Raw genomic sequence first — 143253 nt, forward strand, 5'->3', positions numbered from 1 at the left:
CTGTGTCTGTGTCCCTCTGTCTTTCTCTTATTACACTTGTCATTGGATTTAGGGCCCACCTCAAGAATCCAGGACAATCTCATCTCAAAACCCTTCACTTAATTACATCCGTGAAGATCCTTTTTTCCAATAAGTTCACGTCTACAGTTTCTAGATGGACATATCTTTTTTTGGGGCTGTCATCCAACCCACTGCACGCGGTGAAAGGAAACTCTTCCTGGAGCAGTTCCATCTATTAAGTTCAGAAGGAATCATCTTGCAACTGAATGAACAAATGGGCCCGAGAGCTGATCATCACTGGTCCCTAATGCCAGCAGATGGAAGGTTGATGGGGTCTTCATACCATGGATTTAAGGACACTGAGCAAGGTTAACGCCACTTGACGTGGAACAAGCTGGCATTCTGGGCTTCTTGGAGTCCCCAGCACTGCCCATGAGGACCAGTGGCAAAGGGAATTTTTTTTTTGAACTTGGATGTAATTAAGGCTTTAACTATAACAAGCAGTTTTCAGGAAATTCATAGGATAGAAGAACGTGTATTCACCAAGAAGATATAAGCTCCGTGATAATGAACTCCAAGGACTTCAGAGGAGTATCTGGTGCATAAAGGTGCTCAATGAAAATGTGCTGAATGAATGAATCCAGACTGTATAAAGAAATCCTAAAAATCAATAAGAATAGGATGAGCAACCCCAGAACAAATCAGAAAAGGGGATGAACTGACAATTTACAGAGAGAGAAAATGGGAAGGATCCATAAATACATGAAGAGACTCAATCTCACTAGTAATTAAGGTAATAAAAATGAAAACCTTAATGAGATGCCATTTCACACCCCCAGATTGGGATCTGACAATACCACATGCTTCTGAGGATGTGGAGCAAACTTCCTCCTGCTGGCGGGTGTGTGAACTGGTCCAACAGCTCTGAAACCACTTAGATTATACCTTGCAAAATGTGCATATCCTATGACCCAGAAATCCCACTCCTAGGGATTTACCTTAGAGAAACCTGCGTATATGCATGAGAAACAAAAGTGTTCCCAGCAGCATTACTTGTAATTGAAAAATAGGGGAAATATTTGTTAACAGGATCACGTAAAATAATCATACTGGGCAGCAGTAAAGAATGAATGAATCAGAACTACACCTACCAACATGGTAGAAAGTCACAAGCAACAAAACAAGTAGCAGGAAAAATATAGTGTTATATTATTTATAAAAGCTGAACAATAACAAGAGAATTATATACCTACATAATTTTAAGGTGTATTTAATAATACATAGTAAAGGTGATTTATAAGAAAAACTCCAAATTCAGAACGTTACTGAATGCACAGTGAGGTCAAACAAACCGAAATGTCAGAGTTTGGAGCAGAGAAAGGTTTGTTGCAGGGCCATGCAAGGAGAATGGGGGGCTCGTGCCCCCGAGACCCTGAACTCCCCAAAGGGTTTTAGCAAAGCATTTTAAAAGGCAAGGTGAAGGAGGGGCATTGTTGGTCGTTGCAGACTTCTTGGTGTTGGAATCCTTTGTTCTTGCAGCTGTCCACGTAGGTCAGGTCATGATGTTCCTGTAAACCTCCAACAAGAATAATGTTATTCTCTGTTCTGCAACTTTTTATCTGTGTATGAATGGAAAAGTGTTATGCCCTTAAAGGTCAGAGCCTTAAGAATAGGCTATCCTATATACTTCAGGCTATAGGCAACATTCTTAAATGGAAGCAAAAGTACTAGAATACAAAGGTTAAAGTAAAAGAAACAGATCTAAGATGGAGTCAGATTTGTTCTTCCCTATTACAAGAGTAGTGGTGGCATCCAGCATGGGGAGGGAGGGGTGGGAAGAAAGAGCCCTCAATTGTGTCTGTAAAGACATTGCTTAAAGTGGGTGGTGGATACATGGCTGGTCATTACTCTTTGTTAATTACTATTAATTCTTTTTAAAATATGAATCACTTTCCTACTCAAAACCCTCTAATGGTTTCCCATTACACTTTGAATCATTTCCAAAGCCCTAATTGTGGTCTACATCATTTGGCCCCTGGCTACTTCCTGGACATCTTCTGTTACCACTTTCCCTTTTGCTCACTGAGCTCTGGCCATACCAGACATACCAAATATGTTCCAGCCTCAGGGCCTTTGCATATGCTATTCTCCCTGCATTGAATGTAGGGCATAGGCTCCTACTCTTTCTTGCTATGCTTCTCTACTCACATCTCCACAAAAGCCACCAGACCACCTTCTGTTTTACCCTAGAGATTGACAATGAGCTTGAGATGACCCTGGCTCTCTTATGAAGCACTGCAGTGGGCTGCTTCTTCACCCTCTTGCCCTGAACTGTGATCCCAAGGTTGGGCCCATTGCTGGGTGGTCATTTAGGGCAGGCGCATCTGTGGATGGGGGAAGAGGTTGTAAAATGGCTCTGGAAAGGATGCGTCGTGTAGAAGGGGGGGTACTGTCATTGCGGGTAGAATCGTGGTGGCCTCCAGGGTCCTCTCCAGTGAATTCCTGGGCTGGATGAGCCACGTGCTCTCTGCAGACTCCCTGGGCCACCAGCAGATTCAGACATTGCTCTGGGGAGACACACAACTCCAAGTACAAGACGTGAGGCTGGTGGAGGCTTTGGGATGAGCTAGGCAGGAATCGGACTCAGCACTGACCCAGCTTCCGGGACATTTTAATTACATAAAATTAAAACTCACTCACATTTATGTTGTGCTTCAAAAGTTAGCAAAAGTTCCCACAGACCTTATTGAAAGGCTGAAAATGAAAGTTTCTAATCATCAATTGATATTTTTATAACTTTTATGGAAACTGTAAATACTACTGTTTAATTGTATTATTACTTACTGTTAATTTATGATGCTAACTTTTCACTATTACAAACGACACAGAGTAGGAATTTGGCTGAATTTAGTTTAAAAACTAAAAAGAAACACAACAAAAACAACAACAAAACCCCCCAAAACACCAAACACCCAAGGAAAAAAATAAAATGGCTTCAGGTGGTATTAATTTGGGGCTCATGTTATTTCTCTAGATTGTCATCGTGAACACTTTTTAAACTAAATTGCTGTCAACTTTGTTTTCCAAAAGTTTTCTCCCGGGAGCCGCTGAGGATGGAGAGCACATCCTCTCCCAGTGAAAGCAGAAAGAATCTGCTCTTTGAACAGCCTTAAAAACAGCTGCCGGTTGTCAGTGGGAAGAAAGTCACCTGGCCGACTGCCCCCCTCAAGGGCAAGGCTCGGTCCCCCAGGAGCAGAAGCTGGGAAGACCCCCCCTTAGCAGGCCCTGGGATTTCAGAATTCCAAAACTGGTTTCTGTGAGTTCGTGGTTCTCGAGAAAAGTTTTGAGAAACAAAATATCCCTTAGAAACAGCCCCTTAGCTGTTCCATGGTGCTCTCAGCTGATGTTCCTCTCTCACCAGTGCCAGAAATTTCCCCAAAGGCCTTCTGTGTTGGTGCCATTTTGTGAAAAACTAACTAAAGCAAAGGTGTTTGTGGAGGGCGGATTAGAGGGCTGAGTGGACGGGCTGCGTTTGCAGGGAAGCTGCTGCCCTCTAGTGGCCACTCTGAGGATGGCGAGGTCCGTGCCCAGGGGACCTTGGGTATCCCGTCAACCCCTCCCATCTTTCTTATTGGTAAACTGGGATACACAGGACCCCTAAAGGTCTCCTGTAAGTTACAGGCATATCAGGGACAAACAACACAATGCATGTCCCTGGACTGCCATCCTTTCTCACACAATAAGACGTGGGATTGCACTGAGCTATGGTCCCTCTTGCCTCTATGTCCTTTTAGAATTTCAAAGCACTGTCACCCTGGATGATAGATACCCAACCGTTGCCATCTACCCTCTTGTCACCTGGGGGGCCACCTCCCCTGCCCCCGCTGAACGGACAGGCGGGCCGCTCAGATGCCCTGAGTCAGCGACTTGAGGCCCAGCTGACATGAGGCCATGCAGAGGGGCCCAGGACTGGCACCTGGTAACCCCACACCTCACATAAGTGGATGTTGGAGGAGCAGACACCCTGCCGTCCCAGGGACAGCTGTGTCCAGAGAGAAGGAGGCAGGTGCTGGAGAGCAGCAGAGAAGGACCTCCAGGCCTCAGAGAGGGGGGTCAGTGTGGTGAGGTGGTGGGTGTTGACCTGCTGGTGACCACTAGTATGGGCTGTACTTCCTGCCTTTGGAAATCCCGCCCCCGCCCACCCCCCCCCCCAGGTCTTGACTGAGCAGGTATGATTGCATTTTTGCTCTCCACAAACACACAATCCCTAACTAAGACACAACACGTCTTATTTTGTTGGAGCCTCAGAAGCAACCAGGGATGCTGGAGGGCCTGGTTTGATCATCTCCAGCTGAAGAAACTGGGACAAGAGAGTGTGCTCTGACACACAGCATCTTAGTAGGGAAGCGGGAACTCGAAGTCCTGGGCTGCAACCACTTTCTCGTTGACCCGTTGGACTGTTGGAACTGACTTAGGGAACAAGTCAGGAAGAGGCATGGTGTTCATTTTCCGGGGTGCAGCTCAGCAGCCTCAGTTCCACCAAGGAAGACCCCCTAGGCTGAGTTTTAGGGTGTCAGGACCCCAGCATCTCCCAGAAGCATGCTAAATGTCCCGTTGACCCCTGCTCCAGAGTTCCCCACCCCACCGCTGATAGCGTAACAGGCTCCTGGGGTTGGAAGCTGAGAGAGAGAGAGGCCCCTCACTGCTCCAGGGTGGGCTGCTCAAGCACTGGCCCCTCTTTCAGGGGGGATGTGGGAAAAACCTGCTGATCACATCTTTCTTAGAGGCAGACACATGTGGGCAAACAGAGCCATCATTAGACCCTGGATCAAAAATACCAGATGGGACCACTAGCCTTTGTCAAGAATGAAAGGACCCACCATCCATGGAAGGGTCCCTTGAGGCAGTGCCCCCTCCTCATGTACAACAAGTAGGGTGTCATATGTGCTTCTCGCTCTGTCACCCCCTCTCCACCTGGTGAGCTCCACTTCACCCTTCAGGATGCAGTATTCTTACCCACGAGATAGGGCACCCATATCATGCACCCATTTAAGAGCAAGGAACAGAGATGAGGAGGTTAAGCAATTTGCTCCAGGTGCCTCGGGTACCAAATGGCAGAGCAAGATCTAGAACCAGGTCTCCTGTTTCTTAGGTTAGTTATCTTTCTACTCATTTCCCCTTTGAGGAGAACCACAGGGCTCCTGTCAGAAGTTTATATCACCAGAGATTAAAAATCCTTTATCGTCAACATGCTTCTCTTTGAATCCCAAAATGTGCTACTGAGCACTTGAAATGTGGCTAGTGCAAATTGAGATGTCCTGGGATTTCACTGACTTTTAGCATAAAAAATGTCAAATATCTCATTAATAATTATTTTTATGTTGGTTGCATGTTGAAATAATGTTTTAGATATGTTGGATTAAACCTAGAATATCATTAAGACTAAAAAAAAAACCCACAAACTTCTCTTTGAAAATGAAAACACTACGGGGAAAGTTCATAGATTAGGCTGTTACCAGTTATTTAAATCTTAGTGTGAATTAAATGGCACAGCTCAAGCCCAGTAAATATTTGCAAGATGAAGGATTGTGATACTTTTCCTTTGGGTTTAGAATGGTGGTTTTGATGAGGAGGAAGAGGTAGGAGTAATTTGGAGTGTCACAGGCTGCTAGAGGGCTAGGATTGATTGCGTGAGGGCCTGAGGTTGTTGCCTTGAGGGTTCATGGATACAGTGATGAAAGAGGGTCTGGAAGGTGAGAAGGCGCTGGAAATTATTTTCTCTGTGGTGACCCATGGTCTATCGGCCAAGCCAAGGGTTTAGAGAGCTTCAGAACTGAGCCAAAGGAACCTCCACTTGAGCCTGGTGGGCCGTGAGGCCACTGTACTGAGCCCCATCTCCTTACTGGGCTCTGGATCTGAATCTAGGAACCTCTGGGGCCACAGAAGAAGGTTTGCTAGGGCATCAGTGGGGCTGTTCCTGGAAGGATGGTGGCGGTAGGGGAGGTACAAAGTGAAATGGATATGAAGACACAGCCAAGGTCAGACAGCTCAGGGGCCAGGCTCTGTGGGCAGAGGCAGGGCTGTCTGTGGCTGAGGGAGCATGGCCTGGGACCTCTGAGAGCCCTGAGTACATGGATCAACCTGTGGATCCCACCCTCCATCACAGGAAGAAGGAACCACACCTGGGATTTTGAGCACCTATATGGGCCTCAGGGGCTCTGTGGGCATTGTTAGTAAAATAAAATTAGGATGTAAGTCTTCCAAATGTGTATATAAAAATAAGCAAAGTTAATCAATATAGCAAAAGAATGGAAATTGAAAAAAGAAAATAGCAAGAACATATAAGAAGCAAAACATAAAATAAGATGCCAAAGAGCAAAATGTTGATTATAACAAATATAAATGGATTAAACTCTGATATTCGAGGGCAAAGACTCTCAGATTAGATCAAAGAACAAAAAAATCTAGAGCATGTCTAAAACATAAGACACAGAGAGGTTAAAAATACAGGGGTGAGCGCTTACATACCAGGCAAATGCAAACAAAAAGCAAGTCTTGGTTGCTTGAATGTAGAATTCAAGACTAAAAAGTATGAAATATAAGTTGAAAGAGTAGCTACAGCGTATATTTGAGATGTTGCAGTGTGATCAAGTTGGTGTTTCAATAGCACTGGCTGAGGGTGTCAGGAATACCCAATCCTGACCCAGAGCCCCCTTCCTTAGAGGTCTCTGTGAGGAGCAGCTAATTCTCTTCTTCCTCCCCAACACTCAGTCCACGTGCTTTGGGTGGGGTGGTCAGTCAGCGTGCTCCATCCCGTTGGCCACAAGGATTGTTTTCAGGGATACAGGGCTCCAAGTGGCCCAATCAAAGCCAATCCCAGAATTTGGGGGAACTCAACCACAACATGCACAAAACTAAACTCATGGTTTTCCTCCACAAAACCCAGTATTCTTCTTGTGACCCCAAACTCTAAATGGTAGCACAGTCCATCCAATGAACGATGTAAAACCAAACCAAACCAAAACAGCAAACCTTTTAAACATCTCCCTCTTCCTCATCCACCATCCAATCCAATCCTAAGTCCCATTGATCTTATCTCCTAAATATCTCTTAACTCTCTCCGGTTACCTCAATTTTTCATTGACCTCTCTCAAGTCCATCATCCTTTTCCCGGCTACTAAAGTAGCGTCCTCATTAGTCTCCTTATTTCCACACTTGGTTGCTCAATTCCAATCCAGCTGCTGTCAAAACAACCTTTCTAAAATGGAACTCTGACAGGGTCCCAGGGTGAGATTTGAGTGAGGGCCTTGTGTTAGGTTAGGATCATCGGGAAGGCTTGTTAAAACACAGATTCCTGGGCTCCACTCCAGAGTTTCTGATTCAGGGGGTCTGGGGGTGGGGGGTAGAATCTGTATTTGTAACAGGCTCCCAGGTCATGCTGACGTAGCACTTGAGAATTGCTAGTGTCGCTTACCTAGTTTACAAGAAGTCTTCATTGGGGTGTGGGTCTAAATCTCCAGTGACCCGTGAAGAATTTCTCTGACTTGCTTTGTTCCTTAAGAAACTATTTCATTCAGGACTTTTGTTTTCAGAGACAGAAAACCCAAATCAAGCAGGTTTCAGCAACAAAGGAAATCTATTGGTTCACTGAACTGAAAAATTCAGGTGAAGCACAAAAAAATTCAAGCTCAGTGGGATCCCAGCTCACACCATGTCGTCAGAACTGAGTTCATCCTCCCTCAGCCCTGCCCTCCTCCCTCTGGCCTTGCTCTCACGTAAGTGGTCCCTCACAGTGGGTGCCAGAAGCTCCAGGAGTCTGTCCTCTGGGCTCAGCAACCAAGATGGAGAAGTTCCCAAGATGGAGAACTGGAATAGGGACCCCTATCTAAAGTGGGACCCTGGGGAGAATACCTTCAGCAAAAGGGAGAGCGGGACAGAAGTCCACCCAATAAAGGAAGACAGCGTCCAGGTCTCAGATCTAGGCGGAGGGTGAGAAGGTGGGCCTTGAGCAAATATTCATAAGCACCAGCTGGCCCTTCCCTGGCTTTAGGATTCAAATTCATATTATCTGTTTGTTAAAAGGACTCAAAAATAAAAACAATAGAAAAACACATACACCCAGCTAAACCAAAAAAAAACAAAACTAGAAATTTCAATGGCCCCTCCTGGTGCCTGACAGGAGCACACACAGAAATGTTTTGGGGACAATTGCAGATATTTGAACATGGCAGAAATATTAAACGATATGAAGGGCTTACTGATATTTAAAATTTTTTTATGTGAAATAAAAGTATTTAATAAAATTGTGACTTTATTTTTAAAAGATCCATAATGAGGTATTTAGGGATGAAATTCATGATGTCTGTAATTTACTTTAAAATATATCCACAAAGAAGGAGGAGAGGAAATATGGCAAATTTATAAGTGTTTTTTAAAAAAAATCATTACTGGGACGTATCTAGGAGTCTGAGGAGACTGGAGCCTTTCAAGACCTGAGAATGAGGAGTAGGGGATTGTGACAGGCAGAGCGGGGAGTAAGGACTGGAGTCTGGAACCCTCTTAGCTGGTCACATTCTGCGCCCTCACAGGGAAGCAAAGGCTCTAATTGCCAAGTCAGGAAAATCAACAGGAGCCCTGACCCCGGTCCACTCCTGTTTCCAACCTTGGCCAATGGCATTGACCCATCCCTCTCAGAAACCAAAGCACACAGATCCTCCCCCAGCTGGTGACCTAAGCACAGGGCCAGGGCACCAGCACCCACCAGTCTGTGCACGTACAGACTGCCAGCAAGAAAAGTCTTTCAGCTCAAAGGCCTGGACCACTCTGAAGCTCCCATCAGGATGACGGGAATGATGGTGAAAATGTTCTTGATCAGCGGGGCTCCCTTTCTGGAGCAAGAGCATGACCTAGGGTCAGACTCTGGGGACAGAAGGTGGTTGAGATGGTGTTATCTCTCTTTAAAAAAAAAAAAATTATATATATATATTTATTTATTTATTTATTTATTTATTTTATGGCTGCGCAGGGTCTTAGTTGCAGCATGCGGACTCTTAGTTGCGGCATGAATGCGGGATCTAGCTCCCTGACCAAGGATCGAACCTTCTCCATCTGGGCCCCCTGCATTGTAAGTGTGGAGTCTTACCCACTGGACCACCAGGGAAGTCCCAGAGACAGTGGTATCTAAGTTGGACATAAAAACACAACAAACTGAATGACAAGGGGGAATGTAATGGGTGAGCATCCTTACGGAGATGCCGGGAAGGTGTCTATGACAGGACAATGGAGGGGACAAACACAAAAGTGAGGACCATGGGGCCCACCTGCAAGGAGGAAGGTTTGGGATCAATGTAGGAAGAGCGTTTTATGGGATAAAGCTGCTGACATCAGTTGCTAACATGAATACGCACGCACTTCATGCCGGCCACTGTGCAAAGTGCTTTCAACGTTGGCTTAGTTCGGGTTCCCCAGAAGCAGAGCCTGAGTCGAGGGCAAGTAGTTCATTTGGAAAGTGGAAGCAAACACGGCAAGGGAGTGGAGAAATGATCCTGGAAAGAGCAAGGAGCCCATGAAGGGTGTGTTATGGGGCCAGCTACCAACAGGCATCTGTTGCTTTATTCCCAGAAGGTACATGAGGAAACATGTAGAACACACTCAGATTGACCTGGCGGGGGTTGTGGAAACCAGAGCATCTACACACCACCTCCATCAGCCAGTGGTGCAGGGCACCCACCACCCAGCTCTTCGGGCTCACCTGGGCTCAGAAAAATGCCTTCAGGTGAAGAGAAGGAAGGCAGACACGGACATACAGTGTCAGCCAGAGCACGCAGAGGGTGTCTGCCCCCCACACGTTGACACATATAATCTTCTCAACAATCCTACGAGGCAGGTGCAAATACTATTATTATCCCCATTTTTCTGATGGGAAAATGAGACAGAGAAGTTAAGTAACTTACCCAAGTGCAGAGCCCGGCAGTCTGGCTCCAGAGTCCATGCTGGAATGGGCTGTCTTTGGAGGTGGTGAACTGCCTGTCAATGGAGGCATTCAAGAAGAGGCCTGATAACAACTGCAGGGATGTTGAACGAGGGATTCCCACTGGGGACAGGGACTAAGGGACAGCTAAGGCCCCTTTCAATGTTGAAATCCAAGATCTTATCAAGAGGCAGGGGGAGTACCTGAAAATCTGGTCCAGGCAGACAACCTAGGAGGCTCTGATGCCAGAAGATGGGGGTGGGTGGGTGGGGCCTAGAAGAAATCTCTGCTGAGTGGGTTTTCTAGTGGCCACCTGGCTCCACATCTTGAGGAGAGAACTCTGGGGGACTGCTGGAGCCCAAACCTTGCTAGCCGTGCAATCAGCCAGCTCTTTCTGATGACCAGGAGCCGTGTTCGCCTCAGGCAAACTCCGATCCCACTAGCACAAGGTTGGCTCCACCCCGCACCTCCTGGGCTCAGGGTCCTCATCTGCAAAATGATTGAGGTGATGGGACCCATCTCTGGTTCCTCTACCACTGAAGTTCTGTGACTCTGGGTTCAGACAAGGAAGTGGAGGCCAAGCTTCTAGAACAGTCCAGTCACTCTTGGTATAGCTGAGAACAGCACAGTGTGAATTACAAAAAAGCCTGGATTATGGCATAATTACAATATAGTGAATGTTTCCTTCATTCAAGTATACAACGAATGGTAAATTGTTAATCAAGTATCTATGAGAAGAGTTCCTAAGAGTCCTGCTTTAATACATAATTTTCAATTGCCAATATTTTCTTTTATGCATGAAAACTGAACTGGTATGGTTCTTTAAGAGCTAGTTTTCTTTAGAGGACTTCCCACTCCTCCCTACAAACTGCCAACCATGGCACATCAAGTCCAAGTGTAACCGTGAATTCCAAAGACTGAGATCTGGCCACATGGAATTCCGTGGGGCCTCACCCTGAGAACTTGGCTCACGCCCTTCCTTCCTGGGAACCTTGATCTGGACATCCCTCCTTATCTGCAGAGTCACGCCTTGGCAGCAACTGGGCTTACGTGTAAAGATTAGTGAGTCTGTGTAAACCAAGCAAAGTACAAGAACTATTCTTCATTCTCAAACAAGACACAAGTCAGGGGTACGTGGACTGACTCAGTCTGAACCCCAAACCTCAGAACAACACGATGTGGCTGCACGGGGAGAGGCTGCAGCTGTTACAACTTGGAGCCATGGGTCACCTGACCTCGAATTAAACCCAGTCAACAAGCATTTATTGAACACCTGCTAGAAGTGCTGAGTATGGTCAAGACTTTGCTCTCAAAGGCTGATCCATCTCTGCGGGGTGGACAACAGAGGGGCAGCTGACAAGGGGAAGAAATCCCAAGGGATTCAAGGACTTGCTTTAGGGTCAGGATGTCTATGGCAAAGTGGACTTTAGACCTCCTGATTTTCAAGGTTGCACAACTCCCCATCACATGCACAATCTCCAAGACACAGCATGGTTTACTAATGTGAATTTTGAAAATAGTTTTATTAGCCATTTTATTTCTTATTTAAAATGCACAATTTGATGTTTTGACATCTGTACACATCCATGATATTACCCCCACAATGAAGATAGTGAGCATTTCCATCATTCCAAAATTTCTCCCAAGCAACCACTGATCTGTTTTCTGTCACTATAGATTAGTTTGCGTTTCCTACAATTTTACATAATTGAAATAATATAGTATATACTTTTTTGTCTGGCTTCTTTCATTCAGCAGAATTACTCTGAGATTCATGCATACTGTAGCATGTGTCAACAGTCATATCTTTTTATTGCTGCGTAGTATTCGATTGTATGGATATACTACAGCTTGTTTATCCGTTCACCTAGGGATGCACTTTGATACTGTGTCCAGTTTTGGGCCATTACAAATAACCCTGCTATGCACATTTGTGTACAAGCCTTTGTATGGATATATGGACATACGCTTTAATTTCTTTGGGTAAATACCTAGGAGGGAACGCTGGATCATATGGTAGATGTATGTTTAACTTTGGAAGAGACTGGCAAACTATCTTTGAAAGTAGCTGTACCATTTGCATTCCTAACAGCAGTGTACCAGCAAGAGTTTCTCCACATCCCTGTCAATACTTGATATAGTTGGTCTTTTTAATTTTAGGCATTCTAACAGGTAGGTAGAGGTATCTCACTTTGGTTTTAATTTGCATTTCCCTAATTACTAATAATTTAAGCATCTTTTCATGTGCTCACTTACCATCACATGTCTTCTTTGGGGAAGTATTTATTCAAATCTTCTGCCCATTTAAAAAATGGAGTTGTTTGTTTTCTTATTATTGAGTTTTGAGAGTTCTTTATACATTATACATCTAGATACAAGTCTTTCTCAGAGATATGATTTGCAAATACTTTGTGCCAGTCTGCAGCTTGTCTCTTCATTTTCATAACAGTGCCTTACAAATAGCAGAAATTCTTAATTTTGTCCAAGTCCAATTTATCAACATTTTCTTGTATGGATTGTGCTTTGGGTGTTGTTTTGTGCAACTCAAGCTCACAAATATTTATCTCTTATGTTCTATTCTAGAAGTTTTATAGTTTAAGGTTTTAATTTAGGCCTATCATCCATTTTGAGTTAATTTTTATACATGACGTGAAGTATGGATAAAAGTTCTTCTTCTTCTTCTTCTTTTTTATTTTTTGCATGTGGATGTAGTTGCGCCAGAACATTTGTTAGAAATACTATCCTGTCACCATTCAATTGCTTTGGTCAAAAATCAGTGGTCTATATCTAAATCTGTTTTGATTACTGTAGCTTTATAATAATTTTGACATCAGGTAATATTAGTCCTCCAACTTCATCTTTCTCAAAGTTGTTTTGGTAATTCTAGCTTCTTTGCATTTCCACATAAACTGTAGAATCAGCTTGTCAACTTCTATCCCCCCCAAGATGTCCTGCTGGGATTTTGATTGGAATTGTGTTGAATCTATAGATCATCTTGGGGAGGATTAAGCCAACCTTGCATTCCTAAAATAAATCCCACCTGGACAGGATATATTATTGTCCTTATAACACTTTATTGTATTCTATTTAAAGTTGGTTAATAATTTTCCTATCTATGTTTATGAGGGTGTTGGTCTGTAGTTTTCTGTCTCTAGTTTGGTTTTGGTATCAGAGTAATGATGGTTTCTAAAATGATTTAAGAAGTATTCCTTCCTCTTAATTTTCTGGAAGAGTTTGTGTCACATTGGTATTATTTCTTCCTTAAATCTTTGGTAGAATTCACCAGTAAGTCCATCTGGGCCTGGAGTTTCCTTTGTGGGGAGGTTTTTAACTACGAGTTCAATTTCTTTAGTTGATGGAGGACTATACAGGTTATCTATTTCTTATTGTGTGGCCTTTGGCACTTAGTATCTTTTGAGGAGCTTGTCTATTTCACCTAAGTTGCCAAATTATTGGCATAAAACTGTTCATAATATTCCCTTCTTATCCCATCGCCTTGCTGTATTCTATTGGGTAGAAGCGAGTCAGGTTTATCCAGGCTCAGACTGTACGTCCACTCCCACCAACGACAAATGCACCAGACCATCTTCTATTTTACTCCAGAGGCAGCTAATGTGTTTGGATGACCCTGGGCTCACTCAGCCAACATTGTGGTGGGCGTCTCCTTTATTGTTTTGCTCTTGCACCACCAACTGGGCCCAGCACCATGAGACCCGGGCTTCCACTTCAGGACAGGCTTATCTGTGGCTCATGGGAAAGGCTGGTGGAGAAGACCTCTAGATGGGGTATGTGATCTAGGAGGGAGGAATCATCATTCTGGGGGAGAATCCTGGTGAGCTCCTGGAATTCCTGTATGAAATACCCGGGCTGGATGAGCCACAGGACCTGCTGGGGCCACATCTTGAACCTCCTGAAGATTCAGTCACTGCCACAGGGCATTGGACACATCTTTGTAAAGAGAGCGAGGCCTGCGGCGGTGGGGGGGGGGGGTGCGTTCTGGGATGAGTGTGCTGGGGGGCTCAGCTAACAGATAGGTTATAATAGTAATCATAAAAATTACCCCTGACATTTGTAAAATGCTTCTTAACTTACCAAGCATTTCCACCTGGTTTGTATGAGGCAAGAATGATCAGCCTTAACTCAGGGATGCAGAAACTGAAGCTAAACAAGATTAACTTACTTGACAAAGGACCAGATAGGCAAAAATGTTGGGGCCCCAAAAAAGATCTTAAGATGGTTTTAAATGATTTCTGTAAATTTTTTGACATGCCTCTGTTCAAAAGTTGCAGTCTGATTCCACCCACCCTCAGTGTGGGCTGGAATTAGTGACTAGTTTCTAAAGAACAGAATGTGGCAGAACTGATGCTATCTATGTGATGTTCAAAGCTAGGGGTGTGAGTGTGTATAGCATTTTGTTTCTCTCTCTCCTTCCCCCACACGCAGGAATCCAGCTACCAAGGTATGAGGAAGCCCAGATCATGTGTCAGTTTCAGCCAGCATCAACCATCAGAAATGCGAGTGAACAACTCCTGCAATCTGTAAACGCTGACCAGGATTAGCCCTGCAACCTTCAGCCACAGAGAGAGAGGAAGCCACCCCAGGAAGGCGATGGAATCCAGAGCCTTGGTTTCTAGTTCTTTGATTCTCTGACACGTTGATCAGGATTCAGCCTCCATATCAAATGCTGAACTTGAAAAATTTTACTTTAAAAAAGTGTGTCCATCCACCATTTGAGTTTTGATGCTGATGTAGAATCGGCGAATCTATTCTTGCCAATCAATACTCACGTACCTGCCCGTCCTCCTAGGTCATTCCTCCCAGGGTTAGCGTTGGAAGCTAACTGCTTCTTAACTAGATCAGGGACCAAACTGGAAGACCAAAGTCTTCCAGTTGCCACTGGGGGCACAGAAATCTCACAGCAGTCACCTTCCCTCGAGGCCTGGGGCAGGGAGACCCTTCCTCAGAGAAGGAAGCCTTAAATGTGCCACCTGGGGGACGAGTTGAGCCACTAAAAGGAAGTCTCCCTGGCAGGCAGAGACGGTACGTGAGGCCCAGCATCTGTGATTTCTTCTTTCTTCTCCAGAAACTCCACTCTGTTTCTCTGGGCAAAAATTCGCTTTATCTCCATAAATGTTCGGCCCTTGGTCTCAGGAATGACCACGTAGATGTAAACAGCAGTGAGGAGGCAGATTCTGGCAAAGATAATGAAGCTGTAGGCACCACTGACCTCCTAGGCCAAGATACAAGAAAACAGGACGGGACGGAGGAAGAAAGGAATGCCAGGGACAGCTCTGGGTGAGGCCTTTGTGAGTCACACAGGAGTTTCTCAGTGGCCAGTTCTACTTTACACCCAGAGGAGTGGAATAGCTAGACAATTGGGTCCTGCCCTCACATCAAAAAGGACTCGGCCTTTTAACAACAGGGACAGAATGTCCTCTAGGCTTGACTGCACACCTTCAGAAACAGAGGAAGGAGGCAGACGTGGGGGAATCGTTCCCTTGCCCTGGCTCTAGCTTGCTTTGCACTTGGCTGACCAGAGCCCCTACATAATGAACGCATCACCGCCTGAGTGTGGGACCTCCCTTCAGTGGTGGGAAACTGGTGTAGTTACAGTTTGGCTGAAGTGGCGCCATGTGTGTTTTATGGATCTTGGAGAGCCGCCCCCCACCCCTTGTCAAATTAGCAGCTGTTCTTAGCAGAAGAGGGACCCCTGCCTATTTCCCGGAGCCCCTTCTGCCTGGGGCGGGGTGGGGAGGCAAGACGGAGCAGGAATTGGGGGCAAGGGGCCGCCCCCCACCCCGCCGCCGTGCTCCCCACCGCACGTCCCCACTCACCTGGACGGACGGGAACACGAAGCCCACGATGACGCTGGTGAGCCCGAGCACGGCCCCGTCCACCGCGAGGACTGCAGGAAGATCGCCGTCCTCACCACGGAGGGCACGGGACCTGGGGGCAGAGAGCGCAGGGCCAGTGGAGCGGAGAGGGGCACGGAGGGTCCTTTAGGGGCACAGTCTGTTCCGGATGGCCGAGGAAGCTCACATGTCTCCTCCTGGGTGCGCCCATAGCTGAGCTTCGAGCTGAGCCTCTGAGGGCCTCGAGGTCACACCAAGGCCGCTCTACCCCGTGGTGGTGTCATTTTGAAATTCGCAGACAAGGGGAGGGGGAGCACAGCTGAATGAGCGCTTGCGCCTGGGACGTGCTGCCCCCTGTGGTAGATCTGGGGAATGGCAGGCACCTCGCCTTGGGGCAGTTTCTCAACCTTTTTTCATTCAGGAGTCTTGTCTAAAATGTCTAAGGCCATTTTCCCCCGTTAATCACCATCCCTCATGAAATTATAATACAACAGATATACTGTATATCCGTTTATATACAGTAGGTCTGTCTATGACTTTATATATTCTTTATATATTAACATATTATCTATATTCTTTATTAAAAAAATAAGATTCTGTCTCTCTCCCCCCAGTTAATTTCCGACCCTTGAAGATGGAGAGGAATTCAGAGCCCCGGAATGAGCTGCCCTCGGGACGTCAAATGGGAAACTCCTACAACTGGTGAGGAGGGGGCCCCTTCCTCAGGGCTTTGTGCCCCAAAGGGGTAGCAGTGAGGGAAGTTATCCACACTGCCCTCCCTGGCCTCCTCCCTCCTGCCCCCTGGGCCGGGCACCCAAGCAGCCCTTTAGGAGCCGGCTCACATGTCAAATCAGCCCACCATCTGACCCCGCATCTGCCAGCACAGCTGATTACCCCTGGTCTTCCAGGAGGAGCCCGAAGCCCAGAGAAGCACAGTGGCTTGCTTCGGGGAACGCACAGGCAGTAAGGGGCGGAATGGTCCAGAACCCAGGTCTCCTGACACAAACACCAGCACTGCTCCCACCAGGCCCTCCTGCCTCCGTATTGGAGGTGTGCCGGGAAGGCTTCCTGTCAAAAACCCCACTTAAATATCCTTCAACATGACCGTGTCGGTCTGATTCACAGCTGCATCCCCAGTGCCTGGCACAGCAGGTGTTCCATCAGCATGTGTTCAATGGATCAATACCTTTATTTTGGTTTATGGACAGCTCTTTCAAAACCAAGATTCTGCAGGGAATATTCTAGTCTTAGGAGTCAGAGGGGTCTTTCCCCAAGCAGTGGGAACTGCGTTAGATTCTCAGGAGGACACACGAGGGAGGGGAAGTCTGGAGTCTGGAGGCTGCCCCCAAGGAAGGTGGAAGTGAAGGCCCAAGGCTGCCAGCACATGGACACGGGGATAAAGCAACACAGAACTGTAGCTGGAGGCCAAGGCACCAAAGACAATTGAGCGTCGGGTGGGCTGTGGGCTTGGAGGCTAAAGTGAGCATGTAGAGGGTTTGGATGTGAACTGAGGGACCCCCAGTGGGGTCTGGCTGGCAAGAGCTCCCTCTTTGCAGAGGCACATCTCCTTCTTGGGCACTGGAACTGAAGCTGGGCAACTCTGGGAGCCACAGGAGACTGGGGGGCCCCCAGCCTGGCCGTGGCACTGGTTGGTACTTAGTAAATGTTTGTTGAATGAATGAATGAATGTGAGCTGGAATGGCCTTTCAAGAAAAAGGTAAACTGAACTGAGAATTCCAGTGTGGGTGGGGCTTGTGTAGGAACGGGGAAAAGGTGGAGAGAACATCATGAGACTCCCCAATCAAGGGCATCCATTCATTCAACAAATACCGGGCACCTCCTATGTACCAGGCCCTGGGGGACAGTGGGGCATGCAGGTGCTCACTGGGCCCGATGGAATGTCCTGTGATGTAGGCGAAGACACAGATGATGCCAAGGTAAGACAGCTCAGGGACCGTGCTCTGTGGGGAGGGGCAGGGCTGTCCGCGCCTGAGAGGCCCAGGCCTGGGACCTCTAAGAGCCTGAGGCCAAGAGCCCCACGTGCAGACAAGCCCACGTGCGGGCCTCACCTTCCTGCCACAGGGAGGCGCCACACCTGGATTTCTGAGCACCTGCGTGGGCCTCCAGGGCTCTGAGGGCAAGAGAGGGAAGATGAGACTAGGAGTGACACCTAGCATTCTAGTCAACGGGGGCTTCCAGGAGCCGTACCTGATTGAGAGGAACGTAACAGGAGGAACGCCGACCACTTAGTTATTTTCTGCCCTTCACAGATGCTGACCCACTGAATCTTCTTGACAGCCCTCTGAGGGAGGATATTATTGTCTCAATCCTACAAATGTGGAATCAGAGCACAGAGCGCCTGAACACAGACAAAGAGGACACTGGGTCCCTCAGGGGTCCAGCAATGGCCCAAGTCAAATGACCAGCAGGGGATGCAGCTGGGACCCGGATTCTGCACTCTCTGCTAGAATCCTTCTAGAAGGCATCAGACCAGGAGAGCTGGCAGACCCCATCTCTGCTCCCCACTACCAGGGCAGCAGATGACACAAACTCAGGGTGAACAGACTTCAATCAAACTAAGTATGCAGGTAACTGTTTCACTACAGTTATGAAAAACGCTGCGAAGGTGGGGTTCGTGCAGGGCTGGTGGTGGAGGTGGACCAAGAACGACTCCTTCAATGAAGTTGTCTCCAGGGGGCAAGGTGAGAGGTGAGCTGGGGGAGGGGCAGCCTCCTAGAATCGATGACTTGGGGGTGAAGAGCCAGCCAGGCTGTGGAGCAGAGGCGTGACGAGCTCTGATCCACGCAGGCAGGCAGGGTGGGGTCCGTTTCAATATTTGAAGCAAAAGAGGAGTTGGCTGCAGCTGGAGGGGATATCCTGGGTCTGGTGCCACCTGGGCAGCTGCTGGTTACGTTTTCAGGCAGAGCCAACAGGACTGGCCAATGGGTTGGGAGGAGAGAGTGACAGAAAAAAAGTTGCCGGGGATGCCACCAAGGTTTCCAAAAGGCAACTGGCAACTATCTCTATAGATAATGTCCAGTTTTATTTACTTCTTTTCACCTAAGTCCCTAAATGTCCTAAGAACTTAGATTATTTTCAAATGAGAAAATAAGGTCTTTAAAAAGGAAACTTTGATTAAACCAAAACAGGACTGTAACTAGCTTTTTTTAAAAAAATCACTTCCTTTTTTTTTTTGGTAAAGATTTATTTATTATTTATCTATTTATTTAATTTATTTTTGGCTCCGTTGGGTGTGGCACACGGGATATTCGTTGTGGTGCACGAGCTTCCCTCTAGCTGTGGCGCGCGGGTTCCAGAGCGTGTGGGCTCCGTAGTTTGCCGCACGCTGGCTCTAGTCGAGGTGCGCGGGCTCAGTAGTTGTGGCGCGTGGGCTCAGTAGTTGTGGCGCGCTGGCTCAGTAGTTGTGGCGCACGGGCTTAGTTGCCCCGCGGCATGTGGGATCTTAGTTCCCCGACCAGGGATCGAACCTGCATCCCCTGCATTGTAAGGCAGATTCTTTACCACTGGACCACCAGGGAAGTCCCTGAAACTAGCATTTTCCTCGATAGCTGCATCATCACCCTCCACCTCGCCTGTTCCTCCACATGCTCCCCTGCCCTGCTGTTCCCTGACCACAGCCAGCTTCGTCCTCCTGAGGGTCCTTGCGCTCACCCAGGAATTATAAAGGAAGTCATGATGGAGAGGACAGCTTGGCAAAAAAAGGCAAGGAATGAAGACATTGTCTCTGAATTACAAGAATAATCTCTTCGCACATTCTCATCGTCACATACGATTGTGTTTTCAACTACAGACGGTCCCCTGACTTAAGAAGGTCCAAAAATTTCAACTTTACCGTGGTGGGAAAGTGATACACAGTCACTAGAAACTATACTTCAGGGACTTCCCTGGTGGCGCAGTTGTTAAGAATCTGCCTGCTAATGTAAGGGATGCAGGTTTGATCCCTGGTCCAGGAAGATCCCACATGCCACGAATCGCCACAACTGCTGAGCCTGCGTGCCTAGAACCCGTACCCGAGCGTAGCAACGAAGACCCAACGCAGCCAAAAATAAATGAATTTATAAAAAAAAATAAGAAACTGTACTTTGAATTTTGATCTTTTCCCCGGGCTATCAATAGGCAGTACGATCCTCTCTTGTGACGCCAGGCAGCTCCCCGTCAGCCACGTGATCATGAGGGTCAGTGACAATCACGCTGTTTTTCATTTTCTGTACAGTATTCAATAACTTACATGAGACATTCAACACTTCATTATAAAATAGGCTTTGTTAAATGATTTTGCCCAACTGTAGACGAATGGACGTTTTCTAACCACATTAAAGGTAAGCTGGGCTAAGCGATGATGTTTAGTAGGTTAGGTGTATTAAATGCATTTTTGATTTACAATATTTCAACTTACGATGGGTTTATTGGGGATGTAACCCCAGTGTAAGTCAAGGGAGATCTGTATATAGTTTTTTTTTTTTAAACAGGAGAAAATCAAACAAAGTTTAATAACACGTATATAAGGCAGAGACCCACGAAAACTAACTCTCTATCTGTGTATGGTTGTTTTTTTTTTTTCTTTGGCCCTGCCATGCGGCATGTGGGATCTTAGTTTCCTGACCAGGGATCGAACCTGGGCCTCCTGCAGTGGAAGCACAGAGTCCTAACCACTGGACCGCCAGGGAAGTCCCATCTGCGTGTAGCTTTAATTGTAAAGGCACAGTTACTGCAAAAGCAACAACAGGGCAGAAACAGCTGAGGATATACAAAATGCTGTCTGCTTTCAGAATATTTAATACTATGGCCATCCTATGTATTTTCAAAATTTTTGTAGAACACGCATAACAAAAATATGCTAAGAAAATGACAAATTAAAGTGATGTATTTCTTGTTTGGGCGGCCTTTTGTGTTTTAATTTTACTCCGATACGATTCCCAGCTACTCCATAGCCTCTCATTGCTTCTTTTCCTACTTCTTCCTGATCGGGGCTCCAAGATATTTTTGATAGTAGAGACCGACATGCTTGTTGACACGTGTTAGGATTTCAAGATGAGAGCTCTACCCCATTTTATACTTGGGGCACACATCAATCAGACCAAGCTCACCTGCCAGCACCTCACCTTCATTCTCCACGTCCTCCATCCTAAACTTCCTATTGGCCTGTGAGTGGTGTTCCTACTTGAGTTAAGGTATCTTCCTCTTTGTCTTACCACATACGAATACGTTTGGTCCCTGGTCATCACTTATCCTCACACTAGTGTAGTCTGCCGTCCACGCCGACCTCTGTTCTCATTTTCTTCTGCTTGTTGAATGGAATGACGTCCGATCTTCCGTCTCTTTATTCTACTCTAGATCATTATTGGTGGGCATCTTCTAGTGCAGTGCGCTTAAGCATTTGCATATTGAAATATATGTTTTATGGAACTTCTTGTTTCTCCTTTACTTCATGGTTAGGACATTCGATTTAATTATTTATTTGCATGTACATGGATAGGTAATTGAAGTCACCCACGAACTCTACTTCAGGACGGGCCATTACATTGCACACGAAGGGGGCGTGGAGTTTGACACGCGGAGTTTGAGATCACTGGCTCTAGGGGTGTGGGCTCTGTTACAGGGACCTCCCAACCCCCTGCTCGTCACCCCCTGCGTGCTCCGCCCCCGTCCCACCCCTCTGCGTGCCCCGCCCCGCCCCACCCCTCTGCGTGCCCCGCCCCCGCCCCACCCCTCTGCGTGCCCCCACCCCGTCCTTTCCGGGCAGGAGAGCGAGGTCCGACCTGGAAGCGCAGCGCCGAGACGCGGATGCCGTAGCCGACCAGCAGGAGGCGCCGCCTACCCAGCCGCTCGACGGCGCCTGCCTGGAGGGGATGGGCGGGCGGTGAGGAGCCTCGACGGCACCAGGCGGGGGGCGCCCGGAATTCTTGGGCCTGGGCCCCCCAGTACCTCCTCAGCCCCTCCTTAAGTGCTCGCTCGCCCCTGCTGCCTGCTCCGTGGAACTTAGGCCCTTATCCCGACGGGAACTTGACGTTCGTGCCGCAGACTCTGCGCCACTACTCCTCCCTGTCTCAGGCGTCTACAGACCACGGGTCTAGGCTCCTTGACCACCTCCCCCCCCCCGCCCCCCCCGCACTGTAATAACTACGTTTTCTAGTTTCTGCGTCTGATGCTTTGACATCTGGGGGCCCTCCTGACGCTGGAGAGACTGCCCCCTGCACACACCGTTCGCCAGTTTCTAGAGATAGCAGACAGCTCAGCTGTGTGTGCGCCCGGAAACCAGCCCGGAGCTACCCCATCCCCACCCCCTGCTCCATCAGGCTCTCACCTGCCCCCGCCGCCCCCAGCCAGCCTCCCCCTGCCTTATCACCCAGGGCAGGTACCAGACAACCAGGAACAGCCCGGCATCGATGCCCTGGAACCTCCGGAAATCTTTCAAACTAGGCAGTCCTAAACCTGCTTACCCTGTCTTGCCTGTTCCTTCCCACGGAAACCACAAAGGCTCTTGCCCACGTACTGCTGCCCCCCGTCCGCCCCCAGATGCTTCTCCATGTGGCCTTGTGTGCACCTCTCTCCCTTGGGAACCGTGAGCAACGCTGTCTTTTCAGTGGCAATCATCTCACACCCCCGAAATAATAATAATACCTACATTTTCAAATAGCCCCCCCCCCCATTACCTGCTACTTCAGTTCACATCGAGGCCACCCAGACTCTGGCTTCACATCATGAGGGTCCCTCTCACCCCCAGGTACTTTCTTTTCCACTGCCAGGAAACACACACCTCCTGATCAGCCTGTACCTTCTCGAATATTCCAAGCTTGGACAATGCTTCGTCCGACCAGCATGCCTTCCTTCCTTCTTGTTCTAATGACCTTTTCATTCTACTCCATCCTCACCTGCAGCATCCACAACAGTGCCATCAGCAAGGCACCACCGTCACTCCATGCCAGGCCCTGTACGGTCACTTTACACATGTCCCCTCCGTCCTCCCAACAACCCTACAGACGGGGATTATCACTGCCATTCAGTGAGGGCCCAACAGGAGCAAAGCAGCAATCCCAGGACTGTATAAACAAGGTAGAGGTAAGACCAATGTGTCCTACTGTGCTTAGTACCCAGACACCGCTCCTCAGGGAGAGAGAGGGAGGCGCCCCTGTCTTTCTGGCTTGGGTTTCTCCAGGTAGGATGATGGGGAAGAGGGTCCTAGTTATGACGATGTACCCTAGAGGAGGAGGGCTCTGAGGACAGAGGGTAGACCCTGCCCTAGAGGAAGGCGAGGTGCTATGGGAATCCGCTGGAGGAAGGGGTGCACAGACTCCAGGAAGGGTGGAGAATTGGGCCTGGGGGCCTCCCAGCTCCTCCCATTTCCGGCGCTTTTCCTTCACTCGGCCCTCCCCATCATGCTGAATCCTCTGAAATTTGATTGGGGCTTAAACTGGCTCTGGGGAAAATACAGATAAGTAATAAATAATTTTCTAAAACGCCTTTGACCGCCAAGGTAACTCAAGAAACAGGAACCAAAATAATAGTGAGATAACTTGGAAAAGTTCTAGAGAAAGGACCATCATGGTCACTTGACCTTGTAAATGAGCACACCTCTGTCTATTCACTTTTTTAACACAGGCATAAGTGGTTCAGATTTTAAATATAAAACTCTGAAATAATAATTTTATGCCAACAGTAAACAACACCTGCATCGGTGTACTGGGTATTACAATCACCGTAACCGTTGTACAAAGGAAGAAACTTGAATTTGAAGGTGTTTAAGTGGCCTGGTTAAGGTCACACTGTGGTAAGTATGGGCACATCCGAAAGTCTGTGTCCCTCCAGTCACCCCAGGACCAGTGCCACCAGCAGTGGACCCTGGGGGGCTCTTGTCTGCCTGCGGGGCACCGACTCAGAGATGCCCAATGGGAAGGACACTTCTGGGTGGCTCACCAAGATGACGGTCATCACTATGTTGACCATGCTGGCACCCACTGTTACTTACTGGGAATGAGCTGCCTCCATGCCAGCCGAGGGAGGTGTAGATCATGTCCGCGTAGTAGGTGACCTAAAACAAAAGCACAAGGGCTGTGAGGAGAGGCCTGGAGGCCCAGGCCACTGACAACCTTCCTGACTCTATAACACACAGTCCTGAAAGCCTAAGGGACCCCTTGGACAGGAAGGAGGCAGTAGGTGGGAGAAAAGAGCCGTGACCTGAAGACTTGAGACCTGGGATGGAGGCTGGCTCTGCCGGAGCCCAGGTTATAGCTCTTCCCCTCTCGGGGCCTTGAGTTCTGCATCTGTAAAATGGGACCCTGAGATTTTTCCCTCTGTCGCTTTGTTAGTCTATGATCTCAGGCCCCACAGAATGACCCCTCGCCTCTCATTCCAGGCCTAGGCAACCCCAAGCTCAGCTTCTCTCCTGGCCCAGCCCCAAGGATGTGGGCAGTGCAGCACTTCCGAAAGCCACCACGTGCCCTGGCCCCTGCCTGGGCTGTGTACCACTCAACGTCTCCTGCTGAGCATCTGTGAGTCCCCGAGGGCCTGATGCCACCACTTCCTGACACTTTCCTTAAGCACCATATGGGTTACGCATCCAGTCTCTGACGTTTCTGGAAGCAGCCTCCCACCCTTGTTTTTGCAGATCTTCACCCTTCGCCAACACCATCAATAGATACAATTATAGCAAAAGAACCGCGCATACCGCGTTGACCCTGGAGAGCTGCTGGCCGGCCATGGGCACGATGATGGAGACCAGCTGCCGGCGGACAGGCGGAAACGTGAAGAGGCTGAGCACGGACAGGCGGCCCTCGGCCCTCTCGGCCTGTCCTCCACGCGCATTTCTTCCATCTCGTCCTCCACATCTGCCCAGCCTCTCAGCTTCCGCAGAGCTGCGGGGAGCAGAGCGGTCCCCTCCTGTTGCTGACAGCAGCTGACCCAAGGCTTAGGGACACACAGGGGGGCAGCTCCCCAGGAGCTCGGCCCAGTCCTGGCCACAGGCTCCCCGTTTTCCCAGGGCAGGATGCTCATTGGACCCCAGCTAGGCCCCCAACACTGTGACCGTGTCCCCCGTCACAACCACGCCCCCACCTGGGCAAGCTTGCAGAAGTCAACGCCCACCAACCATGATGCCGGCTCTGACTGTGTTCTCCGCTGGACCACACCCCAGAGCTGCCCTGGACTCCCCAGTGCCAGCGGCACCTTTGTCCCGTCCCACTGGTGCCTGCGTCGTGGAGTGCCTTTCCCCACCCTGCCCCCTGCCCGTTCTCTGCTTCGGGCACTAGGGAGGGATGTTTGGCGGGCACGGGGAGGCGGCTGGGAAGTGAACATGGTGGGAGGGTCTTGATGGAGCAGCCTGTACTTCCAGTACCTTGTCGAACTTCATCTCTTTTCTGAATCAGGGTGGACCTCGGGCTCTCAGGGAAGAAGGGCAGAGAGGGGAGCCAAAGCAGTGTGGGGACCCCCGTGAGTACCAAGCGCACAGGCCAGCCTGGAAGGACCCAACACTGAGAATAGCCCGGAAGGACCCAACACTGAGAACATGAACACCCAACACTGGGGAATCCCTGCCCTCCAGCCGACCTTCCGCATGTCCTGACTCTGTCCTGACTCTCTTCTTTTACAAACTCACTCACCCACATTGTTCCAGCCCTCCGTGAGAGCCAAGGACGGCAGGGACCTAGTCCTTGCCGAGATGTGGCTGCCCAGGACCCACCCACAGCAGGGTTCCACATGGAGAAAATAATTACAATTTTCAAAAGATCTGCTCTTAACTCATTCTGCAGGAAGAGTATTGCTTTTCTTAGGAACAGCATATGATTTAAAAGTGTGAGCCTTAGAAAAAGTGAACCCATGTCTTGTTCCTAACTTTATGGCTGGAAATGGCATAATCTCTGCCTTGCTGGAGGCTGGGGTCGAGGAGGGTGCTGAAACCAGCACTGTGGCTGTGTGAGCTCCTTCTGGAAGGTCTGGGTTAAGGAGGCGGCATTGAGATTCGTCTAAGCCTTACTAGCTATGATGGGAACCGCAAGAGTTATTTCACTTCTCTAAGCCTGAGTTTTCTCATAAGTAAAATAAAGATGATGATGATGATGATGATGATGGTGGTGGTGATAAAGTGCCCCCTGAAGAGTGGTGAGGGGTGACAGGCATCGCACACTAGGCATCAGCACAAGGCAGCTGTTGGCAGCAACGGGCCCAGTCTGGCTTCCCCTTCAGCTGCACTGGGGTAGTTTGGGAATCGTTAAAACTAATAACCTTTCACTGAGCACGACTGGGTCCTGAGTCTCTTCAAGGTACTCTGGGGAATACAAAGTCATAAATCCACCCATTAAGGAATTCCTGTGGAATTTAAGTAATTTGAAAATGTTTACGAGGAAAAAATAAATAAATAAACAAACCCCGCTGTGTTCTCGTGGGCCTTTAATGTTGGCCTGCATTCAAGCCACACTCTCGGGGCCCTTGTCTCGCCCACTCCCCCAGAGGACCATTTCCCCCTTTCTCCTCTGTCCTAAAGCTTCCCTCCCGCTTCCCCAACCCGCCCTCTCAGGCAATGGCCTGGCCACCTTTCACTTGGATTGAGTCTTTTTAAAAAAATTTTGGCCACACCCCACGGCATGTGGGATCTTAGTTCCCAGATCAGGGATTGAACCCCTGCCCCTTGCATTGGAAGGCAGAATCTTAACCACTGGACTGCCGGGGAAGTCCTAAATTGAGGATTGAGTCTTTTTTAAAAATTTTTTGTCAGTTGGAAAGTAGAAGCAACCAGAAGAAAACGTCTAGAGGAGCCCCGTCCACCCACGTGACAGTGACCTTGGCTGTGTGCCTGCCCCTCCTGCATCGATTGCCCTCGTTGCAGGACCGTTCCCACAGCGCCCCAGCTGAAAAAACAAAACAAAACAAAAAACCCTTCTCTCCAGCCTGCTTCCCCTTCCAGCTACCCCCCAACTTCTCTCCTTCCTTTACAGCAAAACTCCCAAGAGTCGTGTGTGCCCCTTGTCTCCGGTCTCCTCCTCTCAGTCCCACGCACAATTTGTCCCCATCGCTCACCCGAACTGCTCTCGTCAAGGTCACCCGTCTCCAGCGAGCCACACATTGCCCAACCCAAAGGGCACCTCTTGGCCTCACCTGATTTGATCCGCCAGACACATGGGCACAGCCGAGCCCCATGTGTCCAGACCCCTCCCCCTCGGCCCCGCCATAGTTCCCAGGCTCCCTCTCACCACCGCCCCCCACCCCCACCCCGGACCTCGGTGAGCCGCAGGTACATGTACGGTTGCCCAGGATGGCTTGCAGGCTGAAGATCTGTGCTAGGAAGATCCCCACGATGACAAACACCTCTGTCATTGTTCCCAGAGCACCCCTAAGGTTCTTGGGAGTTAACTCTCCCAGGTGCATGGGAAGGGCACTGTAGGAGATGCCTGGACCTAGCAAAACAAAGACCAGGGGAGGAGAAAAGAAACGGTCCCAGCCTCCTGGGGCCCGGAAACCTGAGATTTAATTCATCTCATAGTCCCTGGGTTTCTCTGTGGTGTCAGCACCACTGACGGGCAGCCTGTAACCCCCCGCTTCCCCTCCATGGAGATGGAAATTGGCCACGTGGACTGTTTAGTTCGCACTAAGAAGGAAACCTTTCCAGAATCCTCAGACTCCCAGGGGGCACGGCAGGATATCCTCTCCTTCCTAGCTGCCGAGCCAGGGCCCCTTGTTACAGGCAAGGACTGTGTTCCTGGGATGTGGGACTGAAAGATAAGCCTTTGGCTTGGGATTATTTTCTGATTTTTCTGAAGCACAGGTTACTTGTATCACTTTTTTTTTTTTAATAGAAGAAACCACCATAGTTAAGAAAGCTCAGTCCCCTGCTGACAGAGTCCCCAAATTCTGTACTCTTTTGCTTGAAGCTCCTCATCCTCAGTGTGAACTATACACCTTCCTTGGAAGATACCTTGTAAAGCCTTATCAGTTTATACTTCAAGGTAAAAGTGTGTTTTTAAAGATCTTCCCCTGATAGATTTTGTTAAATAAGGGGAAGGGGAGAGAGAACATGAGGTTTTCGAGAGTCCGGGGATGGAGACAAGAGGATGCCCCCAAAGGGAAAAGAGCCATTCAGAACCAGGAAGACCCCTGCCGCCCCTGCTTCCAGCCTTGGCCAGTGGTGCTGGGTGTGTCTGACTCAGACCCTTCCCCCCACTGGTGACCCTGAGCATGGGCTTGGGGCTTCAGCCATCACTGTAGGTACCTGCACAGACTCCCAGCGCCACTCGAGATCAGCTCGGAAGCTTTGCTCACTTTGCTGACTCCCTTCGGGATGGCAGGAAGACATTGTCGATCAGCAGTGTTCCCTTTCTGCAAGGACAGCAGAGCCCAGAGGGCAGGGGGGCCGAGGCAGCAGAAGCTCTCTTGACACCAACTCCTATTCTCCAGGGCAGCCGTTATAGAAGTGCCGGGAACGTGCCTGAGAAAGGCTGATGGCTGGGAAGCACAGAAAGCAAGGACCAGTGGGCAGAGGTCCCAGGAAGGGAGGTTTGGGGTCGGCAGGGGTGGGGTGAGGAGTGGGAGCACGCTAACCATTGGAGCTTCCTGAAGATGGTAGGGAAGGGAAAAGGAATGGGCCTGCCTCTGCAGGTAGCGAGCTTCCTGTCACTGGTGGTATTCAAGCAGAGACTAGGCCGGATGAAGACTGTCAAGAATGGTGAACAGGGGAACCCCACAACAGGTGAGAGACAGAGCTGGATTAGATGATCGCTAAGATTCCTCCCAAGGCTGAAAAACCATGAGTCTATGAAGTGGGGGGAGGGAGTATCTGAAAAATAGAACTATGCTGGATGCCCCCTACCTGTCCCCCAGGATCCATACCTACCTTCCAGACTGTGTTCTGTGCCCCATGCTGACTGGCATCAGTGGCTCCCTTGCCCCCTCATCTCCACATGTGGCTTGGATTTTGCCAAAGGAGAAAACAGCAGTGGATCCGGAAGGAAGATGGTGGCCCAGCTACAGCGTGGCTGCTGGCTGCCCCACCCTTGGTGATCTCGCCACACGCTGCCCACATTCGAGGACCATCAGGACCCTGACTGACACAGGTGCATCATCTCTGATGCCAGGACTGGGGGAGGGGGGATCTCTAAACAGAAACCCAGACACCCCTCCTGGGGGGATAGTCCTAAGAGATCTACAAAAGTTCCCTGCTAGGCAACACTGAGGACTCATCAGATACACAGACTGGTTTTCTCAGGCCACTTTTCTCTTCCTGGGGTGGCCATACCCCTGAGAGAACTGCCGTCAAAGCCCAAACTCAGAGCAGAGGATCAGCCAGCCCAGAGGCTGCAGGTCCAGAGAGAACAAACAGCCCACACGAACCCCTTCCTGATGACCAGGAAGCCTTAGCTTAGCTCAGGGCTTGCCCCGACCCCACTAGGGCAAGGCCAGCTCCACCACACCAGCTGGTCTCAGGGTCCTCATGTGCAAAATGAGAGCAATGATGAAACCATCTCTGAGGTCCCAAGTTCTGTGACTCTGGGTTCAGACAAGGAGGTGGGGGCCAAGCTTCTGGAACAGTCCAATCACTCTTGGTGTAGCTGAGAAGAGCACAGTCTGAATTACAAAAAAGTTTGGATTATGGCATAATTGCAATATAGTGCATGTTTCCTTCATTCAAGTGTACAACGAATGGCAAATTAATTGTTAATCAACTATCTATAAGAAGAGGTCCTATGAGTCCTGCTTTATACATAATTAATTTTCAATTGCCAATATTTTCTTTGTTTTTTTGTTTGTTTTTGTTTGTTTGTTTGGCTGAGACTTGCCATTTGTGGGCTCTTAGTTCCCTGACCAGGGATTGAACCCCGGCTCTCAGCAATGAGAGCTCGGGGTCCTAACCACTGGACCACCAGGGAATTCCCCAGTATTTTCTTTTATGCATGAAAACTGAACTGGTATGGTTCTTTAAGAGCTAGTTTTCTTTAGAGGACTTCCCACTCCTCCCTACAAACTGCCGACCATGGCACATCAAGTCCAAGTGTAACTGTGAATTCCAAAGAGTGAGATCCGGCCAAATGGAATTCCGTGGGGCCTCACCCTGAGAACTTGGCTCACGCCCTTCCTTCCTGGGAGCCTTGATCTGGACATCCCTCCTTATCTGCAGAGTCACGCCTTGGCAGCAACTGGGCTTACGTGTAAAGATTAGTGAGTCTGTGTAAACCAAGCAAAGTACAAGAACTATTCTTCATTCTCAAACAAGACACAAGTCAGGGGCACATGGACTGACTCAGTCTGAACCCCAAACCTCAGAACAACACGGGTGAGGCTGCACGGGGAGAGGCTGCAGCTGTTACAACTTGGAGCCATGGGTCACCTGACCTCAAGTTAAACCCAGTCAACAAGCATTCATTGAACACCTGCTAGAAGTGTTGAGTATGGTCAGGACTTTGCTCTCAAAGGCTGATCCATCTCCACGGGGTGGGCAACAGAGGGGCAGCTGACAAGGGGAAGAAATCCCAAGGGATTCAAGGACTTGCTTTAGGGTCAGGATGTCTATGGCAAAGTGGGGGCTGGACTTCAGGCCTCCTGATTTTCAAGGTCGCACAACTCCCCACCACATGCACAAATGCCAAGAGACAGTATGCTTTACTAATGTGAATTTTGAGTGACAGCAGCACCCTTCTTCTTTACCTGCCACATTTGTCAACCAGCAGGCCAATAAGCAGGGACCCCATCAAGATGCCCAGAGGAGACATGGACATGGTGCAGGACCACAGCAGCACCATGACTTTCTCATCCATGAAGGCTCCGTGTTGCTGAAAGTAGGTTTCATTATAAAAGGACTTCAAGACCTGGAAGACATTGCCCCATCCATAGATAATCAGGCAACTCATGAGAGACCAAGAGGTAATGTTCTCAGTTGCCTCTGGTCATTGTCCTGAAGGATGTGTCTACCAACACCCTCAGGACACAACTGATTCTCTGTTGTTACCTGGAGATAAAAAAAAAAAGCTTACTGTATGATGGGGTGAGATGGGGAACCAGACCGCTCAAAATGTTAAAAATTCACTGCTGGGAATTCCCTGGTGGTCCAGCAGTTAGGACTCCAAGCTTCTACGCCAGGGGGTGCAGGTTTGATCCCTGGTTGGGGAACTAAGAACCCACATGCTGAGCGGCACGGCAAAAAAAAAAAAAAATCACTTTGCAGAACCTTGCTATGCAAGAGGCAACATAAGAAATATTGTTACTTCAAGACAGTATGGTACTGGCATAAAAACAGAAATATATATCAGTGGAACAGGATAGAAAGCCCAGAGATAATCCCATGCACATATGGTCACCTTATTTTTGATAAAGGAGGCAAGAATATACAATGGAGAAAAGACAGCCTCTTCAATAAGTGGTGCTGGGAAAATTGCACAGCTACATGTAAAAGAATGAAATTAGAACACTCCCTAACACCACACACAAAAATAAACTCAAAATGGATTAAAGACCTAAATGTAAGGCCAGACACTATAAAACTTTTAGAGGAAAACATAGGCAGAACACCCTATGACATAAATCACAGCAAGATCCTTTTTGACCCACCTCCTAGAGAAATGGAAATAAAAACAAAAATAAACAAGTGGGAGCTAATGAAACTTAAAAGCTTTTGCACAGCAAAGGAAACCATAAACAAGATGAAAAGACAACCCTCAGAATGGGAGAAAATATTTGCAAACGAAGCAACTGACAAAGGATTAATCTCCAAAATATACAAGCAGCTCATGCAGCTCAATATCAAAAAAACAAACAGCCCAATCCAAAAATTGGCAGAAGACCTAAACAGACATTTCTCCAAAGAAGATATACAGATTGCCAACAAACACATGAAAGGATGCTCAACATCACTAATCATTAGAGAAATGCAAATCAAAACTACAATGAGGTATCCCTCACACTGGTCATAATGGCCAGCATCAAAAAGTCTACAAACAATAAATGCTGGTGAGGGTGTGGAAAAAAGGGAACCCTCTTGCACTGTTGGTGGGAATGTAAACTGATACAGCCACTATGGAGAACAGTATGGAGCTTCCTTAAAAAACTAAAAACAGAATTACCATACAACCCAGCAATCCCACTACTGGGCATATACCCTGAGAAAACCATAATTCAAAAAGAGTCATGTACCACAATGTTCATTGAAGTTCTATTTACAATAGCCAGGACATGGAATCAACCTAAATGTCCATTGACAGATGAATGGATAAAGAATATATGGCACATATATACAATGGAATATTACTCAGCTACAAAAAGAAACAAAATTGAGTTATTTGTAGTGAGGTGGATGGACCTAGAGTCTGTCATACAGAGTGAAATAAGTCAGAAAGAGAAAAACAAAGACTGTATGCTAACACATATATATGGAATCTAAAAGAGAAAAAAGGTTCTGAAGAACCTTGGGGCAGGACAGGAATAAAGACGCAGATGTAGAGAATGGACTTGAGGACACGGGGAGGGGGAAGGGTAAGCTGGGACAAAGTGAGAGAGTGGCACTGACATATATACACTACCAAGTGTAAAATAGATAGCTAGTGGGAAGCAGCCACAGAGCACAGGGAGATCAACTCGGTGCTTTGTGTCCACCTAGAGGGGTGGGATAGGGAGGGTGGGAGGGAAAAGCAAGAGGGAAGAGGTATGGGGATATATGTATATGTATAGCTGATTCACTTTGTTATGCAGCAGAAACTAACACACCACTGTAAAGCAATTATACTCCAATAAAGATGCTAAAAAAAAAAAAGAAATATTGTTACTAATTGTATGACTTTGCGCAAGTTCTACCTCTGTAAGTCTTAGTTTCCTCCTTGGTTATAGAAATAATATATATCCAATAGAGAATTTATGAGCATTCACTGTGATATAGTGATGGTACATTGCTTGACTGGGAAAAAAAATGTTCCTTCAATGGTAATAATGATAAGTATATTAATATAAGCCATGAGCAACTACTGCAGTACCTCCTATAAAGCAGAATAAAGTGTAGCTATAAAGTAATGACAGTGATTTTTAAAAGTAGAGCAGGACTCATACACCCAAATGAATGGGAACAGACACTGGGTCCTGTCCTTGCCCTTTCAGGGACCTTCTTCCTGTAACTATTCCCTGTCTGTCCTGCATCACTGGTTCATTTTTTTTTTTTTTTTTTGGCCACGCAGCATGGCTTGTGGGATTGAAGCTTGTGGGCCCAGGTTCAATCCCTGACCTGGGCCCTCCACAGTGAAAGCACCAAGTCCTAACCACTGGACCACCAGAGAATTCCCAGTCCATCTTTCTTTACTGCATCCTTCTCATCACAATACTAACATGACTCTTGCCCTAAAAAACCCTAATACAACCCCCCATCTCCCTTCACTAAGTTTCATTTTTTATTCCCCTGTGCAGCAAAACTCCTTAAAAAGCTGTCTCTCCTCCACCCCACCCATTCTCCCCGAACCCACTCCAATCAAGCTTTTGTCTCAACTCAGCTGCTCTTGTCAAGGTCACGCATGCCCTCCATGAGGTCAAAGCCAGTGGTCAACTCTCACTCTTCATCTTTACTCGTCATCAGGGCCTGTCCCTCCCTCCTGACTCACATGCTTTACTAGGCCTTTGGGATAATCTTTTTCCTTTGCTTCCCTTCACCCCAATCCCAACCCCTAAGGGTTTAGTCCTTGACCCCATCCTCTTTGTCATCTGCAAGTGGCCTTCCCAGGGGAACGGCAGTGGGACTAAGGCCCAAAGCGACTGGGCAGGGAATCCAAGTCCATCCCCTCCCACCCCCTTCCCAATGTGCCCGGAAAGGATGACATTGCAGGGCGGGGGGGGGGAGGGGAATAGCCCACAACCCTAGTCATTCCCTGGTCTGCAGATGCCGGCCTCCCAAGAGTACTAGAGGAAGGCAGCTGCTTCCGGAAAAAAGCCGGTGGCTTCCGGAAGAAAGATGGCGGCCTCCACAGAGCAAGATGGCAGCCTTCTCCTGCCCACCTCTTGCCCATCCACCTTGTGCGGCGTGTTAACCACAGCGATGTTGCAGCCATGTTGGAAGGCCGAGCCAAAGGCTGTGCTCAGCGTGGGTTGGAGGCGCTGCGGGAGAGGAGGTTTACGGTCAGGAACTGGGAGGTTAGTCCTGGGAACTTCCGGAAGTGGGGCCGAGGCTGGGCTGGAAGTCGGGGTGGAGGACCCCAGGCCATGCCCAGGGGAGTGGGGAAGGTGCCGGAGGCTGGGGGGAGTGGATGGCATCATTTCCTGTTCCTTGAACGCATCCCCCTCCTTAAAGATATATCTGTGCGTCTCCTCTGGGCCTGGCCCTGGATGAAGTAGGGGAAGCTTCAGGAAAAAGGTCCAGCGTACTGTGCCCTTGAGGAGCTTACATTCTAGTGAGGGGAGGCCAACAAAACAAAACAAAAACACAGACAAGTACGAGACCTCCAAATAACGGTAAGGCTATGAGGACAATAAAACAGGTAATGGGATAGAAGCCAATGGGGGACAGAGGAGGGGGCTCTCTGAGCAGGTGCCTTTAAGCTGAAACCTGAAAGGATGAGGTGGGCCTGTGAGCTGCTGGGGGAGGAGTTTTCCGGACAGAGGAAGCAGCAAACAAAGGCATGGCTTGCCTTTCACTCCTGGACAGACCCTGAGGAAAACCAAGGCAATCACGTTTCCATGGCTACCCCAGCACCCAGGGTAGTTCCCGGGAACTGGCCCCCCGGGCCAAAGTCTGAGGAAGGGCCAGCAGAACTGGGGCAGGGTCTGTGGCTGCCTGAGTCGGTGCCACCCAGGGCTCCAAGAAGCCAGCTGGTGCAGAGCCATGGCCCCAGACCATCCCCCCACCCCTCTGCTTGCCTGTTACCTGCACCTCTGACCCCCACCCCCACTATCTGCCTGACTGCCGACAGCCCTCAGCCCTGTGCAGCCAGCAAACCAGCCAGGCAGACAAAAGCAGGATTTGGGCAACTTCAGAGGCTGGGGGAACAGGACGGGGACGGGGGTCTCCCACACTTCCCTAGAGCTGGACTCAACCCCTCCTCTCTTGTGTCTGAGCTGGGATGTTTGGGGAAGCTGCTTCCCCCCCACTGCTCTCCCAGGGCGGGTGGCTCCCCAGGAAAGGCAGGGGCAGTGTTGTCCTCTCCTTGCTAGAAGCATTTCAGGGGTCTTCCCCTCCCTCCACAGTCCCCTCACGTGCTGGCAAAGGGACAGTGGCAGTGACAGTTTCCTAGACTTGGCACTTACCCCTTCCCTGGGGGGGTGGGGTGGGTGGAGGAGTCCCTGCCTCTTTTTTTCTCTGTCCTTGTTCAGCTGAGAAACAGGTGTGCTCTGCCTCCCAAGTGACACCTGGGTCCTGCTCTGTGTTGACAGCCTGGGGCCTGCGAGGCTTTATTACCCTTTTGGTCTCTGGACCCTGCTGACTTTCCCCAGGAGAATATTTTCCTTGGACGTGTTGATAAGATAAAGATTCACACTCAGCGTGAATTTTGTCTTTGTCTCCATCAAGCCTCAAACCAGAAACTCTCTGGTTGCACCAAGGAGAAGAAAAATACCACCTGCCCTGGGTCCCTAGAAATGAGGTGTCTTGGAAACCAAGTCGGGCCTGATTGCCTGGATCCTTTATGCGTCTCCTGTGTTATCTCTCCATCTGTGCTTCCTCTTACGAACTTGGACTAATTGTCCATTTGGGGGAAAGAGCAAACTAAATACTTTGAAAGAGATACAACTTAGTTATTTCTACTTATACTTATTAGTATTAAATAAGTCAATAAAATATTGAACAAAAAAAGTGCTCATTTCAGAATTATCACTATTAGAAAGAGAAATATCATATGATATCACTTATATGTGGAATCCAAAAAGAAATGATACAAATGAACTTATTTACAAAACAGAAGCAGACTCAGAGACTTAGAGAGTGAACTTATGGTTACCAGGGGGGAAGGGTGGGGGAAAAGGATAGTTAGGGAGTTTGGGATTGACATGTACACACTATTATATTTAAAATGGATAACCACTGATCTATATTTCTGTTTTTGTGCCAGTACCATACTGCCTTGATTACTGTAGCTTTGTAGTATAGTCTGAAGTCGGGGACAGATGAATGGATAAAGAAGATATGGTATATGTATATAATGGAATATTACTCAGCCATAAAAAATGAAATTGGTCATTTGTACAGATGTGGATGGACCTAGAGGCTGTCATATAGAGTGAAGTAAGTCAGAAAGAGAAAAACAAATTTCGTATATTAACACATATATGTGGAATCTAGAAAAATGGTGCAGATGAAGTTATTTGCAGGGCTGGAATAGAAAGGCAGATGTAGAGAATGGACATGTGGACACGGGGGAAGGGGAGGGTGGGATGAATTGGGAGATTAGATTTGACATAAATCCACTATCATGTGGAAAATAGTTAGCTAGTGGGAACCTGCAGTATAGCACAGGGAACTCAGCTCGGTGCTCTGTGATGGCCTAGTTGGGTGGGATGGGGGGGAGGGAGGTCCAAGAGGGAGGGGATGTGTGTATGCATATGGCTGATTCACTTCGCTGTATGGCAGAAACTAACACAGCATTGTAAAGCAATTATACTCCAATAATAAAAATAAACTAAAATGGATAACCAACAAGGACCTATTGTATAGCACGGGGAACTCTGCTCAATGATACGTGGCAGACTGGATGGGAGGGGAGTTTGGGGGGAAATGGATACATGTACATGTATGGCTGAGTACCTTTGCTATGCACCTGAAACTATCACAACATTGTTAATCGGCTATACTCCAATATAGAATAAAAAGTTAAAGTAAAAAAAAAAAAAAGGAATTATCTCTATTAGCAAAAAAAAAAATAGGGAATAACTGAATAAATTATGACAAATCAACTAGAATGCCAGGCTGCCATTTCAAGGGATAATTATGAAAATTACGTAGGGACATGGAGACATGTTATGAACGTCATGTTAGGTGACTAAAGCAAAATACACTTGTGTGCCTGGGTAAAAACGTGTTGGCACATGGACAGCAGCATGACGGCCACAGGGATGAGAGAACATGGGGGCCTTATTTCTCCTAACGGTCTGCTCATGACAATTTAGGTATTCTCCCAAGTGCTAAGTGTTTTGTCTGCTGTGACCCTCATCCCTTCTGAGACCTTGCTAGCAGAGTGTTAACTCTTGGGAAAGGCCTGGGCCCGGGACACTTCTCTACCAAGACATGAAGAGCCCGCACAGCCTGTGCTGGGCTTTTCACCCTGGGAGGGACTGTCTTTCCGTCTCAAGCTCAGTGTGCGCTCCAGGGTTCTGCTTAAAGCACATTCAGCAGTGGCCAAAGGCAGGCCCCCAGCTTCTGTATTTCAGTCCTCACGGGGTTGGGGGGGAGGGGGTGGGGTCCTCCCACGCAGCACAAAGTGGGGCGTGTGCAGCCTCCAGGCCTGCGGATCCACTGGCTGTGGGGTGGTGGATGCTTTGCCGGGAGCTGGATCTGGCACGTGCTCTCTCTCCTCTTCTGCAGTAAGTAGACGCTGTACCGCGTGAGCATGGTGTGTGAGTGGTCTGTCCTCAGCAACCTTGAATCATGCACTCATCTCTCCCCTGGGGGGGACTTCCCTGCCTTTTAACCTTGACTGCACAGCCTGGTCCCCAGTGAGCAGTGAAATCTTAACATTTCTATTTCTACCACGTCTGGCCAAGGCCATCTAGGCTTTTTCTATCATGTCCCTGAAAGTCCTTCCAACCTCTTCCCATTGCCCCATGCCAAAGCCACTTCCACATTTTTAGGTATTTGTTACAGCTTCCCCTGCTTCTCAGCACCAAGATCTGTATGAGTTTCCTGTGGCCACTGTAACAAATTACCACACATTTAGTGGATTAAAACCACACAAGTGTATTACCTGACAGTTCTGGAGGTCATAAGTCTGACAAGGGTCTCAGTGGGCTTAAATCAAGGTGTCGCCTTTCTGGAGGCTGTAAGGAAAGGCCATTTCTCTAACTTTTCCAGCTTCTAGAAGCCTTCCTCCATCTTCAAGGCCAACAATATCAGACTGAATCTTTCTCATGCTGCCATCTTTCTGGTTCCTCCTGCCCCCTGTGGTTACATTAGTCCCACCTGAATAATCCACAGCAGTCTCCCATCTCAGGGTTCGCAGACCACAGTTATCTCTCAGTTTGTTCCTAAAGACTCACGAATGCCAGTCCGCTCGATCTTTCCACTTTATCAGCCGAATTCTGTATCCTTTTGGCAGAAATCACAATACCTAGTCACAATGCTTACAGTCTAATAACACTGATTCAACGCTGTATGCCTCCCCTCCTTTCTCTGAGTCAACCGCAGAAACAAAGTCAAGCTGATGGCAAAACCAAGCCCCTTCCTGCTGTTCCTTCTGCTTGAAACATTCCTCCCCCACGTCTCAGGTCAAATGTCACCTCCCTGGGGAGGTCCTCACGAGGAGGTTACGAAAGTAACCCACACCCCTCACCCGGCACTCTCCAACGCTTTCCCCTGAGCACTATCTGAAATGACCTCCAGTATTTGCTTACTTGTATTTTTGACCATTGGATCCATTACATCCACAGCCTGGCACATAGTAGGTGCTCAACAAATATTTCTTGAATGAATGAATGTCCTTGATTCATGATGCTCCATCCCCCACTACCCTCCAAACACCTTATCCTCCCTTGCTATACAAATCTCACCCATTCTTAGAGGCTCAGCTCACCACCTTTTCCTTGAAGACCACTCCAGGTCACGTCCATTCAGTCAACATTTACTAAGTGCCAACAAGTGTCAAGCTCCCTATCAGGCACTGGAGCCGCTCGGATGGTTAATGCTCAGAGCAGACTCAAAACTAGATACAACAGCCTTCTGTCAATTCTTATTGCCCCATAATTCCTTTTTGCATGTGGTCTGCATCTTCCTGCCTAGACTATAAATTCCTTGAAGACAGCAGATGCCATATAGGCAACTCTGCCATGTCCCAGTGCTGAGCTGAATGTTGGGCGACTGAAGAGCCCTCAGCAGCACTCGATCAGCTGGTTAAGGAATAACAGGTGAGGGGAGGAAGAGGAACTGTCCACGGGTAAGAGAACCAAACCACCACGCGCTTTTACGATGAAACCCATGCAAGTGAGGGTCAGAACGGCAGCTACCTGCCGCCTCATTCTTCCTCTGGGGACTGAGGAACCAGCCCTCGAGGAAGCGGATTGAAGATGGCAAGACTCTGTGTCACTTTCATTCCAAAGTGGGACTTCAGACTCTGCCCTCCAAGCTCTTCCGTAACAAACATCGCCAGCGTTGCTGCCCTCCCATTCCTGAAGTCTGTCTTCTGCTGGTTAAGTGACCTCAGGACAGAGGGCAATGTAGTGAGGTTTCCATGAAGAAAAATCTATTCAATTTAAAGGACTGAAATTTATTCTGTGGTCACATCCTCCCTATATAGTAAAATGCCCTTTCTTTTAAATCACCTACTTCTCATTATGATAGTAGTTGAGAGTTATTATTATTATTTTAGGTTTTTTTTCTTTTTTTTTGGCCACACCACGCAGTGTGGGATCTTAGTTCCCTGACCACGGATTGAACCCACGCCCTCGGTAGTGAAAGCACGGAGTCCTAACCACTGGACCACCAGGGAATTCCCTATTTTAGGTTTTTACTTACAAAATAAAAAGGCAGCCCAATGCTAGTTCACCCAGTTTTGGTCTGTGAAATCCAGAAGCGTGGAAACCACTGGTGAAAGCTACCTGCCTCATGGGGTTATGAACGTGTTGCCTTGGGGCTGGCAACTCGTCCAATTATGCTCTCCCTACATCAGCTCAGCCTCACGCTGCTCTGCTCTCGCACTTAAAATCCTCCCGGCCAAGACTCAAAACAACACCCAGTGAGCCCTGCCGCGTGCTCTTGGCACCGTGGATACACAGCAGCGAACAAACAGGGTCTGTAGCCCCTCACCGCCATCTCTCTCACTTGCTAACTGCCCTGACCTTGACTGACCTTGATCAGCATCCACGGACCTCCCATCTCCTGACATTTTCTAATGGAGTGACTCTTTAAATTGCAAATCAGATCAGAATTGTCGGACTCAAGTCAACCAGTGACTTCCCGTCACGTTCAGAATAAAATCCCCAGTCCTCCTGGTGGCCTGCTGAGTCTCTGCCAGCCACCGCCTTCCTTTCCCCCTTTCCCTCTCTGCTCCGGCTCCACCAACCTCCCTCGCGAGCTGCGGCCAGCCCTCTCTCACTTCAGGACGTTTGCACCGGGCCGGTGCTTGTGCAGATCCTCTTGTGGCCGCCCCCTCCCTCCCTCCCTCAGGGAGGCCTTCCTCCCCCTCCCTGGAAAGCAGCCGTTCTCCACCTGTCACCCTCACGCTACCCGATCTTTCTTTATCCCACCTCTCACTCAGTGACATGGTTTTCTTCACTGTTGCAGCCCCAGTGCCTGGAACACAGTAGATGATTGGTAAGTATGTGTGTTTCCCCCAAATCTACATCCTTGCTCTTCTGGCTTCAGAGCCATACGGTCAACTTCCTTCTAGATGTCTGCTGTGTGTTCCGTGAGCTCCCCCATCTCAACAGGTCCAAAAATGTTAGTCTTCTCCCAAAACCTGCCACTCAGCTCCCCAAACCATTCGCCACTGGCCCCTGTTAGAAACCTGGCACGTATGCCAGATGCCTCACTTACAGTGGCCGAGTGGCCCTTAAATCCCACCAAGTCTCTCTGAATTCTCCCTCACTTCTCGGCCTCACCACTGCTGGCTTTGCAGGGCCCTCATTATTTCTCACCAATCGGTCTCCCTCCCCAAGTCCTGCCTGGTCTTGTTACTGCAACCGCACTCTCTGAAACTCAACGGTCACGTACCACCGGGTTTATCTTTTTTTTTTTTTGGCTGCGTTGGGTCTTCGTTGCTGCGCACGGGCTTTCTCTAGTTGCGGTGAGCGAGCAGGGGCTACTCTTCGTTATGGTGTGCGGGCTTCTCATTGCGGTGGCTTCTCTTGTTGCTGAGCACGGGCTCTAAGTGGGCAGGCTTCAGTAGTTGTGGCACGTGGGCTCAGTAGCTGTGGTGCACGGGCTTAGTTGCTCCATTGTGTGGGATCTTCCCGGACCTGGGATCAAACCTGTGTCCCCTGCATTGGCAGGCGGATTCTTAACCACTGCGCCATCAGGGAAGTCCCGCCACCTTTATCTTGAGGACAAGGTTCAGGCTCAGTGTGGCTCACAGGGACCTACAGGATCTAGTTCGGGCTTTCTGGCTTCACGTTCACACCAAGCTACCTGGCGTTCCCCTCAAACCCTCTCATCTCTCTGTGCTGTTCCTCGCCTGGAATGACCATTCTTCTCTTTCCTACTGCATTTTCTCCTGGAGAAATCCTTTTTGTCTTTCCTAATTCGCCATCTTCCTTCTGTGCAACCATAGCACCAGGCCCATCTCTTTCTCCTCCTGTTGTATTTTACCAACCCATGTAAATCCACATATCTATAAATATTTCTATGTGTAGCCACCTGTGTCTATATTCAGCTGAACAATATCTCCAACTCTAGTCTATTATCACATGGATCATTCTAGACTCTCTCTCTTGGCTTATCTGTAATTTCTCACTGCAACTGTGAGATGGTTCCCAGCATCTGCCATCCACTTACTTGTTTAATCCCAGTATTCATGTAGAGTGGTCTCTCACTGTATTTTCCCTGTGTGTTTGTCTACAAGATCAACATTCATTCCCAAGCACTTAAAAATAACTAAGTGCTTAATACACACCAGGCACTGATCTAAAAGCTACAAGCATAGTATTTAATTCTCATAACCAACCATGTGAGGCATTTACTATTAGCTCAACCAAAAGGGAAACCGAGGTACAGAAAAACCAAATAAGTTGTCCAAGTGGCTCAATTACTAAGTGGCAGAACCATGGTTGACCCCAGGGAATAGACACACAGAATCATGAACTCCAGGGCCTCCCCTGGTTTAGGGGTGCTGCAGGTAACATGAGCTGAATTAATAATGCCACAGTCCCTTAATTCTGACATTCTGGCCTTACTGTTTCTCAGCACTGCAAGCTGCCATCGATGGTTGTTTTCTGTGCCCCCTCACACTGTAGGTCCCTGTGGCAGAAGGTAAGGATGGTTCAACCACAGCATTGTGCTCTTTAATTTGTCTGGGCCTTCACTACTTTTGTAAGTCATGGAATTCACCACCTGGGGAATCCCCATTCCACCCCCACGAAAGCTGCTCCCAACCCCACCTCTGTCCCACCCGGCCTCTGGCCTCTGCCTCCCTAACTCCCAGGAGAAGATTTCACATCCTGTCAGAAGCCTTTCAGCAGGTGGTCCCTCCACTTTCCTTTCCTACGCCTCAGTTTTCTCCACCTTTTTGTACACGCCCTCTTCACACACACCCCTCTATGAAAGCCTCTAGCTCTGCTGTGTGTGTGTAGGGGGCACTGCCTCCTTCTCCCGACACCCTTCCCTGTCTACCTTCAGGGCCCCTCGGTGTTCGCTATGCACCTTCAGGACCCCTTGGTGTTCGCTATGCACCTGAACACATGCAGAGGCTTCCCCAACCTTAAGTCTTAAAAATCACAACTTAGCGACCACCTCATCTCTCACTCCTCCCCTTCTTTCAGCAAATATCGTCTGAGGGGCCTCCTCCATGCCAGGTTCTTTTAGGCGGTGGGGATTCCGGGATAAACAAAACTGGCCAAACCCCTGCCCTGAAGGGGCTGACACGCCAGTGCAGCCAAGCTGCTTGAAGGAGCAGGGAATGCCCCCCTGCCCTCCACCGGCTCACAGAAAAGCAGCACATCTTGGTGAAAAGTGATCATATTTGTTTTATTGAGTATACAGAGGCAATGCTATTGTCCTCTAATAATATAATTTGGGAACAATAATCTCTGACTTGGTTAAAGTCTCCATAGGGACCTGCTTCCCAGATTCCTAGACATCATTACTTGTGACATCATACTTTTCAAAACTAGTGTTTCTGGAGGTGGATCTCACAAGAGGATGGATTCCACCCTGAACACGTGCCCGTGGCCCCCGGAAGACTACGGGACTGGAGAAGAATTAGTTTCTTTGGCCACATTTGATTCCTTCCATCTCGACACCACGGTAATGGTTTTCATTATAAGAGCCGGTGTTGCCAGGAGCCACACAATGGCTGACCCAGCATGGTTGAAGGACAGCTGCCCGGCATGCCCTGGGGTTGGTGACGGGTCAACCTGGAAAGAGACAGCCTGGCTTTAAGAACTGCACAGAAGCCCTTACGACAGTCCCATCAGGGTCTGCCTTCCACACCGGACTTGTCCTAGTTCTGGATTCATAGCCCAGGAGGGAAGCTCCACGCAGACCTGATTAACAGGCTCCTGCTCTCGAGTTACAGCCCCGCAGTAGAGGGCGGAAAGTCCTTTAGCTCCTCCTTTTCTGGGTGCACCTCTGACACTTTGTTCATCTTGCTGAAGATCTGACTGATTTCTATGAAGGTCTTGGCCTTGGTCTCGGGGACAACCAGGAAGGTGTAGATGGTGGTGAGAAGACATATCACGGCAAAAATGATAAAGCTGTAAGCTCCGAGGCCCACCTGTGGGAGGGGAGAGGGTCCACGTTCTTGAAAAGGTTCTCGATTTACTGCTTGAGTATTTTGTGCATTTGGGGCCCCTGGGTCACACTTACTTGAATGAACGGGAAGATCAAGCCCACAGTGAAGTTGGAGAGCCAGTGGACACTGCCCCCCACCATGTAGGCAGACGGCCGGGAGGACTGCAGGAAGATCTCGGTGATGAGCAGAGCGGGGATAGGACCTGGGGAAGAAGAAGAAGAGCTGTCTTCTCTGCCGGCCGAGCAAGCCCACAAAGGGTCCTGGAGCCCCTGCCCATGCAAGGTTCCAGGGGCATCCGGCCCAAGGCGGGGCAGTGCGTCTCCAGGACTCCTGGTCTCGTGGAGAAGCAGTGTGAGAAGGCCCCTAACAAGAGTCGGGCGCAACAGGCGACATCCTGTGATGTCCCTAAAGGGGGCCCATGACCACCTGTAAGACTCTCTGTGCCAACCACACGGGCACCGTGTTCCAGCCTACACAGGCTGCTTAACTGTCCTCGCTCTAGTCATGCTCTGCCCAAGCCCCTCTGCCACAAGGACACAGGCAGAGAAGCCATTTGGGCCGAATTCGTCCCTCCCTGGAGCCTCTCTAAGGAGCTCAGGCCAGAAGTTTCTAGGGCTGGTGGTACAGGAGAGGGGCAGTGAAACCACAGAACCAGCTCTGGGGTACATACTGGGCCCAAGGGCATGTCCTATGACATAGGAGATGATGCAGGCGATGCTGACGTAGGGCATCCAGGATACTGTGTCCTGTGGGGAGAAAACAGAGTTGGATCACACCTGGCAAAGCGGAGACAACCTGGGACGGGAGCGTCAGGACTCTCGGTTCCCGGAGGGCCAGTAGCTCTGCCTGGGTTGGGAAGGCGGGCGCCTGGCACCCCCCTTCTACAAGCAGCGCCACCTAGATGCCCCTGGAATATCGGCTGGAAGTGGGCAATGCGCTGCTGGGGCGGGGATCAGGGCTGCACGTGATCCCCAGGCAGCGGACTCGCCGTGATAACGCGCATGCGCACGAGGGCGCGCGGCACCCCAGGCCGCACCTTCCTCACCTGCAGAGCCAGGGCGGCCGTCAGCACGCAGCAGGCGGTGCAGCAGATGGAGAAGCCTAGGAGGAGAAGGACTCTCCTCCCCAGGAGCTCCACCACGAAAACCTGGAGGGAAAGGGCGAGGAAAAGTGGGAGGCTCAGCCGGCTCACCTCCCCTGTGCGCCCACCCGCCCGTGTGTGTGTGTGTGTGTCCTTGAATGGCCAGCGGGCCACCGCACTGCCCAGTCCAGGGGCCCCATTTGTCACGCGGTGGCCCTGGCACAGGTGGTGGTCCCCAGTGTGAGACGTTGGAGAAGAGCCACGTCTCACGGCGTAGCTTCCAGAGTGGACGGTGGGGACGGGTCTCCATCTTTAGTGCCACAGGCTACCGCCCCCCCCACCCAAGAGACAGGCTGTCATCTGAGGACAGCCCAGAGGCTAGAGAGGAGGGGACCGAGAGGCACGTCGCCACCGAGATCCGGGCTCCTTCCTGGGCCAAGACTCCCCACTCTCAAGGTGCCCGGGGACACTCACGGCGCAGACGGTCATCAGCACGTTGACTGCGCCTGTGCCCACCGTCACATACTGGACATCCTGTGCTCTCACCCCAGCGCTCAGGTAGATCTGGTCTGCGTAGTAGTAGATCTGGAAGGCCACCCCCGAGGCTGGTGAGGCCGGCCGGGCAGCCTGGACCCCTCGGCGGATGCCTCCCCCCACCCGCCCCCGTGCCTGCCCGCTGCCCCGGCGCCGGCTGCCCTGGTACCGCGTTCACTCCCGACAGCTGCTGGCCGCCCATGAGGACGATGATGGAGATGACCTGCCACCGCAGGGACCTCATTCTGAGCAGCTGCAGCACGGAGATGAAGCCCGCGGCCTTCTCGGCCTTGTCCTCCTCCCGCATCTCCTCCGTCTCGGCGTCCACGTCGTCCCAGCCGCGCAGCCTCCTCAGCGCTGGGGGAGGGAGCAGAGGGGGCGCTGGGGGCTGAACCGCGCACCCCCCTCCCCCCGGCAAAGATGCCGCAACCTGCGTCCTTTCTCCTGGTCTCCTGGGAAAGCCTTACCGTTTTTGGCAGCCGCTTCATCTTTCTTCTGAATCAGCAGGTACCTGGGGCTCTCGGGGAAGAAGGGCAACAGAAGGAGCTGCAGTGCCGCGGGGACCCCGGTCACCCCGAGGAGGATGGGCCAGCCTGCAAGGAAACCAGTCTTAGGTGAGAGCTGGCGCCCCAGCCTCCTCTCCTGCTTCTCTCCGCCTCCTGCCCCACGGAGCAGCTCTGGCCCATCATCCTGATTGGTTTTCTTTGGAGCTGGAACACAGCCTGGGGGTCAGGGTTGGGGGCAGGGCCTTTATCTTTCTCACTCTTCTGTCCCCAGCACCTAGGATGGTGCCTAACGAAGAGCGGACACTCTAAATACTTAGAGAATGGAGGCTGATGAATAGCCACTACCCACCTATCAGATGGACAAAGTGAAAAATTCTGACAACACCAAGCGCTGACGAGAATGTGGGCAGGTGGGAAGTGTCCACACCGATGTGTGGACACGTGGCATCTTTAGGGGACAGTCTGGCAGGAGCTAGTGGTGCTGGACACCCACATGCTCTAACCCAGCAGTCCCGCTCAGGAGCGCACGCCTGGGCCACCAGGACACCGGAAGGACAAGGGCAGAGCAGCACTGGTTATAGAAACAAAACCCAGAAACAAGGCGAATGTCCACACAGTAGAATGGATGCATAAGTCACGGTTCATTCATAAGACGGAATTTTATACTGTGATGAAAATGAAGCAAGTCAGGACAGGAGCCAATCCCACCAATGCGATGTTGGGTGCAATGCGGTTCCACACAACGTGCTTCCATTGTATTAAGTCCGGAAACAGGGGAAATTAACTCTATCTTCTAGAAAAGTGGTGAAACTATAGGGAAGAGTAAGGATGCGATGATCATAAATGTTGGCACAATGGCTCCCTTTGGGGGCGGGAAGGCTGTGATTGAGGGGTGCACAGGGGGCCGGCGTAGTTCTAGTTCTGGACCCTTATATATGTTACATCACTCGATAAAAACGGTTAAATAAGTGAATGAGTGGTTCAGGCTCCTTCTAGGAGCTGTGAACGCCCGACTCACCCCTTTTCTCCTATGCAGGAGGTGATAACTGCAGACATCAGCGTGCCAGGCACTAGAGTCTAATGGCTTTTCACATGTAGCCCACTTCCCCATCATAGCAATGTCAGGAGGCAGGTACCAGGATCAACCCCATGTTACACCTGCAGACACCGAGGCCTGGAGGGCATGTAGCTCCCTTGCCCAAGATCAGTTATTTAGGAGCAAAGCTGAGATTTGAACTCAGGCACATTGAACCCTGAATCCCCATCCTCCCAACGTTCTCCCACCTCTTGGCTCCGAATCCAGGGCCTAGCTGATCCGGGTCCCGCTTCTATCACCCTTGCACAGACTACAGCGAGTATGGACGTGCCTGCCATTCGGGCCGTTGCCGTCTGCCCTCTGGCCCCCACCCTACCCCCTACATTGACACTCTTCTCATGAGATCTCAGTGACCCCTAACCGCCAAATCCAGACACCCTGTTCCGATCTTGACCCCCATGACTTCTATGCAGCCTTTGTGCTGTGACTGCCCACGCACTTCCAAGAACTCTGTTCTCTCTGGCCTTCCTTCCTTCCTGCCATCCTTCCTTCCTTCTTCACTGAGCACCTAGTATGTGCCATAAATTGTGCTGGAGATTCAAAGATGAGGAAGGCCAAGCCCTGCCCTCCACACTCTTGTCTAGAGGAGGGTACCGATGGCTGAATAGTCACCATAAAGGATGGAGGGACAAAGTGAAAGTCCACCACAACACCTGCGGCTCCCTGCATGCCCAAAGAACTTTATGCTTCCATCCCCTCTGCCCACATCTGGAATGCTGGTCCTACCCGCCCCCACAAGCCCAGGCCCTCTCTGAGACCCCCTCCCTGGGTGGAACCATGGCTCCCTCCCACACACCACAGAGCACTTCGCAGGTGCCAGGGATCCGTGGCTGTTTCTGGGTCCAGCTGGTTGGTTACGTGCCATCACCGGGGGACAGGAAGCTAGCTCCTCCACTCCTGGTCCCAGCTCTTTACAAGGGCGATTGAAAGGTGGGAGAGATGGTAGTTAAACTCGGACTCAGGCCTGCACTGCCTGCATTTGTGTCCTAAGGAGACATTGGACATGTGATCCAACTTCTCTATGCCTCAGGTTCTGCACCTGTAAAATGGGTATAATAACAGTACATGCTTCATAGGTTGTTTGGAGGATTAAATGGATTAGATAAAAGACTTCGTGTCTGGCCCATCCATTTTGACTGGTGCTTTGTTAGTGGTGATTTCCCTTTCAGAGGTTCGAGACCCAAGACAAAAAAAAAGGGAGGTCACGCAAAAACAACGACAGTTATGAGTTGCTGTGCACCTACTATGTGCCAGGCCCCAGGCTCTTGGGGTGGGGGAGTGTGGCTTCGAAGTCTGGGTCTGGTGTGGATACCGGCCCTGAGGCTCACCACCTCACCCACGGAGGCTGGGTCTTGTGACCCTCTTTCCTGGTCTGTGATGGGATGACCACGGGCCCCTGGGCAGCTGCATTGCTGGGAGGCTCCAGTGCAATGGTGCCGGAGGCCTTAAGCACAGAGCCTGGCACCCTGGTGGCCGTCATTACCATGCCCCGGGTCCCTGTGTGACAGCCACCAAGCAACCAAGGGAAAGAGAGCAGCACCTCCTGCTCCCTCACAACTCCCTCCTCCGTGTCCCAAGAGGGACTAGAGAACGTCAGTCTGTCTGTCCCCACCAACTTGTTCAGGCCCGCTCTGGGCAACCTCCAGCTCAGCACCGTGGGGTCGGGGCTGTGCGGGGGCCCCGTCGTTCAGAGAGAAAAGACCAGCTCATAGAACGGGCTGGGGGTCTGAGGTGTCCTGAGCTCACCTTCTTCGTTTGCGAGGAGACTCTGAAGACCCAAGATCTGGGCCGCAAGGATGCCGACGGTGATGAAGAGCTGGGGCACCACCCCCAGGGCCCCCCTCAGGTTCTTAGGGGCCAGCTCCCCTAAGTACATAGGGACGACATTGGAAGACAGACCTGGGAGGGAGGGTGAAATAAAGACACCATCAGGAAACATTAATCTGGCAGGGATGAGCTCTGTCTTCAAACACATTTATTCTTCCTCAGCAATCGCATTAGTTGGGCTGAAACTTTCTCAAAACTGCAGGAGTAAGCAAACAACCCCTCTTGCTATTCTTAGTCTTTTAAACTTTAAGAGAAAATAGTCTGACCAAAGAAGTTCATGGACAGCGCATTTGCTTCCAGACTGGTGTCACCTGGGGACACAGGCCAGCCGGACCTCAGGTCTTCCCTCCTGATTGGCTTGGTCTCGGAGAGGAAAAGCCCAGGTGTGGTTAGACTATCTCTTCTCTCTTGCTCCTTGGGGGGGGAAACCTGTTAATAAAAGGCCAAGGACCCCTGCCCACCAGCTTTACCTTCTGAGACTGTATATTACATAATAAGCTGATGCATAGACATTGAAGCACAAGCTTTATTTGTCAGTAAAAATTGAAAAATTAAATATATATTGTAGACTAACTGCATTCTGGGATTTGTGTAATGACTGAACTACTTCTGAATCCTCAGTATTTGAACTTGTTGGTTTTCCCGTCTTACCGATATCTGACCCCCTTACGAATAGGTGAAACTTAATTTTATAGGCTCTAAAGTATTTTCATAGATATTATCCCATTTAGTTCTCCTAAAAGTCCAATGAGAGGTTGGGGGTCTGGGAGGAAGGTCAGGTGGGTTGTTACTGGTCCAAGTATCGCACATGGAGCCAGAGGCAAGCTGATGCTCAGAAAGACGTGGGGTCTGAGACGGAGGCTGTGGCCAAGGGCAGACCAAGGGCGACAGTGTGGGGTGAGGGGAGGCTGGAGCTGCTGGTGATGGGAGGGTATTTTATAGCACTGAGATAAGAGGAAACTGACGGCCAAGTTTTCAAGCTCTGCAATTCTGCCCAAGGACATCTCTGCTTAGTATTTTATTTTATTTTTTATTTTTTGGCTTTTTTTTTTAAACATCTTTATTGGAGTATGATTGCTTTACAATGTTGTGTTAGTTTCTGCTGTATAACAAAGTGAATCAGCTATACATATACATATACCCCATATCTCCTCCCTCTTGCATCTCCCTCCCACCCTCCCTATCCCACCCCTCTAGGTGGTCGCAAAGCACCGAGCTGATCTCCCTGTGCTATGTGACTGCTTCCCACTAGCTATCTATTTTACATTTGGTAGTGTATATATGTCCATGCCACTTTCTCACTTCATCCCAGCTTACCCTTCCCCCTCCCCGTGTCCTCAAGTCCATTCTCTACGTCTGTGTCTTTATTCTTGTCCTGCCCCTAGTTCTTCAGAACCTTTTTTTTTTTTTTTTTTTTTAGATTCCATATATATGTGTTAGCATACGGTATTTGTTTTTCTCTTTCTGACTTACTTCACTCTGTCTGACAGACTCTATGTCCATCCATCTCACTACAAATAACTCAATTTCGTTTCCTTTTATGGCTGAGTAATATTCCATTGTATATATGTGCCACATCTTCTTTATCCATTCATCTGTTGATGGACACTTAGGTTGCTTCCGTGTCCTGGCTATTGTAAATAGAGCTGCAGTGAACATTGTGGTACCTGACTCTTTTTGAATTATGGTTTTCTCAGGGTATATGCCCAGTAGTGGGATTCTGCTTAATATTTTAAAAGGGACATCACTGTTCATTAATTAATATCAATTCTTTCTGATTTTCAGACAAAGAGGGACAGTCTTTAGAGCAGCTCTTAGGTGTCTTGTGTGGTGGACGGGGGGACCTGGCAGCCCCAGTGCCCAAAGGGCTATGGAGAAAGCGAGGCCCTTGTGTTGCCCGGTCACCATTCAGGCCCTGGTGGCCGCTTCTCAAGGCCAAGTGCTTCTGAACTTAGTTAACAGCAACACTGGAGAGACAAACACCAGGAGGTTTGTGAAGAGATGGGATTCCCTTCATGCTGGTGGAGGACAGTCTCATTCTGTCTTAAAACAACTCCACGGGGCAACCCCCGGCCAGCTTGTTCTGACACCAAAGTCAGAGAAGCAGCTTTTAAAGTTTAAATTCCATTAGTGAAAGTCTGAAGTGTTCTTATCAAAGATGTTGACTAACAGCAAACCAGCAAACTGAGCATCTGGGGGTCCAAGCTGCATTGACCCTGAACCCCCAAGGTCAGAGTGGCCGTTTACTTCGTTTTTAGGGTGTCTAAGTACCACAGGGCTTGATGACACCCTTTCCTGACTTTTCAGGAATTACGTGAAGGAATGAACAGCAAATAGATTAGGCTTCCGCTGGAGTTCTTCAAGTATGACCTGAAGACACAGGGGGTTCCTGACACCTTTCAGGGGGTCTGTGAGATCAAAACTGTTTTCAGAACCGTCCTGAGATGTTACTTGCCCTTTTCATTCTCATTCCCTGACCAGTTTTCCAGAGATCACATGCCCTCTGACATCACACCAACAGAACACAGAAGCAGGTTTGAGAGTCTGGCCGTCTTCTGTTAAGCCAGACATTCAAGAGATTTGCAAAAACGTAAAGCAATACCACTAAATTATTTTGTTTTAGAAAATAGAATTATTTTCATAAAGACATGTAATGGGCTTATTATTGTGATCTTAAAATGAATTAATACATTTCTTGGTTACAATTTCTAACATGGTAAATATTGATCAGTATCACGCATACGAGCAAAAGCTCCTTAGAACCCTCAATCATTTTAAGAGTGTAAAGGGGTCCTGAGGCCAAAAAGTTTGAGAACTGTTGACCAGAAGTCATGCTTATTTAAAAGCAAAGGTTGGTTGGGAATTCCCTGGCGGTCCAGTGGTTAGAACTCCATACTTTCACTGCCGAGGGCCTGGGTTGGGGAATTAAGATCCGGAAAGCTGTGTGGCATGGCCAAAAAAAAAAAAAAAAAAAAAAAAAAAGCAAAGGTTGGGATGTTAAACTGTGATTTTTCTATTGGAGCCTAACATTTCTATTTTGGAACCAACTCTGAATTGTTGGCTGTCAATAGAAACGTGACAGCACCTGCCCACTGCCGACAACTTCTAGGAATCGTCCATTTTTCATAAAGCTGAGCTTGGCTACAGGGAAAACCTGCAGGAGCAGGGCCAGGCACCTCGGGGCTCCTGCCCAGACGGTAGATAAGTGTCCAGGTGCTCTCAGGGAAAGCTAGACTGAATGAAGTTTGCCAGGGGGCCCATCAGTCCCTCCTTGAGGTGACCTCTTCTCTCTTCGGGAATCTTGTTTTCCTCTTTATCTCCCCAGCCCTGCAATCGCTCGCCACTTCCCCCAATACCAGGCTCCTTGCTGTCTCCTCTATTGTCAGTAAACTCCAGGGAAGGGGTTTGCTGACATCCGGCCAAATTTTCCCTTCTTCATCCCGATCCCCGTGCTTGGAAGGAGAACGAGTCACTTGGCAATGCCACAGCCTGGTGGGGGGCGAGTGAAGCGCCCAGGGTGCAGCATTTCCAGGGGCGCTTACCCTTGGGGGCCCACCCTGCAGTGCATGGCCCCGAGAGTGGGCACCTCGCTTGCCTCGACGGCCCTGGCCCTTCTGCCTACAGAGGAAGCCAACCTGGAGGAAGGCCACAGCATGGCTGAATCATGTCTCTTCAGTCTGAGGCCATCATGGGGGAATTTTCTATAACCAGGGAAACCCGGCCTGGGCAGAATGGCTTTGGAGAGGTTACTACCATTAACTCTTTTCTGGTACAGGGATTCATGCATTTGATAATTTCTCAAGCTTTTTTGACCACAACTCACGGTGCAAAATACAGAAATACATTTTACATCCAACTTGGTTCTCACATACGTATAAAGATAAAGAACTGAAACGTTTCAAAAGACAATCCTTATCCTTACTACATGTGACACAGTCTACCCTAGTTAAAAAAAGAAAATACTGTTTGCTAAACAGATGTCACCACCCACCAACTGATCCTGAGACAGGCTGGGACCTGGGACCCTTTGCTGCAGTGTTTGCACCTGGACAAACATCTCCTTGAGCAACCAGCTACAAAGAAACTATAAGGGACTAAAAATAACTATGTGCATGTGTAGTTGCGGCAAATTATGGACAAAAAGATACAAAAAGACCCAAAAAAACCCCAACTGTCACCTCTGAAGAGCCAGGAGAAAACACTGGATGTCTGGAGCAGAAGCAGGGTACTGCGCATGCCCCCTGCACTCAACAGCACAAAGGGGTGGGCAAAACGCCTAAGCCACTCCTCTGGCCTGATGCCTGGACACACCTCTTCCCTCACCCCATAAGGAACCAGCTCGCCCCCGCCTCGGGGAGTGAGCAAGGGAATTTGTTACTTGTTTTTGCTCCCTCCTGCGGCCGCAGGGGCCCCAACAAAGCCTTGCCTGAATATCTTGTCTGGCCTCTAGTCAATTTCTGTTGATTGGGGAAGGCCAAGAACCCTGGTCAGTATCAGTCCCGACCTGCAGTTTAGAAAACATTGAGATAAAGGATTGGTTGGAAGGACCAGTCCGGTCCTAAGATTCTGTATCTCAGTCTTTCAAAGAACAGCTTTCTTCACAGGAAACTCCACAGTGAAGATCTGCCCGCGGTCCACACACATCCCTATAACGCAGGGGCTTAAGCGTCTACCCACAGCAGAGGTGTAGGAACAGCTTGAACCTGTATGCTTCAGAGACCCCAGATTGGTTCAGACCCCAGGTGCCTGTTCTCCCTCCCTCTGACCATCCCGAATCACAGTAATGGTTTACCTGCACATATTCCCACCAAAAGTCTGGACACAATGATCATCTCAAATGACCTGGCAACTTCACTGCATCCCATTAAGATCGCAGGCACGATGGAAAAGATGTTGTTGAACAGCAAGGTTCCTTTTCTGCAGAGGACAAAATACCAGTTGGTTTGGTTTAAGGATTTGCCACTCCTTTAACAAATGTTTGCCGAGCATCTACTCAGTTACAGCAGTTGCTGTTCTGTTGTTCGATTTGCTGTTGACATAAGATGGATACAGGTCCAGTTCATGGCCTGGTGTGGGGATATTCTCTGTGGGAGCAGATGTAAATGACCCCAGTGCAGAGGGCATCAGTAGTGGGGAACAGAGGGAAAGGCTCGCATATTACAATACAGTAAAGGGTTCTGCAACCACAAACTAACATGATTTTAGTGTAATCTTGAAACCCAGACTGGATGAGGGCATTAAAGGAAAGGTTTAGGCCAATCTCACCTATCAACATAGATGTGAAAATCCTAAGTGAAATATTAGCCAATTGAATTCAACAGCATATATAAGAATCTTTCAAGGTTAAAAACACCATATTAAAGATTGTACTGGGGAAAAATATAGGATTATCAATTGACGTAGCAAAGCAAGTCAATAAAATTTGATATCTATCATGATTTAAAAAAAAACTTAACAAACTATAAAAATGAGGGAACTTAATGTAAGCTGATAAAGGGTATCTCCTGAAAACCTATAAAAAAATCAAACTTAATACAACTTACAAAGCAGTCCAATTTAAGTCAAGACTAGAGTTGGACTTGGGCCCTGGAGAGCCAGACAAAGGCACAGGGAAAGCTTCTCTGGAGCAGCCCCTCCCATTGGGCTCTCCAGGAGTCCCCCAGCCAGGGACCCCCACCCCCTGAGATGAAGCATCACCATTACAAGACACACAAAACAATCCACCACCTGCAAGAGCCTGCACATACAAATAGCACAGCTTCAGACAACAGGATTAGATAGAAGCCATAAAATATGTTTTAAATGAGTAGTGTCATAAAATAAGGAATCAAAAGGGTACTATAGAAAGAACAAGAACATATATAAAACAGAACTATCCAAAACAATAGCAAAAAAAGATAGATTTTAAAAGCAAATGAATAAAGCTTAGAAATGAAAAATATAGTCATTGAAATAAAAACGTAGTAGGTGAATTGCAGCTGAGGAAAGAATTAATGAATAGGAAGGCAGACATGAGGAAGTTACACAGAAAGCAACACAGAGAGAGAGAGAGAAGATGGGAAGTATGACAGATTAAGATAGGGAGGATTATAATATCACTAGTCACAGCAGCCAGAAGGTGGAAGCAACCCAGATGTCCATCGACAGATGAATGGATAAGCTAAATGTAGTACATTCATACAACAGAGTATTATTCAGCCTTAAAAAGGAAAGAAATTCTGACACGTGCTACAAGATGAATGCACCTTGAGGGCATTAGGCTAAGTGAGATAACTCAGTCACAAAAGGACAAATCTTGTAGGATTCATTCATATGAGGTCCCTACAGTAGTCAAATGCACAGAGACAGAAAGTTGATTGGTGACTTACGGGAAGACAAGAAAGGGGAGTTATTGTTTAATGGGTACATGGTGTCCATTTTTGTAAGATGAAAAGTTATAGAGATGGGTGGTGGTGATGGTTGCACAACAGTGTGAATGTACTTAATGCCAAAAACCTGTACACTGGACTTCCCTGGTAGCGCAGTGGTTAAGAAGTCACCTGCCAATGCAGGGGACACGGGTTCGAGCCCTGGTCCGGGAAGATCCCACATGCCACGGAGCAACTAAACCCCTGCGTCACAACTTCTGAGCCTGTGCTCTAGAGCCCACGAGCACAACTACTGAGCCCGCGTGCCACAACTACTGAAGCCCATGTGCCTAGGGCCCATGCTCCGCAACAAGAGAAGCCACCGCAATAAGGCTGTGCACTGCAAAGAAGAGTAGCCCCCGCTCACCACAACTAGAGAAAAGCCTGCAAGCAGCAACGAAGACCCAACGCAGTCAAATAAATAAATAAATAAATAAAAATTAAAAAAAAAACAAACCTGTACACTTAAAAGTTGGTTAAAATGGTAAATTTTATGTTATGTATATTTACCACACTTTTTTTTTTTGCCGCACCACGTCACTTGTGGGATCTTAGTTCCCTGACCAGGGATCAAACCCGGGCCCTGGCAGTGAAAGCGTGGAGTCCTAACCACTGAACCACCAGGGAATTCCCACCACAACTTTTGAAAAATAGTTTTTTAAAGAAGTCTTTTTACAGACAACAACAACAACAAAGGCACGGAGGAACTTCCAGAAGAATATAGAAAATGGAGGAGAGGAAATATCTGTAGAAATGATGGCTGAAAACTTTCCAGAACTGATGACAAAGACATGAAACCTCAGACAAGGAACCGCCATGAGTTCTGGGATAAATAAATCAGCCACAGCTTGCTCATGAAAAGGAAGATTCAACAGTGTAAGGATGTTTAGTTTTCCTCCAATTAAGTGATAAATCCAAATAAATTCCAAGCAGAACCCTTTTTCAGGGATTTTGATAAGCTGATTTTAAAATTAACACAGAAGACTAAAGGAACATGAATAACTAAGATAAATTTGAGAGCAAGTGAGTTTTTACATGGAAAAAAATTAAAATAAAATTGGCCTTCCCTCACCACTCACCTACTAAATACAAAATAAAATTCCAGATCTATCTGGGAAAGACAAAATTGTAAAATTATTTTTTTAATTATAGAAGATTATCTTTATGACGTCTGGTAGGGAAGACTGTCTTAAGACACAAAAAGCAAAAGTCATAGATGAGTTAAATGTGATCACTTGAACATTTAAAGATTTTGTATCAAAAAGATACTACATGTACAATTAAAAAATAAAGCAACAGGGCTTCCCTGGCGGTGCAGTGGTTAAGAATCCGCCTGCCAATGCAGGAGACACGGGTCCGAGCCCTGGTCCAGGAAGATCCCACGTGCCGTGCAGCAACTAAGCCCGTGCGCCACAACTATCGAGCCGGCGTGCCACAGCTACTGAACTCGTGTGCCTAGAGCCCGTGCTCCACAACAAGAGAAGCCACAGCAATGAGAAGCCCGTGCACCGCAACAAGAGTAGCCCCCGCTCGCCGCAACTAGAGAAAGCCCGCATGCAGCAACGCAGACCCAACAAGCCAAAGAAATAAATAAAATAAATAAATTTTAAAAAATAATAAATAAATAAAGCAATGGATTGAGAAGACATATGCCGGATACAACAGAGTACAATGTGGACGTTACTTGCACGACGTGCTCAGAAGTGAAATTTCCTCCCAGCACCCTCTGTGCCTCCTTTTCCCATGTGTGAAAAGGGGATGGGGTTTTGTAAGGATTAGTGCAATTAATATTCCCTAAAATCACTTAGGATAGAGCCCGGCAAGTAGGAACCCATCAATTGATTGTTAGCTGCTACTGATATTTAAAGAACACTGATAAATCTTTAAGAAAACCACAAACAACTGAATAGCATTTATCACATTTTCAGTTGGACTAGCAACTGTCAGCTCCATCTTCAGACCAGACGGCTAGCCCTTCACTCAAGGAGAAGCATCCTGCAGATCTGTGACTTGATTGATGTTCTGCCCACTGGTGGTCCACAGGGAGAAGTGTGCTTTCAACACCAACCTCCCAGGAAGACTTCAGGACCTTAGATCCTGAATCACAGCTTGTATGTTTCTATTCTCAGATTCTTTTTGAAAAAGACTGGAGAAGGAACCAAGGTCTGGGGTCTGGCCTTGAGCTCACTAGATCTGTGGCCGAGAACGGGGAGTTTACCTCAACCTGCCTCCGTGTGCCCATCCTCGAAGGGAGGGGGTTGGAGGGGAAGAACTCTTAAATACTGTTCATAACAAGGCTGCTTGCTCTCTCATGCCCATGGCATTTACCAGGGGAGTGGGAGGGCTTAAGGACCTTTCTTGGAATCAAATACAGAATCTCTAATGCTTCTAGAATTAGGGGCAAAGATTTAAGCTCTGCTCTTGCCATTGATGGCACTCACAGTGAGGGTCGCCTTGGGACCACACGGTCTCACACTGAAGGGCTTGACATTAATCTCAGCCATTTCAGAGTTTTACAGGAATTTAATTTGGGCTACATTTTGCATATTACTGGATTCCAAGGTAAAAGAACAGAGCAGTTATCTTGTGTTCATTTAGGAAGCAGAGTTCAGGAACATCAGTCTATGGTCTACATTGGGCCTGATGTCTTGGCCATGCCATCTGGCATTTGACTCGTCTAAAGGCCAAAAGGAAGTTTTGGAAAGGACGATTTCAAGGCAAGAGAGGGTGAGAGCGGGAGTGAGTCCTGATCTCTGAAGCACTCTCTGCTCTTTCCATGCCCACCCCAGACCCTGAGACCCATGACTCCCCCCCAACTCCAGCCCTGAGACCTTCATTGCCTAAGTCCCCAAACACTTGGTCAATGTCTGGTCTTCTTTTTTTTTTTTTTTTTTTAATTAATTAATGAATTTATTTATTTATTTTTGGCTGTGTTGGGTCTTCGTTTCTGTGCGAGGGCTTTCTCTAGTTGCGGCGAGCGGGGGCCACTCTTCATCGTGGTGCGCGGGCCTCTCACTGTCGCGGCCTCTCTTGTTGAGGAGCACAAGCTCCAGATGCGCAGGCTCAGTAGTTGTGGCTCATGGGCCTAGTTGCTCCGCGGCATGTGGGATCTTCCCAGACCAGGGCTCGAACCCGTGTCCCCTGCATCGGCAGGCAGATTCTCAACCACTGCGCCACCAGGGAAGCCCAATGTCTGGTCTTCTTAACCACATTAGGAAACAAAAATCATCGCAGCAGTCATTACCTGGTTTTATGATAATGATTTCTGCTTTAGGCCCAGATTTTAAACTTTGAGTTTCAGGGAGTTGAACATTCACCTTCCCTTACCTGCCTAATTTATTCACCAAGGGGCCGACCATGAGGGAGCCGAGGAAGCCTCCGAAGGGAAACATGGACACAGAAACCGACCACAGCAAGGTCAAGGAAAATTCGCTTATGTATTCACTGATTCTGTCATAGTAGGTCTCGTTATAAAATGCTTTCATGAGCTGGAGAGCAAAGCAAAACAGAACACCAAAATAATTTGAGTTGGTTTTGCAGAAAGAACAGTGTACATTGTTGGGCCACCCAATGGGATGAGCTGGGCACGTGAACATCAACATGATTAAGTGGAGGAGAGGGAGTGAAGATTAACAGCAATTAGCAGGGGGCACCCACGCCGGGGCGGGGGGCTGTGAGGCCTCTGATGGGCAAGCTGCCAGGGATGTTTCTTTCTTTTTTTTTTTTTTTTTTAAGAATTTGGTTGGTTCTCTTCATTATTTATTTGTTTATTTGGCCACGCCCCGCAGCATGTGGGATCTTAGTTTCCCGACAAGGGATCAAACCCGCGCCCCATGCAGTGGACGCTTGGAGTCTTAACCACTGGACCGCCAGGGAAGTCGCTGCCCAGGATGTTTCTAATCCCAGAAAGGAATGACTCCAGGCTTCCAATCACGAATCAATGTTGGATGATCCCGGCCCCTCCAGACTCCGCTATGGATTACAAGGCTGCAGAAGATCAGAGTGCCCCCAAACCTACTTCCCCACCCCTGGAGGCCAGCCCACCATGTGCCCAGCCAGACCTGGCTCTCCACGAGAACCTGGTGTGTCCCCGTGACCCTGTGCCTGCAAGCCCCTTGGGCTTGCGCTGTTTATTTCATGGGTTTCCCCCACCCTTCACTTGAGGTCCCACTGTGTGCCCTCAGCGTCTGTACAGTCCCACCCTAGTGGCCACCCGGGCACCGGCTGCTCCAAACCCACCTCCCGGTTCCCTGGGGGCTGTGTCTCGCCCACCATAGCGACCTACCTTGGCAGGGGAGTTAATAACAGCCACATTGTACCCATACTGGAAGGATGACCCAAAGGCAGCTATCAGCGTCGCCAAAGCAAGCACTGGTGTCAGCCTCTGCAGGAGGAGAGATCACGGCTTTAGGTAAGGAAGCAACCCGGGGTTCCGGGGAACTCCTGATTTACTCAGAGTCTTGCAGAAAGATGGATGTAATGGCATCTGAAGACCCGTGGTCTTTCAACCACTCCGTGTCTGGAAACCTACCCTCCACGCGCCTTGGGTGGAGCAGGTTTCTTTAACCGTAGCACTTAAGCCTGGATAATCCTTTGTTATGGGAGGCTGTCCTATGTGCATTGTAGAGACACCCCTCCCCCCACCTGTGACAACCTAAATGTCTCCAGACATTGCTAAATGTCCCTGGGGGCAGGTGGGCAATCGCCCCTGGTTGAGAATCACTGGGTCTCAACAAAACCGAAGGGTCACCCCCTCCAACACTCCACCTAATGTCTGAGTTGCTTCTGTGACATTCCTGCCGCGGGACTGCCTCTGCTGATTGCAGCAGATGCACTCAGGCACTGCCTCAAACACAACCCCCCCAAAAAATCAGAGAGAAAATATGAAAATTTTTAATGATTTAGGGCCACTGATTAACTTCCTTTAGCCTCTGGACTGTTGCTCTAAGAGGCAGAAGGCCCGGTGAAAGAAATATTTAAATATAGATTTCTGGAGACTCTTAAACACACACATTCTGTGACGATATCTCCTTTGACACCTGGGTAACTGAACACTCATTTAAGACAATCTTTAATGACACGTGGGAATTCATCAGTAAAAGAATGAAAATTGGGAGAAAAATAAAAGTGGAAAGAGCTTTGCTCTTAGAATCTATGGATCTCAGTTTGAATTTGCTCACTGCCACTTTCTGGCTTAATTTCTGTGATCGTCAGTTTCCTCATCTTTAGCGTTAGGATAATAACACCTCTCGGAGTTAGTGCAAGGATTAGCTATGGAAGCGTCTAGCTGTGGAGGTGAATCCACGGACCGGGGTGGGCCTGGGCTCTCTGAACCCACCATGGGCACCCTTCATCCTGTACTACAACCGAGGTCCCCATCACATGAGACTCAGCCCCTCTGGGGGCGAGCTGAGGTCCTCGTGTCTCCTCTGGGCAGCATTCCTCCGAATTGAAGGGGGAACCTCTTGAGAGAGGCATGTAGGAGCAGGACAGGCAGAGAAACAGGGGGCACCTGGGCCTCGCCTCATGCCTGGGGGGGACCGCTGAGCTAGTGACCCCCTCCCCGACCCCACAGAGCAGGTGCAGGACCCGCAGGAGTCCCGGTCAAGAGCAGAACCGCAAGTGAAACTGCCCGTCTCCTCTTCCACCAGATAATTAACAAATGCTTAATTCACAGGAAGTTTCTGGTAAAGACGACAAGGCAGCCTATCAAGGAGCAGCGGACTCTGGTTTCCAGTCTCTCCTCAGGCCCCACCACCCCCTCGGGCCAGGGGGGCAGCAGGTGACAGAAGTGGGGGGGAGTAAGGGATGGTGCCCAGGAGGGGAGGCGGGTTCCAGGGCTGTTGCTACACCGTGTTTTCTAAAGGCAGGGGGTACACAAGTAGGCATACCCACCCCACCCACAAAACCCCACCCAGGAGGTAGCATAGGGCCAACCATGTTCTACTTCACCTCCTGAAGTGCTCTGGGTATTCATTCATTCATTCATTCATTCACAGATTGAACACCCACTGTGAGCCACCCATGGCTCTAGGTTCTAGGTACTAGGGATATAGTGGAGGAGAAAACAAAGATTCCTGCCCTATAGCTGTGCTATTGCTTGATTTGGTGGAAGGAAGGAAGGAAGAAGGGGAGAGAGGGAGGGAGGGAGGAAAGAAGGAGGGGAGGGAAGGAAGGAAGCAGGGAAGGAAGGAACGGAGGGAGGGAGGGAGGAAGGAGGGGAGGTAAGGAGCGGAGGAAGGAAAAAAATGTTGATTAAAATTTCTCCTCTTCTAATTCCCTTCCCAGTAAATGATAAACTATAAATATACCAGGCTTCATTCATACTGCAGGTGCAACTCCAACATTCTGCTTTGATGGGTCCTAAGGTTTGAAGTCCTTAGCAAAGCTCAGTGTGGGAGCTGGCTGGTGCCCCGAGGTTCATGCCCCAGACAGGGGGGATCCTGCCAAGTACGTGGATAGCCAGCTCTCTGACTGCTTTTATGGGATTCTAGCAAAAATTATCAGAGACCTCACGCTGCAGAGTGTCTAAGCCTAGAGCACATAATTCAACTTCTATTCCTTGGCTTCGTCCTTGAATTCAAGCCATAGGCACATTCTAAGGACCTGTAGGAATCAGGGCTCACCCTTTGTGGAAATAGCAAAGACATTCTGGGTAAGTTCTCAAGTTCTCACTGACCTTGCTGGTCCAAATGCCTTCATTCTGATGAAACAAAATTATTTTTAAGGCAGGAAAAGAAAAATTTAACATAAAATTTTCTCTGCCATTTGAGCCACTATCCCCTCCCCTTTAGTGTGCATTAAGCATATGCATTACACATTAACTAGATCCCCTTAGAAGACACAGGAATGCCTACTCACAAAAAAAAAAAAGAAAAGAAAAAAAACAACAGCAAACAATATCCTCCTGGCACCAGCAAGATAAATCCTTAGGAGATAACATTCCTTTCCCAATCCTGTAAGGGGTCACAATAACTCACTACTCACCTTGTTAGACTATGTAAACTGTCAATATGTTACTTTGATGTATAACACTTTGTCTCAAAAATTATATAACTGTGCTCTGACTTCTAACAGGAAGAACAGTCCTCAGATCTTTCTGAAAGACTGTCTGCCAGGTTATAATCCTCAGGTTGGCTCGAATAAAAATTTCATTTCTTTCTTAGATTGACTGTTGATTAATTTTTTTCATGGATGATGCAATAAACATTGCATTGCATATTTATTGACAGCTGTCTATGATCTGTGTACCACGCTATAGTCCAGTGAGCAAAACAGCTGCCCTCAAGAAGACTGTGGTCCAATGGGAAAGACAGACATTTTTTTAAAACTACATAATAATTTAATAATGAAACTAGAACTGGAGTAAGTTTTATGAAGAAAATCCACAGAAGTGGTTAAAGAGGGGAGTCAGGAAAGTGACTGAGAGAGGATGGGGGCCTGGGTAGGGGAGTGACTGAGGCAGGGGAGCAAGAGGTACCAGCTTTGAGGACTACTTAGGAAGTAAAATCAAGGGATTTGGTACCCCTTGAGAAAAATGGAAATCAAAACCACAACGTGATACTACTTCTCACTCATTAGGATGGTTAAAACCAGCAAGACAGGTAAATGTGTTGATGAGGATGTTGAGAAAATGGGAACCCTCTCACATTGCTTATGGGATTGTAAAATGGTGCAGCCACTTAGGAAAACAGTCTTGCAGTTCCTCAAAAAGTTAAACACAGAGTAAACATGTGACCCAGCAATTCCACTCCTAGGTATATACCCAAGAGAATGAAAACACATATTCATGCAAACTTGATCACAAATGCTCATAGCAGCATTTTCATCATAACCAAAAAATGGAAATAACCCAAATGTCTATGAGCTGATGAACTGATAAGCAAAATGTGGGATACTCATGCAATGGAATATTATTTGGCCATGAAAAGGAATGAAGCACTGATACTCGCTACAAAGTGGATAAACCTTGAAAACAAGCTACGTGAAAGAAGCCAGTCACAGAAGACCACCTGGTTCCATCTACGTGAAATGTCCAGAATAAGCAGATCCACAGAGACAGAGATAAATCAGTGATTGTCCAGGGTTGGGGGAGAAGAGGAGGAGATGGGGGGAAATGCGGAGTGACTGTCAGTGGGTAGGGGGTTTCTTTTAGGGGTGATGAAAATGTTCTAAAATTGATCGTGGTGATGGATATACAACTCTGTGAATATATATTGAATTGTATACTTTAAAGGGGTGAATTGTATGGTCTGGGAGTTATATTCTCAATAAAGTTACTATATAAAAAAGGCATGTAAGAGAAATTCAGGGCTTAAGCTTTCTTTTTCTTTTCTCTTTCTTTCTCTTTTCCTTTTCTTTCCTTTCCAGGAGGGGAAAGAAAAGAATTTGGTACTGGGCTGGATTAGGGCATGAGGGAGAGGAAGGGGCTGAAGGGGATGTCCAGGTCTCCGACCATCTTATTGAAAATGACAAATGGCTCAGTGGCCTCAAGACACGAGAGGGGACCCTCCTCAGAGGCCAGGGGGGGCCGGGACTATGAGATGTGCTTTTGAGAAAAACTAGGAACCAAATCCCTCATGCCCACAGTAAACTGGCTTCCTGTTTTTCAAAATGTTGAGAACATTCTGAGACCTTAGTGAAACAACCACCTTCAGGGCTAGCCCTCTGACACGGTGTGATTCAAGCTCTCTGGGAAGGAAGCCCCACCCAAACCATCTCTCTCTTAGGAATTTGTCTCCAATTTCTCTTTCTACCACCAGAGAGACACTCTCAGTCTCAGACTTTTCTTTGTCAGGCATCTCCAGTCAGAATGCAAATATGCCTGGAAAAGTGAGTCCCTATGAATTATTAACACTGTTAAGTCACTTTATCACACTATGGAATGAACCCAAAGTTTCACAAACATTCCTTGAGGTCCGAGTGACGAGGGGAGAGAGGAGAGACAAACGTCATAAACTTTTAGAGCTGGAGGTGCCTGGTGTTGCCGCTGCGGGGGGTCTAGAGCGTGGCCACTGCAGCCCAAGGGCCAGGGGTTGAATCCTGCCTCCCCTGCTGCTGGCTGTGTGGCCCAGGGCCAGCTGCTAAACTTCTCTCTGTCTTGGCTCCTTCATCTGTAAAATGGGGACAATGATACTGCCTTACTCACAGGACTGATGTGGGGAATAAATGAGTTCATACATGTGAAACAGGCCCACAGCTGGCTCGTGGTGGTACACACTCCAAGCATTACACATTATATCATGGGTTTGCTATCGATATTAATTATTAACAATGAGGACCCAGAGGGGAAGTTAGTAGCTCAACGACACTCAGCTAGTTGGTGGTGGAGACACTCCACAAAAAATTCTGTTTTCACTTTCCAAAGCATTTTGGCATTTTTTTCTAATCATCTTATTTGTTTCTTTCAGGCCAAGAGTCCTTTTTCCCGGCGGAAAGTCCTTGATGCACACCAGATTCATGTCTTTTCTCTTTACATATGAGGAGCCCAAAGGCCCGTGAGGCCGTGGTCACACAGCCACCAGGGGACAGACAGCCGGGCCCTCCCCACCAGCCCTGAGCGGCCCCTGGCAGCCCAGCCTCTGTGGCCTGAACTGGCCCCCCCACTTCCACTCAGCTCCTAAATCCCTCCTTGGCTTCACTTTGTGATTTGAAGGTTCTTACAGTCACCACTGGAATAGTTCTGTGTTGATGTCTCCTGGGACACCCAGCGCATATTCACCCAAAGGGCCAGGTCTGCCCTCAGACACCTGGGAAGGGGCAGCCTGAATCCCCCTGGATGGATCCCTGGAGGAGGCCCCCTTCCTTGGGGGATTGCAGGAGCACGTGGCTGTGATCAGCCCATATCTTTTGCCTGTGACCGTTTAATCATCTCCTTTCAAAATGTTATCATTCATTTTCAGGGACCACCACGCAGGGTGTTTCTGTTCTTTTGCAGCTCCACCTGGGGGCACAGCTGGGCGGTGCACTTCTTTTGAAGAGACGGCACAGACCAGACCAGGGCCCCCCCTGACCCCCAAATCCCTGAGTTCTGATTACCTCACAGCTCCTTTTCTATCAAATAGAGGCGATAACATTTGACCTAACGCGTTCTTGTTGTCATGAAGTCGACAAGACAATCCCTGTGAAGTGACGCAGTCATCTCTAAAGCAGGCAATCTCGGGGGCGAGAGTGCTACTGGCATCTAGTGAGTAGATACCAGGACGCTGCTCAACATCCTACAACACCCAGGCCAGCCCCCCATGGCAGAGAACTATCCAGCCCCAAATGTCAGTAGTGCTCTGCTCTAAAGGATGATCAAAAAATAATAACACTTATGGGGGATCCACTCTGTGCCAGGTAATTTACACACATGATCTCATTTACTTGTTCCAGCATCCCTCTGCGGTGGTATGGTTATTATTCCCATTTTATAGGTGAGAAAACCAAGGCACAGAGCAGTTAAATAACTTGCCCAAGTTCCCACAGCTAGAATAGGATGGAGCAGGAACGAATCCCAGGTACTTCTACCTCTCAGACCTGTCCTTAATCTGTGAGCTACAGAGCATGGACCCTACCTGTCTATGGCAAGGCTCTCCTGTCCACAACTGAATAAATAATAATTTGCACAAATAAGTACCTCGCCCATCAATATAAGCAGATGCTGTTGTGATGAATAAAATGCAAATCTCTTAAAAGTGTTAATAAATTTATGTTACCTTTCTGTCCTTATGCATTTTCCTCAATCAAAAGACTCTAGGACTTCCCTGGTGGCGCAGTGGTTAAGAATCCGCCTGCCGATGCAGGGCACATGGGTTCGAGCCCCGGTCCGGGAAGATCCCACATGCCGTGGAGCAACTAAGCCCGTGCGCCACAACTACTGAGCCTGCATGCTGCAACTACTGAAGCCCGCGCGCCTAAAGCCCGTGCTCTGCAACAAGAGAAGCCACCTCAATGAGAAGCCCACGCACCGCAACGAAGAGTAGCCCCCGCTCACCACAACTAGAGAAAGCCCGCGCAGCAACAAAGACCCAAGGCAGCAAACAAACAAACAAAAAAATTTTAAAAAAATTTATAAAAAAAAAAGACTCTAAAAGTACAACGGCAATTATATGGAGGGCAAGGGTGGGTGGGAAGAGGTTCAGAAAAATCTTTCGTCTCTAAAAAAAAAGGATTCTGATTATCTAAAAGGGAGGGAACCTCTGCTGCAGATCTGAGTTCAATTCAAATCCTGCAACATCTTTTCTATCTTTTCATGCTGGCTTAGCTCTTCGCCTGCTGAAAAGGTTAGTGAAAATGCCCTGAAGCGAAAATCAAAACAAATCAAAAACCTCTCACAGGCCATGTGTAAGGATTTTGTTGCTGGTTTCCGAAGCCCTTCACCTCAAGTTCTTACGGGGAAGGAAGTTGTGACAAACTCATCCTTTGAGTCTCATCATTTCGGTTCCAGCCCAAAGAACCTCTAAATCTAAATGTCTCCTCTCTCTAGTCCCTGTAAAAGTCTGGCTGCTGGGTGAACTCTGAGGGGCAGGTGCCCCGGTGGTCCTCGCCGTGCACGGAGCTCCGAAGGGCATCGCCTAGCAACGCTGAGCAGGTCCTGCCGTGGGGCTGCTCCTTGCTGTCTCTCTTGACAGCAAACTTACCCCTTCCCTCTTGATTGTGTCCCGTTGCTCCATCTTTGCTCTGGAAGCGCAGGGTTCTGCTTATTTCCTTTCAGCCAAAATAACAAATGCACTGAATGGCGAGAGAAGACATTCTGGCTGTACTTTGGCCAAGCCAGGTAACAGCCAATAGCATTTTTATAGGCAGGCTAAGGCAGAATAACCCTTTCGGGAACCCAGAGGTTTGTCTCGTTTTCGCTTCTTCTTTTAAGGGAGATGTCTGGGGTCTAGCTCAGCAAGTGGGCACCCCCCAGGGACTGCAGGCGCAGCGCCTTCCCGATTGGGACAGTCTGCGGTATTTCCTTACTGCGAAAGTCAGGCTCGTGATGAGTGACTGGAAGGGTTATTTCCGTCACCAACACATGGAAAGCAGCAGGTGCCAGTGACCCTACAACACACCAGGTAACACGGGGGCAGGAGATGGGGTCATTAGAGGCTTCTCAGGAGTGGTCCCTGCCAGGAAGCCTGCTGCCAAATCTCTCCACTAGGAAGTCGGCTTTTGCCCAAACTACCACACAACACTTCTCTCAGAAAGTTTCTTATTTTCCTTTTTAAGGAACTCAGAGTCGCCTAGAGATGAGATTTTTCTGTGTAATCATCACTATTGCAAAAGCAGTAAATATTTCAAATCCCTTTATCTGCAGGGCAGGGAAAGTGAGTCACAGCTGCTTGTCTGGGTCCCCCATGCATGGCCAGGCCCCTGTCGGCTCCCTGTGCCCAGCACGTGTTCGGCTGCCATGTGGCCACCACACCAGGTCAAGTGGCCAAAATCCAGAACAGGCTCTCAAAGCCGATGGGCTTTCATCTTTACAGGGCATCTTCCCTGTTTTATTTGCTGTGGCACAAATCCAGTTAATGTAGTCGCATCTTCCCCTGTTCACCTTCAAATGACAGTTAACTGGGGGTCCACTGTGTGTCGGGCACTGGTCTTGGCATCAGTGGCAAACTCGGGAATTGTCATCAGGTGCCTCTGTGTGGGAGGCTGAGAGGAAGGTGACAGCGTGTGTGTGTGTGTGTGTGTGTGTGTGTGTGTGTGTGTTGGTCCCTGCTTCCCCATTCACGTGGGGGGTTTGGGGGGAGAGGGAGGTGTTGGGGAGCAGTGGGGGGCGGGACTGACCATTTCCTTTCTCTAACTTCATTTCCTGTCCTTTTTCTCCTGGGTCACAGCCCTAATACCATGATTTCCCACTGAGGTTTGGCAAGACCAGAGGTTCCCAATTATTTCAAAGAGTTTTGAAAAATTCTCCAAAGAAAATGCACTTTAGTTGCGGGGCGGCGGGCGGGGGAGGGGTGGGGGGTGAAGGGAAGGGGACAGGTTGGGAAAGCAAAAAGAGCTGTCAGAAGTTTGCCACCAGGGGTCATTGCCAGGCCCAGCGGAAATCAAGAGAACCACTTCTTGGCCCAGAGCTTCCACTTGGCTCCCTGGGGAGCTGAAAGCTGAGAGATGGGGTTAGTGGTGGGCTGATGCAGACCTCCCCTCCTCCAGCCTCGACCTCCCACCTGGAGTGGAGGTGGTGGGAGGAGCCGGCGGCCCGGCCTGGGCCGGAGGGGGCTCTCCTGTCCGCCCCCCTGTCCCGGGGGGAGGGGGAGGGGCGAGCCGCAGTACCTGGCTCGGCGGCCCCGGGGCAGCGCAGGTACAGCCTTCGCATCACCAACGCCTCAGCGGTGGGAGCGCAGCACGAGCGGAGGGAACGCGGCGGGGAGGCCGCTGGGATGCTGGGCCGCGGGGCGCTGTCCCCTCGCCCCTGCCCCGGGTCCCCCTCAGCCCTGCCCGCGGCCTCCTCAGCCCGGGACCCTCGAGCCCCGCGGCGGCCAGTAGACACCGAGGGAGGGCACCTGGGGACCCCGGAGGGCCGGGAACGGTCGGGAGTGGGCCCAGAGCTCGGGGACTGTCCCCGCCCAGGTCCTCTGTGTCCCCTGCCCAGTCCTTCCCGGCCCCGGGACCCGGGCACAGCAGCCTCGGGGTCTCAGGCCGCCTTTAGGCCCTTGGGGGAAGGGGGTCCTTTGGGTGCCCAGGGATCTGGGGGCTCAGAATGGGGAGTGGCCCACTGGTCCGAGGCAGGGACTGTCCCTGCTGGGATCTTGCAGGACCCTAGCGTCGGGGCGACCTGAGGTGTGTGGGCCGGGCTCGCCCACTTCAAGTGTCTTTTTGTTTTTGTGAACTTTCCACATTTATTTATTACCCACGGGAGCTGAAAACGGGGGCGGGGAGGAAGAGAGTGTCTCATCACTGGCCCTCGCCCTCCCCACCCTGCCCTTGTCTCTGTCCTGCCTGCACTAGGAAGGGGACCTGTCAGTTGAAACGTATTTTTGCCTTGGGGTTTAAAATGACAATAATAAACAACACTGATTAACCCAAGGATATTTTGGCTAATTGCACATAGCAGGCCAAGGTGTGTCACAGGAACACGTACTAATGTTTCCAAGAAACGGACCTGTGCTTGAAACTACCTCTGTTGAGAGCCAAAGAATCACTTTTAAAGTAAAAAGAAAGTGACCAGACCCGCGTTCTGCCAGGGCCTTCCTGACTTTCTCTTTCCCACCTTCCATACAGTTTGATTCATTACAGGGAAATTATATTAGGATTTTATCATTGAGGGAGAAAAGGACCCAAAGCTAATTTTCCTCTTTCTTAGAGGGCTGTGTGTTAGGTCCACTCTAACCTGTCACAATGGGGAAAGTGCTCGCTAAGAATTCTTGCTTGTCAAGGATTCTGACATGAGGATTTGGGTTCCAGATCTCAATTCCCAAATCATTATTATTAACATATATTATTACTATTAAACGTTATTATTAACATAAAATGTAAATATGTTAGCACAAGATTTTAGAAGACTTATCAGAATCTGAAAACAGTGGTTATTCTGGGATGTGGGATTAGGAATGATTTCAATCCTAGCATATATTTACATTTATATGTACTGAGTCTACGACTGTCCTAGAGGGGGGATACAACAGGGTGCAAAAAAAAAAAAAATAGCCTTGTCCTCAAGCAGCTTAGACTCCAGTTAAGAAAGCAGAATTTAGTCAGATAAATACACTGATGAATGTATAACTATAAAAGAACTCTAAAGAAGGGGGTTGGGGGGCTGGTCAGGGAAGGCTTCCCTAAAAAAGTGAGCTTGAGCTGAGACGGGAAGGAAGAATGAATAGAGCTTACCTAAGCAAAGGGGGGGTGGGGTGGGGATGGGGGGCTGGAGAGAGCCTTCCAGCTAGGGAACAGTATGTGCCAAGGCCCTGTGGTACAAGAGAAATTGCAATCAGTGTAGCTGAAGAGCACAAAGCAGAAAGGAAGGCTGGATGGAGAAGGAGGCTGGGGAGATAGGCAGGGCCAGACTATATTTAGCTCTTAGAGACCATGTGAAAGAGCTTCATTTTTGTTCTAGGAGCAGAAAGAAGGCATTAGAGGGTGGAGGGTGACTAGATTTGTGTTTTGAAAAGTTTACTGTGTCTGCCTAGAGGAGAACTGATGAGGGGACAAGAGACCAGCGGATTTGGGGAAGAGGAGAGGGAGCTGTTCTTTGCTGCAGAGCAAGTGAGATATGCCAGCGACTTGGACCTGCGTGGTGGCAGAGATTAGAGAAGCAAATGCATCTGAGAGATATTTAGGTTGTAAAATTGACAAAACTATAGGTGATTGACACCAAGGGGAATTAAGAGGATTTTTGTATTACTTTTATAATAAAACAAATAAAAATGGTCTTTCTGAAAATGAAGCTTTTCAGAATTAAAAAAAAAAGTTTGTATAGGAAAAGTTAACGAGGATGTAAGCTGTTGAATTAGCATCACAAAGCAGGTCGGCAAATCCCTGGGCTGTTCTTGAAACCGAGCAGGACCCTGTTGGGCTCCTGGGCATGGAAGCGTTTCTGTGTCTCCCATTTCTTGTTTGTAGGGAGCAGAGTCCAGCCTCCATGACCGTCCCTCAGTTCCAAAGGGCAGATCTGAACAGTTGCCAATCAGCGATGGGAGGGAATGCAGAGACAAGGGAGGAACAGCCAAGAAACAATAGTGCGGCCTTGGGGCAGGGTCCTGGTTCGCCTCAAGGGATACACATGACAATATCTTTAAGCTCTTTATGGAACTAAAACCCCCAACAAATGGAAGATGTCAGCATTCTTCATTCCAGAGAAGCTTTTCAAGAAGACCACATGAGGCCAGATTAAAGGAACCACAGAAGCTCATCAGATTACCTGAGACCAGATTAAAGGAGTACAGGCCCTGCACACACCCTAATCTTATCAGCAACCCCATCCTTGAACTATAGCTGTAAAACTCCTCATCAAATCCTCCCGGGTTGGGACACATAGTTTGTGAGGGGCACGAGCCCACTGTGTCCCCCTTTGCCTGGCAAAGCAATAAAGCCATTCTTTTCTACTTCATCCAAAACTCTGTCTCCGAGATTTGGCACTGGTGCACAGATACCGAGTTTTCGGCATCATTCTGAGACCAGACGATACCAGGACTTTAAGTCACTCTTGGTCTCATGTCTACTAGGAATGTTCTGGAATTTTAAAGTTTTGTCGTGGGCCTCTGTTGTACAGACTGCTGTGGCTCCCCCAACCCATCCCCAAGTCCATTTGCCCAGTCCTTCTAGTAACAGAATTTGGGGCAGGACCTGAGGCTTCCCAAAGGAAAGATTAGGTTTCCCATCACCCTTGTGGTTGGCAGGGACATATGACAAGTTCTCTCTAAAGCAACATATGCAAAGGTGTCACGTACTGGCTTGTAAGAACCTTGCTCTCTTCTTTGTTCCTTTTGCCATCCTGCTGCCTGGAATACGGATGCCAGCAGCTTGGACCACAAGGTTGAGGCCACACAGGACAGAGCAAGAAGATGGAAGGAGCTTGGGTCCCTTCCCCTTTGAAGTGCTGCCCCAGCCCAGACCACTGCCTGGACTTTCCATGAAAGAAAAACACTCCTCTTTTTCATTTTCTGTCACTTGTGGCCAAACCCAGTTCTTACTGATATAACCATCAAACATTTGCCTGAAAGTCTGTTAGGACAGAAAATGGGAAGGGACTCTTACCCTTGCAGGCTCTCAACTGGAAGCGAATGGCCTAAGAACACTCATTTTAAGGGAGAAAGTGAGAACCCCCTAGCTGCTGGGTGCAAATGTCAGTGGTGATTTACCCAGGCTGCTGTTTTCATTAGGACTGTATTTGTTTTTGTTTGTGTTCAGATTTTAAAATTGCGTGGTGGTCTGCCCCAACCCTATTTTCCCCTTAAATCCTGTTATTTATTTATGTGCCATATGATAGAAAGTGGGGTTCTTTAGGAACATGTGCATCGCATTATAGCAGAAGTGCCTGCACGTGCCTCGGAGGGCACGAAACAAGGCTGCTACCAAGGTGCAGAGTGTGTGTGGATTGCTCGATTGGAGGGACATGTGGGAAGGCAGGAAACAGCGCTGGGTCATCCCCATTCCAGGTGTAGATAAGGAAGACGAAATTAGCAGGTCCCGGCATGCATCCAGCTATCTACACAGGCAGCGCTCCTGTTGCAGGGGGCCTGGTAGGATGACACAAGACTTCCCAAGCCCAGTGCCCAGTGGGGCCAGCTACCCCTCACCCAGGCCTGCCTGGATTCTGGCCATCGGAACCCAACTCTGCGACGTGGGTGGAAGGAAGAGGGAGAAAACATGCCTGATCCAAACTGTCTTGCTCCACGGGCCAAGATTTTATCAGATGCCCCCAAGGCAGAAAGGCTGTGGATCACGCTGACACACCTGGTGAGTAAACTTCAGAGATGATACAAGGCTCCTAAGTTTTCTTTCCAAGAATAGAATTTGACCTCACCTATCAGAGTGCCCATGCACTAAGGAGTGACCTTTGGGAATCTTGGACAGAATGCATGAAAGCCAGGGGGCCATGAGTCTTCTCAGGGACCCCAGTGGCTTCGTTGGTTACACATTACCTTGGGTAGACAACTCTTTTTTTTTTCAAACTGTGGTAAAAAACTTATAACGAAAGTTTGCTTTTTTAGGTGTACGGTTCAGTAATGCTAAGTATATTCACTGTTGTACAACCAGTCTCCAGAACTTTCTCATCTTGCTAAACTAAGGCTCTATATCCATTAAACAATAACTCCCCCCAGCTCTGGCAACCTCTGTTTTACTTTTTGTTTCTATGAACCTGACTACTTTAGTTGTTTCATATAAGTGGAATCGTAGAGTATTTGTCTTTTTGACTGTCTTATTTCACTTAGCATAATGTCATCAAGGTTCATCCATATCATGAGCAAGGATGTGGAGACACTGGAACCATTGTATGTTGCCAGTGGGAATGTAAAATGGTGCAACTGCTGTGGAAAGCAGTTTGGTGATTCCTTAAGAAGTTAAACAGAATTACCATACGACTCAGCAATTCTACTCCTAGATATATTTTAATTCCAAAAGAATAAAAAAAGAAACTGGCATTCAAGCAAATATATGTATATGCATATTCCTAACAACGCTATTCACAATAGCCAAAAGGTGCAAACAGCCCCCACGTCCACCAAAGGATGATTAGATAAACAAATTGTGATATATACACACAACAGATTATGCAGCTATAAAAAGAAACGAAGTCCTGACACAAGCTACATGAACCTCAAAAATATTATGTTAAGTGAAAGAAGCCAGGCACAAAAAGGTCACATATTGTATGATTCTATTTATATGAGAAATCCAGAAAAGGTAAATCCATAGAGACAGAAAGCAAATTGGTGATTGCCAGGGGCTGGGGGGAGAGGGGAATGGGGAGTGACTACTTAACGGTGTGGGGTTTCCTTTGCGGGTGATGCAGATGTTTTGGAACTAGATAGAGTGGTGATTATATAACATTGTGAAGGTACTAAATGCCACCGAATTGTACACTTTAAAAAGGTTAACTTTATGTGAATTTCTCCTTAGTAAAAGCAAGGGAATAAATGCTGGAATACTCTAGAATAGTATGCTACTTTGCCCATCTCTTTCTGACTCTGGGGTTAGTGACCTTACATTAATAGTGTTAAAGGATAATTTTCAAGAAAAAAGGTAAAAATTATGACTTTTTTTCCTTCCAGTTTTCTTGAGATGCAACTGACAGCACTGTTTGAATTTAAGGTGTACAGCATAATGGTTTGACTCTCGTACATCACGAAATGATTTAGTGAACATCCATCGTCTCCTATAGATACAAAATAAAAGAAAAAGGAAAAAAAAATTCTCCTTGTGATAAGAATGCTTAGGATTTACTCTCTTAACTTTCATATGTAACAGGGTTCCCCAACCCCCAGTACGGGTACCAGTCCAGGCCTGTTAGGAACCGGACCGCACAGCAGGAGGTGAGCGGCAGGCGAGAGAGTGAAGCTTCATCTGCAGCTCCCCATCGCTCCCCATCGCTGGCATTACCACCTGAACCATCCCCGCCTGCCCCCCGCCCCGTCCGTGGAAAAATTGTCTTCCACCAAACCGGTCCCTGGTGCCACAAAGGTTGGGGACCACTGATATATAACATACAGCAGTATTAATTATATTTATCATGTGGTACTTTACATCCCTAACACTTATTTATCTTATAACTGGAAGTTTGTACCTTTGGACCACCTTCCTCCAATTCCCTTCCCCCTGCCTCTGGCAGCCACTAATCTGACCTCTTTTTCTATGAGTTTGTTTGTTGTTTTTGGAGTATAATTGACCTACAGCACTATGTTAGTTCCTGGTGCACAACACAGTGATTCTATATTTCTATCCTTTTCAAAGTGATCACCACGATAAGTCTAGTTACATGAAATAGGTCACCATACAAAGATATTACATAGTTATTGACTATATTCCCCACGCTGTACATTTCATGCCTGTGACTCATTTATTTTGTAACTGGAAGTTTGTACTCTCACTCTCCCTCATCTATTTCTCTCCTCCTCCCCGCTCCCTCCCCTCTGGCAACTGCCTGTTTGTTCTCTGTAACTATGACTCTGAATCTCTTTTGTTATGTTTGTTCATTTGTTTTGTCTTTTAGATTCCACATATAAGTGAAATCATAGAGTGTTTATTTTTCTCTGTCTGACTTGTTTCACTTAGCGTAATACCCTCTAGTTCCACTGGCAAGATTTCATTCTTTTTTATGGCTGAGTAGTATTCCATTGTGTGTGTATGTGTGTTTGTGTGTGTACCACCTCTTCTTTTTGGCTGTGTCTCCCAGCTTGCGGAATCATAGTTCCCTGACCAGGAATTGAACACCCGCCCTTGGCAGTGAAAGTGCAGAGTCTTAACCACTGGACCACCAGGGAATTCCCACCACCTCTTTATTCATATTTCAATGCACACGGGTTGCTTCCATATCTTGGCTATTGTAAATAATGCTGCAGTGAACATAGGGGTTCATATATCTTTTCAAATTAGTGTTTTCATTTTCTTTGGATAAATACCCAGGAGTGGAATTGCTGGGTCATATGGTAGTGCTATTTTTAATTTTTTAAGGAACCTCCATACTGTTTTCCATAGTGGCTGGGCCAGTTTACATTTCCACCAGCAGTGCGAGGGTCCCCTTTTCCCCACATCCTCATCAATACTTATTTTTTGTCTTTTTGATAACAGCCACTCTGAAAGATGTGAGGTGATATCTCATCATGGTTTTGATTTGCATTTCCCTGATGATTGGTAATACTGAGTATCTTTTCATGTGCCTGTTGGCCATCTGTATGTCTTTAGAAAAATGTCTTTTCGGATCCTCTTCCCATTTTAAAATTGGGTTGTTCGGGTTTTTTTGATGTTGAGTTGTGTGAGTTCCAGCATCAGTTACCTATAACTTGCAGAATTGTAAGCTCAAAGGTAGTACAAGGGCAGAGCGCTGTGCCAGCGGGAAGTAAACAATGCGCGACTTTCCCCTGAAGCACATGCTTTTCCCTACAGTCAGTTGAAAAGAACCTCGGTGGGCGCATCACAGATATCAGCAAAGGCTGTAAATCAGTGCCACCCCCGCCTCCAGTTGGTCCGTTGTTGAACGGTTACAGCCTCCCACAGAATCTAGTGCTACGTGACGCCCCAGGACCAGAGAATACATTTTACGTGTCCAACCTGGGATCTTAAGGAGCATATTACGGAAGCCAGAGGCCCAGTGGGTACTGCCGGGCCACTCAAGTTCTCCTTGAAGCCAAACCCTGCAAGCATCTGCCCACGCTTTTGAAACCCCCGGAACCGGAATTCCTCTAGATCTCCTAGGTCTGCAGCAGCCGCCTTACCTGGGAGCTTGTGAAAAATACAGACTCTCAGACTCCACTCCAGACCCGCTCAATCAGAACCTGCATTTTAACCAGAACCCCGGGTGGTCCCGGCTCTCAAGAAAGTCAGAAGCACTGCTCTGCGCTTTTCCTGAACGTGGCATCAGCGACTCTCCCTAGACACCCAGCCCCGAGGTCTCCCGGATCTGTGCCCAGCCAGGGCGGACTCACCCCCAGGGCTGACACAGTGTCCCCAGTGCTCTCCTCGTCACTCATGTCACTCATCATGGCGCTGGTTGGTTAACTTCAGACAGCACCTGCCCTCCGACGCCCGACGCTCCCCGTCTGCTTTTCCTCCTGGGGTGGTGGTGCCAAGACAGGGAAGAGACAAACGCTGTCTGCTGGTATTTGAGAAGCTCTCCCAGATGCAACAGGTCCAGGCAAATCCAGCGATTCGCTGGGTGCCAGGGAGAAGAGAAGCTACAGAAAATGTTAGTGAAAGTGAGAGTCTGCTCCCATCTCTGACATAATGGTCATGGGAAATTCTCCAGATGCTTGTTAAATAGGGACTGCCCAACAAGAGTAGGTGTGAGATTGTTCCGTCTGGAACTGGGCCTGGGGCACTGGAAACAGAGGGGAGGATCCAGCTGTGGGGGAGGGGCAGGAAGTAGTAGACCCTTCAGGGGCTCTTAGGTGACACAAGAAAAGCTAACCGAGAATAATGACAGCTGCGGCTTCTAGAGCTTTCCTCTGGCTCAGTCCTTGTACTAAGCACTGGGTCTCATGTTAGTTTCATTATTATCTCCTTTTTAGATGAAATCGAGACTAAGAGAGGTCACAATTCTTTGCCCAGAGTGACACCATTAGGAATGGCAGAGGCCTGGTTGACCCAGTTTCTCTCCTTCCAGAGCCTCGTTGTTCACACACCTGTCTCTCCTGACCCCCTTTCTTGGACGATGGTTTGTCGGCCAAGACATGGCTGGGTGAAGACGTCCCTGCCCTCATCAGCATCACTTTACTACTCCCAGGAGATTGGCCCAGAAAGATGTAAGTTGCAAGTGTCATCTGGAAAAAAATAAAAGCTCAACCTAAGAGCTGTGAGTTGAGTTTTACTCAGTATCTTACTGATGACTATGGCCCAGGATACAGCCTCTCAGAGAGCTCTGAGAAACTGCTCCGAAAGAGGTATTGGAGGAGCGTATATATGAAATTTTTTGACTGGGAAATACATGTAGCCAAGCCTACATCTTGTTAAAGATTACTGCTAATCACAGAAAACAGATATCTCCAGTTAATGATTTTAGTGCTTTGCTATGCATGGGAAGGTGCATAGAATCTGGGGTCATCAAAATTCTTCCTTAGACATGCATCTTAACTATCTAGGGCCCCATGTGCCCAAAACACAGAGTGCTTCATCCTGAATTCCTTTCAGGGTATGCTATAGGTCAGGGACTAATGACTTCATCCTTGTAGAACTGGAATTGTGGGCAACATTTTTTTGTTTCCACAAGTAACTTCTACTTCCCTCCAAGAGCTTTTAAGAAACGATGCATTCTTTAACAGAAAGCATCGTGACAGTTTACACCCAAAACTCTTTAAATTCTTCACCAACAGATGCTTACCCCACTATGCCCACTGATGCAAAACTGGAATGTCATGATCCTCGCCCAATCCCCAGCACATTAAAAGGCCCACCTTAAACCACACTTCAAAAATGCCACTAAAGGGAATTCCCTGGTGGTCCAGGGGTTAGGGGTCCATGCTTCCATCGCAGGGGGCACAGGTTTGATCCCTGGTCGGGGAACTAAGATCCTGCAAGCTGTGCTGTGTGGCCAAAAAAGAAAAAAAAAATTCACTAAATATCCCACTAAATGTCCCTCCCACTCTGAGACCCTATTAAGGCCCTGTTGGGAGTGCTTTTCCTTATCCTGCAAGCAATGCACGGCTTTGTCTTATCAACAGGCTGGGCCGACTCTATGGCAGGCCTGCAACCTGTGTGGTCACTAGGGCCTCTGCTGAGAAGGGTGACCTCATTTGGCCCCAAATGTAATAAGAGCTCAGTAAACATTAGCTGTTAGCTACTATCAATGTCCTGACCCCATAACACCAGGCAAACCTTTTCTTCATGGAGCCTGGATTCTGCTCCAATAAGTGATTCTGAGTTTTGGGGGGTTTTTTGGTAGGGGGACCCACATGCTTCATTCAGAAGGTCATTTAGGGACTTCCCTGGTGGCGCAGTGGTTAAGAATCCTCCTGCCAATGCAGGGGAGATGGGTTCGAGCCCTGGTCCGGGAAGATCACACATGTCGCGGAGCAAACTGAGCCCGTGCGCCACAACTACCGAGCCTGTGCTCTAGAGCCCGCGAGCCACAACTACTGAAGCCCGCGTGCCTAGAGCCTGTGCTCCACAACAAAAGAAGCCACTGCAATGAGAAGCCCGCGCAACGCAATGAAGAGTAGCCCCCACTCGCCGCAACTGGAGAAAAGCTCGTGCACAGCAACAAAGACCCAACACAGCCAAAAACAAACAAACAAGCAAATAAATAAATATATTTAAAAAAAAAGTCATTTACCTCTTCCCCCCAAACTTCTAACTTTTTGGATGTGAAAGGCTTAAGCCCCACGTGCATGCTGGGCTGGCCCTAGGGTCTCACTCTGTGCCCAGAACTGGGCAGGCTCCGGGGGAACAGGCCAGGTAGAGTGGTCCCTGGAACTTCTGGTCTCTATGGACACCGTGGCATCTCAGAGGTCTGCTTAGAAGGCCATGGAGCAGAGGGAGGTGGGCTTCAGGGTGTCTGCTGGTTAAGGGCAGAAGCAGGGAGCCAAGCAAGAAGGGAAAAGAAGGGCTTTCTAGGGAGGGGGAACAGCATTGTGATATTGTGATTTATTATCAGAAATATATATTTGGTCTTTATCCCATCCTGGCACATAGATCCTAGAATCTTGGAATTTCCTCAGCATTGAGAGTGTCTTTGTTATGTCAATGAGGTGACTTTTGGAAAAGCCCCTAGGTAAGCAAAGGATGGGGCTGGTTGCCAGGGGAACCAACCCTGTGATTAGGGAGTTGGAAATTTCAGTCCTACGCCCCCAGCCTCCTGGGAGGAGAGAGGCGCTGGAGGTTGAATAAACCACCAATAGCCAATGATTTAATCAATCATATAATGAAGCCTCCATAAATACCCAAAAGGACAGGAAAACACAGAGGTCTGGGGAGAGTAGGACTTGGAGAAGATGGAAGCTCCGTGTCCTTTCCCCATACCTTGTCCTGTGCATCTCTGCCATCGGGCTGTTCTTGAATTATGTCCATGGTAATAACCAGTGCTCTAATAAGTAAAATGTTTCTCTGACTTTTGTGAGTTAATCTAGCAAATTAATCGAACCCAAAGAGGGGGTCGTGGGAATCTCCAGTCTACAGGTGGTTGGTCAGAAGCACAGGTGACAACCTGGACTTTCGGTTGGTATCTGAAGTGGGGAGACAGTCTTTAGGGCTGAGACCTTCACCTGAGGGTGTGATGCTGTCTCCAGGTAGACAGTGTCAGAATTGAACTGCAGGACACCCAGCTGGTCCTACAGCTGGTGTCAGACGATTGCTTGCTGGGGTTGGGAAAAACCACACGCATCACCAGCATGGAAGGGTGTGCTGTTTGCTGGGGTGAGGAAGGCGGAGGCGACTCCAGAGAGGGGGACAGGTACAGGTCAGAGGAGGCCTGAGAGCGTGGACTGTTCGCTGCATCCCCTGGAGTCCCTCAGGCCGGGTCGCCTGGCCAGACTGTGCCTTGGGTGGTGCTCAGAGCCTCCCTAAGCAGGACGAGGGGGCTGGTGGGAAGGTCAGGGAAGAGGTGATGAAGGGTCACCGTGGGGAGATGGGGTGGATGGGGAGAGGCACACAGCACCTAATGAGGAGTGGAGGGTCTCAGGAAGGTCTCTCAGCACTGGCCGGGAAAGGCTTCTTCCATTTTCTCACAGATAAGCACATAGCATCTGGTTCAAGATATGGAGACCAAGGCAAGAGAGAGTGGCTAAAACACCCTCCCAGGTGGTTGCCAGGAAGAAGCAGGACGGGACACGGCTAATTTTGTATTGTTTAAGTTTGTGTATGCTGTATCTTTTTGTGTGTGATAAGTTTATTGTTTTTATTTTTTTAAATTAATTAATTTATTTATTTATTTTTGGCTGTGTTGGGTCTTCGTTTCTGTGCAAGAGTTTTCTCCAGCTGTGGCGAGCGGGGGGCCACTCTTCATCGCGGTGCGCGGGCCTCTCACTGTCGCGGCCTCTCCCGTTGCGGAGCACAGGCTCCAGATGCGCAGGCTCAGTAGTTGTGGCTCACGGGCTTAGTTGCTCCGCGGCATGTGGGATCTTCCCAGACCAGGGCTCGAACCCGTGTCCCCTGCATTGGCAGGCAGATTCTTAACCACTGCACCACCAGGGAAGCCCTATTGTTTTTATTTTTTAAAATTTCTTTTTAATTTTTATTTTATACTGGAGCATAATTGATTAACAATGTTGTGTTAGTTTCAGGTGTACAGCAAAGTGATTCAGTTATACATATACATGTATCTATTCTTTTTCAAATTCTTTCCCATTCAGGTTATTAGAGAGTATTCAGCAGAGTTCCCTGCTCTACAGTAGATGCTTGTTTGTTATCTATTTTAAATACAGCAGTGTGTACATGTCAATCCCAGACTCCCAATCTATCCCTCCCCGCCAAGTTGTATCTTAATAACAAAATTAATATAAAATAGATGCAAGCCATTTCTAGGGGCTAGTCAACGTATTTTTAAATTAATTAATTATATTAAGACTTTATTTTGGTAGAGCAGTTTTAGGTTTATACCAAAATTGAAGGGAAGATACAGATTTCCCACGTGCCCCCGGCTCCTACACCTGCACAGCCCTCCCCAGCATCAACACCTCCCACCGATGGTACCCTTGTCACCTGGGATGAACCTGCACTGACACATCATTATCACCCAGAGTCCAGAGTTTACATTAGGGCTCACTCTTGCTGTTGGACATTGTGTGTTTGGACAAATGTGTATTGACAAGTATCCATCATCATAGGGTCATACAGAGTGGCTTCACTGCCCTAAAAATCCCCTGTGTGCTACCTCCCTCCCCCCAACCCCTGGCAACCACTGATCTTTTTACTGTCTCCATAGTTCTGCCTTTTCCAGAATGTCCTATAGTTGGAATCGTACAGCATGCAGCCTTTTCAGATCGAATTCTTTCACTCAGTAATGCATTTATGTTTCCTCCATGTCTTTTCATGGCTTGATGGCTCCTTTCTCTTTAGTGCTGAATAATATTCCATTGTCTGGATGCACCACAGTTTATTTATCCATTCATCTGCTGAAGGACATCTTAACTACTTCCAAGTTTTGGGCAGTTATGGATAAAGCTGCTACGAACATCTGTGTGTAGGTTTTTGTGTGGACATAAGTTTTCCACTCATTTTGGTAAATACCAAGGGGTGTGATTGCTGGTAAGAGTATGTTTAGTTTTGTAAGAAACTGCCCTTCATTCCAAAGTGGCTGCACCATTTTGCATTCCCACCAGCAATGAATGAGAGTTCCTGTTACTCCACATCCTCGCCAGCACTTGGTGTTGTCGGTGTTCTGGATCTTGGCCATTCTAATAAGTGGGTAGTGGTATCTCGCTGTTTTTAAAGTAAAGCCTTTTTTTTTTTTTTTAATTTTATTTATTTATTTATTTATGGCTGTGTTGGGTCTTTGTTTCTGTGCGAGGGCTTTCTCTAGTTGCGGCAAGTGGGGACCACTCTTCATCGCGGTGCGCAGGCCTCTTACTATTGCGGTCTCTCTTGTTGCAGAGCACAGGCTCCAGACACGCAGGCTCAGCAATTGTGGCTCACGGGCCTAGTCGCTCCGCGGCATGTGGGCTCCTCCCAGACCAGGGCTCGAACCCGCGTCCCCTGCACCGGCAGGCAGACTCTCAACCACTGCGCCACCAGGGAAGCCCCTCGCTGTTTTAATTTGTGTTAACTGGTGACACATGATGTGGAGCGTCTTTTCACATGCTTATTTGCTATCTGTGTATCTTATTTGGTGAGGTGGCTGTTAAGGTCTTTGGCCCATTTCTTAATCGCGTTGTTTGTTTTCTTATTGCTGAGTGTTAAAAGTCCACTGTAGGGCTTTCCTGGTGGCGCAGTGGTTAAGAATCCGCCTGCCAATGAAGGGGACACGGGCTCAAGCCCTGGTCCGTGAAGATCCGACATGCCGTGGAGCAGCTAAGCCCGTGCGCCACAACTACTGAGCCTGCGCTCTGGAGCCCGCGAGCCACAACTACTGAGCCCGCGTGCCACAACTACTGAAGTCTGCTTGCCTAGAGCCTGTGCTCCGCAGCAAGAGAGGCCACTGGAATGAGAAGCCTGTGCCCTGCAACGAAGAGTGACCCCCACTAGCCACAACTAGAGAAAGCTCACGTGCAGCAACGAAGACCCAATGCAGCCAAAAATAAATAAATAAAAATAAATAAAAATATGAAAAAAAAGAGTCCACTGTATATTTTGGTAACAGTCCTTTATCAGATGTGTATTCCCCCCAATCCCCAGTTTCACTGAAAAATAATTGACACACCTCACTGTATACGTTCAAGGTGTACAGCGTGATGGCAATTCACATACATTGTGAAAGGATAACAATAGGTTAGCATCCGTCGTCTTGTATAGATACACAGATGTGTCTTTTGCAAATATTTTCTTCCCGTCTGTGGCTTGTCCTCTCATTCTCTTGACAGCTGATGTATTTTTAGCTTTACAAAATCCAGAAAGTAGAACAAATAAACAAGGAGCACTTCTGGGAGCAAAGTTCCCAAGATGTAGTAGTTAAAAAAAAAAAAAAAAAAAAAGACTTGAAGGCAGGGCTGCAGGGCTGCGAAGGTCTGCACCAAACGAGGCAGCCGGCTCCGATGGCTGGTTTTGGAAGGCTGCTCCCTTCAGAGAAGAGCCCTTGTGCCCCAGCAGTTCCCGGCCACCTGGGAGCCTTAGTTGCCAGTGCAGAGGGTCACCGGGTGTCGGGATAGACTCGTGCAAGAAGGGAGACATGGTTGGTGGGTCAGTATCTGGAGTGTCTCACTCATGAGAGTTTAGCCCTAAGCTGCGGGTCCTTGGAACTTGGCTCTCTTGATCCTCATATGGGATGGGGCCTGGGAATCTGTATTCTAAACACCACCACCCCTGCTCCCCAACCCAGACCAGGGATTCTATCAGGCAAACTCAGGAGAAGCTGGCTATACCAACCAGGTGGCCACCTACCTGACTGCATTTGCCCACAGAGAAGGACACAGACGTGGTCTCCAGGGCCCAACCGTGTGGAAAGCTCTGGACCTGCCCCACAGCACAGGCCCGTCTGAGCCGCCCTGCCGACCCGCACCCACATCAACGGCAGTCGGTTTACCAAATACACAAAAGAAATATAGTTTATTTAGTTTAAAATAGCAAGACTTTGGCCTTGACCCAGACGGTCAGGGTTTGCATTACAATTTTGCACGTGCACAAAACCTCCCACGATGCCATTATGCCGAGACGGGAAGCCTGCAAAAATGTTCTTTTCTTGCTGTGGACACAGGCAGAGCTCTGTCTGCACCCTTAACCCCGGGCCAAATCATAACCTTTATTAAGAAACAAAAACAGACAGACACACTCTGAAGCACAAAGAGGCAGAAAGTGTTTAGTAAACCTGAGGAAAAGACCAAGGTTCAGCAAGTGCCTGAGAAGAAAGGCGCTGGGGACTGAGACGCAGCCCCTGTTCAGGCCGAGGTCACACAGCTGTGCCCGGGCGGGTGAGGGTGGATAAACATTAACTACACTGGCCGAGAGAGAGAACCCACGGGGGCCCAGCCACGTGTAAAAGGAACGCACTTTCGTCTGGCTCTGATCCGAGGCAGGAGACCCTCCTGGGCTTCATGATGGTGCTGTTTGCAACGCTCCGGGCACCAGGACGAGCCCCTCCCCTGCCCGCATGTGTCCGCCACTCGCAGTAACATGTTCACCCGTCTGCAGAGACGGGGTGGGGAGCAGAGGGAGGGAAATGGAAATACTCAGCAGCGGCACCTCACAGGTGGAATGAGAACGTGAGGGAGGCCCGGGCACACGGAGATGTTCTTCTCTGAGCCCCGACTCCCTCTGCGGGTGTTTTCCGGCTGCAGCCGGTCCGGGGAAACCCAGGTCTCAGGCCTGTCCTTAGGGGCCATGCCCAGCGGGCATCGATGTTGCACCATCTGAGCCAAGGCCTCTGGGGCCCCCTTCAGAACAAGAGGTATTCGAGCATCATTCCCCCAGGGCCCATACTCTAACTCAGCCGTGAGTCATCTTCTCCTTTGCAGCAAGCAACTTCCTGAATTTCTGCTCCATTCTAGAAGCTAATGTGAGGCTCTTTACCAGCTAGGCACCCGTGATGAGCTGTAAGGTCTTTGGGGGAACCCCAGACTCCCCTCACGTGGGCCACTCATGTAAGGGGACCGCCTTACTGACAAGTAGCTTTCTGTAGGGCAGCCCAGAGCTTTCTTTGAATCCTAAAGGGATGTTCACCTCTTGCTGATTTTCATAAAACCTTCTTTTAAAAAGGGAACCCAAAAGGAGCGTTTTGGACCTAGTTCTGTAGAGGACTATTCTTTCAGAGTCTCTTCCTGTTACAGATTTTGCTTTTGAGAGTAAAAGAGGAATCAACAGTAGGGTGTGGCTTTGGTTTTAATCCAGAACCCTTTTACAGGTTCAGAAAATCAGTTTTGCAGAGTTCTCATGGGACCCAAGGGAGGGGCACCTATCGGGTTAATTGCACTTTTCTTCCCCAAGGCCCCCGCAGGGTGACAGTTACACCTCCCATTCTTAGCCAGTGGCTTCTGTGATTGAACAGAGAAATTGTTTTCTGACCTAAGACGAAAGGGTTGGTGGAAGAGTCATAGGTTATAGAGATACGGATGCTTCTTTTAAATCCTTTTTCTTTTAAATCACCCCATGATGCATGCGTCACTCTCCCCAACCAATCCCCCAAACATTCACCTTCAGGGAGGAATCAGTATTTGGGTGTTCCCTGACCCTCTGGTCACCTTTCCTATAAAAAATTAACCTAGGAAGTGAATGAGCCAGATCCTTCCCCAACTCACCCGTTCCAGTCTTTACAAGAACAAACCCAAGTGACAGTGGGGCGTCTGCGGGGACTTCTGCAGTGGCCTCTTCCTGTCCTGTTCCAGCCCTTGCAGTGGAGGAGGGACCTGCATTTTAATTTTAAGTGCCTGGGGGAGACAGGAGTCTGGATCCTGGCCTCTGCTTGAAACTCAAACACAATGCATACATCAAGGGCTGGCAGCCCGTGGAGAGAATTGGGGAGGCCCCAGGAGACCAGGTGCCCCGAGCAGCTGTGTACAGCTGTGCTCATGCTGGTCACCGGGGCGGGGGGAACCTCCTGGTTAAAGGTAACTGGCCCTTTCGTTGACCTGCAAAGTCATCCAAGAAAAGCCAGGCTCTCAGGGGAATCTCAATGCCCTGACAATCCAGGAATCTGCTCCGTGATACCTCAGTGGGGGCCACGTTGCTGGTACCCCCTGACATTTTCTTGAGGACGGGTGCACAGTGTACATATATCTCTGTGTGCTTTTCCCACTGGTGTGGGTCCCTCCAGCTGTAAACAGTGCTGTGTGGTCACGAGGCCAACGACGCCCGGACCGCAAGGCAACCCGGCAGTGATCAGCTACCACGGGTTTCCCTGAAGCTCAGTGCAGCCCTCACGCCGACGAGTTCCCCCGCGTGCAGAAGGACGTGGTGTGAGGGGGACGTGCTTGAGGGTCGAGGAGGTAGACAAGCTGAGTCTGCGCTGCTCGCCACGGGGCTCAAGAGCTTTGGCAGCCGAAGGCTCACAGCGCAGCTGACGTCCCGCTCCCTGCAGAGGGGACTCAGCGCCGCCGGCAGCACCCAGGCACAGAACTAGGATGGGAGCAGCTCGGGCGCTTGGAAGTTCATCTGCGGCCCGCCTGGGCCCCTGAGACTCGCTGGTCTTGGAGGGCGCAGAGGCCTTGGGGGGCCCCCCGGGCTCTCGGCGGCGGCAGCGGAAGGCTGAGAGGTGCAGCAGCAGCAGAGAGAGAGGAGCCGGGTCCGGACGGTGTGGGTGCAGAGGACGAACATGATGCAGTTGGCGCCCCCCTGAAAGGTGTTCCCGATCCCCTGGCAGGGAGAAAGGAAGAGGCGTGAGCGCCAGGGCCGGGGCGGGCCTGAACAGCACACGCAGGGAGGCCGGGAAGTGCTGGGGACCCAGGACCCGGTCCTCCACCCCTTGAAGCTGGTCTGCGGGGGACCCTGGCCACGTGGGCCTTGGGCTGAGCACCGGGCAGGCCTGGACTTGCAGGCGTGTCCCCGGGTCTTCTGGGCTGGGAAGGACTCAGGGTCAGTCAACTCTCCCGGGGCTACTCCTAGGCCACTGGACAGCAACTCAACACCCCCGGGCTGCCCCCGAGCCATGCTGACCTTCCACCGTCTCTCGTCAAGGCTCCCTGTGGGGCAGAGCCCCCGGCCTGCCCGCCCTGCTGGGGACAGGGACCTGACCCTGCCGACCCCGCGGTGGGGCCGGGAGCCGCGAGGGCGGGGGCGGGGCGGGGCGGACCTACATGCAGAACCACGAGCACCGGCGTCTGCACTGCTGCGGAGCCACAGAGGGTCAGGACGAACCGCACGGTGCTCCAGACCCGGAGGCAGATGAAGATGATCGGGATGAGGACCAGCTTCTTATCGGCCGCGGAGGTGCGGCGCCGGAGCTGGTGCGCCTGGGACACGAGGGGCCGGTACTCGGAGAGAGCCTCATGCTGGGCGAGGAACACGTAAAGCAGACGTGAGCAACGGGGCCCTCCCGCCCCCTCCAGGCCCCTCCAGCCCCCTCCAGCCCCACCGCAGGCTGCCCTCCCCCCGGGACGCGGAGGTCGTGAGCCGCGCAGTGCCTGACGCCGGCAGCCCAGGTTCCCACCTCTGCCCCGTCTCCTCCATCCACTGCCGGCTCCACACCCCACGTGGGTGTCTAAAGCACGCCGGAAGCTTCTCAGGTCCGAAACACATGCCTGATCTCGACCCCCAGCCTGCTGCATGCTTCCCCATCTCAGCTAAGGGGAGCTCCGTCCTTCCAGCCGTCCAGGCCCCAAACTTGGGAGTGGCCTTTGGTTCCTCTCTCTGTGCGACAGCTCACGTCCGATCCATAAGCAAGCCCTGCAGGCCCTGCCTTCAAAACAGACCCAGACCTGGATGTCCACTGCCACTGCCACCAGCCTGGTCCAAGCACCACCACCACTTCTCTGGAGAGTTGCCACTGCTTCTTCGCTGGTCTCCCTCTATCGCCCTGACCACCCCACCCCGTCCCCACTGCAGTCTTACTCTCAACACAGAAGCAGTGTGGCTCGTTGAAAACCTAGGTCGGATCAAGCCAGTCTTCCACTCAAAGCTCTTGGTGTCTCCCCATTTCACACGTTCCTTACGATGTCCCCAACCCTGGTCTAGCTCTGACCTCATTCCTGCTACATACCCCCTGTTTACTCTTCTCCAGACACACGGGCTTCCTAATGCTCCAAACATGTCAGGCACACCCCACCCCAGGGCCTTTGCACAGGCTGCTCCCTCGAGCTGGAATGCTCTTCTCCAACCGTCTATGTGGTTCACTCCCTCACCCTCTTCAAGTCTTTGCTCCAGTGTCGCCTTCTGGATAAGGGCTATCCTGTCAACCTATTTAAACTGCAAAGGTGTTTCCCAGCTGGTCCTGTCCCCACCTCCAGCTCTTTATCCTTGTCTGCTTTTCATAGCTCTTACCATCCTCCTTCCTGGACGCCATTCACCCTCGTTTATCAGGCCCATCGCTCATGATCCGCCTTCTCCTCCAGAAGGCAAGCCCCGCCTGTCCCCCGGCCCTGCTGTGTCCCCCCACCCCGCCGGCCTGCCCCGCAGCAGGGGCTCTGCCCAAAGCTGGGGCAGGAAGAAGAGGTGAGCAGCTGCCAGCTTTGGTTTCCCCGCTCCTCGGAATGCCCTTCAGTGACAGGAAAGGCAGTTCCAGATCACAACCGAATTTGTAAAAATAGATGAAAAAAACACTGCTCCATAACAAAGATGCGTTTTTGAGCCTGGCCTTCTGTGGGGGACACTGAAGGCGCAGGTGAGGAGAAGAGCCACACCCCTTGGCATCTCTGGCCACCCAAGCTGCTGCAGCTCACCTGCTCTCAGAGCACCTGCTTCCTCCCCGGGGCCTTCAGCACCCAGAGAACGGCACCACCCACCCCCTCCAGGACCACACGGGTGGGCGGGGGAGCCGGGCACTAGCCGGGCGCTAGCCAGGGCTGCTGGTCCGCTCTTCCTCAGGGCAAAGCTCACCCAGTTCATTTATTTTTAGTTCTCCCTCCTAGCTAGAGGCAGGGAACGACCCGCACATTCTCACCTCCCTGCTCACTAGTATTCCTTTTCTCTGGAAACACCCGGCAGAGTTGTAGGAGAGGACCATTCTCACATGGGGGGGTCAGCCTCACAGGCAGGGCCCCAGGCTTCCTGCCCCCGCTACAGGAAGGGCAGGGAGGAAGACAGACACACGAGGGACTCCCCTGGCGGTCCAGTGGTTAAGACTCTGGGCAGGAGGGAGAGCTGGCGGTGCCAATTTAAACTCTGGTGGTCAGGGGGACTTCCCTGGCCGTCCAGTGGTTAGGACTCTGTGCTTCCACTGCAGGGGGCACGGGTTCGTTCCCTGGTCAGGGAGCTAAGATCCCGCATGCCCCTCAACATGGCCAAAAACAAACAAACAAACAAACACATGAAAAGGCAGCTGGGGGAGAGCATGGGGAGGTCCTGGGCAGAGCCTGGTGGGGCTCCTGGGAGCTTTCATCGGGGAGCCCGGAACCTTCCCAGGGCAACGGAAAAGAGGAGGTGAGAAGGGCAGCCCCGGCCCAGGCAGGAGACCAACTAAAAAACCCTAAGTAGACAAAGAGGATCTCAGACCCATCGCTAAGCCCTGCCAGCATCTCTGTCAACGACTCCAAGCTGAGCCAGAAGAGGGCGGCAGGGAGGGGTGAGAATCAGGTAAATTTTGGAGTAAAAAGAGAGAACCCAAAGTGTGCATCCCACATACAGGGTGGGGGTCAGGTGTCAGACAGCTGCAAGGAGCGCCTTACACTCTTGGAAATGACCGCTGAGCCAGCAGCACACCCGAAAGTCGAAAGTTGGGGACATTCTCGCCTACAATTTCAGCCTTGAAAACTCAGAGCAAAAAAGAAACACAGGCACCACACCAGCAGAATAAGCTTGGAAGTCTATCCCCAGAGCTTTCACGAGGTTACTGCTCTAGCCCCGTTTCATCTTCCATTGTAATTACACTTCTGCCTCCTCCTAGGAGGGCAGGATCCATGCCTGAGTTCTCATTAGCATTCCCACCGACACACAGAGCTTTTGTGCATAGTAGATGCTCAATAAAAACGCACTGAATGAATGGTTGAGCGGACCAACGGATGGGCTAATCTGAGGCTTCTGGGGGTAGCAGTTTGCTTGTGGCTAGGAGAAAGCCCATACTTTACATGTGCGGAACCGGTAGTCCAGAGCTAAGAACAATTTGGCCAGATTATCAGAGGGAAACCATTCTTTCCTAGAACTTCTGGCCAGAAGTCTAGGAGACTTCAGAGCAGCCCAGCCTATTGATTTATGAATTCCTGAGAGCCTGAAAAGTCTACCACTTATAATATTTTAATCACCAAGGAGAAAGAAGTGAGTTATTTGTATCGCTGGTTGTGAAAGTCTGTGGCCTCCCCTCCTCAGGGGCATGCCAGTTCAATTCTTATTTGGCTACTGTTCATCTTTCAATCAAATTCCTCTCCAGGTTAAGCGACCGTGGTGATCTGTCCAGGAGGGGGCAGTAGAGAGCTGTGGCCCAGAACACAGGCTGAGCCCGCAGTCTCCTTGGTTTCACAGCAGCTCACTCTGAGTTGGGCGAGTCTGGGGAGTCCCTTAACTTCGGTGAGCCCCCGTTCCCTCATCCACAAACGGAGGATAACAGGACCCAGGACCCGCTCCCAACAGGGTTGCATAATTAGCAAACCAGACAACCCACGATGCTTATTAATTCAGTGCACGTCACGGTGCCTGAGGCACAGCAAACCCTCCGTCACTCTGGTCGGTCACCAGTCCTGTCCCCTACAGCAGCCAACCCCGATGCCGGGACACAGGGGCCACACAGAGCTCTGGGCCGGGGCCCCGTGGCGCACCTACCGCTCTGTTGATGTGCTTCCGGATGAGGAGGTAGAGCACGGGCAGCATGACGTAGGCGAGCATCTCCCACACCTTCCCGGTCAGCAGCATCCACAGCACGCGGTCCTCCGCCTCCAGGTCGATCCAGCACCAGCCCACGGACACATCCGAGGCGTCGTAGCCGATCTTCTTTAGAGTGACAGCCGCCACGGTGATGAGCAGCGGAACCCCCCAGCTGAGGAATAAGGAGCAAACGGGAGGCGGTGAGGTCAGACCCGGCTCCCGGCAAAGCCAGCGAGGGCGAAGGGACCGGGATGCTGGGTAGGCAAGAAGGACGGTGCTCTCCCAAGCATGCAGCAGACAGTGTCCCTGGAGAAAGGAGGGGCGGGAGTCCTCAAATCCCCCAACCCAGCCCTGCTCTGCCCAAGCCCTGCCAAGCCCGGGACGCCCTGGCCTCCCACCTGGACAAACCCTCCCAAGCCCTCGGAGGCCGGGTTCTATTCCAGAATTGCCAGGCTCCTCGGAGATTGGCGCTGGGATGCTGTGGCATCGGGACGGCCGGCTCCTTCCTGCACCGACGGGCCTGTGCACCGGCCCGCAAACGCCAGCCCACCTGGCCAAGCCTCATCTACACACCCCGCCAACAGTCAGGCCCCCTTGGCCAGCCTGGGCCCAGAGGTGCACACACTGGTGGCTTGGGGATGTCTGGGTCCCGTGCACCCGCAGCAGGAACTAGAAGAGGGGCCCTGGGCTCCGGGCGGACACATCTACTCGGTCCTGAGCCCTCCTTGCTCTACGGGAAGGGGCGGGCACTGGCAAGGGTCCAAGGGGGCCCACTAAAGCACAAAGCCTGGGGCGGGGGCCCCCTCTCAGTGCAGTGCTGGGCTGACTTTTCTAGAGTTTACTGCAATGGCGACACAGCTGGGATTAGGGCTGAGCCCCAAGGCCCCTCCCCAGTGGTCCCCGCACGAGTCTCCTCGCCAAGCCTTTTAAACCAGTCAGGGGGACACACAGGAGCTATGTGGCGGCCCGGCAGGGCGGTTAAGAGCTTGGACTGCGTTGCAACAGGCTGGGTCCGAGTCTCGGCCCTGCCCCACGCGGCTGCAACACATCCGTGTTTTTCTCCACAAAGTGGGGATGATCACGGTGCCTGGAGCAGAGCATCGTTGTTGGTTGTCACAAGAATAAACTCATCAGCGTTACATCCAGCATGCGGGACAGGGTAAGCATGTCCGCATTTACGACCAATGTTGTCGGTGAGGCTTGTCCCCAGGTCCCAGGATCCGGGCCTGCGGTGTAGCCACCAGGGATGCACGAGGCCTGCGTGGTCTCTGCCCCCAGGAGGACACACGGGCCTACGTGGTAGGTCAGCCGCCCAGAGAACAAGCCGTAAGTAAACAGGACAGTGTCATCAGGAAAACGTTTAGTTCAGAAACTGGTTCTATCTTGAGGGCTCTGTGTAAGGAATATCGACTCTTTCTGAAAGAAGGTCATAGAACAATGATGAGGCCACAGTTGCACTTAGTCTGTTACCAGAACGAGGCTAGAAGGCCTGTGATTTTATAAGGTTCTCCAAATGCCGCAGAGCTGGGGACGAGGCAGGACAGGGATGGCGAGGAAAGGGAGAAAGTCCGCTTCCTGGGCCCAGGAAAGACTTGGTACCTCCTCCCCTCACTGGCCTCTGCAGGAGGGACCAGAGCCTGGGGCGGGTCACTGGGCGCCACCCTCAGCTCTGCCGCCCCGACAGCCCAGCAGAGGCAGAAGCAGCACGTCCTCCCTGAAGTCACAAGAGCACGGAAGGGGCCAAAACCCCACAGAAATTAAAGGATGGTGGGGACTTGCCTGGTGGTGCAGGGGTTAAGAATCCGCCTGCCAATGCAGGGGACGCGGGTTCAAGCCCTGGTCCGGGAAGATCCCACGTGCCGCGGAGCAACTAAGCCCGTGCACCACAACTACTGAGCCTGTGCTCTAGAGCCCGTGAGCCACAACTACTGAGCCCACATGCCGCAACTACTGAAACCCACGTGCCTAGAGCCCGTGCTCCGCAGCAAGAGAAGCCACCACAGTGAGAAGCCCGCACACAGCAACAGAGTAGCCCCCGCTCGCCGCAACTAGAGAAAGCCCGCGCACGGCAAAGAAGACCCAATGCAGCCAAAAATAAATACATAAAATAAATAAATTTATTTTAAAAAAAAGGATTATGAGAAAGGTACCAAGTTACACTTCAAATGGCTGGAGTGTGTCTATTTTAAATGTTTGTGCTATGCAAAGTTACTGATCTGGTGAGTTAATATATATTAGTGTCAAACCAAAGGGTTACCATTTTAAAACTCACGCCATCCTGGGATTTTAGGACAACACATGTCAGCTATGAGCTCCATGAGGCGAGGGTCATGTGGGTTCACTGCTCTATCCTGGCATCTACACCAGTGCCTGGCACATGATAGGGGCAAAACTAGGACCTGCTGAATGAATGAATGAACGAATGAATGAACTGAATGAATGAGTGAATGAAGTTTGAACCAAGTGACTGAGACAGACTTTCCCAATTTACTCCTTAAATATTCACTGCAAGGACATTACTGAAAGGAGGTGAAAGGCTTTTAAAGGGCTGCACCGTAAATCCTGAAGTTAGAGGTGGGAGAGCAGTGCTTATGGACCAACACCCGGCAGGACTGGAGCCGAGGATTCCCACCCCGGCGGGAAGGGAGAGCACAGGCTTGGCGGGAGGAGGCAGCTTCTTTCCCCCCTCAGCATCCCTACGGCCCCTGGGGACCACAGGGTGACAGCCCCACGTTTTACAACTTTAGGTCTGTTGTACAAAAGCTACCCAGTGATGTATTTCCTCTGTGTTACTGGGGTGTGCCTGGAGCTGAATCTGTGATGGAAAATAGCCAGAGGGAAGACCAAATAGATGGCTTTGAAAGGGCTGAGCATGTGGGTTGATCAATCAGAGTTGCTGTTTGAACTCAAGCACAGACAGCAGCTCTGCTGAGGCCAGAAGCTGCCTGGGGAGGTACCTGAGTGGAGGTGGAAGAAAAGGTGACCTCAGAGAGCAGTGGGAATGGAGTGGGAGGGATGGCCTAATAACCCCGCCAAGCAGGCTCCACCAGACTCGTAATTTACAGGTACAGACAATGGTGTGCTGGTGATGTTTTAACATCAGAAAGACATCTACGCACGTGTGTGTGTGTGTGTGTGTGTGTGTGTGTGTGCATACACAAACATAAACTGATTATGAATTTTACTGATATAAAGGATGTGGGGCACACGATTTGTAAATAATAATAAAATACACAATACTCCTTATCATACATCCCACACAGCCAATTGATTCTCACAGGAGGCTTCTGCTGATTTTTGCGGAACTCTGGTATCTGCAGCCAACCTGTGGTTGCACTCAGCCAATGAGAGTAGTTCCGTGATGAGAAGGTGGCTGATGTTTCCATTTTCCTTAATGACTAAGGAAACCTCATTAAGTTTCAAACCCTCAAACTCCAGAAGTGAAATGAGGAAGACCTGGGGGACCAGATGAGAGCTGGGACTTCACTGGGTCGACTTGACATGAGCGACCTCTCTGTGGATCAGGTAATACTTTTCCAACACTGGAAGAATGTTTCTTCTTTTTTCCTGCTCTGGGACATGGCCCCTTCTCAGCACCTCCCCCTGAAATATGCGGCTTCCCACCTGCCCCGACATGGCTGCCGCCAGGGCTTAAGTACAGAGACAAGAAACACTTTTGCATTTAATCTTTACTACTAACATTTTCTCTATCACTTTTTTAAATCTAGAACAGGGGTCCAGCAAACTAGGGCCCTCAGGCCAAATCCAACCCAGTCTGTTTTTTATTTATTTATTTTATTTTAAAAATTGGAGTATAGTTGATTTAAAACGTTGTGTTAGTTTCAGGTGTACAGCAAAGTGAATCAGTTATACATATACATATATCCACTCTTTTTTAGGTTCTTTTCCCATATAGGTCATTACAGAGTATTGAGTAGAGTTCCCTGTGCTCTACAGTGGGTTCTTATTACTTGTCTTATACACAGTCATGCGTATGTGTCCATCCCAAGCTCTCGATTCAGTCTGTTTTTTAAAATAAAGTTTTACTGCATACAGTCACACTGACTGGTTATATATCATCCATGGCTGCTTCCCAGCTACCAGAGCTGAGCTGAGCAGTGGCATCGGAGATCACATGGCCTGCAGAGCTGAAAATACTATCTGGTCCTGTACAGGAAAAGTTTGCTGACATCTGCTCTACAAATCAACAAAAGTACAATTAGGGGACTACCCTGGTGGCGCAATGGTTAAGAATCCGCCTGCCAACGCAGGGGACACGGGTTCGAGCCCTGGTCCGGGAAGATCCCACATGCCACGGAGCAACTAAGCCCGTGCACCACAACTACTGAGCCTGCGCTCTAGAGCCCACGAGCCACAACTACTGAAGCCCGCGCACCTAGAGCCCGTGTTCCGCAACAAGAGAAGCCACCGCAATGAGAAGCCCACGCACCACAATGAAGAATGGCCCCCGCTCGCCGCAACTAGAGAAAGCCCACGCGCAGCAACGAAGACCCAACTCAGCCAAAAATAAATAAATAAAATAAAATTTTTAAACGGTATAATTAGGACCTAAGGAGTTTTGAGTATGTTACTTTTGTTTTTAATGCAATTTATTTAATTGTAAGTTTATATAATTTAATTTTTAATGATGTTCTATCTAACAATCAGCCCACAAAATGCCCTGAAATTTAACAATCGGGTCCCGCAAGCCGGCTCCAGGCCACCACTGGACAGAGGATGAAAAGGACAGGGGGCTGAAGCTGCCCTGCCCCAGGCTCTCACCTATAGAGCCAGGAGAAAATCTGTTGTGCGACCTCAGTAAGCCAAGCTGTTCTCTGGCCAAGTGGCCACCCTGAGTTGTAGGTGGTGTCCAACTCTGGGAGGAACTCTACAAAGACATGTGTGACCTAATTCCCACTTTCCAGAAACGTCTACTGCTAATTTCTGACATGCACCACCTAACAGTTTTTTATCTCTTCAAAAAAAAAAAAAAAGCAGCCATCAATCAAAAAACAAACAAAATCAGAACAAGTAAGATACGGCCTAACAACAGCACATGTAAAACAGACCAAGGGCTGTAGCTGACTGGGACCCAGAAGGTAGGTGGTCGGAGGGGTTGCCCTGATGCCCAGACGTGGGTGATGGAGAACAGCCAGCAAACTGTCCTGCCTCAGTGTGGACACCTGGGACCCACATTCTAAACCTGAGACTGTGAAGCTGGCACCAGAGCGGGCATGTGAGGACGTGCTGGGCCTGGAGCTGAGCCTCGAGAGTTGGAAGACTCTTGGGGACGTCCTGCTCCAGAGCAGACTCAGGCGGCCGAAGGAAAGGGCAGGTATCCTGCTCAGTCCCAAAGCCAAGGGCTAAACTGTCAGCATCCCCCATCAAGGGGAGGAAGCCATGTGACCATGTGCAGCAGACGCTATGAAAGGCATTGAGGAGGGACATGGTTAAAGCAGGTGACCAATGAGGCTCCTTCTCTCCAAACCTGTGATGCAGGCGGAGGAGAAGCGTGGCTGGGGTCACCTAGATGGAGGGGGCCTGCAGACCACTCTCTGAGCAGAATCACCCACTTGGAGGGGCACCAAGAGCTGCTCCCAGAGGTGCCCAGGCCCCAGCTTTCACGTGTGTTTGCCTGGAAACCGAGGCCAGACTCCAAGTTGGCTTCCTCCCCCTTCAGAGGCAGTTATAGGCTGAGTATGTCCCCTCCTGCCACCAAATTCCTGTGTTGAAGTCCTAACCCCCAGTATGTCAGGATGGCACCGTATCTGGAGACAGGGTCTTTAAAGAGGTGATTAGGTTAAAATGAGGTCACTGGGTGGGTCCTAATCCAATAGGACAGGTGTCCTTGTAAGAAGAGGAGATTAGGATGCAGACACTCACTAAGGGACGACCATGTGAGGACACAGGGTGCAGACGGCCGTCTGCAAGCCAAGGAGAGAGGCCTCAGGGGAAACCAACCCTGCCTACACCTGGATCTCCGATTTCCAGCCTTCAGGACAGGGAGAGAAGGGATGTCTGTTGTTTAAGCACCCCACCCAGTCTGCAGGCTTTGTTAGGGCAGCCTCAGCAGACGAAGGCAGATGCTCTCTACCAACTCTGGGGGAGAGACATGCCAGGACAGGGGATGGCAGCCCCGCCCTGGGACACCCCCCGACACCCAGACCAGCAGAGCTGGGGGCCCGCAGCAGGCTTAGGGGAGGGGTAAACTGACAAACGCCCTGCAGACTGGTCATGAGCTTGGCTTTTGGAACTCGACATTCACTTTGTTCTTCAGTCGCCCCGTGAGAAGCTGAAGCACCGCGGGATCAGCCGGCCGGTGAGCAGGCCGCGTCCCACACCTGGATTCCGTGGCATGTGTCAGACGACCACGGGAGGCGGCCGGTGCCCACGAGAGCAAGGCTCTGGGTTTCCTTCAGAGTTCCCAGTCTGCCCAGCTGGGGATCTTCTGAAACCTGTCCCACCAGTCAGGGAGGGGCACACCTGTGGTGACAGAGCCGCTTTCACAGTCCGGGCTGGGAACACCCTTCCCCCTCCGCACCAAGGGCTCAAGGTCTGCTCAATCCACCGTTGGATTCCTGCACTCCCCCCTCCCCCTAAACCTCCCCCTTCCTACAGATCTCTGGTGGGGGGTGGCACCTGATGGGAAGACCACAAGAGGGTCTTCTCCCCCAAACAGCAGAGCCTGGTCCATGTGCCTGGGGCCTATGGAAGGCCCTGAATGTGACCATGACCCCAAGATGCTCTGAGAACGAAACTATCCGGCAACCATGTGCCAGTTTCCAAAGCTCTTGGGAGCAGGACAGAGCCAGGCCCGGAGGGATGCAGCTGCAGGAAGCACGGCCTGGTGAAAGGAATCCAGGCCCGAGGAGGCCGCCTGGAGGTTTCTGCCCCAACAATGGGCTCTTATTGTTAAGGGTGGGGCAGGGGCAGGACGTGGGAGTTCAGGATGTCAGCCACTGAGCAGGCCATCATGAGGTCAGTCGCTCGGTAGCCCTGGCCGCAGAGGTGGGGAAAGGCGTCCAAGGGAACTTCTAAACACTCAGCCCCTGGCACGGGCCTCTGCAGCCCTGGTTCTGTGGGTGCCGAGGTGCACTCTGCAGCGCTCAGGGACGCTTTCCTGCCCACCTGGGCCCGGGGTAGAATCTGACTCTGCCCCGGCAGGGTCAAGGGGCAGCCTCTGGGGCCGCAGCGGGTGCCCCGCGGACACGCAAATGCAGCACAGAGACCTCACTGCAGCAGGGCCCTCAGCAAACAAAGCAGGTTTAGCTCTTGTCATTTTGGGGAGCACTGTCTGATGTGGGGTGCTGTTCACACAACCACTGGGTTCACCCCCCATTCAGACACTGCCCACCTGGGGCCTTGTCACTGGGCCCCGCCGTGAGTGAGCTGGTGTCTGATAAGAGAGCTCACAGGCTCTCCCCTTCGGGGCCCACGGGTCCCCTTTTCTCTGCGCTGGAACTTCCCCATCCCCACAGCAGGGGTTTTCACGGTGAACTTGGGGTGCCATAGACTTCTCTCTTCCTCCAGAGCCTCCAGCAAATGCCAGAGGGTGGGTGGGCACGTGGGCCGGGGGTCATGCCCACACCTATCCCCACTTCAGTGCAGCCAGAAGAAACCCAGAGGCTGCTCGAGGCAGCCAGCTCGGCTTGGGCTCCACTTCTGACGCAGCAAGATGAGGCGCCCTAGCCTGACCTCCCCCCACAATCACAGGACACACCTGGCCCAGCGGCGAGGGGACAGTCCGTGACCCTGCCGTACTGGTTCAGAAGAAGCCCACCACCTTGCAGGGGAAGAGGGGCTGAAGACTGCTTTCGATAGGCAGGTCACCTTCTGCAGGGGGACAGAGACGGTTTCATGCTTATCTTATCTGAAAGGAAATGACCCCGCCCATAGCCGCTGCAGGCTAAGCTGCCCAGCCCTTTCTTAGGTGAGAACTGCAAACAAACGGCCACAGATGCTTATCCACATGCATGTAAAATATGGGTACAGATTTAGAAAACAAACTTGCGGTTACCAAAGGGGAAAGGGGGGTGGACAAATTAGGAGTTTGGGATTAACATAAACACACACACTATATAAAAGAGATAAACAACAAAGACCTACTGTATAGCACAGGGAACTATACTCAATATTTTGTAATAATCTATAAGGGAAAAGAATCTGAAAAACAACATAAATATATAATGGAATCACTGTGTTGTTCATCTGGAACTAACACGACATTGTAAATCAACTATACTTCAGTCAATCAATAAAATATGTGGTGTCGGTATCATGGCGCCTCCACAGCTAAGACACAGTAGAAAGGGACTTATCACAGGGCTTTCCCTGAACACAGAATATTCTCACACTTTAAAAATGCGGCAACATCCAGAAGAGTCACCTCAGAATGCTGTCGGAATCAGGGGATGTGAAACCCTTGGGTGAGACTTTGAGGAGTTCCAGGAGGTTTATCTCGACAAGATCCTTATTAATTACAAAAGGAAAAAGAGTAACTGTGGTGGAGAACTGGCAGATAACACCTTGACCAAGCAATCAAAGTGAACATCACCGGGAACGGAACAAATCAAAGTCGCCAGCCACCACCAGGTAGGAAGCGAGAACAGGTTTCTGTGAGATTCCAGCCCAAGGTGCAGATCCTGAATCCACTCCCGAGGAAGCATCAGGCAACCCAGGTGAAGGGGGACATCCTACACAATAACGGGCCTGTACTCTTCAAAAAGACCAGTCGTGAAACACCAAGGAAGATGGAAACACTGCTCCCAACTGAAGGAGGATAAAGAGGCATGAAAACAAAGTTCCTTTGCTATCGGCGACCTTATTAGACAACTGGCAAAACCTCAATAGATCCACAATCAGATTTTTTTTTACCAGACACACACACATATTTTTTTCTTTTTAGTTGCTTTGCCTTTTTCCTTCTTCACATGACACAATCAGATATTAGCACTGCTCCACGTTACTCTCTGCTTTGGGGAGGTGTACGTGGTCACGCAAGAGACTGTCCTTGCCTTTTGGAAATACATGCACACTGAAGGATTTAGGAGTTGGGGGCATCAGGTCTGTAACTTACTCTTTTTTTTTTTTGTTTAATTTTACATTTGGCTGTGTTGGGTCTTCGTTGCCGCACGCGGGCTTTCTCTAGTTGTGGTGAGCAGGGGCTACTCTTTGTTGCAGTGCGCGGGCTTCTCATTGCGATGGCTTCTCTTGTTGCGGAGCGCGGGCTCTAGGCGTGCGGGCTTCAGGAGTTGCAGCACATGGGCTCAGTAGTTGTGGCTCATGGACTCTAGCGTGCAGGCTCAGTAGCTGTGGCTCACGGGCTTAGCTGCTTCCCGGACCAGGGATCGAACCGTGTCTCCTGCATTGGCAGGTGGTTTCTTAACCACTGCACCACCAGGGAAGTCCCTGTAACTTACTCTTACATGGTTCCAGAAAAAAAATAATTGGAGAGGATAAATAAAGCTAACATGGTAAAGTGTTAATAATGGGGGAAATCTGGAAAGTTAAAAATAAACGATTGTCGAATTATCTCTCAGTTTAAACAATTATTGTCAAGGCCAAGAGACACGATGGAATCCTAAAAGGGGCACTGACCTTGAAGTTATCACCCTGAGCCTCCTGCGAACAGCTCTGTGGCCTTGGGAAAGTCTCATCAGCTGTGGCTGGAGGGTGACCATCTCTGGGTGAGTCCCCTGGGTTATGGAGGATCAAAGCGTGATCCTTGCAAGACCTCAGGAGCCTGATGCAGCTTGTGATGACAGGCAATTTCTCTGAGGATAAAGTCTAAGCTGCCCTCCTTCCCCAATGAGATAAAGTCTTTCTGTAAAGGAAACTATGTCAGGCATTATGATGGGGTCCCAGAGGCCATGCAGGCGCTTTGTGCGAACTTGCCTACGACTCTCTCCAGCCTCCTGCGGTGCATGGCTGCATTTAGTTTTATAGATGGCTTTCCCCACTTAACGTTGTATCATACCATTTAAAAAATATATGACTTATAGAGTTCATGGCCAGTATTTAATGGCAGCATAACACTTCTGGGTGGGGTGTAGTCTATAATTTACTGATCCCCGATTTTTTGAACATTTAGGTTGCTTTCAAATTCTCATCACTGTTCTGGCTAACATTGCCACGCAAACTCCTCTGTACATCCAACTTTGCATGTAATCTGGTTTATCTCCTTAGACTAGATGCCTATAAATAGGATTGCTGGGATCAAGGGGTATGAACCAAATATTTTCTACATGGATTATTCCAATTTACATGGCAAATAATAATGTAGGAAAACACCAGTTTCATCTGCATTTATCACATTAGTATCCTGCCTTACTATTTTTTCCCTCTAATTTAATGAGAAAATGGTACCTCATTGTTGTATTGTTTTGAGTATTCATGCTTTTACTATTTCGTCAGAATGTCCTTTGTCGGTTTCTCAAGATATTTGTCAGTTTTTTTTAAAAAATCAACTCATAAGAATAGAGAGAGCAACCTTTTGTGTTGTCATATTTTAAAATATTTTCCGGGGGACTTCCCTGGTGGTCCAGTGGTTAAGAATCCGCCTTCTAATGCAGGGGATGCGGGTTTGATCCCTGGTCAGGGAACTAAGATCCCACGTGCCGCGGGGCAACTAAGCCCGTGTGCCGCAACTACTGAGCCCATGCGCCACTAGAGAGCCTGCGTACCACAGCTAAGACCCGACGCAGTCAAAAATAAATAAATATTAAAAAATAAATAAATAAAAATAAAATATTTTCCAAGACTGGAAGGTTTGAAGAAGAGAACTGATTTGCAGTCATTTGAAATGGTTAGCGAGTGGTGCCTGGGCAGCGAGTCTGAAGATGAGATTTCCCACGCCAAGAGGTCCTTCAGCAGCAACGAACTAATCCTCCAAAGAAAGACACTGAAGAGTCCTTAGCAATACAGTCTGGGAGGATCTAGGTCAATACATGAACCTGTTGGACAGGTCTTACCAAGTCTCACACCAGCAACATGAGTGCCGACTTCTGACGAAATAAACTGTCAAAGTCCCTTTCTAGCTTGGATACAAGTAATTTTCTTTCTTCTTTTTTTTTTTTTTTTTTTAAGAAGCAGGTGGATCACATTCAACAGACAAGAGGAACAATTCGCTTCCTTTTTATGGCCACAGAAGGACACATGGGCTTTCTTAGGAGGCCTTCCCTAAGCATCACAGAAAACATCCCTAGAAGTGAAAAGAAAGGTTTCTTGGGAAATGTCTTTTCTATAGGAGCTGCACCAGGTTCTCTTTATCACTTGAAAAATACGTTGTATTCAGTATTTTTCAAAAGAGGGGGAAAAAGACAAGAGAATCTTGCAAAGAAAGTCTTGGGATCCTTTTCAAGTACACGTGAGCTCCACGCTGCCCACAGCCAACCAGCCTGCCAAGGACGGGGTCTCCGAAATGGATGGTGGGATCAGGTTGGATGTGTGGGGGGGAGGCAGCCCCTCTCTCTGTGGGTCTCTGCAGCACCTGAGGCACGTCTGAATGGCTCGCTACAAACATTTTGACTTGAACAGCCCAGAAGCAGGCCGTTTAGTTTCCCAGGGACCAGCTGGCCTCCATCCAACGGCTCTGAGACCTGGAGGTCAAGTGACTCTTGCAGGCTTGTGACCTCACTGTTGTGACACCCAGGTGACCTGTCTCTACCAAAGTGCTGACTATCTTCAGTCCCTTGGAAAGAACTCAAGTATTTAACAGAGAGGACCTATAATTAGGGCAGCATTTGGTACTCCTATCTGGAGGAAGGAGAAGAGGAAAGAAGCTCTATAAAATTCCTGCCTTGGGTTCACCAGAGGACACCACCAGACGTTTGAATCTTGAAGTTACACCAGGAAGGGGCCAACCTTCTTCCATAGATGAGGGCTACTTGGATGAGACCCTTCAATGCCAGGGCAGGACAAGGCCTTGGTTTTCTCTACTCTCAGAGACTCCAGGCCGCTGGCTGCCCTCTTCCAGACCAGCCTCTGCCTCTGACCTCAATTTCAGAGTTGCTGAACTCCAGAAAGAAAGATAATCTAGAACAGAGATAACAAGAGATTGGGGCCTGAGGTTTAGAGACGAGCAAAGATACAATACACAAGACTGTCCTTCCTAAATTTTACAGCTGAAGCACTGCCTCTGGCACAGGGCTGGGTGGAGGACAGCCTGAGAGTGGCTGAATGCACCACACCTAACTCATCCCCCAGCCTGGCCAGGTGCTTCTCCCCATCCCCATTGTCAGCAGAGATGGCAGGAGCGCACTGAAGCAGGAGGCCAAGGGCCCAGAGTGGCCTCGCCAGCTCTCCAGGTGCTTCCAAGTTACCAGGGCCGGGCTCTGAGGGCGAGCTCTGCCCACCCCCCCACCCCCCCACCCTCCAGGGCCTGCGCTAAGGCGCCCACCTCACTGGGCGGCTAGGGCTGGGGCCGCCTCAAAGGGGCGCCCCCTGCGGCGATGTTCAGGACAAGTTCATCTTCCCGGCAAGCCTAGCGTCGTCCCGCTGGCGCAGGGCCGTCCCGGGACAGGAGCAGACGCTGCCCGCCGGGCGCCTGGCCAGGGGTCCAATCAAGACGCAGGGCCCAGAGGGTGGCGAGGGCCACAGGGGCAGCAGACAGGATCCAGGCAGGGGTCACTGGACCCGAGGGAAAGCAGCGTCGCCGCCACCCACCTGACGACGTGGAAAGCACAAAGCAGGCGGCCGTCTCCGGGGCCGCGCGACGTGCGGACGATGCTAAGATACAGGTAGAGGGCGATGGCCACCGTCCAGAAGAAGGAGCTGGTGTTGGCGAAGGTGGAGAGCGCGCCCTGCAGCACGCAGTCCCACGAGGGGCCCTCGAAGTCCTGCAGCACCCCGTAGAAGTAGGAGGCGGCCGAGAGCAGGTCGGCCAGCGACAGGAAGAGCAGCAGGCGCCGCGCCCGGCTGCGCAGGTCGGGCCACAGGCCGTGCGTGGCCACCAGCAGGCCCGAGCCTAGCGCGGAGAGCGCGCACGATAGCAGCACCACGGCGCGCTCCGACGGCACCAACTCTGTGGGGGGCGCGGGAGGTGGCATGGTCAGGAGCGGAGCGGGCCGGGGCCGGGGCGCCGCGTGCGGCCACCGCCGCCGCCGCCGCCGCCGTCTGGGCACAGACCAGCGAGCGGCTCACGCCCCGGTGCCCGCTCCACCCGCGTCTCGGCCCCTCCCGGGCCTTCCAGGTCCGCCGCCCAGCGGCCCAGCGGCCACGCCCCACCCCTGTCCCTAGGCCCCGCCCCCGCCACGCCCCCGCGCCCTCCACGCTCCACCCCGCGGCGCCCACGTCCCGACCACGGCCGCGCCCCGCCCCGCGCCCCACCCTCGCCCTCACACCACGCCTCTGCGTCCTCCACGCTCCACCCCGTGGCCCTCACGTCCCGACTTCGGCCCCGCGGCCGGCCCCTGAGCCTCTCCCGCGAGCCCCACCCACGCCCCGGCGCCGCGCCCCTGTGCCCGGGTCCCTAGGCGCTCCCCGCAACCCCCGGCCCCATCCCCAAGGCCCCGCCCCTGCCCTCCCACCACACCCCTGGCGCCCTCGCTCCACCCTGCAGTCCCCACGTCTAGTCTGCAGCGCCGCACTCCCTCCCCCCACCCCACCCCACCCCACCCCACCCTCCAGAGGTCTCTGCTCTTGCCAGCCGAGTAGGACGCCCAGTCCTGGGGAGGGATGCACTGACAGTTTTTTAGGGCTAATATTACCTTCTTTGTTTACGGCTAGCATGTGTGCGGGGGTGGGGAGGTATCTTGGCGGGGTGGAGGCAGTCTTTCCACTGGTAGCAACAGCAGCTGTCAAAGTGATCCTCGTTCCTTAGGCAGCCGTACCGGAGGTGTGCGCTGGTAGGGTGGCGGTGGTTACTTCCTGAACGGGGAGTTTCCAACTTTTCTTACAATGAGCACGCTATTTTGTTAAATAAAGCTTATTGTGTGAAATTGTTTTAAAGAAATTGAAACATTAATTCCCAATTTTACTGGGTTTTTTTCTTTTTTGAAAATTTCATTTTTAAAAAATTGGGTTACCATTCACGTGCCGTAAAATCGGCCCTTTTAAATGTACAGTTATTTATAGCATATACACAAGTTTGTGCAACCATCCTCATTATCTAATTCCACAGCATTGTTATTGCCTCAAAAAGAAACACAGTTGTGTCAAAAGAGAGGTAACAGGTCCCAAGTGGTGTCACTTGTGCTAAGTCTCGTCACCAAACCAAGACTTCATACCTAACCTAACTGCGGTTTCAAGCTCTCCTACGAATGTAATCTTAACCAGTCAGTCTGGAATTTCCTGGTCAGCACTAGTGAAGTAATCCTTCTGGTAGATCCCTGCCATCCCCCAAAGGAAGGCGACCTTGCCTGAAATACTCAGCTCTTTGCTAGACTCATTTCCTTGTCCCATCTCTTTCTGCCTGTAAAAGTCTTCCCTTTTGAACGGCACTTCAGAGCTCCTTTCTATTTGCTAGATGGGACGCTGAGTGATTCATGATCAGTGAATAAAGCCAATAAGATCTTTACAATTTACTCAGTTGATTTTGTTTTTTAACAGTAGTCACTCCCCCCCCCCCGCCCCCCGAAACTACTAATCCACCTTCTGTGTCTATGGATTTGCCTCTTCTGGGCATTTCACAGAGATGGAATCCAATAGGTGGTCTTCTGTGACTGGCTTCTTTCACTTAGCTTGTTTTCAAGGTTCATCCACGTTGTGGCATATATAAGTGCTTCATTCCTTTCTATGGCTGAATAATGTTCCATTGTACGGATATCCCACATTTGTTTTTCCATTTATCGATTGATAGCCATATTTTGGCTATTATAAATAATGCTGCTATGAGCATTCATATACAAGTTTTTGTGCGGACATATATTTTCAGTTCTCTTGGGTATGTACCTAGGAGTGGAATTGCTGGGTCATATGGTTACTCCATTTTTAACTTTTTGAGAAACTGCCAGACTTTTTTCCAAAGTGGCCGCACCATTTTGTATTCCTACAGCAATGTATGAAGGCTCTAATTTCTCCACATTCTCCTAACACTATTTATCATCTGCTTTTTGATTCTAGCCATCCTAGTGGTGTGGTGTTTCATTGCGGTTTTGATTTACATTTCTCTGATTAACAGTGATGTGGAGCATCTTTTCCTATGCTTATTTTCCACCTGCATATCCTCTCTAGAGAAATGTCTGTTCAAATCCCTTGCCTATTTTTAAAATGAGTTGTATTTTTGTTATTGAGCGGTAAGAGTTCTTTGTATATTCTGGATACTAGACTTATGAGATACGTGATTTACAAAAATTGTCTCCCATTCTGTGGGTTGTCTTTTCATTTTGATAGTATACTAGGAAGCGCAAAATTTTTATTTTGACGATGTCCAATTTACCTATTTTCCCCTCTGGTTGTTGTGCTTTTGGTGTATTATCTTTGGTGTCATATCTAAGGAGCCAGTGCCTAATCCAAGCTCATGAATATTTACACCTATGTTTTCTTTCTTCCCAGGATGGCACAGCTTTGGTCACTGTAGCTTTGTAGTAAGTTTCCAAATGGGGAAGTGTGAGTCGTCCCACGTTGTTTTTCTTTTTCAATATTGTTTTAGCTGTTTGGTGCTCCTTGCAATTCAGTATCAATTTGAGAATCAGCTTTTCCATTTCAGAAAAAAAAAAAAAAAAATCCAGCTGGGATTTTGGTAGGGATTGCATTGAATCTGTATATAAACTTGGGGGAATAATGCTATCTTAATAATATTAAATGTTCTTATCTATTCCAGGGGATGTCTTTCCATTTATTTAGGTCATCTTTAATTTCATTCAATGATGTTTTGTAGTTTTCAGTTTACATTAGATTTGATTTTGCATGTGATTCATAAAAGGCAAAGTTTATCATCTGCATAGATTATCTTTTTGCACCTAACTTTCAAAAACATTGTGTTATGAACTATGCATACTGACAAGTACCTAAAACACAAATGTACAATCTGATAAATAATTATAAAGCAAATACCCACCCAGAGCAAGAAATACATTACCAGCACATCAGAAACCTCCCCCCCAAGCCTCTTTCTTCCCCCTTAATCATTTTTCTGCTTTTCAAAAACCATTCATGTATGCATCCCTAAACAAAAGAGTATAGTTTGACTGTCACTGAACTTCTTTTTTTTTTTTTGGCCACGCCGTGTGGCTTGTGGGATCTTAGTTCCCCATCCAGGGATTGAACATGGGCCCTCAGCAGCAAAAGCGTGGACCGCCAGGGAACTCCCTGAGCTTTATGTAAGTGGAATAACACCCTATGTTCCCTTTTGTGTCTTCTATTTTTTTTTACATGTATTTTTAAAAATTTTAATTGAAATAGTGTTGATTTACAATGTTGTGTCAGTTTCAGGTGTACAACAAAGTGATATATATATGTATATATATATATATATATCCTTTTTCTTACATTCCCTTCCATTAAAGGTTATTACAAGATCTTGAGTATAGTTCCCGTGCTATACGGTAGGTCCTTGTTGGTTATCTATTTTATGTATAGTATTGCGTATATTTTAATTCCAAACTCCTAATTTATCCCTCCCCCCACTTTCCCTTTGGTAACCATAAGTTTGTTTTCTATGTCCGTGAGTCTATTTCTGTTCTGTAAATAAGTTCATTTGCATCATTGTGTCTCTTATTCTTTTGCTCAACTTATTTTTGTGAGATTCATCCATGTTCTCACACGAAGCTGCAATTCTTTCATTTTCATTGCCGTATAGTATTCCATCATATAAATAAAATATTTATTCATTCTACGGTTTTTGGACATGTTGGGTTGTTGGACAAGCAATGCTGGAATGAGCATATATTCTCTTTTGATCAGGAAAAAAGTTACTAGGAACAATTCTCAGCAGCTGGATGGAGCAAGCGTATTCATGGACGTTGCTCTGCAGAGGTCGAAGAGCAGCTGCTTTCCTTCTGAGTCACTTAGGAAGCCCCTGACCTCCTCCTGAGAGGACCCCAGACCGTGAACAGACCCGGGCTGTCAACGAAGCCTCTCAGCTTTTTACTGGCCTGAATAGTTCTAAGCTTGGATTGTGCAACCAGCCTCAGCTTTGGCACATGGCCATGCAAGAGGCTGGAATGAACTCTTCCTGGATCAGAGTCATTTAATCCTTAGGGTATTGCGGGGACAACAGGGCACAGGAGAGGTCTTTTCTCAAGCATCTCTGTCACGGATCAAGCCAGACTATATCTTTTCTGCTTTACTGAGATGAAAGCCCTTTGCCCACCTCCCCAGGTGAGCCGTTGGTTATTCTACAAACTAGTTTGATCAAGAGAATGCTTGGTTTTCTCTGCACTGGAAAACAACATTCAAAGAATGGTCACACTTCCCACTATAGGGAAAGAATGGGAAAGACATTCAATGATACAGCTTCAGATAGCTTAGGTTTAAGCTTGATGCTAATTTTCCGTAGTCCAATTGCACCGATATTGCCCGGATGGGTGCAGGGACTAAGCAGGAGGTGAGAATCACGACTCCCAAGTTGCTGGGTGCCCTTAAGCCACATAGTGTGGTCTCCACCAAAGGGAGCCAGGGGCTCCGGATGCCCTGGCTCTCAACAGAGTTCCCGGGCTCTGCTTTTCCCATCCCAGGGCTGTTGGTCCTCCAGGGAGGCATGACCCAAACAGCAGACCCAGAAAATCCCCAGGCTCCAAGCTTCTGCTGATGGTTCCCGCCCATATGGAACACGATGTCCTATGAGCCGTATTTTAAATTACTGGTATCTCAGTCCTCCCTCTCTCTCTCCTTCCTTGGAGAAATTGGTAAGGAACCCAGATGGATTCTTCTTGTGACCCTGAGTCATCTCCCTAGCGTCTGCGCCAAGCCGGCTGGTCCTTGTCTGCTGCCCCATGTCCAATGTCCCAAGAGGCCATGTCTAAAGGTCCTGGCACATCATGACAGGCCCCCTTGCCCTGCAGTAGCCCTGGCTACAGAACTAAGGGCCCAGCCCCAGAGAGGCCCCATGGCCATGGCCAGCGATTCAGGAGCAGATTGGCTTCGGTTTGCTTCTCCCCTGTCTTCCCACCCCAGTAACTGGCAGAAGATTCTTCTCCTCTGACAACTGCAAAAGGAGTGGCAATTTGGAGTCTCTAAACTGGAGGGGCTGTAAATGATTTTCTGAGCTCAACTCCAACCTAAGTAACAAGCCATGTATGTGATTTTTAACACTAGAACAGAAGAGGGACTTTTCCTCGTGTCACTGGTAGAAATGTGGGCTGGTCACCTTTCTCATTTCCCTCTTTGAAGGTAAATGTGGCTCATCTTGACCTTTTCTACGTAGGTACCACAGAAAGCAATGGCCATGGAAGAGGAACTTGGTTCACGTGGGCCCCTCTCCATACTCCCCGCTCCAGCATCCCCAAAGGAGGTAGTGCAACCCCTGGCACGCTCATGTGACCATTGGGCCACACAGGTGGAAGACCAGGACAACCTGACCAGCCACGTTTGTGCAGTTGTTACCCATCAGGGTTCTTGGCCTCCTTAATCAATAGAAATTGATCAGAGGCCAGACAAGAAATTCAGGCAAGGCTTTACTGGGGCTCCTGCTGCAGCAGGGAGGTTGCAAGAATAAGCCACAGGTTCCCTTGCCCGCTTGCTTCCTGGGGGCGGGGGGCGAGCTGGTTCCTTATATGGGGTGAGGGGAGGGGCGTGTCCAGGGGTCTGGCCAGAGGGTGGCTTAGGTGGTCTGCCCACCCCTTTGGTGGTAGTGTGTGCAGGGGGCATGCGCAGTGCCCTCTTTTTGCTCCCGGCTCTTCAGAAGTGGCAGTTGGATTTTTGGTCTTTTGTATCTTATTGTCCATAACAGCATGCACACAGCTATTTTTAGTCCCTTGTAGTTTCTCTGTATTTTATAGCTCGAGGAGACATTTGTCCAGGTGCAAACACTGCAGCAAAGGGTCCCAGGACCCAGCCTGTTGCACACTCAGGGGCCTCTTCTTCAAGGGGCACAGCTGGTGGGTGTATTTTCCTACAGATGAGACCCTTAGGTCTCAGTGAGATGTGTTTAAACCCTCCCCCCTCCCTCCCCATCACCTTGAGCCTTTCCTCTCCCTATCCCAAAGTCCCCAGCTTGCTGTGTACCCCGCCCTCCTGCCTGCAGAAACCCTGAAGACCCTGCTTCTGCCAGGCTCTTACATTGCAGCAGCTCTCGGAGTAGCCACCACTGCAGTTCCAGCTACCTGGGCCAAGTTAAAGAATAGCCGAGCCACTAAAGGGAAAGGCTACTTTCCTCTATACCTCTCTACTTGGGGACTCACTTTGCAGGTGGGACTGGCTGAAAGTACATTACTGGTACCAAGAGAGTGTGGAAGACCCAGGTTCTAGCCCTGCACCTCTGTCCTGGCCTCGTTGGTGGGCAGAATTCTAAAGATCTCCCCACTCAAGATTCCTGTGCCCTGGTCATTTCATCACACACTAAGCTAGGTACTGCTGTGAGGGGATATTGAAGATGGAATTAAAGGCTTGTTATGGTCTGAATGCTCTCACTCCCTGCCACCTCCACCCCTCACCAAATTCATATGTTGAAACCCTAAACCTCCACGTGATGGTATTAGCAGGTGGAGTCTTTGGGAGGTAGTTAGGCATAGATGTGGTGTGAGGATGGAGCCCCCATGATGGGATTGGTGTCTCTGTAAGAAAAGGAAGAAACAGCAGAGCTTCCTGTCTCCGTCATGTCAGGATACAGCAAGAAGGCAACCATCTACAAGCCAAGAAGCAGGCTCTCTCCAGGAACTGAATCTGCCAGCAACCTGATCTTGGACTTCCAGCCTCCAGAACCATGAGAAATAAATGTCTACTGTTTAAGCCACTCAGTCTGCGGTATTTTGTTACAGCAGCCTGAGCTAAGTCAGGTCCCATGTCAGTGGCCCCTTAAGATACAAAGATGATCCAGGTTAGCCCGAACCCTCTAACAGGCGGAAAGTTTTCTTTGGCCAGTAGCAGAAGAGGAAGTCAAAGAGCGCTGAAGTGTGAGGGAGATTCCATATGAGGGGGATTCGGCGTGAGGACCCAGCTGCCAGCCGTGATGTTGTGAGAGGGCCTGTGAAATGCTGCTGGGGATGAGAGAGACCCAAACCCCGCCAGCCACGTGAACGAGCTAACACAGCCGCCAACGCTGGAGTGTGGGACCCTGAGCAGAAGACCCGTTGAGCCATGACAGACTTCTGACCTGCAGGGTCTGTGAGATAATAACTGGTTGCTGTTCTATGAGCAACCAAGTTGGCGTAATTTGTTACAAAGAAATAGAAAACCAATACACCACATGACCCGAAGGGGCTCCTTAACCTTTCTAAGCCCCTATTGCCTCATCCAGAAAACAAGGACAGAAAATCCACAGGGCTGTGCTGAATAAGGGACTTCGGGGCTTGCAGACAGAGCCCTGGAGATGGGGCTAAATGGCCCAAAGTTGCTAGTTGTGTCACCTTGAGTGAGTTACTTAACTTCTCCTAGTCTCAGTTTCCGCACCTCTAAAATGGAGCCAACAGCAGCTATTTCCTTAGTAACTGAGGGGTAGCTGGGCTCGCGGCCATCCAGCCAGAGACTACATTTCCCAGAACCCCTTGCAAGGAGGTGTGGTCACCTGACCAAGGCCTCACCAATGAAAGGAGAGTGAGGCATGTGGGCTGCTTTGAGGGTGGACCTTAAAACATGGCACATGCCCTCCAGGTCCTGCCACCTCCTATGACTGGAACACTGAGGTGCCAGCCACACAGCTTCAGCAAGCAGACGAGGAACATGACCTCCAGGATGGTGGAGAAAGAAGACGGAAAGAACCCAGGTCCCTGAGTGAGGGGGTTGCTGAGTCACCCACTGACCTCGCATGTGAGAGAGAAATAAACACCTGTTTCCTTGTAGCCTTGGGGGCCTCTTTGTTACAGCAGTCTGATCTCTGCCTTAACCAATTCAAGCAACTAATACAGTTAGTCCCCCACATACGAACCTTCAAGTTGCAAGCTTTCAAAGATGCGAATGTGCATTCAGGCGTGAGTGACACTGCAGCTTGCCCTCCGTCTCCTATTGCTGACGACCCTTCAGCTCTACCATCTCCCACCTCCTCTCCCCACTCCAGTCAGTAACTCTTCTTTCCTGTTCACTCGATGCCAGCCCCTGGATGCCAGCTGTTGTACTGGACTACTGTACTTTTTAAGGTACTGTATTGTAAGATTAAAAACATTTTATTTTTTGTTTGTTTTTTATGTATTATTTGTGTGAAAACTATTATAAACCTATTAGAGTACAGTACTATATAGCCGACTGTGTTAGTTGGGTACCTAGGCTAACTTGCTGGACTTACGAACAAATTGGACTTATAAATGCGCTCTCGGAACGGAACTCGTTCGTAGGTAGGGGACTTACTGTACAGGGAAAACAGGTCCAAGCGTGGCAGTGAAAACTTGGGGATGCCATGTAAGCGTTGATTAGCCCAGAGCCCCCTTTTCACCCAGGATTTTGTTTTGTAAAATGGAGCTATGATACAAATCCCAAGTGATTTGTCAATGCTTCTAAAAAAGTATTATTTAAAGAATATTCTAGCAGTTCAGTGAATCAAGGGATTCTAGTAAATTTATTCATTCCACAAATATCTATTGAGCCCCTACTAATTGCCTGAAGATATAACATTGAACAAAACAAAACACCCGCCTTCGAGGAGTTTTCCTGCTGGTCAGGAGAGAGATGATAAACAACCAACAAATATATAATGTGTCAAATGGCAATAAGTGTGGGAGAGAAGAGTAAATAATGGGGCACGGGCATGCTGGTGGGGGTGATGGGAGTGCTCTGTACAGGTGTCCACAGAAGATCTCCCTGATGGCATGGCATTTGAACAAGATCCTGAAGTGAGGGACTGAGTCCTGGCAGACCCAGGGGAAGAACGTTCTAGGCAGAGGAAACAGCATGTGCAAAGGCCCTAGGGAGGACCATAGTCTATGCTGAGGGAACAGCAAGGAGCCTCTGGAGGGGGAGCAGAGGGCAGAGAGGCAGGGAGATCATGAGGGCCCCGAAGTCAACGTGAGGACTTCAGCTTTTCACACTGAGCGACACGGGAGCTGAGCAGGGGCGTGCTGTGAACTCCTTGTAAGGAATAAAGCCCGGCTCAGGGGCTGCTGCATCATCGAGGTGAGGGATGATGGAGGCAGAGGTCATGGATGTGTTCTAGATGCAGAGATCATAGGGTTTACAGAGGGGTCAGATGTGTGAGCAAATGAGGAGTCAGAGAAGATTCTAGACTTCCAAGTTGAAAGTCAGAGTTGCTGTTCCCTGGAGGGAGCAGACTTGTGGGGAGGCAACAGCAGGAGCTCGGTTCTGGATGTGTTTGATTCCCTCTGGATGAGCCAAGTGGTGGGGGGAGGTCGGAGTTCGGGGAAGGTCCTACCTGGAGATAGAAATCTGGAAGCAGTCAGCGTAAAGATCGTGTTTAAGCCATGAGACCTGAGAGCTCCCAGGGACCAAGTGCAGAAGAGACATCTGTGGAGGGAACCCTGGGCACTGCAAATTAGGGTGAGGGGGTGAGCCAGTGTGACCAGAAAGATGTCGTTAAGCAGGGACTCTTTTTATTGTGGCAAAATATGTCATAAAAATTGCCATTTTAACAATGCTGAAGTAGACAATCCAGTGGCATTGATGAGCTTCACAAGACTGTATAACCATCAGCAGTATTTCCAAAACTTTTTCATCACCCCAGACAGAAACTTTGTACCCCTTAAGCAATAACTCCCCATTGCCTCTTCTCCCCAGCCCTGGCAACATCTACTTTCTGTCTCTATGGATTTCCCTTTTCTGGACATTTCACATCAATGGACTCAGACAATAGGTGGTGTTTTCTACATGGCTTCTTTCACTTACTATGGCGTCTTCAAGGTTTATCCATGTTGTAGCATGTAATGGCACTTCATTTCCTTTTATGGTCAAATAACATCCCATTGGATGGATATTTTGCTTATCCATTCATCTGTTGGTAAACACTTGGGTTGTTTCCACCTTTTGGCTATTGTGAATAATGCTGCTATGAATAAGCAGTGACTCTTTTTTTTTTTTTTTTTTTTTTTCTGCTGTGCCACGCAGCTTGTGGGATCTTAGTTCCCCAACCAGGGATCGAACCCAGGGCCCTGGCAGTGGAAGTGCAGAGTCCTAACCACTGAACTGCCAGGGGAGTCTCAAGCAGTGACTCTTAATATGGGTTTGGGGAGGAAATAAAAGGTATGAGCACCTTTCCTTCCCAGAAGCCCTTCAGAATCTTCCAGAGGATTTCTTTTGCTCTATAAAAAAGGAGTATGGGCTAACCTAGATTGAGAACTTGGCTTTAAAGGGAACAGAATTAAATGAAAACTTTCAGTAAGAAGCATTATATCTCAGTTAGGCTGGAAGTGTTGTTCTATATTACATGTATATTCAACAGGAACATGTGACCTAAATGTTGAGCGTGTACAAGCTGTGCTATGTCTTGTTCATCACCTGTCTCTCTGTAGAAAGCGCGCTTGATATAGGCAGGGACCTGTTCTGCATAGAGCATGGTGTCTGTCACACATCAGGTCCTCGGTCAGCGTTTGTGGGATGATTGATGGGCGTATGGAGCAGCCAGATGACAGCAGCTGGAGTCCTAGTGAGGGAAGCACAGTGGCCCTGACTGCCTTTCTAAGGCAGGGTTCTGACCTGCGGGCAGTAACCTAGAGGGTGACCAGGTGTGTCTGTCTTCACCAACTTCCCACAGGAATCAAGCAGTTCCTTTACTTACCAACCTGGAAAACAAGTCCCAGGAGTTTGTGTTTTTCTTGTTTTTTTGTTTTTTGTTTTAGCATTGCCTGTGATTCTATGAACAATAGAAATCACAAATATTTTCATATCACGTTGCAGGTTTCTCAAAATACCACTCATGCTCATCACTACTTTTAAATTACAATCGTTATTAGACCAGCTGCTGCTGGATCTTATTTAATGTGCTAATAGGGGCACATGTACCACTGTAACAAATTCGGTTTTATCAACTATTTTGATAATTTATATTACACTATATTTATTCTGCTTTGTAATCCATGTATTTTTTTCGCCTTTATCTTTTGGGTCTATAGGCATTGGTAGATGGGCAGAGGGGTCACGGTATAACCAAGGTCAAAAGCCTGATCCGAGGGCTTGCCCCGCTTCCCCCTGTACGGTCATCCCTGGGACACACGTTCCTGGTTCCAGATTCACACCCAGACTCCAGGTCCTGACCCGGCTGTTACTGCCACCTCTCGCCACCAGGAGGCGCTGCTTCCCCCGTGTCAGATGAAGCCCAGGGGCAGATACAGGGTTTCCTCCTTCCATCTTCGTCCTAACCAGGGCTGGTAACGGAACCTCCTGGCAGTTTTTTTCCTATTCTCATTCTCTCCTCCCCCAGGTCCCTCTCTTTCCCTCCCCCATCCACTCTCTCTTTAAAAACAAACAAACAAAAAAAACCTTTGTTATGGAAAATTTCAAAATGTTCAAAAGTATATGAACCCCCTGGGAGCCATGAGCCAACTTCAACAGTCTTGTTTCACTTACATCCCACCTGGGGAACTTTCTAAATGTGCAGATGCTCAAGCCCCACCCAAGATGCGGGAAACAGAGTCTCAGGGCTTACAAAGCTCTCAGGCCGTTTGGGAACCACTGCTACAAACCTGGCCCCGCCTCTGGGATGCTCCCCTACCTCCAGCCCAGTGTGGGTCTCACAGCCTCCTCGGCCTCCGACCCCTCCCCCCACAACCCTAGGTCTTTTCCTGTCTCTGACCCAAATCATCTAGCTCACATCATTCCTCTTCCTCAAGCCCTGCAGGACTCGGGCACAGCTGGCCTCTGTCCTCTGTACGGTCACTCTTCCTGTGTCTATCTGGAAGCGAGGATTCAGTAACCAAGCCTCACACCCTTGAGCAATCTCCCAGAGCCCCATTCTGCTGGCTCCCCGGTCTTTCGATGCCTCTTCCTGTGGATAGAGAACAGACCCCAGGGTCGATCATTTCTCGGCTGGAAAGACATTAAGCTATTAAAACGATTTTGAAGTGTCCAGAAAAATCCCAGTGACGGGCTGAATGGTGTCACCCCTCCTCCCCCCACAAATCCATACTTGAAGTCCTAACCCCCAGGACCTCAGAATGTGACTGAATTTGGAGATAGGGTCTTTAAAGAGGTAATTAGGTTAAAATGAGGTCATTAGGGTGGGTTCTAATCCAATATGACTGGTGTCCTTATAAAAAGGGGAAATGTGGACACAGGCACAGAAGGCAGACCATGTGAGGACACAGGGAGAGGACAGCCATCCACGAGCCAAGGAGAGAGGCCTCAGGAGGAATCAGCTCTGCTGACATCTTGATCTCAGACTTCCAGCCTCCAGAACTGTGAGAAAACAAATTTTCTGCAGTACTTTGTTAGGGCAGCCCTAGCAGACTAATACAATCCCCAAGTGGATACAATCCACAAAACCAACAAAACCCCTCCCTGACTTCTGATGAACCAGTTTCTGGCCAGCCCCAAGCACTGGACGCGGGTTCTCTATCTGTAGGTGTCCCCTGGGGGGGCCCTGGGTTCAGCGGGACGGAGGATTCTGGTCCCACCCAGCCCCACTCGCCCCAACCCTCTGGGTGGGTCGGTCCCCATCTTTTGCTGCAGCACCTGCTCGGTGCCAGGCCCTCTGGGGAAATGGGCACCAAGTCCTGATCCCACACTGGGTTAGGAGTTCGAAGTGGGATGACCAAATCCTCGTGACCGGCAGCCTGAAGGCCTGCGGAAGCTGTTAGTCAGAAGCGGCTACACAATTCATAGGCCTGGTGCAAAATGAAAACGCGGGCCCTTGTTCAAAAGTCGTTACTAATTGCAATTTGGCGACAGCCCAGATGCAGGCTCTACTAAGCGCAGGGTCCTGGGTGGCTGTACAGGCTGCACTCCCACGAAGCCGGCTCTGCTGTCAGGGAACAGCCAAGGGAAGCGTGAGGCCAGTGCCCAGGGCACAGTGATGTCACCAGGAGCCATTGACTTATCACAAGGGCTGCAAACCAGCTCCCTGCCCCTTGGGTCTGAGGCTTGCGGAAGCTTCCAGACAATGACCTGGGGGAGACGGCTTCTACGCTGCTTCTACATTAATAGTTACTGGTTTCATCTCTTCTCTCCTATCTGGATTCCATGTTTTAGGAGTGACTTCAAATAGAAAGAGACAATCTTCCAAGTTTGTCATTTAGAGACAGGATAATCTGTGATTGCTTTGTTGTAGAACGATGCCTCAGGGATCCTGGGGATGGGGAGAGGTGGTACCAGCCTGAACAATTACTACAGAAATATTTCAGGGGCACAGAGCACCTCTTGGCTAGAGTACAAGGGCCCTCGTGTTCGGTAGTTTACTTTAACGTTTCCAGTCCCAGTGAAGAAGGATGGAGGCATTTGTCCAAAGTGGTCTCAGGTCATGTCCAGTGAGAGGCGCACAGGATGAAGAGTGAGGGTCCCCCGCTTCCTTCCTCCGTGTAGGCATATCGGTTAGAGTTTGTGAGTTTCAAACAATAAATGGGACTGTGGTGAACTCCTATCTATCGGAAAATAAGGCAGCTCCTAGGATGGCAGGAACACTAAGGTCCAGGATGGGGCCAGGGAGCTTAGGGGACCCAGGGGCCAGAGTGATGCCCCTTTGAAGGTGTGCAGTGGGACCAGTGAACTGCAAGCATGCCTCATCTGCACCCCAAGCTCACAAAGACTCACACTGGCCAGGGGAGCCCCCAGACTGCATCTAGTGGGGTGAGTGGTTTTCCCAAGGACCGGGCAGGTGCTGCTAGAAGAGGATGCTGGGCACCAAAAACCCGCAATGCTCCCTAGTCCTTGGGCATCCCTGGTAGCCCCCTGCCAAGTGGAGGGCATGGACTAGATGCTGAATTAATACTTTCATTTTGACTGGATTCCCCAACATACCCACCAATTTTAACCGTGGATCCTCAGGAGAGCCCCAGAAAAGAGTGGCAAAGGTCATTTCGGTTTTTTTCCCCCTTAAATGTATAACAGCTACAGTTTATATTTTGTGCGTGTGCGAGCACAAGCTTGGAAAGCAGAAAAGAATTTGGTTTTAAACATTCCAGGAAATCTCAATCTAAATTACATCAGTTCTCGTCCGTGCCTCAGTTTCTGATCCAGAAAATGGGACTGTATTACAATGAACTCTCCCCAATGTGTGACTCAGACGCAGGAGAATTCAGGGTTCCTACTGGGTTTTAAGAGCTCTGTAGGGTCCCTCTGGCCATACAGACAAATTAGGGAACAAAATGATCCTGCAGTTCGTTTGTCGAAAGGGCCCTTAATTATCAACTCATCTCAGAGGCACCATCTGATGCCTCGTCTAAAGAAAGTGTATTTTTAAAGGCACTGGTTACGTAGATGTGCTTAAATATAAATGTAATACATATGTGTATATACATATATATACACATTTTTGTTTTTAATAAACTTTTTATTTTGGAATAACTTTAGATTTACAGAAAAGTTACAAAGGATAGCACAGAGAATTCCCTCATATCCTTTACCCAGTTTCTTTTAAATGTTAACGTTTTACACAACCATGGTACAGTTGTTAAAACTAAGAAATTAACATTGGCAAATGTTAAAGATCTTTCTTGGGTTTTCCAGTTTTGCTACTCATGTCCTTCTTCTGTTCCAGGATCCAATCCAGGATACCACACAGCATTTTGTCAAATATAAGTATATATGTTGTAACTTTTTATTTTGAAATAATCATGGATTTACAGAAAATTGAAAAAAAAAAAAAAAAAAAGGTACAGAGAGATCCTGTGTACCTTTCAGCCATTTTCTCCCAGAAGTAACACCTTGTGTAACTATAGGACAATACTGAAACCAGGAAATTGATATTAGTATGAGCCACAGAGCTTATTAAATATATATGCATATATATTTTTTAATCAAATATATATTTTTAACCCTTACTTTGCCTCATAGTCAAGAAGATCAAATACTTTCCCCAAAAACATAAAATTTGCATCTAACTCCACCTGCCTCCAAATGCCAAGTCCAACCATGAAATTCTTGATCCCTCTCTCCGACCCACCAACTACAAACTAGAATCTGCCCATTCGTTCTCAAAAGCAGAAGTGCACTCTGCCCCGGGTCTGGATATCCTCAACTTACTGGACCTTGAACTCCCCAAATTCGAGGCCAGGGTGCATGCATGCACACGAGTGTGTGTGTGTGTGTGTGTGTGTGTGTGTGAGAGAGAAAGAGACAGAGAGAGACAGACAGAGACAGAGAGAGAGAGAAAGAGACAGAGAGAGAGAGAGAGAGAGAAGTAGCTCTCTTTGTCCCAATATACTCTAAACTCACAACATCATCCCTCCTGTCTCTGCAGGAGTGGAGATAAAGAGCTAGATGTATATCCCAGCACATTTCTTCTATTACTATCAAATAGAAAGACGACAGAAATATTCTATCCATCTGCTCTAAAGACTGCATAAGTGAATTCAATTGCCACAAAGACATCAGTTTTATCCAAGACCCGACCGGAAGCAAAGACTGTCTGCTGTTTCTGTTTCCTGACTGATTATCCAGGAATGTCTACAGGTGACCTCTGCCTGTCAGAGAAGGATCACTTTTCTTGTTTCTGTATTGACATAACTAAAAGCAAAGCTAGGTAGGAAAAGAGGTTACTTTGCAAATGATTTTACCTGAACTCAAATTCATAGGCTAGTTAGATCATAATCCAAGGGTGTGGTCCCTTTGTTTTAGAAGTTCAAGCCCCTGAATCGGTTGGTGGTTGGAAAAGGCAGGCATTCTTTACTTCAGCCTAAAACTGGGGAAAAATGTAAAGATTTCAGCTCATAAGCGATCCCAAATGCTGCCTCGGTCAAAACTCCCGCGAGGGATCGGGCCGCTCTGTCACTGCAGCCGGCGTCCCAGGCATTCGGTGGCCCCGCTGCAGCCCACGCACTGCTGGGTGGGGGTGGGGCGTGGCACAGCAGAGGGGGAGCTGTGGCCACGTGGGCGTGGGCGTGGCCAGTGCAATGTGCATGACAAAGGGACCATCTCTGAAGCCAGCCCTTAGAGCAGAGGAGGAACAGAACAGTTCCCACAGGAATCCGCTTTGGCTGCTTGCTTTGCTCTCCAGCAATAAGAGAAAGAGGACTGGCTTAGGCTGGAAGAGGGGCCTATCCGTCAGAATGTGTCAAGACCAAGGGTCAATTCCAAATCCCAGAAAACCTAAGAGCCCTCTGGCTCTTATAAAGTGGTCAGAATGGAAATAGGCTCCTCTCCCCTCCAGCATTTGGAAGCACTGAGAAAGGCAAGACAGAGCCAAGGGATGGGGTCCAGGTGGGTGGGCACGAGCAGGGGAGGTGCCCTGGGCAGTGGCTGGGAGGGTAGCAGCAGGGGACATGCAGAGGCTGGGGGGGGGTCACAGCAAGTGCTGTCCTTGGTCTGCATGAAAGTTACCCATCGCTTCATGGACCTTGGAGGCTCGTCTTAGTCATTGGGGTCAGTAGGCGTCAGCCACTGGCACGTGGTTTCGCCTCTGGGACATGGGTGAATTCCTATAAGCACCAGATTGGAGAACAATGGAGAAAATCAGTGGGACAGAGAACCGGGGAACTCACAGCTCAATGTCAACGAGCACGGACACCAAGGGCAGAAAGGCAAGGACCCAAGGCTGGTTTAGCAGACTCTGGGGAAGTGCAGGGCCCCTTGGTGGGTTATCCCTGGCTCGCTGGAGGCCATGGGCGTGCCTCGTGGTCCAAGACCTGGAAGAGCCACCACTGTGTCTTGGTTCTCCATCTTCTGGTGGCTTGGGTCGAGTTCCTGTGGCCATGGTAATCTGGCTGGCCTCACAGCTCACTGGACCCAAAGCTGGCATCGGTAGGTGGAGCTGGTGGGACCCACAGAAATGAACTGTTGTCTCAGCTGAGCTCCCTTAGAGGAAACTTTCTTATCAGCCACCAGAGCAGAAAACACCACCAGCTTCTCATCCTCATCAACTTCCTGGGCCCGGCTTCGGCTGAAAAGAAAAACTCTCCCCAAGGCACACACATCTCCTAATGCCCACACAGGAACATTCTCCAAAGCGTATGACTGCATTTGAAATTTGCCTCATGCAGAGAGAGAGTGGAGCGTATTCACGTTCAAATCATTCGGCAAAGCGGGTCCGCAGGACAGTGACACCATCCTAGGCCCATCTCTAAGGACACGAGACCGCGGTTAAGAGTAGAGTCTGGGGACTTCCCCGGCAGCCCGGCGGTTAAGACTCCGCCTTCCAATGCAGGGGGTGCAGGTTCAATCCCTGGTCAGGGAACTAAGGTCCCACATGCTGCAGGGTGCAGCCAAAAATTAAAAAAAAAAAAAGAGTACAGAGTCTGGAGCCAGACTGCTTGGGCCCTCTTTCTATCAACTGCATCCTTTGTTACTTTTTAAAAAAAAATCTATTATTATTATTATTATTTGGCCATGCTGTGTGGCTTGTGGGATCTTAGTTCCCCAACCAGGGATCGAACCTATGCCCCCTGTAGTGGAAGTGCAGAGTCCTAACCGCTGGACCACCAGGGAAGTCCCATCCTTTGTTACTTCTAATCTTTGTACTTCTGTTTCTTCTCTGCAAGACAGGGATAACAACAGACTCTTGCTCCTGAGATAATACATTTAGGATGCTTTGGACAGGGCTTCATACACAGTAAGTGCTCATAAACACTGGCGAGTATCATTCCTATGTGCAAACTTCTCCCAGCCAGAAACCACCCATGGCCCAGGCTGTGTGCCCTTTTCCTTCAACACCCGTGAGCAGGCCAGCTCCGGGGCCCGGAGAGCTTGCTTCCCTGGCAGCCCTTACCAGCCGACACGGCGGGCCAGAGCTTCCGACATCCTGTCCTGGCATCTCACGTGGCTCGAGTGTCTTGCCTCTTTCTTCCCTCTTGGGCACAACAACGTGCAGCACTTCTAGGGCAGTATACTTGCTGATTGCTTCCTTCATTATTACTCACAACAACCAGCTAAGACACTGCCAAAGAAACACTCACAGCTGGCCCTGCTGATGACGGCGTGCAGGCCTGTCCTTCCTCTCCCTAAGACCTGCGGATAAAGAAAAGTGGGGAGGAAAGAGAGACTGGAGGAGAAAGCTGAGACCGGCAACACATCCCAGCAGGGCAGGCCCTTGACCCACTGACCAGGAGAAAAGAACAAGTCAGCACTTCCCTGGAAGAGAAGAAGTTTGAAAATGACGGTAGTTTAAAATCCTCATGTCTGGGCTTCCCTGGTGGTGCAGTGGTTGAGAACCCACCTGCCAATGCAGGGGACCACGGGTTCCAGCCCTGGTCCGGGAAGATCCCACATGCCGCGGAGCAACCAAGCTCATGTGCCACAACTACTGAGCCTGTGCTCTAGAGCCCGCGAGCCATAAGTACTGAAGCCCACACACCTAGAGCCCGTGCTCCACAACAAGAGAAGCCACCACAATGAGAAGCCCGCGCACCACAATGAAGAGTAGCCCCCGCTCACCGCAACTAGAGAAAGCCCGCATGCAGCAACGAAGACCCAACGCAGCCAAAATAAATTAATTAATGAATTAATTAAAAATCCGCATGTCTACATGAAAAGCAAGGAACAGAATAAAGCGGCACCGGCTGCTCCCCGATCCCGGGCACCGGGCAGAGAGTGGATCAGTCAGAGTTCTGGAAGAGGAGGCATGATTAAGAGATTTATGTCAAGAAATGGGCTCATGTGATTGCAGGGGCTGGTAGGCCAGGCTGAAATCCACAGGCTGGAGACCCCTGGGCTGAAGCTGGTGCTGCCGTCCACACACGGAATTTCTTCTTTCTCGGGAACCCCGGCTGTGCTCTTAAGGCTTTCAACTGATTGGATGAGGCCCACCCAGTTCTCCGGGATGATCTTCACTCAGAGTCAACTGATGGTGGGTGACAATCCTCACAGCAGCACCCAGATTACTGGCTGGTTGGGTTCCTGGGTCCTACAGCCTGGCCACCTGGACGCCTCGAACTGACCATCACAGAGAGGCGGCCTAAAGATCTCATGACTCACGGCTTTGGGTGCAGACCACCCATGGGACAGTTCCTCTCCTGTGTAGGTGGGGGGACATGTAGGGGGTGTTCTCAGTGTGACCTCTACCCCAGCACAGGAGGTCCCAGAAACCTGCGTTCCAGGCAAGGGCATGCAGATGAAGGCAGCTCCCGAGCCAGCGCAATCTCTCTGCCCGAGAGGAGAAAGCCCCTGGGAGGGCATCCCACACACGCCGCAGGGGGAGGGTGCAGGCTTGTCCTTTCTTGGCTACGAAAGGTCCAGTGGGGGCTGATGGGAGTGCCCTCTTACCTCAGTCCTCTGCCCCCCAGACAGGTGAAGGCATAATGCTGTGTCCAAAAAGCAACCCAGGGAGGACCTTCCTGGCAGTCCAGTGGTTAAGACTCTGCGCTTCCATTGCAAGGGGGTGCGGGTTCAAGTCCTGGTCGGGGAACTAAGATCCCACATGGTGTGCAGCGCAGCTTTTTAAAATAAATTTATTTATTTATTTATTTTTGGCTGCGTTGGGTCTTCGTTGCTGCGCGCGGGCTTTCTCTAGTTGCGGCGAGCGGGGGCTACTCTTCCTTGCAGTGCATGGGCTTCTCATTGCGGTGGCTTCTCTTGTTGCAGAGCATGGGCTCTAGGCACGCAGGCTCAGTAGTTGTGACGCACGGGCTTAGTTGCTCCGCGGCATGTGGGATCTTCCCGGACCAGGGCTCGAACCCGTGTCCCCTGCATTAGCAGGCGGATTCTTAACCACTATGCCCCCAGGGAAGCCCCCCCCAAAATTTTTTTAATTAAAAAAATAAATAAAAAGCAAGCCAGGCGAGACCTTAATTGTTATCTTTCAGTGTGGAAAAAATGTCCCAATATGTCCAATTTTACCCCAAAGGTAAGTTCAGGCAGAGGACATTTATCGGGTTAAAGCATCGGTTCTCAGCTTTCCTATGCATAAGAGTCGCCTGGGGGCTTCCCTGGTGGCGCAGTGGTTAAGAATCCGATTGCCTGCCAATGCAGGGGACACAGGTTCGAGCCCTGGTCCGGGAAGATCCCACATGCTGTGGAGCAACTAAGCCCGTGCGCCACAACTACTGAAGCCTGCACGCCTAGAGCCCATGCTCCGCAGCAAGAGAAGCCACTGCAATGAGAAGCCCGCACACTGCAGCGGAGAGTAGCCCACGCTCACCGCAACTAGAGAAAGCCCACGCGCGGCAACGAAGACTCAACGCAGCCATAAATAAATAAATGAATAAATAAATCAAAAAAAAAAAAAAAAGAGTCGCCTGGGAGCTTGGGAAAGGGGCAGATTCCCAGCCCCACAGCGGAGCTTCCGGTCCAGCAGGTCTGGGAAGGGGCCAAAGGCACTTTCTGCAGTGACCGTGTCCTCCGGTAAATACAGGGACAAGAGGAGTCCAAGTAAAGTCTCCCCCTCCCTTGACTCTCAGCCTAGGCCGGCCCAGGTGGAGGACCCTGGAAACTGGAAACAGAGGCAGGCTTCCCAAGGTAAAGACAGCTACGTGGAAACAAAGGGGCTGTGGCATGCCTGGCTGGTATGAGCTCTCCGGCTGCAGACCTGCCCGTGGTACTGCTGCTGAGGGTGGGAGGGCTGGTGAGTTTCACTGGGGCGGGGCACGTCCTGAACCCAGCAGCGATCTGGAGCAGGCATCACAGAGTGTGGGAAGATGGAGACAAGGGACCTGCCACGTCCTGGTCCAGCCCACCCTCAGGTTCAGAAACAGTCTTGAAAGGAAAGGTGGCTCAGGGACTTCCCTGGCGGTCCAGCGGTTAGGACTCGGTGCTTTCACTGCCTGGACCCGGGTTCAATCCCTGGTCGGGGAACGAAGATCCTGCAAGCTTCGTGGAGCGGCCAAAAAGCAAACAAAAAAACAAAACAGAACAAAATAACAACAACAAAAAAACCCATGGCTCAGAAAAGCATGATGGGGAGCTGGGCGCATCCAAGCCAAACCGGATGCACCTTCTACGGCTAAGCAGACCCTGCCCCTGATTTCCACGCAGAACCCCATTTTCTGAATCTAGGCAGTTACCTGGATGAAGGGGTCTGCCTAGGGAGGCTGCCTCCTCCCACCCCCCCGCCCAGGCACCAGGGCTGATCAGCCAGGGCCCTCAGATGGAAAGGACAATCTTCCAGCCAGAGAGAGGAGGCTGGGACTTCAGGAACAATCTTTTCAGTCAGAGAGAGGAGGCTAGCATGAATAATCAGTCAATGTCCCCAATTTCCTGTGTTCCATGAAATACAAAACACACCAAGTCAGCAGTCTTTCACCAAATCAGACTTTCCTGGAAAGTCACAACCCAAGTGAACATACTTTTTCAATGTACTTTCCTTTCTACTGAAAGGCCTTTGGTCCAGTTACCAGGCGAGCTTCTGCTGCATTAACACAAGATGTTTAAAAGGCCCGCAGTTCAGTTCAGAGCTGTGATGTTAAACAGACTTCACTTCTCTTCTTACAGGGGCCCTTTTGAGCCCCAAGCCCAACACATCATGCTGCAAAGCCAGTGCTGCTGGGCCAGGGAACCAGGAGGCATACAAGAAAACCAGAAGTCATCTTTACCAGGGGCGTTTTAAGTTCCTAGCACTTAAGTTCTAAGCATTAAAGAAAAAGTGGATTCTGGTAACAAGGCTCTTGGATGTTACGATTCCTGGGAAAGCAGGACCCCCTCTCCGTCCACGGAGATGTGGAAATTCACTCAGGAAGGCTTCCTAATTCCACAGCACGTCTTTCAGAAAGCACGAATGTCCCCTTCATGCACCCACCCATCACATGCGGACTTGAGAGCCTGTGATGTACTGGGTGCTGAGGACTCCATGAAGAGGATGTCCTGGGCCTTGGGGGGTCCATGGGGAGAGAGAGAGAGACAGGCAGGAAATCGCGACATGCAAAATCACAACCGTGAGCAGTGCTGAACCACAAGAACAAGTGCTTTGGAAGTGCCTGTCCTGGTGGAAGAAGCACGGTACTCAGAAAGACTCACAGTTTTGCATCGCACACACCTCTGCAAGGCTTTGAAAGGAATCCGTGATGTTGAATACCAGCCCTAATGTCCTCTTGCGTTTCACAGTGATGTCAAGAGCTGGAAGAAATTTTTCTGTCCTTGCATTGATTTCATCCAGAAAACCTGACCCAGTGGCAGGAAGGTGACGGCAGGTCAGAGATCCAGAGATCCTTCCAGATCTTCAGGTGATTTCTGTCCAGGTCAAAGTGGGGGCAGAGACAAACCTGCCTTAAGAGTGGGGTCTCAGGGCTGGGGCAAAAAAAAAAAAAAAGAAAAGACCTCAAACATTACTATCAGGTCCGCGTCCATCGGAACCAGCTTTCCCAGCATTGCAGCCACCACCTCCCTTTTCCCTGAGGTTCGGGAGCTACCTGTGCCTGCCCTGGAGAAAAGAGAAAACTCCAGCAAGTCCCTGGGAGGTGATGCTGGTGCAGGCCCGTCCCTGGCAGACCCCACAGTGTTGTGGGCGAATGGCAGATGGCTCTGGGGAGCTGCCAGCCAGAACCCTGTTGCTGCTGCCCTTTGCAGAGCTGGAGACGTGTTCACCTAACACCTCTGAATATTTAGAACTCCTACTGTTTCCTATTCCGGTCCTTAGGGACGGAGCCTCGAGCAGCAGGTTCATCAAGAAGGAGAAAAGCTCAAACTCTTAAAAACCACCAGACCAGATGCTTAAGGAAGAGGGCTTCCTGGGAGGTGAAAGGCTAAGAGTGGACACCACAATTATCTGAAACTGCCCTTGCATTAAGAATCGAGTATAAAAAAAATACACGTATTTTAGGAGCAAGAGTTGTTGTACTGCCCCCAAGTCAGGTACAAATCTGAATAAATGTAAATTTCCAGTGTAGCAGATATCGCCCCAAATCCACACCCTCTCTCCTCCTGCTCACAGACCCTGATTTGGTTCAGGTAACCCACCCTCCTCTCCCTGATGGGCCTCACAAACTCCATCACAATAACCCCCTCCCTTGCCACTAATTGGCTGGGGCTGGACACGAGGCATAATTCTGGCCAATGAGATATGTGGGCAAGTCAGCGGTGGAGGGCCTCGGGAAGGGCTTCCTCACTTATAATGAGAGACCCCAGGAAGAGCCAGGCGGGAGGGGAGCTGGTGGGAGACAAGTCAGCATGTGGAGGATGGCAGAGCAGAAATACGGACAGAGCCTAATTCCCTGACCTTGCTAAGCCCTGGATATAACCCATCACAAAGCTGCCCGACCTCTGCACTTATGTTTTATAAAAATTTTAATGTTCTGATTATTTGTCATTTTGAGTAGGGTTTTCTCCTACTTGCAGAGGAAGGAATCCTAATCAATATATTGCATAATCTAAACAATTCAGGCACCACAAATTACCTTGGAATAAAAATTTTAAAAAAAAGCAAACCACTTAACAAAAAAGTCTCTGTCACAAAAGCTTCAACAGCAGAAACAGCTTTCCTGTCCTCTCCCTGTAAAGTGCAAGGGCAGTTTGAGACCATCACAGCATCTGCTCTGAGCATCCGGGCGATGTTCCGGGATGCTGGCAGACAGGGGAGGGCACGGATTGCAGAGAGGAAGCGGTACCTACGGTTCAATGATGCCAAACAGGACAAAACCAGTCCCTGTTTGGGGTCGGTAGTCCTGGGTTTGTTCTTCAGACCTGTGCTCTTTCCCTTCCTGCCCTCAGGCCAGAAATCCCCCCAAAGACTAAGGGAACAACTCCCTGGCTAAATAAAATGCGGGTGAGAGTGCTGGAGACACGGCTTTCACAAGTCTAGTCTTCTGAACAGGAGAGGCGATTTGAAACTTCAAACAATTTCAAAATAAAACCCAGCCCAAGGGCTGTAATATAAATTTTGAGTTTTGGAAGAAGCCCGGCACTCCCTGTGCTTCTCTGAGTAGGGATTGAGGGCGAGGCAGCCCCCAGCCCGGATCCTCCTTATGGAAAAGGAAAACAGCCCACCTAACCACCACAAAGTCTTCCACAGGCCCTCCGTTTGCAGTTACAAAAAAATCTCATCGTTTCTGGACCTTGTCTTCCTGATTTGCCATTCAGCATCCAGGCTCCGTAAGAAATTTGCTTTTCAGAACCAAGGACCGGACAATTAGACCTGTTTTTCTAACGTCAAGGTCAAGTTTCCCACACACCGACAGAGCAAATCCTCTCCAAACACGCTCACGATTTCCCCCGAAAATCCCAAAGGCCTTTTTCTCAAGTCATAAGTGTTGCCTGAAGTTGACAGCGAACTGAACCAGCAGAAAAGATAAGACGGTGGGTTACCTGGTCTGTGGGCTGAGGGAGGACCCGGGATGAGACCCTCAGCTGTGGCCCTACAGCCGCAGGGCTGGCTCCACCTGTCCGACCTGCCAGGTTCTCCGCCACACCTCCAGGCCTGGGCTCACTGCCAGCGCCCGGGCCCGCCATAGGTATGCGTTCACCTTCGGAGAAGTGCCTGCACACGGGTCCCCCCCCCCCCACCCGACTCTGCTCCCACCCTGTGACCTGCCCCCCCCAGCCAGTCAGGCACTGGAACATCTCTCCTGAGTCATCTGGATTCTAAATCTAAAGCTGGTAGAGAAAAGAACAAAAGGGAAGAGGAAGGAGGGAGGGGAAGAGGGAAAAACCCAGGCCCACACCCACCCAGCGTCTCTGTGACGGTCAAAGGTGAAGGCAGGTGGGACCACGAGCCTGGGCAGGGCCTCCACGGTGATGGTCAGGGTCAAATTCCAGGGCTGCTCTTTCCCTCTGGGTGGCTATTTTGGGAAAGCAGCTTTGCGCCAGCAGTCGACAGACTGGCTACTGCGGACGCTGGAATCCGGAAGACTCAGAGCTCTGCCAGCACCGGCACAGGTGAAGGCAGGGAGAACAGCCCCACAGAACAAAAGGCAAGTTCCGGGCGCCCCGGAAACTCCACTCTGAGCGCCCACAGGCCCACCCATGCCTCTTGGCTCCAACCCTTCAGTAAAGATCTCTGGGCACCCGGAGTAGGAGCTGTCTGATTTGTGAGAGGAGGTCCCGACTTGATGTGTTAACCCGGGGCTGATGGGCATGGCCGGTGGGGCTGGTGGCATCTGGTCCAGCAGCGTCACTGGCTATCACTGTCCTGCCAATCCAGGATGAAGTGCACCTGGCGGCCAGATCTAGCTTCTGTTCCCTTGCACTGTTCTCTGGCCCGTCCAGCGTACGTTGACAGCGAGCATGGAACTCTCGGCACTGGCGGAGTGTGAGGCCACAGGCGGTGCCGGGCGGGAGGGGCGCGGGGGGTGGGGTGTGGGCAGCGGGGATCGCGTGCTTCCGAGGCAGCCAATTAAGTCGAGCCTCTGGGCACACTGAGATCTTCCGATAACTAGAGTTTTCGAGTGCAAGGCAGGTTCTAAGATCTAAAGCCCCCACTAGGAAACCAGAACCCGTTTCCCTAAGGAGTCGGTGAGGGACAGAGCTTAACTCCTTGACCTTGCTGAGCCCTGGATATAACCCACCACAAAGCTGCCCGACCTCTGCACTTACGTTTTATAAAAATTTATAAAAAATTGAGGCAGGAAAAAAAGAGCCCAAGAGAGGACCAGTGGCGGAATTCAGACAGAACCCAGCCTCCTTCCTCCGGGTTACAGCCTCGATCACCAAACGTGGGTAGGAGAAGGCGTGGCCTCCGACCTCAGGGTTACGTCAGTCCTCAGGGTTACGCTGTGCTTTGTGAAGTCCCGTCTCAAAGCCTGCGGCTTTCTCTGGGGCCCCAAGAGGGGCCACAAACAAGCCAGGCCTTGCTCAAGGGTCCTGACGCACAGCAGTGAGGTGTGACTCTTCCTCCTCCTCTTCCTCCCCATCCTCCCCCTCTTCCTCCCCCTCCTCCCTCTCCTCCTCGACCCTCCTCTCTCTCAAACAGCCAGTCCTCTGCCTTCTTCCCCCATCAGTCCTGGGTCAGAGGCCTTAAGAAAATCCCCCAAGCACTGGCCAACTTCAGACCGCCCTGACCCTTAGATCATCTGCTAGTCACTGGGCTAAGACCTAAACTAATGGGAGAGAAATGCTTGGCGATTTCAGAAAACTGAACTGCAAGGGTGCTCACGATAAAATCGTCAGCAGGAGCCCTGCTTGCCCTTGAATGCTCTGCCTCCAATTTGGTAGACAGGAATCTTTTACATTTACGTACAAAGTCCCATGATAAGTCACTTGGGATCCCCCAAAGTAGGAAGGCTGCTTGTGGTTAGAGCTGGATGAGTCAACGAAACAAACAAATGAGCTCGATGAGGTCAGCTTCTTGGAAAAGGAACAAAGAAAACTGCACCCAAGCGAGAAGCAGCTTACGATGCCAAGGCAGTGGTCACTGAAAGCCCATTCTGAATCTTTGAGGCCGGTGGCTCTCAATGGGGGCAATTTTGTCCTCCGGGGGAGATCTGGCAATGTCTGGAGACCTTATTGGTGGTCACGAGTGGAGGCGGGGATGGTCCTGGCAACCAGTGGGTACAGGCGTGCTGATAACATCTCGCCGTGCCCAGGATCGACCCACAGCAGAGAGTGACCCGCCCCAAACGGCAACAGTACTGCGACTGGGAAACAGCTCTAATACCACGAGAAAGATTCTCCTCTCTTCTTTAAAAGTCCTGGACAAATGTCCTTTAATCACTGGACATATCCCTCAGCCCAGAGGGCCACCTGCTACCTGCCGAGCCAGGCAATCACAGGTCAGTATCTTTGCAGGGGCCTCTAGCAACAGACCCCAGCTTGGGCAAGCTGCCAGTTGCCCCCAGCCAAGGGTCCCAATCCTCAGAACTGGACCCCCCCCACCTGCTGTTCAGCTGCGGAGACCTCCCAGTAAAGCCATGGAGAGAGAGCGGTGACAGTCCTCATCATCACAGCAGACGACCTCACCTGTGGCAGGTGCTTTCCGGGCGTCAGCGACCTTTCACTTACTTTGTCTCGCCCGAATAAATAAGAGCCTTGCCCATTAAAGCCGTCTTTCTGCGTTCCTGACCTGCCAGGCCAGTGGGACACGCAGGAGCCACACGTCCAAGTGCACAAGGGGATGGGGCAGGGACAGCATGTGCCCGCCTTCACATCACATGAAGGCAGGGCACTGAGGGAAGCTGGGAGCTGACCGAGACCCCTGAGCGTGGGGGGCATCCGAGGAGCAGGATTCGCAGAGTCACTCCTGCCGGGTGAGCCACCAGGGACCGGAGCTGGGCCGATGGCACGGCATCTGGGGGTCCCCCTGGCTCTTAACTGCAGACTCTGCAATCGAGGGTCTGGATGTGAGTCCCGCAGAGACGGGGGCTCTGGAAGGATACGGAGCACATCACGCTCCCGGAGTTTTTTCTGCCTTTAGGCTCAGCCAACAGTCAACAGAAACCACCCCGAGAGCTGGGCGGATGGGAAGGACCCACGCCCAGGCTGACGGTGGCCGCCTTTGGGGAGTTGGGAGTAAGGGGAGAGGCAGGCCAGAAGGGGCCCAACCCATTAACTTCATCTACCTCTGAACTGTTTGACTTTTTATGAGCATTGCTACCTATTTTATAATTTTAAAAGAACATTAACAAAGCTGAAGAATGAGGGCAGAATATCTCGCGTCCGCGCCTTCTTTCCTGGGAGCACACTTTACCTGCTCAGGAATCTCCACACTGCTATCTTGATCGGGCTGGTGACCCCGGGCACCAGACCCCAGAAAGCTGCCTCACGGAGACTCTGCAAAGGCCAAAGAGAAAGGGATGAGACAGGGCAGCTGTCTCCCGCCAACCTCAGGAAACAAGAAGAGTCCAGGCGAGGCCAGCAGCCCGGGCGGGAGGGAGGCTGCCGGCCCGACACCCCTACATCTCCTGCCAACCCTCCCTGAGCAGCTGGCCGTCACCATGATGGTGGAGGAAAGTCATGCACGGCTAAAACGTGTCTCCCCCTCACCCCTCCACCACACCTTTAGGCTCAGCGCCTTCTCACCACCCAGTCTGCTCACAATTGGAACAAGGCCCAGCCTCCTTGAACTGCCACGCTGACCTTTGTGTATCTCACTTCGGACCCGCGGAACCCGAGATCTGGTTTTCCACGTACAATCAGCTTCTGGCCTGGGACCCAGCATTGTCACCACGGCTCAACCGCTCACTTCTCTCCACCCCTAGAGTTCTGGGCTCCCCTCCGCTGACTGTTACTCACAGCCTGGTTGAATAACTCACACACAGGTGTCTCCAAGACCATTCGCCTTCCCAGGTTCCCCTGTCCTGCACGGGGGACCCAGAAACCCAGAGACAGGGCTGGAGCTGGGGGGACAGGGGTGACCCAGTAGGACAACTCACATGCCCTCACATTCTTATGGGCGTCTACTTCACCACTAACATCAAAGGAAGATTAGAAATGCAACGTTTGGCCATAACAACATCACATTTTAACAGTATAGTATACATTGCAAAATGTTGTAAAGAAAAATGGATACGTTGATAAAAGAATATTCAAAATAAATGGTCTAAAGCTTGTGTGTGTGTGTGTGTGTGTGTGTGTGTGTCTTTAGCTTAAGGATATACAGGTACAGAGAAGAAAACACAGGCAGAACAGTCTTTGACGGTAAATCAAAGCAATATTTTTTTGGATCTGTCTCCTAAGACAAAGGAAACAAAAGCAGAAATAAACAAATGGGACCTAATTAAACTTGAAAACTTTTGCACAGCAAACCATTGACAAAATGAAAGGACAACCTACTGAATGGGAGAAAATATTTGCAATTGATGTGACCAATAAAGGATTAATATCCAAACTATATAAACAGCTCATACAACTCAATATCCAAAAAAAACACAACCCCCCCCAAAACCAAAAAGCCCGATTAAAAAATGGGCAGAAGACATGAATAGACATTTTTCCGAAGAAGACATACAAATGGCCAACAGGCACATGGAAAGATGCTCAACGTCACTAATCATCAGGGGAATGCAAATCAAAATCACAATGAGATTATCATCTCACACCTGTCAGAATGGCTATTATCAAAAAGACCACAAATAAATGCTGGCAAGGATGTGGAGAAAAAGGAACTCTTGCACACTACACTGTTGGTGGGAATGTAAACTGGTGCAGCCACTATGGAACACAGTATGGAGGTTCCTCAAAAAAAATAAAATAAAAATAGAACTACCATAGATGAAGCAATTCCACTCCTTGGTATATATCCACCCCCCCCCCCAAAAAACCCCCAAAACTCTAATTCGAAAAGATACATGCACCTCAATGCTCACAGCCGCATTGTTTACAATTGCCAGGATATGGAAGCAACCTAAGTGCCCATCAACAGGTGAATGGATAAAGAAGACATGGTGTATATATATACACAACGGAATACTACTCAGCCATAAAAAAGAATGAAATTTTTGCCATTTGCGACAACATGGATGGACCTGGAAGGTATTATGCTAAGTGAAGTAATTCAAACTGAGAAAGACAAATACCATATGTTATCACTTATATGTGGAATCTAAAAAATAAAACAAACAAATGAATATAACAGAAAAGAAGCAGACTCACAGATTTAGAGAACAAACTAGTGGTTACCAGTGGGGAGAGAGAAAGGGGAAGGGGCAAGACAGGGGGAGGGGAATAAAGGTACAAACTACTATGTAAAAAAAATAAGCTACAAAGATATATTGTACAGCACAGGGAATATAGCCAATATTTTAAAGTAACTTTAGATGGAGTATAATCTGTAAAAATTCTGAATCACCATATTGTCCACCAGAAACTAATATTATAAATCAACTATACCTCAATAAAAAAATAATTTAAAAAACTAAAAAAAAGAATATACAGGTACAAAGGCAAACAAAACCAGTATTCCCAGTGGGCTAAACGGAAAAGTCACTTGGATGCTACGGAGATGATGCCCATCTGGTTCCCACAAGAAGGGAGCAGCTCCCTGAAGCCCCAGTCCGGGGTCTGGACTCTGGAAGTTAACCGGGGGTCTGGAATGCAGGGGTGGGAGAATGGAAGAGATACAGAAGCCAAGCAGACATGAATTCACTGCACTGAGCAGGAAATTAATGGGGGAACCTACCCTCTGCCCCACATAGGGAGGCTCGGGCATCTAGTCTGTTTATGAGGCAGGGCAGGAGGACCCAATGTCCCTATGTGATCAGACAGCTCAAGGCTGGCAGGAATTATAAAGGACGGATGTTTGTGGACCCCAAGTGCCGTCCGCTCTGCTCCTGTCCCTACACACTGATGGCTCACTTTCCACCTACGCCCACAAGTATTCAGCGTCCTCAAACCCTGCGTGACAGCTGATTCACTGAGCAAAACCTGTCCTCAGAAGAACCGGACGCCCCAACCTGCAAGCTGGCTGGCTGAGGGGGAGCCTTGGCCGGTTCAAGGGGTTTTGCATCTGACTGTAGAGTGAATTTGCTTTCTGGCTTAAGCCAAAAGAATGAAGCTCTAATTTGTAAATGTGAGCCACAAACCAGCTCACTGAAGGAGACTGGGCGGGGGTGGCAGCGGAAGGGGAGGTTTCCCTGAGATCCCTTCGGCTCCCTCAGATGCCGGCTCTCCTGCCTCTCTCTGCACCTTGCGGGGCCGGCCTCTCTGTCTTGAGCACCCACTTTCCAGCTTCAACAAACAACCGTTACTTGTCCTTCAAGTCTCGGTCAGCCCTCCTCTCCTGGGGGAGGCACGGTACATGCCCTGGCCGTGGGCTCCCATGCCCACCCCAAGCATCACCCATCAATGCCCCGGGCTGCTGTCAGAGTCAGGAAGCCCTGGTTCACATCCTCTGCTCGCCAATGACCAGGCTGAGCTGCAGGTGTATCGTCTGTACAAGAGGATGCACAACACGGGTTGAGACAGCGGATGGGAAAGTATTTCAGAAACTGTAAGTGTAAGGAATTATGTTTACGTGTTAGACTCTCTTGAGCACACCTAATTTGTAAGTGAACAGTGATTTGGATTCTTCGGAAGTTTGTTAGTTGGGTACCCGGAACCAGGAATGCCGCAGCCCAAAGGGATAACAGTGTCAGTGCGCAGGTGCGCTGACCCAGCCGGTGGCGCGGGGGGTGGGGTGGGGTGGGTGGTGGTGGCGGGGGAGTCCACTTAGCTGAGCGCCTGTGCTCAGAGCCGACCTCAGGCATCTGGAAACGCCTCTGCGACACTGAGAGACTACATTTCTGTTGTTTTAAGCCACCCAGTTTGTGGTCATTTGTTACAGCTGCCACAAGACCCTCAAATACCCCTGGGGTCATCAGGGAACTCACTGCAACAGGAAGAGGGAGGGGACAGGGGCTTGTGGGGGAGGAGCGAGAAGAGACCTCTGAGCAGCCTGAAACTCCTGCGCTTCCTCAGAATGTACTGTTACCCCCAATGCTGTGCTCTGTTGATATTCTCACCTTCTGTTAATCAGTACTCTCCTTGGATAAACCTAGTCACCCCAACTTTACAGTCAGATGAAATTCAAAATCAAGTAAACGACATGACTAACATTAAAAGCAACGAATCAAAGCTTTGTTTTCAAATGACACCCACTCCCTTATTCTGATATCGGGGTGGGGCACAATTGCCCTTGAGATCCACTTATTAACTCGTACCTTACACACAGTGCTAACCTGCTGTAGGGATGGGGGTTTCTAGCCCCGCAGTAATTTAGAAGCAGCCACTCAGAAGGGAGGAACAGGTTTGCTGTAATCGGATTCACTGACAAAACCAAGGAGAGACAGGTGAGAGGGCTGCAGAGCCAGAGAAGAAACGCGAATGCTATAGAACACACTTACTGACACGTACAAGAGCCCGGTGCCCTGAGGCTGGGGCCTTCGGGCCATCGTTCCACACTACACAGCACAGCCACGCATCTTCAGGGGGATAGTCTGGCTCAGCAGGAGAAGGTAAAACTGTGTTTATTCTGCTTTAAGAAGCATACTGTTCCCTTTGTCCGCCTGTCCCCCCGCCCACGGTCCTAGGCAGAGGGTGTCCCACCCTCTCCTCTTGTGAACTCTGCCCTGGACGCAGTGAGGGGACCAGCGCGGAGCCGGGACCACAGCCCAGAAGGGGCTCAGCCAGCGTGCCAGCCGCGGGAACACGTAAATGAATGGATAGAAGAACAATAAGAGATGGGTGAATTTAAAGTTTTGATTAAATGTCTGAATTCCTCACTGGGCTTGGCCTCTCTCTCTGCTGACTCTGCCTCAAGCTCCTGTGGCTCTGTTTCTCTTTCACAAAATTCCTGGGACCATTTAACCATGGAAACAGCCATGACGATATTAACGAGGGCAGTCCTCAAAATCCAGGGGGATCAGGAAAAATTGTAAGAAATGCTGCCAGTGTCTCTGTTTTAAAAATTGTAAATTGCTGGCAGGACAAGAAACTATGAGGAACAAAAGGTCCACAAATAGAATTAGAAATGGTGGTGGACAGACCCTTCAGGCCCCGTGACTGTGGCCTCCTAGCGCTCAGGCCCTTGTGCCATCCCCTCCCCTTGGGTGTGGATGGGACCCAGGACTTACTTCTGAACAAGAGAAGAGGGCTAAGGTGGCAGGATCGCGGATCTCAAAGTGCCTTCACACCATTCGGGCTCTGGGTGGCCCTGCAGTCTCCCACACATCATGGGGGAAGCAGCAGAATGACCACGACTGCAGACTCTGAGCCATGTTACCTGCATTCAAGCCCAGCCTCAGCCATAACCACGCTTGTGCCCAGCGACGTAAACCCCCTAAGCCTCAGTTTCCCCATATGTAAAATGGGTACAGTAGTAGCTTCCTCACAGCCTTGTTATAAGGATTAAATAAGGGAATATTTGAAAAGTGCTTAGCACAGTGTGTGGCACACACTAAGCACTCAATAAATGTTTGCTATTTATGCATTACTTGTTCACCTTCTGTTGTCCTGACTGGATGATAAAGTCTGTGTGGGCAGCGATGGTCTGTCCTGCCGACTGTTGCACAGAGCCTTGAACACGGGGTGGATCACAGAATACTTGTGAATGATGCGATCCTCTGTGAGGCAGGCAGGATGGGAATTTTTTATTCCAAGAAGACGGGTTGAGAGATGTTAAATTCTTACCCAATAGCACAGAGGAAATGAGGGGTAAAACAAGGACCATCTCACTACCAAACAATGTACTTTCTATTTCTCCACTGCCTTCAACACGACTTCTAACAAAGTTAATCTGACACGTATTTAAGGATAAGTGCTAGCCTCCAGTACGGTAATTAGGCTTAAATGGAAACAATTCACATAACTGAACATAATTAGCACTATGTGTACACACTCAAGCTTGCATTTCTGGAAGCGTTCTAGAGAAGGTGTGATTCTCTGGTGAAGAGGAGGGAATGAGAGGCTGGGAAGCATTTGCTTTTTTTTAAAAAAATTCAGGGCTTCCCTGGTGGCGCAGTGGTTAAGAATCGCCTGCCAATGCAGGGGACACGGGTTCGGGCCCTGGTCCGGGAAGATCCCACATGCCGCGGAGCAACTAAGCCCGTGCAGCACAACTACTGAGCCTGCGCTCTGGAGCCCGCGAGCCACAACTGCTGAGCCCGCGTGCCACAACTACTGAAGCCTGCACGCCTAGAGCCCGTGCTCCGCAACAAGAGAGGCCACCGCAATGAGAAGCCCGCGCACCGCAACGAAGAGTAGCCCCCGCTCACCACAACTAGAGAAAGCCCACACGCAGCAACAAAGACCCAAGGCAGCCAAAAATAAATAAGAAAATAAAATAAATTTATTAAAAAAAAATTCAGTGTAGAATGATGTGGCTTAGGAGTGGCTCGAAGGGAAGGGAAGTTTTGAAATACGTTGGGGTTAAACGGCTTTTGAGGGGATGGGACAGTCCTCAATGGATGCCGAGGTGGAAAGCTATCGGGGCCCACGGTGCAGGCTTGGTCTCAAATATTACTCTGGGCCCGTCCTCCCTTCCCTCCTGCTAAAAGGCCACCACAGCTGCCCGCTCACCCTCACAGGGTCTCTCTACATCCCAGCCCACATCCCTCCCCTGGCTCTGCCCTATCAGGGAGGTGGGCTTTCAGGGCAGGGAGATGGCTGGGTGGTACCCAGGGTAAGTAAATTCAACACAGGCCCCCAAGCAGCTGTTTCTCAGCACATTATCCAGAACAGTTTCTCTGTAGCTCCAGGCTGGAGGCAAGGGATTTGAATTTGCTTTGGGTTTTGGGTAGATAATTCTGAGAACCACCACCTGCCTTGCGGTGATCCTGGAGGAGGAACTGTATCCATCAGTGGCTGATGACGTGGTCCAGGAATTTAAACTTGCTTCACCCCATCACTGGCGGTGAGTTTCATAAATCAGAGGGGGTTATAACGGCAGTAGTCACCCACTTTCAAGTCTAGTTTAATTAATTTTGTTGTGAGATGATGTGACAGCCTCAGAATATGTTTAACGCCAAGTTTAGTAATCAATTCGGCTCAAGTCAACTAACACCCCTCCCCCAGTATGGACACCCCTCCCCCACTGCCGTCAGGCCAGCTCTTTCTCCTCTGGATGGAACCTCCCTTTCCTCCACCCGCTTTCCTCATAGGGAGCCGTGATGCACCCAGCCCGTGGCTGATCTGCCAGGAGGAGGAAGGGCCCGTTCAGAGGAGGCGATGAGAATCAGGCAGGAGCTGCCCAGCCCGATGCTAAGTGAGGTGGGGAGGCTGGGAGCAGTGAGTCAGCACCCTTCTCAGGAAGGGACAAGACACGCATCAGATGACAGTGCAGTAAGAGGTCACTTGGTACCATGGAGGTCAGGGTGGGGCCTCAGGACTAGACTGGTCGACCATGGGCACCATGCATGGGAGCTGCCCGGGGTCGGTTACCACCTGCCCACAGCCAGGGATACGGGAGCAGAGTGTATTCTTTTTGCATCCACCCAAGGCATTTTGCTCCACTTCAACATCTGCCACACTAGTTAACAACAACAAAAATGAAAGCATCGATCTTTAGGAAGGGGAAGAAAGGGATATTTGCAATGCAAAAATCCAACACACACAAAAAACTCCAAAAGCCTCACTACATTATATCAGTGTAAAGGAAGGTTCTTCTCATTTAGTGAAAGTATTAAATATCTGTGGCAAGACGGGAATAAAGACACAGACCTACTAGAGAATGGACTTGAGGATATGGGGAGGGGGAAGGGTAAGATGTGACAAAGTGAGAGAGTGGCATGGACATATATACGCTACCAAACGTAAAATAGATAGCTAGTGGGAAGCAACCTAAAATAGATAGCTAGTGGGAAGCAACCGCATAGCACAGGGAGATCAGCTCTGTGCTTTGTGACCACCTAGAGGGGTGGGATAGGGAGGGTGGGAGGGAGGGAGATGCAACAGGGAAGAGATATGGGAACATATGTGTATGTATAACTGATTCGTTTTGTTATAAAGCAGAAACTAACACACCATTGTAAAGCAATTATACTCCAATAAAGATGTTAAAAAAAAAAAAATCTGTGAAAGCAAAGCTCGTTATCACTGATGATACCTAATAGCCACCAGAGCGCCCTGCCGCATGGCTGATGTACATTATCTAATTTATTTTACACTGTGACTCTACGAAGTAGGTCCTAACATAAGCCCAGTTTTACAGATGAGAAGCTAAAATCCAGGAAGGTTAAGTCATATTTCCAGATTCAAGCAGCCAGTGGCAGAGATGGGCCTGGAAGGCAAGTCCTTGACTTGAAGCCATGTGCTTCATGGACGTTGGAGAACTGAGATGCCTTTGAATGGAGAGAAAAGACCCATACCTGTTAATGGACCGCAGCATCCGGCAGCGTCTGCATGGCATCTACAGCCAGACCCAGAATGGGAGGGGACGCCCAAGGTTGGCCACCAAATGCTTTCATTCCTAAGGACTCTTTCACTGAAATTGGGATTTAAAGTAGCCCCTGCCAGCGCCTCCCGCTAACTAACACACACACACCAGCCCTTGTTGTCAGACAGATTAAGACAAAATGATGCCGATTCTTTGGGTGCTGGAGCCAGGACTCTCTTTCTCAAGGTGGGGTACAAACACGAGACACAGGCAATCCCTTCAGCAAAGGCCACCGGGGCAAACTCAGCAGGAACTGCTGGATGGAGAGTTCTGGGGGGAGCCTGCATCCACATCACTCCCTAGGGAGGTGAGTTCCAAGGTCTTCCTCACTTTTCAGCAATCAAAAATGAAGATCAAAATAGATAACCAACAAGGACCTACTGCATAACACAGGGAACTATACTTAATATTCTATAATAAAGTATAAGGGAAAAGAATCTGAAAAAAATACATATATATGTATGTATAACTGAATCACTTTGCTGTACACCTGAAACTAACACAACATTGTAAATCACCTGTACTTCAGCAAAAACAAAACCAAAAAAATATTGCTAAGACCGATATCAAAACAAAACAAAACAAAACAAAATGAAGATCATAATCCCCACGCTCTCCCTAGCAAACAGAGACCAGAAGATGTCAGGCGCTCTGCCTAGGCTGGGCGGCAGAAGTGGGCCTGTTCACCCAATATTTGACAGGGTGTAGGCCTGGGAATGAAGACGGGGCCTGGGGATGGGCTGTCTGTCCTCCAGCCACCCCTGTGGGGGAGGGAGCCTCAGCCGTTCCACTCTGCCAACTCCCCCTTTGTAAGAACCCTCCACCCAGTCTAACTCCACTACCTGTATCAGACTCCTAAATATGACTCATGCATCCCTAATTTTGCTAATGCCATTCTCTTCAATTTACCTTTCCCTTTTCTCCAACTGTCTCAGAATCCTGGTTGCTCTCCCAGGCTCAGATCAAATCCCTTCTACTTCCACAAACTGCCTTGACTTCTCCCCAGCCCTGTGAGTCCCTGAAATCCCAGCCCATTTACTAACCCATTACATTCCCCACTGGGCCTATAGATACTCAGCACTGCACAGCAGTCCTACGACATTTCACATGTCCATCCATCCACCCGACAAATATTTATTAAGCACGTGCCATATGCACTGTTCTGTCACTTCCCTTGTCCATTCTCTCCTCATTTCCCGAGGTGGGTCCTTCCCACCTTCTGTTCTGCCTCAAACCTCCCACACCCCCTCCCTCAGCAATCTCACCCAGTCTCACGGCATCGGTACCATCTTAGTCATTGAGACCCCCTGCCCTGACCTCTCTCCTACACTCCGATGTCTAACAGGTGACCTACTGTAGCCAGGTCAGAACTCCAGATTCCCCATAAACCCTACAGCCTGCACCTCCCAGTTTTCCCCACCTCGATAAATGATTCACCCATCTGTGCAAGCCACAGACTTCAGAGTCATCTTCGTCTCCTCTTTTTTTTTCCTGCCCATCCTCCCATGTCCAGCCAGCAGCAGACTCCGTCGGCTCTGCCTTCAAAACCTACTGCCTCTATCCCCTCCAGGCTACAGCCCTAGCCCAACCACTGTGGTTTCTAGCCAGACCAAGGAACAGCCTCCAGCAGGTCTCCCGGCTGCCACTCTTGTGTATGTTCTTTACACAGCAGCCAGAGTGATTGTTTTAAAACATAAGATCATGATGTTTGCAGCTCAAAACCCTCCAAAGGCTGCTGAACATCACCCTTTGGATTTCATTCTAAGTCCTCAAGGCATACAAAGCCCCTGCCTGACTTAACCTGTTACCGCTCTCCTCCAGCCTCACTGGCTTCCTTGCAAATTTCTCAAATGCACCTTTGCACGTGCTGACCCTGAAAAGCCCTCCCCTCACCTCAGTGACTTAACACCTCCCCCAGCACTCTTCATCCTCCAATCCCTTCATAGCATTTATCACGACCTAACATTATTTGAAATATTTATTTTGTTCATTTATCACCTCTTTTCTCCATCAGAAGATCAGCTGCTCCACAAAGCAAGGATTTGCCTATCTAGTTCACTGCTGTATTCTCAGTGCTAAGTGATGCAGGCACATAGCAAGGATTCAGTAAGTATTTGCTGAATGAATGAATGAATGAATGGGTGCTGCCTAGTCATTTTCTTGTTGCGTATGTCTGACCTCCTCTAACCCGAGGCTGAGCAGCCTCTAACCAGAGGCAGCATCTTGTACATCTTTGCATCTTCCTATACCTCCTAGCCCGGCAGCCAGTTACAAGGGCAAGTTCAGGGCTGGGAAGACAACCAGGCTGCACGATCAGTGGGAGGTGCTGCCTGACGTGCTGTGACGCAAAGGACCCGGAGGCCGGTCTAGGCTTAGCATCATTGATTTGTGTGCCAGGGGCCCGGGGTGGGGTGTAAAAGTGTAGTCCTTGGGACCGCCCAGCCTGTTAACCAGGGGATTCTTGAGGCAGGAGAGAAAGCTGGATTGGCAGGCAGAGCAGGACAGTCCTGGCTGGTCCCAGGGTTTGGGAAGCTCAGGAAACAGGCCACTAACCCACAGGGCAGCTGATGCCAATGGGCCCCAGGGTACCAGCTAATGCTGCCCCATCAGCCCTCTGTTCCTGGAAAGACCCTCAAGGGAAATGTCAGGGAGTATAGGAGCCCCTCCCCCACTCCTGCTCAGCCCACCTACCTCAGCCATTGCTACACAGAGGCTCAGGGGAGCGGCCATTTGTCCCAAAGCTCTCTTGGGCCTGGAGGCAGAGGCAGAACTGGGCCCACATAACTTACAGGGCACCCCTTTGCCTTCCCGACAAGATTCCTGGCTACAGAGTTCCACAGGCACTTATCCAGGACGCCCAGCCACTTCCTGCTGCAGGAGACCAGCACGGATGTAACAGGAGGGCACGGGCCCTGGGTCTTTCTGCCCAGCCATGCTCCCTGTGCCCCACCAGGCACAGAAACAGTGAAGGCACTGGAGCAGGTGCCCTATCGGCGCTACCAGCCTCATTCACTTAAGCTGGGAGAGGGGGCGTCCATGCATTGCCGCCTGCCGTTCCCTGCCGGGAGGGTGGGCGACCAGAAGCGCCCTCCCTCGAAGTCTCCGTCCTGACCTGCCGCTCCCAGGCTGGACGCTGTTCCCACCACTGGGGGGTGGGTAGAAGGCCGGGGTGGGCAGGGGAGGGAATGGGGGAGGGTGGAAGGCGGTGGGCGGGACTGCAAGTCTGAAACCCCTTTCTCCTGTTCCTCTCTTTGAAACGCGAGTTGGCGGACTTGACTTCTTATATAACACTACTTTCGTGACCAAAGCACTCTTCACATCTGAGACTTTTCACAACCACGTTGGGGAGCTAGTTTCAATGCCCCCACTTGCAGGAGGTCAAGGTATTTGCTCCGATAGCACGTGGCTGAGCAGCGGCAGGAAGACCAGAGTTCCCGTTTCCACCCCCAGACCAGGCAGCCCTCCTGCACCCACGACGGAGTGAGGAGGAAAGAAATACCCAGCCATGCAAAACCCGAAAAAGGAATCCTTTCTCTCCAAAGATTATGAAATCAAAGAGCATTTTGTTGTTTCTTGGACATACTTCTTTCGACTCGGAGGCCACACAATTCAACAGGCTTCCCATTATTATTATTGTTAAAGTACTTAGTTTAGCTCCTGCCTCCTTGACCAACTTTCACACTGACCGAGAACTCAAGCGTTTACCTGGGCTCAGCCTTGGACGGGGCGAGCAGGTCGCGCGGGCTGCCGGCCTCCTCCTCCCCGGGGCTTGGCTCCAAGGCTCCCGCAAAATCTCGAAATCCCCCCGGATCTGCGCGGCCACTGAGGGAAGCAGCCCGGCTCTGAACAAGCCCAGGCAAGCCCAGGCAGAGCCCGCTTCTTGGTCCTCCCTCCTGCGCGCACCACCCGGCCCCGGGGCGAGAGACGCGTCTCTCCAGCCCCAGGTCCGTGGAGTCGACTCGCTCCAGACAGGCCGGGCGCCTACGGCTCCTCCAACTGAAAAGGAAAAGGGCCCAGGTAGGGCAAGGAGGGGCGGTTGGGGGCGGCGCCAGCCCGCGGGGAGCAGGGCGGGAGCGCCGCGGGCGCCCGGGTCACGTCGGGGCGGGGGCTGGGGGTGGTGTACGCGTTCACAGAGGCCCGGGGCGCGGCGGCGGGGCGCGCTGCTGGGGGACCGGGCGCGCTCGGCCGTGGAGCGGGTCCCCCCGGGCACCGGGTCCCGGCCCCTCCACCGCCGCCGCCCGGCTGGGCTGGTGCTGCCCTGGTGACAGCGCGGACAGCGCAGCGCCCCTCGCCTCCGCCCGCCGCGGGAGTCCGGGGCGGGATCCCGGGGCGCGCTCCCGGAGCCGACGACCGGACTCCACGGCCATCGCGACCCATCCGGGAGCTCCTCGCCCCTCCGCGGCGGGACCGAAGCCCGGGCGGGCCGAAGGGGGCCTGTAAGAAAGCAAACAGAAACCACGCGGCCACTCGACGCGATGCCCAGCCCGCGGGCCTCTCCCCGGGAAGGGGGAAACAGAAACCCGCGTCCCGGGAGCGGGCGAGGGAGGTGCCCCGGGTCTGGAT

The 143253-nt window shown here is 49.8% G+C and overlaps 2 protein-coding genes across 4 annotated transcripts; both read right to left on the minus strand.

Annotated features, from left to right (window-relative positions):
• Nucleotides 1-14968: 14968 nt before the first annotated feature.
• On the minus strand, nt 14969-37333 carry SLC2A7 (solute carrier family 2 member 7). The gene is given in 15 exon segments (XM_059894010.1): nt 14969-15200; nt 15805-15866; nt 15869-15916; nt 17708-17783; nt 21603-21683; nt 23758-23838; nt 23840-23872; nt 24509-24633; nt 24636-24695; nt 25175-25294; nt 27072-27224; nt 28043-28149; nt 30472-30632; nt 33808-33891; nt 37265-37333. Coding segments are annotated over 15 exon segments (1482 nt in total). The 3' UTR covers nt 14969-14978.
• Nucleotides 37334-42592: 5259 nt separating this feature from the next.
• On the minus strand, nt 42593-103078 carry SLC2A5 (solute carrier family 2 member 5). Of its 3 annotated transcripts, none has more exons than XM_059912172.1 (13): nt 102585-103078; nt 89880-90093; nt 59116-59214; nt 58158-58318; nt 53216-53340; nt 48343-48495; nt 45462-45587; nt 45164-45351; nt 44935-45045; nt 44425-44526; nt 44050-44125; nt 43454-43581; nt 42593-43361 (listed from the first exon to the last, which is right to left on the minus strand). In XM_059912172.1, exons 1-13 carry the CDS (start codon nt 102965-102967, stop codon nt 43158-43160), a joined length of 2070 nt encoding a protein of 689 aa, XP_059768155.1. In that variant the 5' UTR covers nt 102968-103078; the 3' UTR covers nt 42593-43157. The 3 variants fall into 3 exon arrangements, with proteins under 3 accessions (XP_059768155.1, XP_059768123.1, XP_059768103.1); XM_059912140.1 differs by lacking the exons at nt 89880-90093; nt 102585-103078 and adding an exon at nt 66452-66683 and having other exon boundaries at nt 42593-43002; nt 43132-43361; XM_059912120.1 differs by lacking the exons at nt 89880-90093; nt 102585-103078 and adding an exon at nt 66452-66683.
• Between the last annotated feature and the right edge of the window lie 40175 nt (nt 103079-143253).

Source organism: Balaenoptera ricei, chromosome 1 (assembly GCF_028023285.1).
Source record: "Balaenoptera ricei isolate mBalRic1 chromosome 1, mBalRic1.hap2, whole genome shotgun sequence".
In the NCBI taxonomy this organism is placed as follows: Eukaryota; Metazoa; Chordata; class Mammalia; order Artiodactyla; family Balaenopteridae; genus Balaenoptera; species Balaenoptera ricei.

Excerpts from the sequence above, each read along its gene's own strand:
- SLC2A5 (XM_059912172.1), bottom strand. The coding sequence starts at position 102,967 with ATGCCACCTCCCGCGCCCCCCACAGAGTTGGTGCCGTCGGAGCGCGCC. Across the intron at positions 45,352-45,461 it reads TGAAGCGGCTGCCAAAAACG|CGCTGAGGAGGCTGCGCGGC; the intron begins GTAAGGCTTTCC and ends TCCCTCCCCCAG. Across the intron at positions 44,126-44,424 it reads CGGCCGCCCTGGCTCTGCAG|GACACAGTATCCTGGATGCC; the intron begins GTGAGGAAGGTG and ends TTCTCCCCACAG.